Here is a 121,896-nt window from a genome sequence, read left to right as displayed (position 1 = left end):
TCCTTCACCACTGTGCCACCAGGGGAGTCCCAAGATAATTTAAAGTTGTGAGACTGGATGAGGTCACCACGTAAGTGAGTGTGAGAAGAAAACAGTACAGACGCAGACTGGGCACTAAAGCAGGGCAACAACAAAAGGTCAGGGAAATATGGAACCAGCAAAGGAAACTGCATGTGCAGGGAGAAGGCAGAGTCCTATTTAGCCAGGGTTGGAGACTGTGAGAAAAGTTTGAGGACAGAAGAGGGACAAGACAGTTGAGGGTCTATGCAAGACAGTGATATAAGGATGGACCATGGAATTTAAGCTGTAAAAGGAGAGAAGTACAGGCATGAGGGAAGTGAAGAACTGAAAAAGTGGTAGAATCAATGGATTGACATCCTGGAGGGCTCAAAGAATTGCTGGAGCTGGAGATGCCAGGAGTGAACTGTAAAGATATGAGAGGTTGTTGGAGTGAGATACTTAAAACGGAGATATGGAGGGTTGCAGTTATTGTTGTTAAAGAACTGGACTCTAGAGTAAGACTACGGAGCGTCTCCTCACTGGAGGAAAGAGCAAGGATCTGAGAGGCCAGGGGGGTTGTATTAGATCATCATTTGGATTCTGAAATCACCGATGATTATGAAATTAGTATTAGGAGAATAATTCTCAACTGGGAGCTAAAATTGTCAATGAATAAGCAGGAGTGACCAGACTGGGGGCTAAAGATAACTGCAACAAGAAAGAGTAAACTGATGATATGAGGCTTTTCTTGAATACACACATAGCACATTTATGTGCCAGGCAGTTTTAAAAGTCACTTAATAAACTGAAAATGGATTAAAGACCTAAATGTAAGGCCAGACACTATAAAACTCTTAGAGGAAAACATAGGCAGAACACTCTATGACATAAATCACAGCAAGATCCTTTTTGTGACCCACCTCCTAGAGAAATGGAAATAAAAACAAAAATAAACAAATGGGACCTAATGAAACTTAAGAGCTTTTGCACAGCAAAGGAAACCATAAACCAGATGAAAAGACAACCCTCAGAATGGGAGAAAAGGTTTGCAAATGAAGCAACTGACAAAGGATTAATCTCCAAAATTTACAAGCAGCTCATGCAGCTCAATATCAAAAAAACAAACAACCCAATCCAAAAATGGGCAGAAGATCTAAACAGACATTTCTCCAAAGAAGATGTACAGATTGCCAACAAACACATGAAAGGATGCTCAACATCACGAATCATTAGAGAAATGCAAATCAAAACTACGAGGTATCACCTCACACCAGTCAGAATGGCCATCATCAAAAAATCTAGAAACAATAAATGCTGGAGAGGGTGTGGAGAAAGGGAACCCTCTTGCACTGTTGGTGGGAATGTAAATTGATACAGCCACTATGGAGAACAGTATGGAGGTTCCTTAAAAAACTAAAAATAGAACTACCATATGACCCAGCAATCCCACTACTGGGCATATAACCTAGAAAACCATAATTCAAAAAGAGTCATGTACCACAATGTTCATTGCAGCACTATTCACAATGGCCAGGACATGGAAGCAACCTAAGTGTCCATCAACAGATGAATAAAGAAGATGTGGCACATATATACAATGGAATATTACTCAGCCATAAAAAGAAATGAAATTGAGTTATTTGTAGTGAGGTGGGTGGACCTAGAGTCTGTCATACAGAGTGAAGTAAGTCAGAAAGAGAAAAATACCATATGCTAACACATACATATGGAATCTAAAAAAAACCCAAAAATGGTTCTGAGGAACCTAGGGACAGGACAAGAATAAAGACACAGACGTAGAGAATGGACCTGAGGACATGGGGAGGGGTAGGGTAAGCTGAGACGAAGTGAGAGAGTGGCACTGACATACATACACTACCAAACGTAAAATAGCTAGCTAGTGGGAAGCAGCCACATAGCACAGGGAGATCAGCTCCGTGCTTTGTGACCACCTAGAGGGGTGTTATAGGGAGGGTGGGAGGGAGCCGTAAGAGGGAGGGGATATGGGGATATATGTGTATGTATAGCTGATTCACTTTGTTATACAGCAGCAACTAACACAACAACGTAAAGCAGTTATACTCCAATAAAGATGTAAAAAAAAAAGTCATTTAATCCTCATAACAATGCTACAAGATAGGCGCCGTTTTAGATGCTTTTACAGATAGGGAAACAGGAGAAGGGGATAAATGACTTGCCCAAGGTCCCAAAGCTAGTAAATGGTGGTGCTAGAATTTAAGTAGAAATAGTGGTGCTAGAATTTAAGTCTGTGAGTCTGGCTCATATTCTTTACCTCCATACTGTGATGCCTATTCATCTCAAGTGTATGTGTGGGGTTAATGGAGGATGATGTAGAAGCAGCAATGAAAAGCTTAAAAATGGCACTAACACCACCTCCAAGCCCACTGATACAAGCGAAATGGGAGAGAAAGCCACTCTCAAAAGGGCTGTGAGGGAAGTCACATCGTCAGGGGAAACCAGACCTGAAATTGGGAAGTCTGTTTTAATTTGTAAATAACTTTGTTTCATTTGCCTGTATTTATCTTGTATTGCCTTGTCATTTCTTGTTGCAATGGCTAGAGCTTTCAAAAGTATGTTGACAGAAGCTACCTGTTTTTTTTATTTAATAGAAAATATTTCATCTTTTGCTATTAAGATGACTGTTAATTTTTAATTCATGACAAATAACACTAAAAATATTTTTATTCTTTGCAAAAGTATGAGTTTACTAAAGCTAGGAGATGTTGAATTTTATCAAATAATGGTCAGTGTTAGGTGTCTATCAGAATTTTTCCCCTTTGGCTTTATTATGGTGATGATTTGTAAACAGTTATCTTCTGAAATATTCTTGCATTCTTGGGATAAAGACACCTTGGTTATTATGTATGTTTATTTTAATAGATGACTGGAATTGATTTGTTCTTAATTTATGAATTCTTGGATGTGTCCTGAGTGAGATTGGTCTGCTGTTTTTTTCTCATGGTACCTTTGTTGATATCATGCTAGTTTGGCTAATAATGGTGATTTTAGTTTTTCAAAGCTAATTAGGATGACTGAACATTGTCAGTCAGTGGACAAGAAGCAGGTGGCTGGAGTGGTGGCTCTGCTGCTTGGCCCTTTCATCCATGGACTGGGTAAGGGTCTGGATCAGACTTTCTCAACCAGCATTCTTTCTGTGAACCACAGAACATAAAAAATGGTAAGTAACCTTTTTTCAATTGTCTCAAGGATAGTAGTAACTCGTATATTACATACACAGAAATTGATTATATATACAGTGGATAGTGTGTTAGTTTTCTATTGCTGCTGTAACAAATAAGCACAAACTGAGCAGCTTAAAACAAGTATTATTCTCTTATGTAATTCTGAAGGCTAAAAGTCTGAAAATCAGTATACTGGGCTAAAAGTCAAGGTGTCAGCAGGGCTGGTTCCTTTTGGAGGCTCTGAGGGACGAGTCTGTTTCTTTGCCTTTTTCAGGTTCTAGTGGTTGCCAAGTGGTTCTTGGCTCCTAGTGATTGTGCCACATGACTGACAGACGGACTCTAAAAGTCTAATTCGAAAGTGCATCACTTGGTAGCATTCTGTGTGGAATGCTTGTGAAAGGCTTCAAGTTGTCAACTGGCAATTCCAGGGAAAGGGTATGATTAGGCTCTTATTAGAAACAACATCTGGAATGAAAATGAGGCCTGCTTTTCCAGGTCTGCTTGGACCCCACGGGGAGCCAGTTTTGACTTTGAGCGAGCTCTGCTTTCCTTCCACACCAGAGTTGCATACTTGGAGAGCAATCGGGATTCACGGTAAGGCCAAACTGATAAATAGCATAGACATATGGGAAAGTTACAGACTCCTTCATGAATGCAGGTCAGGCCCCAAGTGAAGAGAGGCCTTGCTCTTGGGCAGAGCTTTCCAAACGTGGATGTGCACAGTGGGGAACTTCCTCCCTCTAGAAAGAGCCCAGGTTTGGATGACTACCTAGTAGGGATATGTGGGGAGGGAAGACAGTGGGTATTGAGTTAGATAATTAAGGTTCTTTTCAAACCCTGAAGCCCCCATTCGACTACTTCAAATTTTAGTTGGGGAAACTGAGGCCCTGAGAGGGAGAGGTCACTTACCCAGATTTATAAAGTTAAGAGCAGAGCCAAATATTAATATTCAGTCATTTCTGTCATCTTCAGATATTAATACTGATAACACAGTTTTTTAAACCGTATCCAAAGAAATAAATAAAAGAAAGAAATTTACAGGTAACACTTAACACTGACTTTTTAAATGCCCAAGCCATAAAGTATCCAGGCAGAGAACTGCTTCTCACTAATGCTTTGAGAAGTGAAAGGCGAGTAAGAAGCTTCAGGTCCCATAGACTCCTTCATCAGTGCTAGGAAGGGAAGCAGGGAAGCTGAGTCCAACTGTGCTGCTGTTGAGCCCCACAGGCCTGTCAGAGGCTGCCTGGAGGGGGAATGAAGTTCAGGGACTCAGTCCAAATTCCATGTGAAACAATTTTAATGATTTTCGAACCTCTCAGACATTAAAAACCCTAGACACAAGGCTCATTTGAAAGAACGTATTTTCATATTGACTCAATACCAGAAATAAGCAGTTGGCTGAGGACCCATGTTTCTAAGGCATATAAATCTTGAATGTTTTTAATGAACATTAGATCCTAGGGAACTAATACTGCATTTCACGATCTCTGAGCACTGATCAATGTTCTTCTTAATCCTGTAGAATTTCTCCACATATTCAGAACGCCCTAAGAGCTCCACAAAATCTTCATCATGAGTGATCACCAGAAGCTGGAAGTTACGCTGCTGTGAGCGACTTTTTATTATCCTGAAACAATATATTTATAACATTTTATTACTAAAGAACATACATAACCCTTCCTTTTATTTGAAAAAAGCACTGAGAGAGAACCTTGTCAGACACATAAATGTATGCTGTGTGTGATGACCAGGTTTTTCCTGTGCTGTGTGAGTATCAGGGAGGGCCTCTGACAGCCCTGCAGGAAGTGGCGGGGGGAAGGGGGGTGTGGATCCAGGCCTTCAGCCCAGCCAGGTAGCAGTCCCATCTCCTCTCCAGACAGTAGGGATGCATGACTCTTCACTCAGGTCTGGCTTAGAGACAGGTGAGAATACATGATCTAGTTTATTCTTAAAGCAGGTAGAAATGTTTAATTGAGTTTTCCTTAGTATCTGTGCTGCTCAATTTTCGGGGTCTGATTATTCCTTTGCCTGGGGTTTTCTTGACCTGATACTAGTTTTCTCTGGAAGAAAATTACATTAAAAAAAAAAGACAAAGGCTACAGGCAAGGGGAATAACACTGTGAGCCCCACTGCCTTCTTAGGAGCTGGGTCTACTTAGAATTCTGCCACCAACAGTCACTGGATGCATCATTGGTATGACACACAGGGGGCCTGAGTGGGTGTACTGAGAACATTTTTGCTCGTTATCTATGTGCTGAGGTAGTTACGCGTCTGAGACTTGAAAGACTTTTTCTTTTACCTAACCACTTATTTATCCCTTGCCTGGAGCTGGATGCACTTAGGTTTCAAAAGCACCAGCCCTTACTTGTTGGTCACACGGGACTACTGAGAGATGGCTGGAGAAAGGTGGCTCTGTGGCTGCTCAAGTCTCCTTCTGGTTCCATCCCTGCTATCACACAGGAAATGTTTTCTCTGCTAGAAGGAGTCTGTCTGGAGCAAGAAGTACCCGAAATAGCTTCTCTACCTCACAGAAAGTGCCTTTCCTCTGCCAGCACAGCCCATAAGCAAGGGCTGCCTATCCCTAGAGCGTGCACCCACCACAGGTGAACTATGGTAAAAAGTGTATGCAGTTCTACCCCCTGGATTCTACTTCACCAGTAATACACTTTTTGAGTAAGCACTGTCATTCCTCATAGATGCTGACACACGTGAGAAGCTGGGGAAATAGTCTAAAACCCACTGTCACTACCGTTACCACCTAGAAAGGCTTTAGCAGGGAATGCTAACTCCTGTACAGGACATGTGGGCCCCTCTGGTGGGTTTACAGGAAAACCAAACCAAGCCAGGAGACCCTCACCATGGGTTTCCCTATGAACACTCTTGGGGAGATGCAGGATGTGTCTGGGGTGGCTGTTCACCATGTAGTTCTTTTTTTAAGCATCTGAAGAATTACGATCCAGGTAAAGCCTAAGGTCTGGCAAAACCAGTTTCCTCAAGGAAGACACATCTGCAGAGGATTTTCATCATAGAATTCTCTTAACCTTACTTTAAAAACTATCATAACTTGGCCCCAAATTTGAGATACTTACTCAACCAGAGCATGTGCAAGAGATTCAATGTTTTCTCGGTCAAGATTTGTCGTTGGCTCATCCAAAGCAAGGATGCCACAGTTTAAGCAGAATGTTTCAGCCAGGGCTAGGCGAATGATGAGTGAGGCTAATACCTGGAACAAAAGCACCAGAGCTTAGCTGCACTGCACATTTTTCTCATTCACCTTAGAAAAGCAGGCAGACCTGGCATGATGTCTTTAGAAGGGAAAGGTGGGGCAATGTCACAGGATCACTGACCTTAGGTAAATCACTGCTCTTTTGTTTGGGAGAGCCTGGCACTGTGACCAAACGCTCATGCCGTTCCAGAAGGTGAACTATCATTTGCAATGAAATACAATGCTAAAAGCAGTGCTGACCCTGCACAAACACCTCACATCAGCTACAACAAAACTTCAAATTACAGACTTGAATCAGAAATTCATTAACATTTATCTGTAACTAGTAATTTTAATAATGCTATAAGATTAACAACCTTAAAAATTCATGACCTGGCTATTTTCCTGATAATGAGATTTGTTAGAAAACTTAGACAGACATAATACATTTTCCAGAGCCTCACAGACACCTTTTCTCTCAGAGACATCTTTAAATCTCTATGTTCTGTGAGATCTATGGCTCCCAAAGAGGCACCACTGCTCTAACCCACACTTAAATGTTTATGTGTATGATTCTGAGGGGGAGAGGGAAAGGAAGGGAGGGGAAAAAGTACCAGGAGTACAGAAGTATGGTTTTATTTAAGCTTGACTGTAGGAAATCCAAGCAACCCAAACTATGAGGCACTTTTGTGGTTAATAGAAGCCTAATACTAAACTAGGCCACTGCTAAAGCCATCTGAGGGTACAAGGGACAAAGAATTAAGAGTGAAGAACTAGTTTAGGAAGTATACACTACTTTCTGTGTGAGATGTAATGCCCCCTCCACCACCCACCCCATTTGTGAGTGAAGGAGCATCAGTGGGTGAGTTAGTGATTTTAGAGCAGTTTATAGCTTTGCTCTGACGCTGGCCCTTTGGGGATGGGCACTTCTGCTGCCACCTGCACCACCACCCACTCAGAGTGGGATATGACTGGAGCTCCTGGCCCACCTCTACCAAACCATTTGTCTATTCTGTCACCCAACACCAGGGAAGCAATTACTGCTAATTAATTTTTATAATCTGGAGTAGCTATAGGAAATCTGCTTTTGTTCAGAAAGTATTTTTAATCCAAACAGACATGTTTCAAACCATTTTCTCATTCATAATTACCACAAAAAATCATCAATGCAAGTAGGGGATACTGCCTGTAGATCACAAATTTGTCATTTTTGCAGACTATCATTAAGATAATAATCTGCAGATGCCTTATAAGTTGGTATCAGCTGTCCGGGTTGATGACAAAATGCATACATGCATAGAGTGTCTTTAAGCAAAAATTGCAAACCTTTTATGAAAGTAACTCTGGTAATGTGAGCATCCGTTTCTGGAACTATAAAATTTTGTTAAGAAAATCAGGGGTCCAGAGATGTTATCAAGTATAATGTTCTGCTTCTAATCTGAAAGGAGGAAGCTCAAAAACCTTTAACATCTTTTACAAACCAGCGCACAGTGAAAGAACCCAGCCTTGTACCCTAAGGATGCAGGTCCCACTTTCCCAACTCTTTGAAACTTTATTCCTCTGTGCTCTACATATCCAACCCAGGCTATCCTCCCAGAGCTTCCTGTAGAGCTAGATGGTCTGGCCCAGCACGAGTCCCTATGTATGTGGTGGGGGGGGACAGAGGCACCTGTGGGTATCAAAGCCTTTGACCCTGGCAGACCCTTCTTTTAGATGGTCCTCAGGCCCAAAGGCTAGGCTGGGAGTGGTGGTGAGGACTCAGTCCTATGATGAGGCTACCTTCTCAATTAGACTCTCACTTATTGTAATGCCTCATCTGGCTCAATCTAGGATCTGGTTTGCTAATACTGTATGTCACTGACTAAAACATGCCCTTCCCCCACCCTTTGACTTCTCTGAAATGAGGATGCATCTTACAATTACAATTGAATTTTTTCTTTCTTGGTGTCACATAAAATAGTGGTGTGTCTATAACTGATAACCCAGTAACCTTATTCTCATAAGGAGTGCTGTGGAACAATGAATGGTCTTCAACTTCTTGGTTTACATTTAGGCTATCCTGTGAGACTGTTTCAGGCCCCTCTTCTAAAAACCTACTTTACATAATGTTGCAGGAAATGCTGGTTAGAATTGAGAGAGTGTAATGAGAGTGACCGAGCCTGATTCACTTTCCATGGCAGCAAGGAGTGCTATAAGGAGCTTCCTACCATTCAAGGGCAACTTTGGGTGCTTCCACTGCACTGACAATGATTCCTCTTTTTCAATTCTCTGTGTACAGGTGGTTCCCTAGGCTCCTGAGATACCTGCCTTTTGTCCAGCACTGCATCGTCCTCGCATATCCAAGGGCGTGTCTCCCTTTAGCATCACCACTCGGTAGTTGTAATTCCGCCTTTTATCAGAAGCTGATACATTTTCATCGGCATCAGATCGAATTTCTATGTATTCAATATCTGACACAGAAAGAAGAAGATTTTAGGGGAACCTACACTCTGCAGCCTTTTGTCACTTGCAAACCTTATCAAAGTAAGTTACAAGCAACATGCGAGGCTGACATTACCAGAGGAAAACACTGGCTGGTTTGGAAACTTTTTCTCTGGTGATGAAGATTCCTGGCCAGAAGCAACCAGATGCCCCAACCCTCAGTCTCAGAGGTGCTTTTTTCTTAGTTCCCCTATTAAGAGTTTCCTCCTGATGGTTTTCTTCTTATCACATTTTGGCTTATCCCTATCTGCACTTCGACAGAACCTATTACGTCATCAACTAAATATAATGTGCACCATGGCCAAATCTGTAAGTCCTGTCAGGCTTTGGAATAGAAAACTTTGCATTTTTTTCTTGCTAAGAATTCTAAGATAAGAATTCTTAGAAAATCGGAAAGAGATGTTCAGAGAGGGGCCCAGAGGTAATACTGGCATGATGAGCAGTCTTATGAGGCAAGAGCTGGATACAGGGCTTTAGAAAGAGCATTCATGATACACCATGTTAATTACCTTGTCCACGATAGGTACTTCGCCAAAGGTCACGAATAATTTTGTTGATTTCTTCCATTTTCATACTGTGAAATTTCATTATTGCTCTGGAAAAAGCCATTGATACTTTAAAGATAACATATTATAACAATAAATTTAACAGTATATATTAAAAATATGCAATGTATAATAATGTATATAATAAGTAATATCATGAGATAAATTCCCCAATATTCTCAATGATAAAAGTAAAATATAGTAAGAGCTGGAAAAAATAAACAGAACCAAAACCTTGCTATTGGCTAGTATGGCAAACTCTCAGGCATATATAATTCCAGCACTCTGGAGTCCTTATCCTTCTCCATTTTCACTCTCTATGATATGACAAACACTCCCTTAAATGCTCAAATACTGTGAAAACTTCTGAAACAATTTTTTAGGAGACATTTCTTAGGCTTAATGGAAGGACTGTTTCCACTGATACCAACTGGTTATAGGAAGCCCTGCTGAACAGATGACAGTGAGTTAAAGAGGGGACAGGAGATGTACAGGGTCCCTTAGTCTATGGGAAAATAGGTGAATCTCTGGAATTGCTGCCCTTTTTCTCTTCTATTATTATTAAGGTTGACCAAAGTCAACCTCTTAAGCTGCTTTTATTTCTCAGATCTGTGAGCTTTTTACCAACCAGAAGTGTTGGTTTGGAGAGGGTGATAAAGAGGCTTAAGCTGAGCTGAGCCTCAAAACTTTTATTTTCCCTTCCTAGTTGAAGATTCAGAAACCCTAACTCCAAATATGTGCATTAACTTTCTTTGACCATGGCACCCCTCTACCCCCAAAACACTCTTAAAATACTAGTAGTTTCGAAACACTAAAAAGAAGAAAAATGTCTGTAAAAACAAAAGTAGCCTGTCAAAATCTAACACTGTTCTTACTAGAGTCACCTTTAGTCAAAAAGCCCTTAGGTTATTTGGAAGTGGGTTTATGAATTAATAAATGTTGCACCAGTCACAAAAAGGCAAACATCACTGCCATTACCATACAAAGGATGTGAGGCGGACATACTTCCATTTACAAGTCTCTTATCTGATATATACAAAAAAAGAAACTGAACGTAATGCTACTGCCTCTGCAGAATCATTTCATGATCTTCCGGTTTACCAGCAAAAGAGAAAGAAATGACTCAACATAAATACATTTTAAATATCAGATGAAAGGACTGTGAAGTAATAAAAACCAGAGAAAACCATATTCCGCTTGTTGATGAGAATGCAACAAGTCTCCATTTTCTATTTTATACATCTATCTCAGTCTCAGATTTTATACTTCTGTCAAAAAGACAGAGACACAACTTCTAAGTATTTGTTTTAAAAAAAAAAAAACCTCAGAGAATGTTCTTGAGACCAATCACGTAATGCTTAGCTTTACACATTATGATCTTGATTTTTCAAATGACTTTTCAAAAATGTCATCTTTCCATTCAAGTTAAAAATCTTCCATAATCAACATAAATAAGCACTCCCAATGTGGAGAACAAGCTCCAGGTGGGGCACAGATGTCCCAGGTGCACACACATAGCCTACACCACAGCTCCCTGGTACAACAGAGGTGGTGCATCCTCGCCCATGGGTAGGTCTGCTGAGAGACAACAATGCAGGAAAAAGCTCTAGTCCTTAGAGGGATCCAGACTCACCAACGATCATGGCAGACAGAGTGGATGCCCACTACTGTTGGCTGGACCATTCACTTATCTTTGTATTTTATCTCTCTGCTAATATGGAGCTTACAACCCCACTGTGCAATGATTACAGTAACTACATTAATCTACTTGAAGGAATAACAATGTAAGTGGCTACTAGTGATGAGCATTTACCTTATGTAAGGTACAATTATGCTAAATAATCATATTTTATCTCATTTAATCCTTACTACAATACTGAGAGTTAGATTTGGTTATCTCCATTTTACCATTAAGAAAATTGAGATTCTCTAACAATGAATTTTCTAAAAAAGAAATAAATCAATCCTGTTTACAACAGCATCAAAAACAATAAAGTACTTAGGAATAAATTTAAGGAGGTGAAAGATCTCTACTATGAAAACTACAAGACCCTGATTAAAGAAAATGAAGGCAGAAATAAATGGAAAGGCAGGAATTCCCTGGCACTCCAGTGGTTAGGACTCTGTGCTTTCACTGCTGAGGGCATGGGTTTGATCCCTGGCCAGGGAACTAAGATCCTACAAGACACGCAGCAGGGCCAAAAAATAAAATTTTAAAAAAGGAAAGGTATCTCATGTTCATGGATTGGAAGAATTAATATTGTTAAAATGTCAATACTACCCAAAGCCATCTATAGATACAATGCAATCCATATCAAGATTCCAATGGCATTTCTTACAGAAATAGAAAAAAACACTCCTAAAACTCATATGGAACCATGAAAGACCCCAAATAGCCAAACAAACACTGAGAAAGAACAACAAAGCAGGAGGTATCACACTTCCTGATTCCAAGCTATACTATAAAGCTATAGTAATTAAAATAGTATGGTACTCCCACACAACCTATGGACAATTAATCTATGACAAAGGAGGCAAGAACATACAATGGAGAAAAGACAGTCTCTTCAATAAGTGGTGCTGGGAAAACTGGACAGCTACATTTAAAAGAATGAAATTAGAACATTCTCTAACACCATATACAAAAATAAGCTCAAAATGGATTAAAGGCCTAAATGTAAGACCAGATACTATAAAACTTCTAGAGGAAAAACACAGGCAGAACACTCTCTGAAATAAATCACAGGGCTTCCCTGGTGGCGCAGGGGTTAAGAATCTGCCTGCCAGTGCAGGGGATATGGGTTCAATCCCTGGTCCGGGAAGATCCCACATGCCGTGGAGCAACTAAGCCCATGCACCACAACTACTGAGCCTACGCTCTAGAGCCTGCGAGCCACAACTACTGAGCCCAAGTGCCACGACTACTGAAGCCCATGTGCCTAGAGCCCATGCTCTGCAACGAGAGAAGCCACCGCAATGAGAAGCCCGTGCACTGCAACGAAGAGTAGCCCCCACTCCCCGCAACTAGAGAAAGTGTGCGCACAGCAACAAAGACCCAACACAGCCAAAAATAAATAATAAATAAAAACGAAAAAAAAAAAAATCACAGCAATACCTTTTTGGATCCATCTCCTAGAGTAATGAAAATAAAAATAAACAAATGGCACCTAATTAAACTTACGAGCTTTTGCACACAAAAGAAACGATAAAACGAAAAGACAACCCACAGAATGGGAGAAAATACTTACAAATGAAGCGACCAACAAGGGATTAATCTCCAAAATATACACACAGCTCATACAGTTCTGTATCAGAAAAACAAACAACCCAATCAAAAAATGGGTGGAAGATCTAAATAGACATTTCTCCAAAGAAGACATATAGATGACCAAAACACAACAGCCAAGATGCTCAAGGTCATTAATTATTAGAGAAATGCAAATCAATACTATGATGTATCACACCTCACACTGGTCAGAATGGCCATCATCAAAGTCTACAAATAATAAATGCAGGAGAGGATGTGGAGAAAAGGGAACCCTCCTACATTGTTGGTGGGAATGTAAATTGGTACAACCATTATGGAGAACAGTATGGAAGTTCCTTAAAAAACTAAAAATAGAACTACCATATGATCCAGCAATCCCGCTCCTGGGCATATATCTGGAGAAAAACATAATTTGAAAAGATACATGCACCCCAATGTTTGCTGCAGCACTATTTACTGACAAAGGAATGGATAAAGATGATGTGGTACATATATACAATGGAACATTATTCAGCCATAAGAAAGAATGAAATAATGCCATTTGCAGCAACACAGACCTAGAGATTTTCATACCAAGTGAAGTAAGCCAGACAAAGAATGACAAATATCATATGATATCACTTATATGTGGAATCTGAAAAAACAAAAAACAGATTAAAATGAACTTATTTATAAAACAGAGAAAGACCCACAGATGTAGAAAACAAACTTACGGTTACCAAAGGGGAAGGGGGGAGGGGAGGGATAAATTAGGATGATGGGATTAACATATACACACTGCTATATGTAATATAGCTAACCACGACGACCTACTGTATAGCACAGGGAGCTATACTCAATGTTTTGTAATTACCTATAAGGAAAAAGAATCTGTAGGGGCTTCCCTGGTGGCACAGTGGTTAAGAATCCGCCTGCCAATGCAGGGGTCACAGGTTTGAGCCCTGGTCTGGGAAGATCCTACATGCCGCAGAGCAACTAGGCCCATGTGCCACAACTGCTAAGCCTGTACTCTAGAGCCCGCGAGCCACAACTACTGAGCCCATGTGCCACAACTGCTAAAGCTTGCGTGCCTAGAGCCCATGCTCCACAACAAGAGAAGCCACCAAAATGAGGAGCCTGCACACCGCAACGAGGAGTGGCCCCCGCTTGCTGCAACTAGAGAAAGCCTGCACACAGCAACAAAGACCCAGTGCAGCCAAAAATAAATAAATAAATAAATTCATATATATATATATATAAAGAATCTGTAGAAGAATATGTATATGTATAACTGAATCACTGTGCTGTACACCTGAAACTAACACAACATTGTAAATCAACTATATTTCAATATAAAAAAAAAAGACTTACAAAAAACCCCAGTATGGTACTGGCATAAAAACAGACAAACAGACCAAGAGAACACAATCGTCAGCCCAGAAATTAACCCAAGCACATATGGTAAACTAATATGTGACAAGGGAGCCAAAAATACTCAATGGAGAAAGGACAGTCTCTTCAATGATGGTGTTGGGAAAACTGGATATTCACATGTAAAAGAATGAAACTTGATCCCTATTTTACACCACTCACAAAAATAAACTCTAAATGGATCAAAGCCTTAAATGTAAAACCTGAAACTGTGAAACTCCTAGAAGAAAGCTCCTTGACATGGGTCTTGGTAATGATTCTTTGGGAATCACACCTTAACGCACAAGCAACAAAAAATAAACAAGTGGGACTACATCAAACTAAAAAGTTTTTGCACAGCAAAAGAAACCAACAACAAAGTGAAAAGACAACCTACAGAATGGGAAAAAATATTTGAAAACCATGTATTCGATAAGGGGTTAATATCCAAAACCCATAAAGAACCCATAAAACTTGGAAACAAACAAAAAATCCAATTTAAAAATGGGCAAAAGACCTGAATAGACATTTTTCCAAAGAAGTTATACGAATGGCCAACAGGTACATGAAAAAAGATGCTCACAGTCATTAGGGAAATGTAGATTAAAACCACAATGAGGGACTTCCCTGGTGGTCCAATGGAAAGAATCCGCCTTACAATGCAGGGGACGCAGGTTCGATCCCTGGTCAGGGAACTAAGATCCCACATGCTGCAGGGCAACTAAGCCCATGCGCCACAACTAGAGAGAGAAAACCCACACACCACAATGAAGAGCCATTGTGCTGCAACAGAAGATCCTGCGTGGTGCAACTAAGACCTGATGCAACCAAAATAAAATAAAATAAATAAATAAAAAATCTTAAAAAAAAACAAAACACAATGAGGTATCACCTCACACCTCTTAGAACAGCCATCACCAGTAAGAGATAACAAATGACGGCATGGGTATGGAGAAAGGGAGACCCTTGTGCACTGTTGGTGGGATGGACTGTAAATTGGTACAGCCACTGTGGAAAACAGTATAGAGGTTCCTAAAAAAATTAAAACTAGAACTACCATATGCTCTAGCAATTCCACTTCTGGGAATATATCCAAAGGAAATGAAAACACTATCTTGAAAAGTTATCTGCACCCCTGTGCTCATAGCAGCATTGTTTACAATAGCTAAGACATGGAAAAAATCTAAGTGTCCATTGTTGGATGAATAGATAAAGAAGATGTGAAATATATACCTATATGTATCTATATCTATATATATCTATATCTATAACATATCTCTATATACAGACATACACATACATACATACAATGGAATATCATTCAGCCATAAAAAACAAGGAAGTCCTACCATTGGGGACAACGTGGATGGACCTTGAAGGCATTATGTTAAAAGAAGTAAGTCAGACAGAAAAAGACAAGATCTCACTTATATGTGGAATTTAAAAACAAAACAGGGACTTTCCTGGTGGCGCAGTTGTTAAGAATCCGCCTGCCAATGTAGGCGACATGGGTTCAATCCCTGATCCAGGAAGATCCTACATGCCACAGAGCAACTCCTGTGCACCACAACTATATATTGTAGCATTATCTGTAGTAGCAAGCATTTAAAGGCTTCCTAATATGTCTATCAGTGGTTAAATAAAGTAGGTAATATCCATTTTATAGAATATTATGCAGCCATTAAAAATAATGAGTGATTTACATATATGAACATGATTTTCATCACATGGTAAAGTGGAAAAAAAAACAACAAAAAACACCTACAGTGTGATACTATTCACACAAAACAAAAAAGATTTGTGTGTACATACATGCAAAAGCACTGTGAAGGAAATGAAAATATGTCACCAATGTAATACTACTTAAGTGCTGAATAAATGTTAGACATTGTCACGGAAATGAACCGAAGCCCCAGCTTGAACCATGTTCTGTGATTTGCAGAATAATGGAGTAGAGGAAGCATAAATATCTGTAATACAAGGCTGAATGGGTTAAGTGGCACAAAATATTATGGTGTACAAAGGAAGGAAAAAATTACATGTTTGGGAAGGGCTCTATCAAGGTAACATTCAAAGGACGAGAAACAGCATAGTAAAATGCAAGGTGTCTTAAAGGAACAAAATTATTCAGTTTGGTTAGAATATAGTGAGTAGTGAGATGAAATGGGGAAGGCCAGGTGTGGAAGTCTTTCCTAAAATTAGAAGAGAATAGCTACCACCACCTTTAAGAAAATTAACCTGGTAGAAGTTTAACAGGGGTGGGAGGGATAACGAGATGGGGGAAGTTACCACAGTAATACAGGTAAGAGTTAAGGAGGGCTTGACTTAGGCATGGGCTGTGGAAGAAAAGCAGCTCTGAAACAGAACTGTGCAGGAACCCTGTGGGAGCTGACTGCTGACTGAACTATACAGACGCAAAGATTAACCTAACACACTTTTTAGCACTTGGACTTACAGGTAACTAACATTTAAGAATGACCTTGAAGGTCCATGACCTCTAGTAAACTATCATTCTGCTGAGGCAAAGATATAAATTTCCTGGGCTGGAAACTATTGTAGGTAAGTGGTCATCTGGCTGGTTGCATCAGCACCACCATGTGCCTGGAGTGTGCATGTCATTCAGTTAAATGCATATAGTACTAACTCATATTAAGTGTATGTTTTGTGAAAACTGATTCCCAAAATAAAATGAAAAGGTCTAAGATCTAAGAAAATAGTGATTTATAAATCAATCTTATATTTAAATATTCTTAAGAATCTGAAAAATTTCCTTGAAAATTTCAGTAACAATCTGTTGCATTTTATGAGGACAAATGATGGTTTTAAGTGGTATTTATAATTTTGGTGATCCATGAAAGTCTTAGGATGTGATCCTCACAAATGACAAAGGCCTAATATATTTACTGTTTTAAGGGAGGCACAATGAGGCCAAAAGGCAGAAAGACAAATACCAGTGAAACTATTCTATATGATACTATAAGGGTAGTCACATGTCATTAAACATTTGTCTAAACCCACAGAATGTACACCACGAGTGAACCCTAATGTGAACTACAGATTTTGGTGAGTATGATGTGTGAATGTAGGTTGTTCAAATACACCACTCTGGTAAGGGATGTTGATAGTGGGGTAGGCTATGGTTGGGGTGGGGGGAGGCAGAGATATATGGGAAATCTCTGTACTTTCTGCTCAATTTTGCTGTGAATCTAACACTGCTCCAAAAAATAGTCTATTTAAAGAAGAGAGAAAGGGGTATGCACTAGTGTAGTATGTAGAGCTGTTTTCATCCATGCCCCTCCTTCCTTCTTCACACAGACACCTCCTTTGAATGCCAAGCTAACTATATACTATCCTTCAGCACCTCTTTGCACTATGGCTTCTGCCCCAGCAATTTCTAGATGACTTTCCTTTGTGTTCTAAGCTCACTGCCTCCACACTTGGACCTGTGATGAAAAGCTTCTGCAAGCCTCGGAGTTATCTACTTTCTAAGTACACATGGGTTCTAGCTTGATGGCACAAATGAAGCATATTAGGCATCCCCAGGACAGTAGTTCAGGGTTTTTACTGCTGCCCTGCTCTGAGGTCATTTTTAAAATCATCTCAAGACTTAGTCATTACCAGAGAACTGAATGCCTGAAAAAAGAGTCATTAGACCAAATGTCATTAGGTCATTAGTCATTAGGTAGACCAAAATCTCACCTGCCAGGAAAAGACCCTTCCAGCTCTTACATCTTTCGTATTTTAGCCATCTCCAGGACTCAAACTACTGAGGAAGGTTAGTTACCATTTTGCAAAATTTGAACTGGATTTCCTCATGTCTCAAGCTATTTCAGTAAATAAAATAATAATTAGAAGGGCCAAATATATGTGTGCCTCCTAATAAAAAAAATTCATAAGTAGGATAAAAACAAATAAGTTCATGAAGATTATCCAAGCTGGACAAAAGCAGTAGAGAAGATTATACTTACAAAAGACATTTGCCAACAGTATTATCCTCATCTTTGTATATAAAATTGTACCAAACTATGAGATATACAGGTTGCCAAAAAATTGGCTAAGATCAATTTTGATTGAATACTCTTCCCTACTGTAGTTACCACCGTGAGAATTTCCTATCTCCCTACATTTAGGTCAGCGGAAGCCCTCTAGTATAAAGGAAGTGATATGATGAGTATCACATTCTACTGAGTATCACGTTCCAAACTAATAGTGGTTTTTATTACTTAGCACAATTTAAAATCCCTAACTTGCCAAACTTAAGTTGCACATTTAAAAGAAAAATGTCCTCTTTTTCTGGATAAAACCTTTAAGACTATTAAACGAATTTCCTGAAACACTTAAAACTGTTGAATTGCTGTATTTCCTTTAGCCAAACTCCCAAATATCAGCTTTTAAAATTCAGGCAATGGGTCACCCACTATTAACACAGTGCTTGATAAATATTTGGTTAAGAAAACCTGCGAGTGTGAAATGCCACCAGCTATCATTTGGTTTTGTAATCTACTTATTTGATGCTACAGGGGCTGCTGATGTGAAACTGTACTGTATCCAAGACAAGAATTAGAATGGTGGCCATGAGGTGAGTCCTGGTTAAAGGCCTCACCCCCAAGCTCTGCTTGAGTGTAAGAAGCCAGGCTCTGAAAAGACTCAAAGAGAGTTGGCTGCCTTGGACGCAAAACTTACATGTTTCCACTGAGTCTCAGAAGAAATATGACTTAATGTGCAACATTCCACATTTGGGGGAAAATGACAGTGGAACACTTTGGGGATAGGGCAGAACAGTGTACTTTGATATATTCCAAAATCACTTAATTTTAATTGATGTCTTCTTTTAAGGGGGTGGATAAGGGATAATAAATTCTAAATAATGGATGTTTTCCCCCTTCTTATCTAGTGTGTCTCTGACCATTAGCAATGCTTACAATCAGTGATTGTTTTAGATGATTACTAATAACAGATGGTAATCAGCTTTTCTTGAAAATGCACTGCTAATTTCCTGTGTTACCTTGAATAGACAGATGAATGCAACAATTACAATGACTACATGCTTCTTCTAAGAGGTGAAACAATATGGGAAATTTTGGACCTTACTTTCTTCTAGGTGAGAAGGCAAATTTAAGGCTCACAGTATAAACCTTAAGAAGATTTGCAAGCATAAGCCCACAAACACTCAATTTTGGAGAAATCGGTACCACTTCTTTTCTTCTCATTTAGAAGAACGCATCTGATAACCAGATAACAGAACTCAGTAAACAGCCTGACTTTGTTCCTTAGGCAAGCCTAAATTGCTGGAAAGCACCACTGTACCTCCCCACCCCCACAAGCTCCTGGCTGGCCCCATCAAGCTCCCTCACATGCCCTCACTCCGCTCAGTGTGATGCCTCTATGAGGCACTTTTCTCTACTGAAAGGCCCTTCCTTCATTATTCATGGCCCAGGTCAAGTATAGACTATGCAGCACCTACCATGGTCTCCCCTATTGAACAGTTACCACTTTGCAGGAGGGACAGGGTATGATATTTCTGTCTTCCCAGAGTCCGCCAAGAGAAGACAGAACAGGGGTTTTTGAATGAACAGGTGCCTTATTGAGGGAATTCCTCTTGTTCCTGCTGTCAATGGCTCTCAGGGTCTGTAGGGATAGCAGGAGGGCTCCTAGGTATAGTTTTCTATTTAGTTAACACATGAAACCCCAGGTCTGCAGGTCAGTGTACTAAGAGGAAGAGCTACCTTGTAGCAGAATATGTGCACATAAAATTTAAGACAAAACCAACCTACATAATACCTAACTTGGCCCCTCTTGTCCCCTCTAGTTAGCACTCCATTTTTCTGCTCCTCTTCACAGCAGAATTTTTTAAAGAATTATCTATACTCACTGTCTCCATTTCTTACCACCCATTCTCTCCTCATCCAACTCTAAGGCTTCAGTTCCAACCATGCCACTGAGATTGCTCCCCAAAGTGATGAACACCCTCCATTTTATCAATTTCAAGGGTCACTTCTTAGTCCTTCATCTCATTTGACCTCTCAATAGCATTAGACTCCTGAAATACTTTCTGTACTTGGTTTTCAAGCTACCACGCCTTTAAAATTTTTCTTCTACGTCATCAGCTACTTTTTCACTGCATTTGTAAACATCGTGAGTTTTGGGACCCTTCCCATCTCTATCCACAGTTATTCCCTATGTAATCTCATTCCATGGCTTTAAATACTACAGATATGATGATAATTCCTAAATTTATACATTTCCCCTGAACTCTAGACTCCAGATTATACATCCAACTGCCTGCTTGACATCTCTACTTAGAAGTCTACAGGCACCTTAAACTTAAAGTGTCCAAAACAGAACTCTAGATTTTCCCCTCCCCAACCTTGCCCATTTTAGGGAATGGGAATTTGCTTTCCCAACATCCTACTGGTCAAGAAAACACATGTAGGATCAATTCTTCTTTCTTTTGCTTCTCCTCCCCCACATTCAATTCAGAAGCAAGGCCTGTCAACTCTATCTGCAAAACAAAAATGGAGTCCATCTACTTTTCTCCATTTCCACTGCTACCATCCTACACCAGTCCACCACTCTCTCCTGGGTGCCCCTATAATGCATTCTCCACACGGCAACAAGTGTGATTTCTTCAAACTATGAATCAGATTACATTACCTCCCTGCTTCAAACCATCCAGTGACTTCCTATCACACTTAGAATAAAATCAAATTGTTAACCAGGCTGCAAGGCATGGCATACTCTGGGAACCATCTTCCTCTGACCTTATTCCCCTGCTCACTATTCTCCAGCCACGCTTGCCTTCTTTCTATTCCTTGGACACCTCATGTTTGTACTGGTCTTAGGGCCTCTGCATCAGCTACTCCCTCCATCTGGAATGCTTGCATCTCAGCTTTGTGCATATCTTGCTTCCTCTCATCAATCAGGTCCTAGCTTAAATGTCACATTCTCAGAAAGATTCTGCCTTAGAAAAGGCCTAAAGTAGCCCCTCAGTTATTCCCATCACCATAGTTAATTTTCACTGTTTATGGATTTATTTCTTAATTTTCTGTTTCTTCATCCCTGTATACTTAGTATACAGTATCTAGAACAGTAGAAAACATGTAAGCACTCAAATCTTAATTGAACAAAATCCTAATACATATGACAATATATATTATGCACATACACACTTTGCTAAGAAGGTATAAAATATATAAAAATAAGTTGACTATTGTGGCTCTAAACCAGGAAGTATGAGTTAATTAACAGTTAGGAAAACTTTCTATATAAATATTGGTATTAGTTTTTTAAAGGTTAAAAAAGGGTGGGGGGGGACCATGGTAGCAGCACAGCAGAGTGGGAATATAAAGGCCTTAGTTCTGAGATCTAATTTATCTCAACCATTTAGCTGGGTAATCTTGGACAGTCTTCTTAATCTCTCTGATGAATACTTGCCCTTTACAGGCAGATGCCCGAATTCAATTAGATTATGGCTAACACATATTAAGTAATGAATTAATATTAGTATCTCCTCTGCAGAGCCCCCGCCATTGAGAAATTTAGTCTTAAAGCATGTTTAAATAGAAACAACAGAAACCTACGTTTTCTTGGTCAAGTTCCTTAGTGCTCTTAAGAAATAGAGAATTTAACAATATACATTAAAGAATGTAACACTGGGGCTTCCCTGGTGGCACAGTGGTTAAAACTCTGCACTCCCAAAGCAGGGACCCTGGGTTCGATCCCTGGTCAGGGAACTAGATCCCACATGCATGCCGTAACTAAGGGTCTGCATGCCACAACTAAGGAGCCTGCCTGCTGCAACCAAGACCCAGCGCAACCAAATGAATAAATAAAAAATAAAGAATGTAACATGACAAAGAAAGCTGGACTAAATGGCCTGTAAATTTCCCTTTTAATTCTGACTCTATACTGAATGCTATAATGGACTTAAAAAAAAAAGGGGGGGGGCTTCCCTGGTGGCGCAGTGGTTGAGAGTCCGCCTGCCGATGCAGGGGATGCGGGTTCGTTCCCCGGTCCAGGAAGATCCCACATGCCGCGGAGCGGCTGGGCCCGTGAGCCATGGCCGCTAAGCCTGTGTGTCCGGAGCCTGTGCTCCGCAACGGCAGAGGCCACAGCGGTGAGAGGCCCGCGTACCGCAAAAATAAATAAATAAATAAATAAATAAGTAAATAAAAGGTTTCCATTTCATATATAAGGAAACTGAAGCTCAGGGTATTTAAGTAATTTGCTAAAGGTCAACAGTCAGATTCAGATTCAGGTAGTCTCTAGAGACAATACTTTTAACCACGGATTATGGATTTTTCAGGATTCAAGATGATGAAATTTATCAACTTTTACACAAACATTTCTTGCTGTTTAAAACTCAGTTCAATTTTTTCATCAAAAACAACTTAAGTCATCCTATTCTGTACAGTAGATTTTTACTGATAAAAATCGAGTTTGATTTTTGTCTCTTCAAATAAACTTGCCAGTAAGGACTGGGTTTCCTATTCCTTAGTGCTCAACAAATGTTTGGTAAGTTTACCGCACACATAGCATCAGTTGGTAAAGAACTCAAGAAGTAAAAAGCCTTCTAAAGGCATATATACCTATAGCTGGAAAGACTAAAAGGAATTATGGAATTTTTTTTTAAAAAAAGACAAATGTTATGTATGAATAGTCTACCAGGCAAGGAATTTTTTTTGGCCGTGGCACAGCATATGGGATCTTCATACCCCAACCAGCGATCGAACCCAAGCCGCCTGCAGTGGAAGCGCCAAGTCTTAACCACTGGACCACCAGGGAAGTCCAGGAGGCAAGGATTCTTTAGTAATGTCTTGCTTATGCTCTTATTTCAAATTTCAACAATTTAAACTGTTGGATCTAAAAATCTAGGAGAGATTTCAATATTTGAAGAGGTTTAAAAAAAAAAAGTTTCCGGGCTTCCCTGGTGGCACAGTGGTTGAGAGTCCACCTGCCGATGCAGGGGACACGGGTTCGTGCCCCGGTCCGGGAAGATCCCACGTGCCGCGGAGCAGCTGGGCCCGTGAGCCATGGCCGCTGAGCCTGCGCGTCCGGAGCCTGTGCTCTGCAACGGGAGAGGCCACAACAGTGAGAGGCCCGCGTACCGCAAAAAAAAAAAAAAAAAAAATTTCCACTTGGTACAGACATACATACCTATGAGCCTTTCTGGACCCAAGGAACATTGTAATGTTAACTTATTCACTCACAGTGAAAGACGACAAAAGATGTGTCCCTCCAAAAGTCATTGTAGAAGTCGAACTTAATCCAACAAAAATCTTATTAGTATTTATTTTTGAAAATAACATAACTGGCTAGTTCCAATTTTCACTTATCTTAAAAGACTATGTACTTTCCAAAATTTGTATTGCCAGAGTTATAGCTAGGTGATTCTGGGGCCACCTTTGCTATCATCATTAACTAAAAGAATCCTCATACTGAAAAGTGGGTCTTCCTGTCCTCCTGAGCCTTGTGGTCTGAATGCCACTGCTGAGGCTGGTCTGTTCACTATGCTCTTTCCAGAGGAAGCCTTAAAAGAGAAGAGACGCTGTCTGTGTACTTCTCTTAGCACTGAAGAGGATATTTTCCTTTTTAGAAAACAACAACAGATAAAATCTAAGGTGACTGATAATTCTCCTGCTACAAATACCTAGAAATGCTAGACAGGTTTATAACAAAATTTATTTTACATTATAGCTGAGTTTACAAGAAAGAAAGGCAAATCCCTACATGGTGGAAACAAAGATGGAACTAAAAACCAGAACGGTCAATGTGTGATATGATACCGCAGATGAATTTAGTTATTATTTTCATAACCCAGAGTTTCAGTATTATAACCCAGGACAGAAGATGAGGCATAGGACCCAACTGAGGCAGAAAGAAGTGACTCCCAACATAAAGGCTGAGACTCTTGAACAGCAACCGTCAATAAAAGAGTGGAAAATTAATAATTTGTGAGTTCAAAGTACTGGGCAAATGCCTTACATGGGTTTAAGGTCCTCTGTTATACCACCAGTGTAGTTCAGGAACTCCCAAATTGAAAAATTAACATAAAACCTAGACTTAGGCCAGTGTTATCCCAGAGTGCCCAGCAGATACAAAACAAATCTCTGTGTGGAAGGACATCCACACAAAAAGGTCACAAGGGCGCTTCATAGGAAAAAAAAAAAAAAGCACTACTAAAGATGAGCTTACAATTAAACACTACATGAAACCCAAGAAATACCTCACTAGGGCTAGAATCAGCACACAAAATAGTAGAAAGAGACTCCTAAAAATGCGAAATAAAAAAATGATAATGTGGGGACTTCCCTGGTGGTTAAGAATGCAAGGGAAATGGGTTCTACCCCTGGTCCGGGAAGATCCCACGTGCTGCAGAGCAGCTAAGCCTGTGCACCACAACTACTGAGGCTGCACTCTAGAGCCAGCATGCTGCAACTACTGAAGCCCACATGCCTAGAGCCTGTGCTCTGCAACAAGAGAAGCCACTGGCATGAGAAGCCCGCACACCACAACAAAGAGTAACCCCTGCTCACTGCAACTAGACAAAGCCCTCATGCAGCAACAAAGACCCAAAATCCCCCCCAAAAATAAAATAATTTTTAAAAAATGACAATGTGAAAGAATATGAAATATGTATACTTAAAATGAGTAAAGACATACAAGAAGGAATCAAAACACTAAGGAAAAAATACATTATGAGAAAAAGAAAAATTTCTGAAAATGAATAAAATAGAACTTATAGGGCTTCCCTGGTGGCGCAGTGGTTGAGAGTCCGCCTGCCGATGCAGGGGACACGGGTTCGTGCCCTGGTCTGGGAAGAACCCATATGCCACCAAGCGGCTGCGCCTGTGAGCCATGGCCGCTGAGCCTGTGCGTCCAGAGCCTGTGCTCCGCAACGGGAGAGGCCACAACAGTGAGAGGCCCGTGTACTGCAAAAAAAAAAAAAAAAATAGAACTTATAGAATTGAATAATACCTTGAAATGAAAAGTTAATTTTAAAAGGACAACTCAATAGGCAGTATAAGCAGCAGCTAAAGAATCTGTGCACTGGAAGGTATTTATGAGGAAGTTACCCAGTGTATTACCAGTATATTCAAGAGGAGTTAAGCAATATGGAAGGAAGAGAATGAGAAGGTTTATTTATGTCTAATGAGAAATGAAGGAGAGGATAATAGTAAGAAATGGGGCAAGGATAATACTTGAAGAGATAATATATGAGAATTTTCCAAAATTAATAAAAGGTATCAACCCTCAAATCAATAGGCATAATTTCTGAATAGAACTAAAACTAAACCTACATCTAGACACACTCTAAAAAAAATGCAGAATACTGGAGACAAGGGAAAAATATTAAAAGAACCAGAGAAAAAAGGCAGATTACCTCCAAAGGAATAATTAGAATGATTTCTCAACAGCAACCATGGAGGTCAGGAAAAAATGGAATATTTTCAAAGTACTCAAAGAAAAAAAAAACCTTTCAATCTAGAACCTATGCTCAGCTAAACTATCAAGACTGAGAGCAAAGACTTTTCAAAGACTGGAAGAGAATTTACTACTAACAATCCTTCACTGAAAAAAATTATTAAAGGATGTACTTCAAAAAAATAAAATTAAAGAGACAGAGTAACTGAAGCTAAAGAAGGAAGGAGTGGGATTCATAAGAAATTGGTAAACATATGCGGGCTTATCCAAATAAGCACTGACTATGAAACCATAACATTAATTATTACTAATTTGAGATGATATAAAAACAAGGTAAAATGAAAATACCAGACAATAGAAACACAGCAGATAGGAGAAATTAATTAACATTCAAGCAGAAGATAAAGCAAGTCATATTAGAGACATGGTTCTTAAACTTTGATGTGCATCATAATCACCTGGAAGGCCTGTTAAAACACAGCCTGTTGAGCCTTGTCCCTAACATTTCTGAACTAACAGGTCTGGAGTAGAAAGTGAGAATTTTCATTTCTAACAAGTTCCAAAGTGATGCTGATAATGTTGCTCCAGGACCCCTTTGGGAATCAATACATTTGATTTCTTTTAGGTTGAATATGCATGTTAAAAAATTAAAGGTAAACACCCAAATAACTAAAGTATAATATATCATTTACAACCCAAAGAAGGGAAAAAGGAGGAATAAAGAAAAATCAATCAATCCCATAGAAGTCAGGAAAGTAGAAAAAAAATAGAAATAAATATAACTAAGTAATCAATCACAATGAAATGAATGGACTAAATTCACTAGTTAAAAGACAAAAGATGGGGGCTTCCCTGGTGGCTCAGTGGTTGAGAGTCCACCTGCCGATGCAGGGGACGTGGGTTCATGCCCCGGTCCGGGAAGATCCCGCATGCCACGGAGCGGCTGGGCCCGTGAGCCATGGCCGCTGAGCCTGCACGTCCAGAGCCTGTGCTCTGCAACGGGAGAGGCCACAACAGTGAGAGGCCCATGTACCGCCAAAAAAAAAAAAGACAAAAGATGGACAGACTGAATAAAAAACAAAATTTTGCTACATGCTGAATATACTGTAAAGTTGTAGCAATTACAACAGTCTTGGTAATGGCACAGAGATAGACAAAGTGACCAATGAAACAGAATATAAAACCCAGAACCGACCCATGCACACATGGAATTCTGACATGACAGAAGTGACACTGCAGATCATTAGAAAAGGATTAGATTTCTCAATAAACAGAGCCAGGACAACTGGTATCCATAAGGGAAAAAATGAAATTGGATTCCTACCTCATACTGTACATAAAATTCAATTTAGAATTAAATACTTAAATGTATTTGAATGTGAAAATCAAAACTTTAAAACTTTTAGAAGAATATATAGGAATATGGAAGGATTTCTTAAGACACAAAAGAGCTAACCATAAAAGACTGGTAAATATAACTATCTTACAATCAAATCTGTTTATTAAAAGACACTATAAGAAAGTGAAAAGATAAACAAAAACTTGAGAAGATACTTACAACACATATAACTGAAAAAGAATTAAAATTCAGAAGAGCTAAAAGAACACATGCAAATCAGTAAGACTACCAATAATACATTAAAAATGGGTACAGGGACTTCCCTGGTGGCACAGTGGTTAAGAATCTGCCTGCCAATGCAGGGAACACGGATTTGATCCCTGGTCCGGCTTCCACATGCTGTGGAGCAACTAACCCCGTGCTCCACAACTACTGAGCCTGCACTCTAGAGCCCGCAAGCCATAACTACTGAGCTTGTGCACCACAACTACTGAAGCCTGCACACCCTAGAGCCTGTGTGCCGCAAGTACTGAAGCCCATGTGCCTAGAGTCCGTGCTCTGAAATAAGAAAAACCACCACAATGAGAAGCCCGTGCACTACAACGAAGAGTAGCCCCTGCTCTCCACAACTAGAGAAAGCCTGCAGGCAGCAACATAGCCAAAAATTAAATTTAAAAAAAAATGGGTACACAATACAAACATTTCAAAGAAGAAACATGATCAAACATAAAGAGATGTTCAGCATCATTAGAAATTGGGACTGCAAATGAAGACCACAATGATTTACCATTTAAAACCCATTAGACTGGGGGAGCTTCAAGATGGTGGAAGAGTAAGACATGGAGATCACCTTCCTCCCCACAGGTACATAAGAAATACGTCTACATGTGGAACAATTCCTACAGAACACCTACTGAACGCTGGGAGAAGACCTCAGACCTCCCAAGAGGCAAGAAACTCCCCACGTACCTGGGTAGGGCAAAAGAAAAAAGAATAAACAGAGACAAAAGAATAGGGACGGGACCTGCACCAGTGGGAGGGAGCTGTGAAGGAGGAAAGGTTTCCACATACTAGGAAGCCCCTTCGCAGGTGGAGACTGCGGGTGGCAGAGGGGGGAGGCTTCGGAGCCATGGAGGAGAGCGCAGCAACAGGGGTGCGCAGGGCAAAGTGGAGAGATTTCCTCATAGAGGAACGGGGCCAACCAGCACTCACCAGCTGAAGAGGCTTGCCTGCTCATCCGCCGGGGTGGGCGGGGACTGGGAGCTGAGGCTCGGGCTTTGGAGGTTGGATCCCAGGGAGAGGACTGGGGTTGGCGGTGTGAACACAGCCTGAAGGGGGCTAGTGTGCCACAGCTAGCCGGGAGGGAGTCCGGGGAAAAGTCTGGAGCTGCCGAAGAGGCAAAAGACATTTTCTTGCCTCTTTGTTTCCTGGTGCACAAGGAGAGGGGATTAAGAGCCCCGCTTAAAGGAGCTCCAGAGACAGGCGCGAGCCACGGCTATCAGCGCAGACCCCAGAGACGGGCATGAGCCACTAAGGCTGCTGCTGCAGCCACCAAGAAGCCTGTGTGCGAGCACAGGTAACTGTTCACACCTCCCCTCCCGGGAGCCTGTGCAGCCCGCCACTGCCAAGTTCCTGAGATCAGGGACAACTTCCCCGGGAGAACACACAGCACCTCAGATTGTTGTAACGTCATGCTGGCCTCTGCCGCCACAGGCTCGCCCCGCATTCCATACCCCTCCCTCACCCCGGCCTGAGTGAGCCAGAGCCCCCGAATCAGCTGCTCCTTTAACCCCGTCCTGTCTGAGGGAAAAACAGACGCCCTCAGGCAACCTACACACAGAGGTGGGTACAAATCTAAAGCTGAACCCCAGGAGCTGTGCGAAAAAAGAAGAGAAAGGGAAATCCCTCCAAGCAGCCTCAGGAGCAGCGGATTAAATCTCCACAATCAACTTGATATACCCTGCATCTGTGGAATACATGAATAGACAATGAATCATCCAAATTGAGGAGGTGGACTTTGGGAGCACCGATATATATATTTTTTCCCTTTTTCTCTTTTTGTGAGTGTGTATGTGTCTGCTTCTGTGTGTGGTTTTGTCTGTATAGCTTTGCTTTTACCATTTGTCCTAGGGTTCTGTCTGTCCGTTTTTTTGGGTTTTTTTTAGTATAGTTTTTAGCACTTGTTATCATTGGTGGATTTGGTTTGGTTGCTCTCTTCTTTCTTTCTTTTTTTTCTCCCTTTTATTCTGACCCATGTGGATGACAGGCTTTGGTGCTTCAGCCAGGCATCAGGGCTGTGCCTCTGAGGTGGGAGAGCCAAGTTCAGGACACTGATCCACAAGAGCTCTCCCAGCTCCACGTAATATCAAACGGCGAAAATCTCCCAGAGATCTCCATCTCAATGCCAAGACCCAGCTCCACTCAATGACCAGCAAGCTACAGTGCTGGACACCCTATGCCAAACAACTAGCAAGACAGGAACACAACCCCATCCATTAGCAGAGAGGCTGCCTAAAATCATCATAAGGCCACAACACCCCAAAACACACCACCAGACGTGGACCTGCCCACAAGAAAGACAAGATCCAGCCTCATCCACCAGAACACAGGCACTAGTCCCCTCCACCAGGAAACCTACAAAACCCACTGAAACAACCTTAGCTGCTGGGGACAGACACCAAAAACAACAGGAACTACGAACCTGCAGCCTGCAAAAAGAAGACCCCAAACATTGTAACTTAAGCAAAATGAGAAGACAGAGAAACACACAGAGATGAAGGAGCAAGGCAAAAACCCACCAGATCTAACAAATGAATAGGAAATGGGCAGTCTACCTGAAAAAGAATTCAGAGTAATGATAGTCAAGATGATCCAAAATCTTAGTAACAGAATGGAGAAAATACAAGAAATGTTTAACAAGGACCTAGAAAAACTAAACAGCAAACAAACAATGATGAACAACACAATAAATGAAATTTAAAATTCTCTAGAAGGAATCAATAGCAGAATAACTGAGGCAGAAGAACAGATAAGTGACCTGGAAGATAAAATAGTGGAAGTAACTACTGCAGAGCAGAATAAAGAAAAAAGAATGAAAAGAATTGAGGACAGTTTCAGAGACCTCTAGGAAAACATTATGTGCAACAACATTCGAATTATAGGGGTCCCAGAAGAAGAAGAGAAAAAGAAAGGGACTGAGAAAATATTTGAAAGGATTATAGTTGAAAACTCTCCTAATATGGGAAAGCAAATAGTCAAGTCCAGGAAGCGCAGAGTCCCATATAGGATAAATCCAAGGAGAAACACACCAAGATGCATATTAATCAAACTATCAAAAATTACATACAAAGAAAATATATTAAAAGCAGCAAGGAAAAAACAAAAGTAACACACAAGGGAATCCCCATAAGGTTAACAGCTGATCTTTCAGCAGAAACTCTGCAAGCCAGAAGGGAGTGGCGGGACATATTTAAAGTGATAAAGGAGAAAAACCTACAACCAAGATTACTCTACCCAGCAAGGATCTCATTCAGATTTGACAGAGAAACTAAAATGTTTACTGACAAGTAAAAGCTAAGAGAAGTCAGCACAACCAAACCAGCTTTACAACAAATGCTAAAGGAACTTCTCTAGGCAGGAAACACAAGAGAAGGAAAAGACCTACAATAACAAACCCAAAACAATGAAGAAAATGGTAACAGGAACATACATATTGATAATTACCTTAAATGTAAATGGATTAAAGGCTCCAACCAAAAGACACAGACTGGCTGAATGGATACAAAAACAAGACCCGTATATATGCTGTCTACAAGAGACCCACCTCGGACCTAGGGACATATACAGACTGAAAGTGAGGGGATGGAAAAAGATATTCTATGCAAATGGAAATCAAAAGAAAGCTGGAGTAGCAATTCTCATATCAGACAAAATAGACTTTAAAACAAAGACTATAACAAGAGACAAAGAAGGACATTACATAATGATCAAGGGATCAATCCAAGAAGATATAACAATTGTAAATATTTATGCACCCAACATAGGAGCACCTCAACAGATAAGGCAAATACTAACAGCCATAAAAGGGGAAATCAACAGTAACACATTCATAGTAGGGGACTTTAACACCCCACTTTCAGCAATGGACAGATCATCCAAAATGAAAATAAATAAGGAAACACAAGCTTTAAATGATACATTAAACAAGATGGACTTAATTGATATTAATAGGACATTCCATCCAAAAACAAGAGAATACACATTCTTCTCAAGTGCTCATGGAACATTCTCCAGGATAGATCATATCTTGGGTCACAAATCAAGCCTTGGTAAATTTAAGAAAATTGAAATTGTATCAAGTATCTTCTGACCACAACGCTATGAGACTAGATATCAATTACAGGAAAAAATCTGTAAAAAATACAAACTCATGGAGGCTAAACAATACACTACTTAATAACCAAGAGATCACTCAGGAAATGAAAGAGAAAATCAAAAAATACCTAGAAACAAATGACAATGAACACACGACGACTCAAAACCTATGGGATGCAGCAAAAGCAGTTCTAAGAGGGAAGTTTATAGCCGTACAATCCTACCTTAAGAAACAAGAAACATCTCAAATAAACAACCTAACCTTACACCTAAAGCAATCAGAGAAAGAAGAACAAAAAACCCCCAAAGTTAGCAGAAGGAAAGAAATCATAAAGATCAGATCAGAAATAAATGAAAAAGAAATGAAGGAAACAATAGCAGAGATCAATAAACCTAAAAGCTGGTTCTTTGAGAAGATAAACAAAATTGATAAACCATTAGCCAGACTCTTCAAGAAAAAAAGGGAGAAGACTCAAATCAATAGAATTAGAAATGAAAAAGGAGAAGTAACAACTGACACTGCAGAAATACAAAGGATGATGAGAAATTACTACAAGCAACTCTATGCCAATAAAATGGACAACCTGGAGGAAATGGACAAATTCTTAAAAATGCACAAACTTCCAAGACTGAATTAGGAAGAAACAGAAAGTATGAACAGACCAATCACAAGCACTGAATTGAAACTGTGATTAAACATCTTCCAACAAACAAAAGCCCAGGACCAGATGGCTTCACAGACAAATTCTATCAAACATTTAGAGAAGAGCTAACACCTATCCTTCTCAAACTCTTCCAAAATATAGCAGAGGGAGGAACATTCCCAAACTCATTCTACAAGGCCACCATCACCCTGATAGCAAAACCAGACAAAGATGTCACAAAGAAAGAAAACTACAGGCCAATATCACTGATGAACATAGATGCAAAAATCCTCAATAAAATACTAGCAAACAGAATCCAGCAGCACATTAAAAGGATCATACACCATGATCAAGTGGAGTTTATCCCAGCAATAAAAGGATTCTTCAATATACACAAATGAATCAATGTGATACACCATTTAAGAAACTGAAGGAGAAAAACCATATGATCATCTCAATAGATGCAGAGAAAGCTTTCGACAAAATTCAACACCCATTTATGACAAAAACCCTCCAGAAAATAGGCATAGAGGGAACTTTCCTCAACATAATACAGGCCATATATGACAAACCCACAGCCAACATCATGCTCAATGGTGACAAACTGAAACCATTTCTACTAAGATCAGGAACAAGACAAGGTTGCCCACTCTCACCACTATTATTCAACATAGTTTGGGAACTTTTAGCCACAGCAATCAGAGAAGAAAAAGAAATAAAAGGAATCCAAATCGGAAAAGAAGAAGTAAAGCTGTCACTGTTTGCAGATGACATGGTACTATACATAGAGAATCCTAAAGATGCTACCAGAAAACTACTAGAGCTAATCAATGAATCTGGTGAAGCAGCATGATACAAAATTAATGCACAGAAATCTCCTGCATTCCTATACACTAATGATGAAAAATCTGAAAGAGAAATCAAGAAAACACTCCCATTTACCACTGCAACAAAAAGAATAAAATATCTAGGAATAAACCTACCTAAGGAGACAAAAGACCTGTATGCAGAAAATTGTAAGACACTGATGAAAGAAATTAAAGATGATAAAAATAGATGGAGAGGGCTTCCCTGGTGGCACAGTGGTTAAGAGTCCGCCTGCCGATGCAGGGGACACGGGTTTGTGTCCCAGTCCGGGAAGATCCCACATGTCACGGAGCGGTTGGGCCCGTGAGCCATGGCCACTGAGCCTGCGCGTCCGGAGCCTGTGCTCCGCAACAGGAGAGGCCACGACAGTGAGAGGCCTGCGTACCGCAAAAAAAAAAAAAAAGATGGAGAGATATACTATGTTCTTGGATTGGAAGAATCAACACTGTGAAAATGACTATACTACCCAAAGTAATCTACAGATTCAATGCAATTCCCAGCAAACTACCACTGGCATTTTTCACAGAACTAGAACAAAAAATTTCACAATTTGTATGGAAACACTAAAGACCCTGAATAGCCAAAGTAATCTTGAGAAAGAAAAACGGAGCTGGAGGAATCAGGCTCCCTGACTTCAGACTATACTACAAAGCTACAGTAATCAAGACAGGATGCTACTGGCACAGAAACAAATACAGATCAATGGAACAGGATAGAAAGCTCAGAGATAAACGCACGCACATATGGTCACCTTATCTTTGATAAAGGAGGCAAGAATATACAGCAGAGTAAAGTCAGCCTCTTCAATAAGTGGTGCTGGGAAAACTGGACAGCTTCGTGTAAAAGAATGAAATTAGAACACTCCCTAACACCATACACAAAAATAAACTCAAAATGGATTAGAGACCTAAATGTAAGGCTAGATACTATCAAACTCTTAAAGGAAAACACAGGCAGAACACTCTATGACATAAATCACAGCAAAATCCTTTTTGACCCACCTCCTAGAGAAATAAAAATAAAAACAAAAATAAACAAATGGGACGTAATGAAAGTTAAAAGGTTTGCACAGCCAAAGAAACCATAAACAAGAAGAAAAGACAACCCTGAGAATAGGAGAAAATATTTGCAAATGAAGCAACTTACAAATGATTAATCTCCGAAATTTACAAGCAGCTCATGCAGCTCAATTTCAAAAAAGCAAACAACCCAATCCAAAAGTGGGCAGAAGACCTAAATAGACATTTCTCCAAAGAAGATATACAGATTGCCAACAAACACATGAAAAAATGGTCAACATCATAAATCATTAGAGAAAAGCGAATCAAAACTACCATGAGATATCATCTCACACCGGTCAGAATGGCCATCCTCAAAAAATCTAGAAACAATAAATGCTGGAGAGAGTGTGGAGAAAAAGGAATCCTCTTGCACTGCTGGTGGGAATGTAAATTGATACAGCCACTATGGAGAACAGTATGGAGGTTCCGTAAAAAACTAAAAATGGAACTACCATACGACCCAGCAATCCCACTACTGGGCATATACCATGAGAAAACCATAATTCAAGAAGAGTCATGTACCACAATGTTCACTGCAGCTCTATTTACAACAGCCAGGACATGGAAGCAACCTAAGTGTTCATCAACAGATGAATGGATAAAGAAGATGTGGCACATATATACAATGGACTATTACTCAGCCATAAAAAGAAACGAAATTGAGTTATTTGTAGTGAGGTGGATGGACCCAGAGTCTGTCATACAGAGTGAAGTAAGTCAGAAAGAGAAAAACAAATACCGTATGCTAACACATATATATGGAATCTAAAAAAAAAAGAAAAGAAAAAAATGGTCATAAAGAACCTAGGGGCAAGATGGGAGTAAAGACACAGACCTACTAGAGAATGGACTTGAGGATACGGGAGGGGGAAGGGTAAGCTGGGACAAAGTGAGAGAGTGGCATGGACATATATACACTACCAAACGTAAAATTGATAGCTAGTGGGAAGCAGCCGCCCAAACGTAAAATTGATAGCTAGTGGGAAGCAGCCGCATAGCACAGGGAGATCAGCTCGGTGCTTTGTGACCACCTAGAGGGGTGGGATGGGGGGGTCCAAGGGAGGGAGACGCAAGAGGGAAGAGATATGGGGACATATGTATATGTATAACTGGTTCACTTTGTTATAAAGCAGAAACTAACACACCATTGTAAAGCAATTATACTCCAATAGAGATTTTTGTTTGTTTGTTTTTGCGGTACGTGGGCCTCTCACTGTTGTGGCCTCTCACTGTTGTGGCCTCTCCCGTTGCGGAGCACAGGCTCCAGACGCGTAGGCTCAGTGGCTATGGCTCACGGGCCCAGCCGCTCCACAGCACGTGGGATCTTCCCGGACTGGGGCACAAACCCGTGTCCCCTGCATCGGCAGGCGGACTCTCAACCACTGCGCCACCAGGGAAGCCCTCCAATAAAGATGTTTAAAAAAATAAAGTAAAAATAAAACCCATTAGCTTTGCAAAAATTAAGAATCGACAAAATCAGTGTCAAAGAATGCATCAACGAGAAGCCTTATATTCCGCTAGTGGTATAAATTAGTAAAATGACTTCGGAAAACAATATAACATTATTTTGTAAAATTGAGCATACCCTGCAACCCAGCAATTTTACTCCCACATGTACTCTAGAGAATCTCTTACACCTTTGCTCTGTAAGACATGACAAGAATGTTCCTAGAAGCAAGGGTTATATCAGTAAAGAGCTGGAAACAACCCAAATGTCCATCTACCCAAAAATGGATATATTATGGTATATTTCCACAAAAGAATTCTGTACATCAGTGAAAATGCATATACCACAGCTATAAGCAACTTAAGTAAATAAAACCAAAATAAAGTAAAACAAGCAAAAAAGCAAATTCTAGAAGCATTCACAGAGTATGATATCATTTTTTTTAAAAGCTCAAAACATGATACATATGATAAAATTATTTTTAAAAAGCAGAGAGCAGGGCTTCCCTAGTGGCGCAGTGGTTGAGAGTCTGCCTGCTGATGCAGGGGACACAGGTTCATGCCCCGGTCCAGGAAGATCCCACATGCTGTGGAGCAGCTGGGACCGGGAGCCATGGCCGCTGAGCCTGCGCGTCTGGAGCCTGTGCTCCGCAACGGGAGAGGCCACAACAGTGAGAGGCCCGCGTACCGCAAAAAAAAAAAAAAAAAAAAAAAAAAAAAAACCACAGAGAGCAAAAATCTGTGTCAGTGGTTACAAAGAGTGAGGATGACAAATGGTTGAGATAAGGAGGAGCATCTATGTGGATGGCAGTTAGTGATAATGGTAGAGTTCTTGGATTGTGTATGGGGGTGGTGGGATCATGAGTGCACCTTAATATTAATATGCTTTATAACTTTACTTCATAATTCAAGTAAGCATGTGTGTATGTGTACACACATATACACATATATTTTTCCATTCTGTGGTAGGTATGAAATACATTAAATAAATTTAAAAGGGTGAAAGTAAGACTAAATTATGCTAGTTGATACTGATTACAACGGGAACCAAATCCCCAGTCCAATACTTACTGGTCAAGGGTCTTATAATAAATGTCCAGATCCTTGTTCACAAGCTCTGTTGTTCTCATAACAATCATCATTTCCCTATACTTTTCCTCGGCATCCCGAAATTGAGGGTCTCGAAGTTCTTTCTTAAAACGAATAATTTCTTCCTCATAACCTTCCTGTCGCCCTATTGCCGAACCGAGATTTCTTTTTATATTTTCTATTTTTTCTTCCAACTTCTGATGTTCACTAGGAGGGAAAACGACAAATGAGGACCATTTTTAGATTTTAGCAGCCTAAAGTGGAAAAGACAGATTTCTTCAGATAGATAAATATCATTTATCATTCTCCTTAGCAATCAGCATATGAAAAGTCTCTCCTTGCTTTTTCTTTAAGGTTTCAGTACTAAGGAAAACTTTCTTCTTTCCAAATCTCTGAAGCATCCAGGTTTTTAAACAGCTGATTTCTGTGTGCTCAATAAAGTACTCTCATAACATGTGAACACTGAAAAAGTTCCTGACGTTTACACACTAACCTAAGAAAAGTACTCTTGGTGATTAATATTACAAATTCACAAACTTCTCATTGTCAACTAAGAATGCTCAGTTACCAACTCTGAGAAGTTACTGAGCAACAGGTATCATCAGTTCGTTCACAGTATGTCAGACAAAAGAAAATTTTATCTCAAAAATTTATGCAGTAGTATTACTAAAAGTTTGTATTTCTCTATTAAAACAAAATTTCTCTTGCATAAGTATAAAAAAGCATAAATAAAGAGAGGGGATATATGTATACGTATAGCTGATTCACTTTGCTGTACCGTAGAAACTAACACAACATTGTAAAGCAACTATACTCCAATAAAAATTTAAAAACCAGAAAAGAAAAACATGGAGAGGAGTTCCAAAAAACAAAGCATCAATACTGACAAAAAAGTAAAATACTTGGGCTTCCCTGGTGGCGCAGTGGTTGAGAGTCCGCCTGCTGATGCAGGGGACATGGGTTCGTGCCCCAGTCTGGGAGGATCCCACATGCCGCGGAGCGGCTTGGCCCGTGAGCCATGGCCACTGAGTCTGCGCGTCCAGAGCCTGTGCTCTGCAACGCAAGAGGCCACAACAGTGAGAGGCCCGCGTACCACAAAAAAAAAAAAAAAAAAAAGTAAAATACTTAAACTTTTCTGATAACTTGGTACATAATACAGATTTTAACGTATGCTTTAAAAATCTTCATTTATTTAACAATTACTTATTAGGCATCCTCTTATTTGCCAGGCACTTCTCTCAAGATTATGAACATCCTTATAGAACTGGCCTGATTATCTGTTTTGTTGACATTTCTGTTGTGTCCTGGTTGAAGAAAGGTTTGAAAAAGAGAAGTTATGCTTAGTAGTCTGAATGAATGTAAAAAGCACTGTTATGTACTAATTACAGAAGGAATTATAAAAATATCTGTTTTTGATCTTTAGTAGCAAGGAATAAACTGTTTCATTTAAAACTTGTTCTATAAGCTTCACTTTTTTTTTTCAACTTGGCACCAAGAACACCAACATTACAGTGTTAAAGAGCTGAGGCTTGGAAGCTAGGATATCTGGTCACATTCCTGGCTTTCATTCTAATTTCCTATGATCTTTTTTTCTGGGTCTCAGTGTCCTAATGCATAAAAAACAAACAGGCTGAAAGATGAAGAGCTCTTCTAGTTGTTAAGTCTGATCTCCTTGATATATGAAAGTTATTTAAAATAGCTAAACCAAGAGAACTTACAATAACATAGGAGTAACTATTTGTTAGGTTTTAATAACTAAATTAAATTTCAATTTATTATATCCTTTAGAAAAACTTAAGCATTCTTTGATTCAGATTTCTTTGTGAAATCACAAGAAAAATGAAAAATCTACAAGGAATGGCTGAAGGAATGAGTATATCCAACCAGCTGAGGTGGTTCCAAAAAATCTGTTTGGCTAGTACAACCTTTTATACCAGTCTAGTGCCTTAGCATCAACCAGGTTCTTACAGAATTCCTAAGGCAACTGTGAGGCAGAGAAAGCAAGAATAAAATCTTTTCTGCTGTAGCAGGAAGACAGCAACTACAGTAAGTACCAATAAAACCAGATGAAAGAAGAATTCTATTAATTGCAAAAATGATGCTCTGGTTTGTGCATAATTACACCTGGGACCATGTAGAATGGGTCACCAATATCAAACTGCTTTGGCAATAACTCCATTAAGAGTTAAGCATTAAGCTCTGACCCAGGCAGGGTCCAGAGGACATATATTCTTTATGCCATAATCTTGTGAAGCAGGCTCGCAAAAGTCTGGGAACTTGGTATTTTTAATACTGGCCATCACTGCATAGTCATAGTGTGACTATAAATTCTATATTACTACTTCAGCTTGTAAAGCCATGAAATACATTTGTAAAAAAAGTGCCCATCTTCCTTTAAGTCTGAAAGGACACTTTGGCTACAGGCTTACATTCTTTGTCAAAAACATGTATTGAATATTTTTCACATTTCAATAATAAAGACCTTTATTTAAACTAAAGATTATTTTTAAAACACACTTTTTCATTTGTAAAACCTGCATTTGACCCATTTCCTTCAAATGTTGTTTTCCTTCTTCTTCAACTTCTTTTAGTTCTTCATTCCTTTTTCTTAAAGTAAGGTTATCCTGTAGCCACCTTTCTTGTATCTAAATGTAAATATTAAATTTGTTAATAAAAATAATCAAGTTACCAACATGTGATTCATAGCAGGCAACTGGTGACAAGTAGTGCTAATTCTGCCTTAGAATCATGTGTATCTCAGCAGAGGGAGAAGAAGCCAGTGTAAAGGAATCTCCAGGCCTGGAGGAATCTGGATGGCCCATATACACACAAAACAGACATTAAAATGATGAGATAAAATGATATAACTGGATTTTTAATATTTTATACCTATGCCCCATTGGATCATCTTGCATAAGAACCTCACAATGGAGCCTAGTGATCTAAAAGATAAAAAGAGAGCAAGACTACTACCAAAGTCTCCCCAACTTTTTTTTCCCTAGTTGTATTTGTCTACTAACGTGTGCCAAGACCATTATATACTGTTAAGTATGTCAGATAAGATTTTTACCTTCAAGCTGACAATCATACAAGGCAGTAAGAAGTTTCACAAAAACAGTAAGTCTATATACTTGATGACACTTTCCTGGCCACTGAATTGCACTGAAAAATTTAAATTTAGCTGTTCTTGTTGAGTAGTTTTGTCCTTAAAAAGCAACCACTAAATCATTTGGCAGCGGCAGCAGCACCAACACAATTATTTCAGTACTTTTCCTGGTGATTAAAACGGACTATGTTGTCAAGAGACAAACAGGAAACAATTTATAAGTTGACTCTTTGGAACTTAGGAAAAAAAATTTTCCTGCAGAAAATGGTGGTTTGGCCCATAGAAGCCTGAACAGAAAAAATTCATCCTAAGTTTGGAGTCAGGCCTTCTCAAAGACCCTTCTACAGCAACCCTTGTAGTTGAGATAAACTCAGTGATGTGGGAAGTAGGAGGCAGGGGCAGATCTTTGGTAATACTTTGTTGCCAACAGTACTGACACAGGAGTCACCAGGGAAAAAGGATTTGGGAGGTGAGAGAGAAGAAGGGAAGCCAAGGACTTCTCTCATATGCTTAATGTTCACATCCAACCCTGCCCATCTATGAATCACTATTTTGAGGTTTTTTTTGTTTTTTTAACTGTCATTAAGGTTCCTTTCAGTTTTCCTGGAACTAATAATATAAATATATACGTATCTATTAAAGGAATCGTTATAAGCAGTTAGAGATGACTAAAATGATATGGTTGTAAATGTCCTTTTGTTGCCAAGGCAACCTAATGTGCCACCGCAGCTGCTATGACTCTCCAAGATTCTCCCATGGGGAACTATGCTTATACATTTTCCTTATTAGGAACAAAAGAATGTGGCACTGCTCGCTTTCATCTAATATTATATAACAATGGAATTTGCTTTCATGAATACCTGAAAGGACTATTTAAAGGGCTATCACATTTTTAGGTGAGACTGATTTTTTGCATGAAATAATGTTCCTGGTCTGTTATACTGCATGGTCACCAGAAAGCTAGGGATTTCCTTCTTTTAGGTCAGCTTCTAATTGCTCTTTCATTCTGAAAGACAGTATATAGCACAGTAGTTAAAGAGCATAGGCTTTGAAGTCAGATACACCTAAGCTCAAATCTCAGCATTACAACTTTCAAATAGGATGACTTTGGACAAATTAGTTTAAATTCTCTGAGCCTTCTAAAGATTAAAATAGTGTATGTAAAAAGTACTAAGTACAGAGCCTGGCTCAATAACTGCTAGTGAAATACCTTTTGGGTCAAATCTGTCCTTACACTTTAAGCAGTAAAAATTCCAGTTACAGTCTTCAAAATAGAAAACAGGAGAGAAAGAAGAGATAAAGTATCAGAGAAAACCAGATGCAGGTATACTACACCAAAACTGTTTTCCTATTATACTAGCAATTTGACAATGTAGGGTCAAGTTCTACCTCTGTTACTCACTACTTTTGTGACCTTGGGCAATTTAGGTCAACTCCAGTTCCCTTCATCTGAAAAATGAGGAAGGAAGATTATTAAACTTCCAAATTTTAAAATTCTGTGGAGTAAATTTAATAGGGCTTAAGTGCGTAAATAAGCTGTTAGGCTCCTCAACTCTTAAGATAGTAACTTGAATCACTCAGCTCAGACAGCAGTTAATGCATGCAGCTGGCCACTTACAGAAACCATAAAAGTTAGCTGCTTTCTAGTTACCTGTGATAGAGTAATATGCTGAATAAACCCCATTCCAAAATCCACCAGAAGTCTGGTTGGAGAAAATGCCATTTATAGAGAATTTCCTGAAAGCCATGCGGTGCTCTGACTCAGTGATTGATAGTTAAGGGGATACATCACAACCTCTGAGGAACTTTAACAAAATATACATGCATATGTGTATGCTCATGCCCCAGAGGTTCCCATTTATTGGTCTGGAATGGAGAAAGAGATGTGTATTTTCAATAACCCAGGTGATTTTTTTTTTAAGTTTGAGATGTAATTCATATACCATAAAATTCACCAATTTAAAGTGTACAATTCAGTGGTTTCAGTATATTCACAAGGTTCTCATTCCAGTACATTTTATCACCCCAAATAGAAACTCCATACCCATTAGCAGTCACTCTCTATTCCCTTTTCTTTCCTTCCCCCCAACCCCCAGCAACACTCCTCTGCTTTCTGTCTCTATGGATTTGCCTATTCTGAACATTTCATATAAATGGAATCATACAATAAGGTCTTTTGTGATTGACTTCATTTAGCATAATGTTTTCAAGGTTTGTCCATGTTGCAGCATCTATCAATATTTCATTCCTTTTAATGGCTGAGTAATATTCCACGATGGTTAATTTTATGTGTCAACTTGACACCACAGGGTGCCAAGGCATTTGGTCAAACATTATTCTGAGTGTCTTTGACAGTGTTTCTGGATGAGATTAACAGTTACATTGGTAGACTGAATAAGTAAAGCAGACTGCCCTTCCTAATGTGGGTGGGCCTTATCCAGTCAACTAAAGACGTGAACAGAACAAAAAAGGCTGAATAAGGGGTAACTCATCCTGCCTGACTGTATGAGGTGGGACAGTGGTTTTTTCCTGCCTTCATATTTAAACTGAAACCTCAGCTCTTCTTGGATCTAGAGCCTATTAGCTCTCCCAGTTCTCAGGCTTCAGACTCAAACTGGAACTACACCACCAAGCTCTCCTGAGCCTCCAGCTTGCCAACCACATATCTTGGGACATCTCAGCCTCCACAATCACTTGAGTTAATTCCTTATAATAAATTTCTTTATCTATATCTATATCTTTATCTATATTTATTGATCTCTTACTGGCTTTACTTCTCTGGAGATCCCTGACAAATACATATGAATACACCAAATTTTATTCATCTGTTCATCAGCTGATAACCATTTGGGCTGTTTTCCATATTTTGACTGTCATTAATAATGCTGCTATAAACATTCTTGTACAAGTTTTAATGTAAACATATATTTTACGTTTTCTTGGTTATTATACACTTAGGAGTGGGAAAAACCCAGGTGATCTTGATGGGTGCCTATAGCTAACTTTTGCTCTCCAAACACTCTAACATTTATTTTAGGCTCCAATCACACCACCTTCTACAGTCATCAAGGGATGATAAAGGTGCTGAAACACACTGCAAAAACAAACAAACAAAAACAACCATGAAGTTTGTTGAAGACCTGCTTTTTATTAATCTATATAGTGTCTTCCTTTCCATGAATGCCTATGGAGACATTTTTCTCTGGTCTCAGTCCAGAGAACTGGTTTGTTTTTAGCTTTGAGACAATGTGAAACTTAATTATGACTTTCTCTCTTCATGTGACTACTAAAATCTTTAGCAAGCATATCAGATTTCATGGCCTACGTTTTATATACTTACTACTCTCCTGGTTTCATTGCCTTCTTCTTGTCCTTATTTCCACACTGTCTCATTTTCTCATCAATTTAAAATGTTATTTAGCATTGCTCTATGTATATAACTTAGTAAACGATTTCTAGAACACGGTAGGTTATAAAAGTAAACTAATATAGTCAGATCCACTAAATTTAGACCTTCAACTTGAAAAGGGTCACAGACTGGTGTACCTTAATTATCTCTCTATATTTGTATGGACATTACTGATTTATAGATTGTGAATTTAAGTAGAAAACCCACAAGCTAGTGATAACTAAGTATTTTGTTATATATGCTTCATAAATTTATATAGCATTTACTAGATGGCAGAGATTTGATTTACCTTTGACTGATATTCATATATTTGACAATCCTGGCACTATGGCCAGAGATTCTGCAGAAAACGGGTATGGCTAATCTTCAAAGAGATTTTAACCATTGTTTATAACCAAGTGATTAAAGCTTTCAAATAGCAAATTTTATTCAAAACAGCAGGAACAGAGAAGCGGTGTAGTTTTTAAAGGCATTAACTATCATGCTTATATAAGGCATGCTGAAAATTATTTTCTTAATGTGATTTTAATTATACTGTGGAAATTAATTTCCTTAATCAAGAAAGTAAATGATAAAGGAATCAACTGAAAAACAACTTAGTATATACATATTTTACTTACAGACAACTTTTAAGAATGATACCTAGAAATGAGATTGAGAATTGGCAGAAGGGGAAGGAGACTTTAATTTTATGCTTTTATGTTTAAACTTTTACCAAGTAAGTCTTTTACTGAAAATAAAAATTAAAAAAGGAAAGAAGAAAAGACAATGTTATTAGAATTGCTTTTCTCAGGGAACCCTCCTACAATGTTGGTGGGAATGTAAGTTGGTATAGCCACTGTGGAAAACAGTATGGAGGCTCCTCAGAAAACTAAAAACAGAACTACCATATGATCCAGCAACCTCACTCCTGGGCATATATCTAGACAAAATTATAATTCAAAAAGATACGTGCACCCCTACATTCATATCAGCACTATTCACAATAGCCAAGACATGGAAACAACCTAAATGTCCATCAACAGATGAATAAAGATGTGTTATATATATACAAGGGAACTCAGCCATAAAAAAAACAAAATAATGCCATTTGCAGCAACATGGATGCAACTAGAGATTATCATACTATGTAAGTCAGAAAGATAAATAACCATAGGATATCAGTAATATGTGGAATCTAAAATGTGACACAAATGAACCTATCTATGAAACAGAATCAGGGACATAGAGAAGAGACTATGGTGGCCAAGGGGGAGGAGGGTGGGAGAGGGTTGGACTGGGAGTTTGGGATTAGCATACACAAAAACTGGTATATATAGAATGGATAAACAACAAGGTCCTACTGTATAGCACATGGAAATATAATCAATATCCTGTGATAAACCATAATGGAAAAGAATATGAAAAAGAATATATATATGTAACTGAGTCACTTTGCTGTACAGCAGTAACTGACAACACTGTAATTCAACTATACTTTAATAAAAAATAAATTAAAAAAAAGAATACAATCAGGTAAAAATGTTATAACGAGAAGAATCACAACAGCTTGAGTTATACCAAATGCACTTTTTATTATTTCATTTTACAAATGAAAATATGTCTCTTTTTATACTGCCAAAGGAAAATTTTGTGTCTCAGTAACATAAAAAAGAAACATACTTTTTATATAAACATATACACATAAAAAAAAAAAAGAACTGCTTTTCTCTACTGTTTGCATTTCTACTCAATGCAAGTATTGAAAATAAACGTAAAAAGTAAAAAAGAAAGATAAGAATGTTACTGGTATAAATGCCACCATAAATCATTAGCAAAAAAAGGACCTACCTTCTGTGTATCAATATCTTGTCTCATGATTCCCATTTCCTTATTAATCTTTTCTTTGTGTTTCTCACATTCACTTAGTTGAGCTATTACTTTATTAAGTTCAGTTTCTTTTTGCTACAAAAATGAAAATTTCTTAAGCACAAGAAATAAAAATATAAACAATCATTTTAAATTATATTCAATTAAGTAGTTTTAAATTACCTTCTTATAGTCATCTTTTCCATCTTGAATATAATTCTCAATGTCTTTCACATAACCATGAATATTTTTAACCTTCTCTTTGATATCATTTATCTGTGGAAAAATATTTATTAAAAATATACTAGTTCAGACTAGGGCATTTAAGAAGATTTATTTCCAAGGAATATCTTTTATTAAGATAACAAAAACTTAATAGGAGAGTACAGTGAAATACTGGCTTGGAAGTTAGAAGCCCTGAGTTCCAGTTTCCATCACCAGCAGGTTTTATCTGAAATCAAATTTTATGATCTCCCTTTATTACTATGGGATTAGATTAAAAGGTCTCAATTCTCAACTTCTATTTTAGATCAAGAAGCAAAATAATTTACATTTAATCATTCTAAAAACATTTTGAATGTTAAGATTATGTCACAAATATGAAAATACTATTTCATCATGTTTTTAATTTCATGTGAAATACTAGTGTCCAACATGGCGCTCTGAATAATAATTTTAACATATATTTTTGATAACTAAATATATACATGAAATCTTACTTTATCCTGTGCTATTTTGTTGCTTGTATTTTTTTTGTTGATTAATTCTTCTTTCTCCTGCTGGAACTTTTCCAATGTTGTTTCCAAAGGGTTTACCTGCTCTTTAGCATCCTAAGGATATAAAAAATATAAGGTCTTATATAAAATTCCATTATCTTATTTCAGGTGTCACACTTCATAATAAAATCACTTTCTATGTACCAGGCTTTACAAGTCAATTCATTTGCTCCTTCCAACAACCCTATGAGGAAGGCACCATTATTTTCCTGCTATATTTCAGATGAGCACAGAGATGATTTATCCAGGGTCCCAAAAGCCAGTAAATGAAGGAGCCAGGATTCAAATCTCATCCAGCTCCAGAGTCTTTCTCTCATCCAGCTCCAGAGTCTTTCTTTTAACCACTACGCTATATTGCGTCAGCCACTGACTTGATTCTTAATCTACACCACGTACTCCCAATTATATGAGCATGTGGCTTCAGGTATAAATTTTCCTGAGTTTGTAGGGGCCCATGTCAGCTCTGTGTGACTGAAAAATAGGAAAGCTCTTTCAGTCCAGATCTTTCTTTTACAGATGGAAATATGATCATAAAAGAACTTTTTTTTCAATTATTCTTCCATTTTCTGTTACAACTGATGAATCATAATACACAGAGCACTAAGTACGATTCCAAACACAAAACCATGTGATCAAGTTTGTAAACCAAAAATTGAGTTAACAAGCCATACCTTGCCTTCAGCACAGACACAGCCAAATTATAAAGTTTATCTGCTTTTAGCTGCATGGGTAGTGGGATTTCTCATGACTTCTGCTTTTTAAAGTATTCACTCTAATTCTAAAATGGTATGCTATACACAAAACCATCAGTTTTATTCCAGAATATATCATCTTAGTAAAAAAAAGTTTTTGTATGCATGTACTGCCAATACATTTAAAAAGGCCCAAATTTTAACAAAAGATTAGACAAGTTCATCAGACAAGAGATCATAAATTATTTTGGCCGAAAAACAATCTTAAAAAAAAAATATGGGGCTTCCCTGGTGGCTCAGTGGTAGAGAGTCCGCCTGCTGATGCAGGGGACACGGGTTCGTGCCCCGGTCCGGGAAGATCCCACGTGCCGCGGAGCGGCTGGGCCCGTGAGCCATGGTCGCTGAGCCTGCGTGTCCGGAGACTGTGCTCCGCAACGTGAGAGGCCACAACAGTGAGAGGCCCGCGTACCGCAAAAAAAAAAAAAAAAAGGCTCAACATTCTGCTTGCAGGTTTCTACAGTCAGTGAGTGAGTGAGTGAGTGAGTGAGTGAGTGAGTGAGTGTGTGTGTGTGTGTGTGTGTGTGTGTGTGTAGATATATAGCTTTTTTTAAGGGAATGGAGTATGGTCTAGTCCACTTTTCCATGGTTGTGTAGGAACTACAATGTCCTTTCCTAGCAAAACAAGAAGTGCAAGGTCTGCATTTCCACCAACTCAATGCAAAGCCCCAAGAGCTTCCTGCAAAGTAAAGCCGGCACGGAGGATCCAATCAATGTCTGCAGCAGGAAAAATTAATGGTGCAAGAAAGGAGGGACTTGATGATGGATGGCTGGTAGGTGGTTCAAATTCTAGAAGTGGCCCTGCAGCTTCAGAACAGACATTTTCTCTGGTCTCAGGCCTGTGTGCCCTGACCCAGATCTTTAACCAATATGAAACTGGATGACAAGGACTCAGTTTGCTCAGAAGTCTGATTGAGTGCATCCTCCTTACCTGCTAAAAGTCTGGGTAAAATTTCGACACCAAAGGTGCAATGTAGTTGATTAGAAGTTTCAGCTGAGGCTAGAGTGACAGAACTGCTCTCATTTATTGACTCCTTAGACTTGGGGACACCTTCCTTATCAGTACTAACAGGCCATCACCTAGACCCCTGAAGTTAATATTTTCTACATCTTCTACTCTAGTGTCTGCTGAAGTGTCTGTTAATTCTTCCGTCTTCACTGATACAGATATGGCCTGATGAAAGGAGACTTGTTCACTCTAGGTAGCTGTAAGATGCTCATTTTGGGTCCATCCTTCAGAAAGGTCCTTAATAACTGTTTGGCCCTCAGTTACTGTCTTTGATTGACAGAAAACTTCTTCAGATGTGTTTTCTGAAGCTGCTTTACTACTAATGACAAAAAGTTCATGAAGTTCCTTCAAGGCTACTGTTACAGATGAGCAAGATTCCTCTGCTGACTCTACAGAGGGCTGACAACTGCCACAGAGACTTAAGAGAAGGGGCAATTCCCATATTTCTTACTTGTTCCAGACATTTCAACATTACTTTCTAGAAGGTGTAAATCCTGAGTGGAAATGGAATTTTAAAGGAAGGGTTACATTTTGATGTTTCTACTTCCATCAAGGGATTATCCAAGGTGAGATAAGATGCACCGATGTTCCTGACATTGGTATTCTGACTGCCTGCTGAATTAATAAGCACAGCAACTAGGGACTGTTAAACTATATCTACTTCCATAAGTGTTTCTGAATTTGAGCAGCCAAAGCATCCTGAAGGTAGAATATTTTTCTCTGTACCCAAAAGGTCCACAGTCTGCTGCAGCCTGTCTCAATCATAAAGGAACTTTTGATCTTAAGCTTAGTTTGCTGAGGCCAAGTAGACATTTTATGGTAATTAAGCATACTAGTACATTGATGTTGGTGTGCCCACACTTATTTTGGAAGGAAAGGGGTTTTCAAATAACAAACTATTTTACTAATCAGAAGTCCACATCATTTGGCCTTATAACATCTCTATAGAATAAGTATACGATAACCACTGTTCAAAACCATGTCCTCAAGCACTTTAAGATCCTGAAATACCTAATGAATCCATAAAGGTAGAAAAAATTATTTAGTATTATTATTATTATTTTTTTTTCTCACCATTGTGGCCTCTCCCGTTGCGGAGCACAAGCTCCGGACGCGCAGGCTCAGCAGCCATGCACGGGCCCAGCCGCTCCGCGGCATGTGCGATCCTCCCAGACCGGGGCACGAACCCGTGTCCCCTGCATCGGCAGGTGGACTCTCAACCACTGCACCACCAGGGAAGCCCCTAGTATTATTTCAATGTAGGAATATTTTGTATTAGGAAGTGGTTTGGTGTGGTGGGAAGTCAAATGTCTTACACATCAGAAGACCTACCAGAAAATTAACCCTGCCTCCTCCTAACTGTATGAATTTGGGCAAGTCATGGGATATCTGTAAGTCTCAAATTTCTTTTCCTATAAAAAGGAGATTTAGTCACATTTATCAAAATGATACACTGAATACAAAATGAGACACTGAACGGTTCAATGTCAAAGTGCTTTATAAGCAATGAAAAATACAAATGTAAGGTAGTACATTTTATACCATACTCTAAGCCTCTGTTATTTTGTAATCCAAAACTACTTAAGAAACATTTACAGTAATTAGTAACAGATTCTAATCAGATTCTAACCAGATTTAATTGGTTGGGTCTTAGATTTGATAAATCTAGATGAGGGAAGCCAAATGGGTTCCATTCCATGTGTCAACTCAGTGCCTCCTCAGTGTAGTGGGAAGTATTCCGAGACTACATCTGGAATTAAAAAGAAAAAGTGCTATGCCTGAGAGGCAGTGTCTGTCAGGGATATAGGATCTGTAGGTAAGACAAACCTCCTATACAAGTAGGAATCCTTATATGGAGTTAGCCAGCCACCACCAGACCACCTCCAGTAACAGGAAGTTCACTACTTAACCAGGCAGCCAGTTCTTCCTTATTATGGTCAATAAATCTTCTTCCAGAAATTTTTACCTACTAGTAGAAGTTCTATATACCATTTTCACTTGATCCTCACAATAACCATAGTTCTGGCCATTGCCCCAATAAAGAGAATTTCACATATTTGAACTGATTTTTAAAACTAATATGTATGAATGTTTTTACCTTTATTTCTCTGTATAAGGACTGAACTTCAGTGGATAATTCCACAGTCTGCTCTTCCAGTTGCTGACGACGTTGTAAATTAGTGGATATCTGAAGTTTCTCTGATTTAAGTTCATTTGTTGTACTTTTTAGGTGCTGAATTTGTTCCTGCTGGTCCTGTATAAGCTTACGATTCAATTCAATCTTACTGGAAACTGCATGAAAACATATTGATACAGTGATTAATGTAAGGGTATAGAAAATACTATAAGCAGCCTCATTCCAGTTTTATAGGTCTCTGTGGCATTCCCAAAGGCTGAGTTTCTGTGGGTCCCACCTACTGCAATAAAAATGCCACAAGAACCTGTCCAGCTCCCAAACCTGCTTGCTGTCCCCTCCTGAATGGGGCAGATATGACTGAGAAAAAGTACAGCTCATTTGTTACTCATCATTCAAAATCTGTTCTGGGGCTTCCCTGGTGGCGCAGTGGTTGAGAGTCCGCCTGCCAATGCAGGGGACACGGGTTCATGCCCCAGTCCGGGAAGATCCCACATGCCGCAGAGCAACTAGGCCCGTGAGCCATGGCCACTGAGCCTGTGCGTCCTGCAACGGGAGAGGCCACAAGAGTGAGAGGCCCGCGTACCACCAAAAAAAAAAAAAAAAAAAAATCTGTTCTGCAAAGAAAGGAAACAGAGGAGAAGTGATGCCTTTGAGAAAAGAAACTGCATATACCATGGACTGGAAGAAAGGCTGTTCTTTGTCCACATAATAGTTATAAAATTTATGATAAAAAGCATATGTTGGGAATGTTGAAGTCTTTATAAGGAAACAGTCTCTATTACCTGTATCTAATTTGTGTTGCTTTTCTTGTTTTTCCTGGTTTACTTGTTGAACAGTTCTATCCAAATCTAGTCCTTGGAGTTTAGCTGCTTGTTGTGCAATTTTTCTTTCAACATCCTTAAGTTCCATCTTAAGAATAAATCAAAGTTATTTCCTTTAAGAAACTTATGCCATTATCATTATTCAAAATCTTTAAGAATTAACTGCTTTTACTTTTTAAAATCTAATTTGTAACTGCTCTCATATAATTTTAACAAATTTTCAAGGATAAAAATAAAATTAATTTTTATGATGAAATTAATTTAAATGATGTAAACAAAAGGAAGCAGACTAAAAATGAAAAATAAACAAGACTACTTCTTAATTCTCAGAACTTATGGATAATAAAATCTAAACTCAGGAATATAAATAAGCTAAGCAGTTACTCCCTGAGACTACCTGAAATTCAGGATAGGGAACTCTAAACACAATCTGTACCAGAATACTAGTTACTATCTTTAACACTCACATTTCATATTCAAACCACCATGAAACTAGTTTTATTCTGCCTTAAACTGTAGTAAACTTACCTGGAACCTCTCCATAATTGTAACATCTGTCAGACACACTTTAGCACTTTCTTCCTCAGGTATAATTGTACCCAAAAGTGTTTCCTGTTCTTCTATGTCATTCTTTAGGCGCTGTATGTCTCTGTTCACATTCTGCAGTTTGTTTCTTAATTCTGGTATTTCCTTCTCCTTCAAATCAATTATGCTTTGCCTTCACAGAACATACACAATTAAAAATAAGCAATCTAATGTTTTCTCATGATGAGATTGAGGTTATGTATTTTTGGCAAGAATACCACAGAAGTGATGTTGTATCCTTCTTAGGGCAACGCAACACATCAGTGGGTACATGATGTCAGTATGTTACTCTTAGTTAAGAAGGTGTCAGCCAGATTTACCCATTGTAAAGTTACTATTTTTCTCTATGTAATCAATAAGTATCATAGGAGAAATACATTGAAGAAAATGTAAATATCCTGTTTCTCCTCAAACCTCTGTCCACTGATTTTATAACTAGTACCTATGGACAGATCTTGATACCAGCAATTTTTACCATATTGTTTGCCAAACTGAAAGATATCTTACAAATTACCTGACCATACTCATCATAAGTGTCAAGACCATGAAAGACCAAGAAAGACTGTCAAAGACAAAGAAGAACTATGGTAGACTACAAGAGCCTAAGGAGAAATAACAAGTATATGCAATGTGGGAATCCTGAGTTGGATCCTGAAATAGACAAAGGATATTAAATAGAAAGACTGCTAAAATTCAAATATGGTTTGTAGTTTAATTAACAGAATTATACCAAAGTTAATTTCTTGACTTTGATAACCATATTATGGTTACATAAACTGTGAACATCAGGAGAAGCTGGGTGAAGGGTATATGTGAATTCTCTGTACTATTTTTGTAAATTTTCTGTAAGTCTAAAATTATTTCAAAATAAAAAAGTTTAAAAACTGATGGAAGGACAGAAGGAAGGAAGGAAAGAAAATAGGAAAGAAGGAAACCACTCAGTCAAATGATACATGGGTTTATGGTACAAAAGCTGTTAAATCCACTTTACTGCTGCTACTCTAGCTAATGAATTACCATCCCTATGGCAGGTACTGGCCCCACACCTATTTTTGTTGATACCTCTGAAACAATAAAACTTGTATGTAATCTTTAAAAAAAAAAGCTATTAAGCTTTTTTCAGAAAAATCCCAAATTCTTAAAATCAAATTAGTATAATAAATTCAATTGGTTTCTAATGGGAGCCTTATAATAAACCAGAAACTCAAGGATTAGCTCTCAGATATTGTTATTACTTAATGATTTTTTTAAAGTCCAAACTATGACCAAGAAATGCCAACCTGAATTGATCTGAGTGACAGAGACCTGTAATTTTTTATACCAGAGGAATGAAAAAATTCCCTGAAGAAATATGAACATATTCAGATTATGAATAATTCATGCCCACATTACTTCCCAGTGTTATAGACCAGAAGTTGGTCTTAAGTTATGTACTCAGTACCTAGAAAGTGACAAAGCTATGATAGCCTAATGACAGTCAAGCATTCACTTGACTGGGACATTTTTGCAGAGAACTATAGGCATCCATTCAATTTTAACCCCATTTTTACATTTTCACACACACACAAAAACCCCTTATTGATGTGGTCCAGGTTTTGGTGCCTTCTTTTCTGATGATTACCTAAGACGCTAAAATAAGTACTCTAAGAAACAGTAAAGATATTTCCTGAGAGAATGGTTACTGAGCTCTAGTAGAGTTTTCTCTTTTGTTTTTTAAATTTTTCAGAAACTCAATTTTGTGACAGCATTTTTTTTCCAAGGGAATTTTATGTAAAAGGAACCAACTAACACAGATACAGTACTGAAAAAAACCTGTGGGAAAAATATGGAGTTTTTATTTAAATGAGGTGTTATAAAAAATGAACCCAAGTCAGTACTAAGAAACATGATAAATAGGTACATTTTCAGCTGAAATTTCATTCATGATGGTATGGGACATGCTGGAAGGGACATGCTATCACTTCCGTTGTACTTTATTGGTTACACAGACCAATCCTGGAACATGAGAGAAGACTAATACAAGAGTGTGAATACTAGGAGGCAGGGATCATTGGGGACCATCTTAGAGGCTGGCTACCACAAAGCACATCTTCTTGCATCTTCCCTTCCTTCTCTTCCTTAAACTCCTTTTCAGTTTTCCAGGACAACATACCCTCCGGGTTTTTTTGTTTCCAGAGTTTGTCTCACTTTCATCCAATGTATTAACATTAGATTAATTTTCCTAAAACACATCTTTCATTAAATCTCTTAGGATGGCTCCCCATCACCTAATAGAGCTATAACTAGGTCTGAACATAATTGTAGCTCTATCTTCCCTACTTATGTGAATCAATCACTACAAATAAGTTCTCAAACTCCAGATAATGTTTCTACTGCAGCACAGGTCTTACTCTCCTACTCTTTACACACACCCTCTCCCCTTTCCTCCTCTTAAATAAGTCAAACCACCTTCTCTATGCTTTACATCCCTCCTCCTACCCTGTTCTCAAAATCCTATTCTGATTCTGTAGTCCACTGGCTTCTCTCTTCCTAATTAATACATTTGTTTGAACCAATTAAGTACTTCATTAAGCCCAGCTTTCTATGTCTAATCCTGAGAGCTTTTCTCCTTACATAGACCATCAGCTCCATGAAGGTCATGTCTTACTGGTCTCTGTGACCATCTTTGTGCTCTGGGAGACACCAAGGCAATCAACACATACTTTCTGACTTGATTTTAGTTATAAATAGAAAATCATCTGAACTTCTTATACAAGCAAGGGAAAAATAAATAATAGAAATCATCTATGATTCATTCTTTCTGGAAGTGAGAAAAACATAAAAGTATAGTTTAAAATTTGTCTCTTGAGGGGAGCTTTCCGGTACTTTAATTCTTTGCTGGGTTTAGAAAGTGACACATAGTTATAAAATCTATCAAAATTTCTGCCCTCAAGCCAAGTCTCAGGAATGAAACAAACATACACAAATTAAAGATTATATCCACCCTGTGACTAGTTTAAGAAACAAGCTTATCTTGAAACAAAATAATTCTTTCTTATCACATAAATAACATGAGATGAGCATACTGGCTTAGAATCCTGACTTTAACCTTTATTCATTCAACTCTTGCTTACTGAATACCTACCATATGTTAGACAGTGGAATAGGTACCTCTTACAGCGCTGCTGTACAGGTACAGTAATAGTAAATCCCTATTCTCACCTCATGGGCACTAGTCCCAGCATTTCATCACGCCGCTTTTCTTTTTTCTTTAGTTCTGATTCTGTTGACTTGAGCTTATCTGGAGCAAGCCTCAGCTTAGACTGCAAATCATTGATGACTTCTTGTAATTCAGCTTCTGTCTGAAAAACTCTCTGACAGACAGGGCAACACGACTGGTGTTCATCCGTTAGCTGAGTAATGAATTGGGAGTAAACTGCCGTAGCTCCAGCCAGCATGGCTATTTAAAAAAATATATATATACTCCCAGTGAAAAGAATACAAAATACAGTTTTGTCAACATGGTTATATCCTTTTCTGTAAATACATGATTATTCTTCTTGCTTTATAAACACACAATGAAAGAAATCAAAATTCTGATATTTAAATCTTCCCAAGGGCACAATACATTCAGATTTGTAGAAATTATTTTCTGGTAACACACAAGTATAAAACTTTTAAAGCTTGTTATGTGCCAGAAACTATAATCTCATTTACTCCTCCCTAACACCCTACACGTGGTAGGCAATTATTAATGAATCTGAAGTACAGAAAGGTTTCGATAACTTGCCCAAAGTCACACAGCAAGTAGGTTGTAGAACCAGAACTGAAATTTAAGCCAACGAGCTCCAGAACCAAGTTTAAAAATCTCCCATCCTTAATAGTTACCTGTGAACGAAAATTCAAAAACATCAAAATGCCTTTTCTAATATAAAGTAGGTAACCTACCTCGTTGTTTTGAGGATTTTTCAATTTCTTCTTTAAGCCTGTCTAAGTCACTTTCAAAATCCTGGCTACCACAAACATCAAACAGTTTGTCTTCATAGCTGGACAACTTCTCTTCCTTCCTTTTTAGCTCATTATTTATATGATTTTTATTTTGCTCAGCTGAAGCCAGTTCCTTGCTAAAATAAGAATATGGATTACAATTTTAAAACATGAGAAATGAAAAGTGTGAGAAGGTAGATCCAAGACAAACTCTGCCAGAAAATATTACAAAGGTCTGCTGTGACCAAGCACTTTTTTTTTTAGAAGTCATGGCAACAGTCCACTACTGCCTGAATCTACCCCTACCACATGGACTCACCCTGGTCATATGCCTGCTCCCAGAAAAATGTGTACAGATAAAACCCTGCTTGGTTTTGCAGGGGTTCATGGTCTTAGATCTTGGGTTAAGAGCCTCAGCAAGGAGAATATGCTTGCCAGATCTGGAGGGAAGAAAAAAAAAGGAGAACATTCTCCTAACTCTGGGTGGACCCTTTCACAACTGTACTTCCGTTCCCTCCTGTAAAAACTTTTCCTTTGTTCCCTCCTTGTTGCTGTCACCTACTTACAACCTGATCATTCACTGCCTCTCATTCATCAAAGACTTTGCTCACTGGTACAATTTATTTCCACTCCAACTCTTAAATATAATCCTAGCCAGCCTCCATGCCCACACAGGTCAGGGGTTTTCAATTTACAGGTTCTGATGCATTAGGCAAGTCATATAATCAATTCAATGCATTGTATTCACCATATTTTGAAAAATTAAGCATAATATGTAGAATATATTGGAGTAGATTGTGTGTGGTTAGGATAGGTACTATTTTAAGAAATTTGTTTCAGATAAATCTATGTGAGTGTACATGTGCCTCATCTTGATACTTCCCACTGTGAGTCACAGTAAAAATTTGGAAAAAAAATAACATGTAGATGATGTTCTCACCATCCTAGTCATTGAGCATTGCTCATTAAGATCACTATCTCAGCAGCACCAAACACGGTTGAACCCCTCCTTGAAAGACTATTTTCTCAAGGCAACCCAGACATCACTCCTGTCTTGTTCTCACCCTGGCTCCTGGGGCACTGACTTCGCTTGCTCCTCTTCCTTTGCTTGCGAACAGTTTAAATGTTGGTGTTTTCCAGGAGTCTAACTACAATTTTTTCTCTTCTCTTTGAATAACTCCTTCAAGTTGACATGACCTACTGATGCCAGTTATCGCTTACAAAGCAACAACTTCCAGTCTTCTGAACTTCAAACTCCAGTATTCTATTCCCTAACAGACATTTCCACAAGAAACACAAATTTAACATGGTCAAATCCACTATCTGCCTCAAAAATATGTGTGGAATTTTTGACCCTCTTATCCAAGTAACACTCAAGGTGATATTTGAAAAAATGGATCACTTTTTTAAACTGTGGGAAAAACATAAACTTTAACATCTTAACCATTTTTAATTGTACAGCACAGTAGTGTTAACTATATGCACATTGTTGTGCAACAGATCTCTAAAACTTTTTCATCTTGCAAAACTAAAATTCTATACCCACTGAAAAACTACCCCCCCTCCGCCCCCGCCCCCTGGCTACTCTGAACCTCCATTCTACATACTTTCTAAGAGTTCGACATCTTTGGATACTTCACATAAGTGGAACCAAGCAGTACTCGTCTTTTTGTGCCTAGCTTACTTCGCTTTAATATCCTCAAGCATAATATCCTCAAGGTTCATCAAGTCATAGCATATGAGAGGATTTCCTTCTTTTTCAAAGATAAATAATATTCCATTATACATACACCAGTTTTTCTTTATCCATTCATCCATCATTTAGGTTGCTTCCACCTCTTGGCTATTGTGAATAATGCTGCAGTGAACATGGATTAGCAAATATCTCTTTGATATCATGTTTTCAATTCGTTTGAATATATACTCAGAAGTGGAATTCCTGGATCATCTAGTTATTCTTTTCCTAATTTTTTGAAGAACCTCCACAGGTTTTCTACAGTAACTGCACCATTTTACACTCCCATTAATAGTGCAGAGGGTTCCAATTTCTCAACATCCTCACCAACACTTGTTATTTTGTTTTTTTTTCAACTTCTTATTTTATCTTTTAATTGAAGTATAGTTGATTTACAGTGTTGTGTCAGTTTCAGGTATAAAGCAAAGTGATTCAGTTATATTATTCTTTTTCAGATTCTTTTTCATTATAGCTTATTATAACACACTACTATATTATCTGTTTTTTTTGATAATGGTCATCCTAAGTGGTGTGAAGTGCTATCACTGTGGTTTTGATTTGCATTTCCTTGATGACTAGCATCATCTTGAGCATCTTTTCATATGCTGTTGACCATCTGTATATATTCTTTGGAGAAATGTCTATTCAAGTCCTCTGCCTGTTTATTTTTTAAAATATTTATTTATTTATTTATTTGGTTGTGCCAGGTCTTAGTTGCAGTAGGCGGACTCCCTAGCTGTGGCATGTGAACTCTTAGTTGTGGGATCTAGTTCCCTGAGCAGAGATCGAACCCGGGCCCCCTGCGTTGGGAGCTCGGAGTCCCAACCACTGCACCACCAGGGAAGTCCCTCTGCCCACTTTTTTAATCCGGGTATTTGTTTTTTTATTATTGAGTTGTACGAGTTCTTTACATATTCTGGATACTAACCCCTTATCAGATATATAATTTGCAAATGTTTTCTCCCATTCTGTTAATTGCCTTTTCCCTGTTGATCGTTCCCTTTGCTGTGCAGCAGTTTTTAAGTATGATATAGTCCCATTTGTCTATTTTTGCTTCTGCTGCCTGTGCTTTTGGTGTCATATCCAAGAAATCATTGCCAATTTCAATACAATGAAACCTTTCCTCTATGTTATCTTCTAGGCATTTTATAGTTTCAGGTCTCACTTTTTATAAAGGAATATTTTAATCCTCTCACTTAGTTCTGCAAACTTTCAAGGAACAAGAAGCTGAACTCACTATCTGTTACCATTTTACTTAATTTGTAAAATATGGGAAAATCAAAGTCAATTAATAAGACATACCACTTCGTGACAATAAATGATTTCAAAACAATTAAAAGTGAAAGCATGAAAAAAGAGACTTCTACTACATCTTCAAATGTTGTAACTACTTACTTCAATTTGGCAAGTCTGTCCCTGGTCTGATTAATTTCTTTTGATTTACTATGAAGCCAGTCTTCAAGCTGTTTTTTGTTGGGAAAATATCCTAACAATGAAGTTAATTCATCACTGTGCCTAGATTTTATTTTTCTGATTTGTTCGTCTTTGTCAGCCTATAGGAAAAAAAAATCGTTTAAAAATAAAGCTCAATATCTCCACATTATATAAAGAACAAAAATAAATTTTAGATTGATTACAGTTCTAGGCTTAAAAAATAAAACTACAAAAATGCAAGAAGAAAATATAAAATTTCTTCTTTTTTTTTTTAAATTTTGGCCATGCTTCACTGCTTGAGGAATATCTCAGCGCCCCGACCAGAGACTGAACCCGGGCCATGGCAGTGAAAGCACCAAATCCTAACCACTAGGCCACCAAGGAACTCCTGAAAATTTCTTAAACTCTTAACGTGAGGATGGACTTTCTAAGCCATTAGAGAAAAGAATAACAAGTCTGATGATATAAAAATTAAAACTTCTGTATGGTATATGATAAAAATTAACAGCAATGTACACGTGTGTGTTTCTGTGTATACACTTCTGTATTATTATTTCTTTGTAATTAGAAAACAGTTTTTAAACTTGAAAACTTTATATTAAGTTCATTTAACCCCTGAAGTAAGAAGCCAATATCAACTAAATACTTCACAGTGTAACGATTATGAATGTAAGATAAGCTATTTTAAATACCAGAAAGTATAATTAGAACAAAAAGAAAGGTCATACTTTGTCTTTGGTCAGCATCTCCATCTGGGTACGTGTTGCTGTATGATGATTTAACTGCTCCATCTCCTGGTCCAATTTACGCAGGGTCCTGTCTAGATCTGCTTTCTCATTTTGAAGGCTTATTACTTCTGTTTTTAGAGTTTCTACATTGCTGTTTTTCTCAGCTTTGCTTAGCTCACGTTCCTTAATAATTCAAATAAATGAACAGGTTTATATGTGTTGTGTTAAAATAATGACAAAGTGTATTAGAAATCAGCTACTCCTCAGGATGGTCAAAATATTACTGTTTGATTTTATCCAACAACAGAAAAAGCAGAAGTAATAAAATTTTTAAGAAAGATCTTATAAAGTTACCTTACTATTTTATAACAGTAGAGACTTAGTAAATAAATCTGGAAGAGTCAAACAGGAGGGAAAAGTGAAAATTAGTGCAAAATTAAGAAAAATATGCTTAAGTATACAGTTTAGTGACTCTTCAATCAATAACTAAGCATTTATCAAGTACCCATGTAACTCACTACATTGCCTGGCATATAGAAACTAAAAATCGTGTGATATGGTCCCTGAACAGTATCTCCCCATCACAACAGGACAATATCGTGCTAAACTGACAAAAATGTATGCTAGATGTTAAGTTTGGGAGTAAATAGAAATGTTTAAATTATCAAGATGGGATCTGAAAGTGGCATTTGCCAAGCTTTAGGATGCTTATTTTGGTAATGGAGGTGTGAAGGAAGGGAAGAGATTAGAAACAAAGAAGAAATTTTGGAAATTCATGAAAGGAAGAGGTGGGCTAAGAAAGTTTCTACCCCAGAAGAAGTGATAACACAGCAATAATCATATAAAATCTGTAGTGTGTGGAACCTAGAGGGAAAATACTTTTTTTTTAAACTTAGGTAAGTGGTTCTCAATCAAGGTACTCATAAGAATCACCCAGTTCTGTTTTGAACACATTTCTATGGCCCACTCTTAGAGATTTTTATTTGGAAGGTTTAAGGTCTAAGCATAAGTTTTTTATTTTAAGTTTCTTTAGATGATTCTAATTTTCAATCCACCAGGTTCCAGGAGCAGAGTTGGGTCATTAAGATATTCAGATAAATTCATTTTACATGAGATTGATAGACAAGGTTGACATTTTTATTAAAATGCCATAATCTCAGGATTAGCAAAAGGTAAAATACTTCTAAATATCTTATACCTTAAAATTATTAGATTGCTCAAATAGTATCTTACAGCTTTTGTGAGCTCCTGGTCCAGTTCAAGAATTCTGTCTGAAGATCCTTCCAACTGCTGTAATTCATACTTCACATTTTTCAGCTCACTCTGCTTCTTAGTTAGGATTTCTGATTTTAGCTCTATTATTCTTCCCAGTCCAGTTTTCTTATCCCTTATCTCATCTATCTGTTTTTGTTTCAGAGTCTCTTTTTCTGCAAAGTCATTCTAAATACATAATGAGAAGCATGAGCATTAACAATTTTTTCACTAAAAACTTCATTAAGAAAAAGTTTCTTTGATGCAAAAGTAACACATGCACTCTGAGGAAAATATAGAAAAGCATAAAGAAATATAATGATCGTAACCCAGAGATAATCATTATTAACTTCGAGCAAACTTTTTCTTTACAATTAGCTTTAAAAAGAAATTTTACTTAAAATCAAATAAAAAACATAGGTCTATATATTCTTTGTACTTTTATACTTATAAACTTTAAAAAATTTGCTTCCATAAAGGTTTTATTCTACCTCATAGCAAATTTTATCCTAACACTAATCCAAAAATATGACAAAATAAGGTCAATCCCAAAATTAAAACAATTCAACTAGACAATCTGATACAAACAAAAGAAAATAACAGTATTTACCATCAGTTGCCTGGCAGTTTCTGCTTCCTTTTCTTGCCTCTCTCTCACAAGTTTGTGAAAATTTTTTATCTGTCTCTCATTGAATGGTCCATGCTCAAAGCCATCCAATTCTAGTTGTGTTGCCAAAGACTGAATTAATGAATCTCTAGCTCGCATATGTTCTTGATGACGATCTGCTTGTAGCTGTAGACGACCTTTAAAAAACACAATCATAGTAATTCTTTTATCAGATATTTTAAAAAATAAAAGAGCAAGATCTCTTACATCCTTTGCTCAGTTTCCCCAAATGGTAACTATTGTATTGAGATGTAGTAAGAAATACATATTTGGTTTTTGTCCTTGGCTCCTGGTACAGAGCTCCAAAAACGCTTAGAATTTCTCAGTGATGGGGTGAGAGGAGTATCTTTGGTTATTCATTATAAGTCCCTTTCAACTGTACCTGAGTTTATTCTAATGAGGTGACTCCTGGAGAATGGGACCTGGTCGTCAGAGGAATCAGCTCTGTGATTAGAGAGTAGGAAGTTTCAGTATCCACCCCTCCCATTTCTGGGGAGGGGCCGAAGTCTGAGTTCAATCACCAATGGCCAATGACTTAATTAATCATGTCTACATGATTACTTCCATAAAAACCCTAAGCAATGGCATTCAAAGAGCTTCCAGGTTGGTGAATACGACATGGAGGTGCTGAGTAAGTCGCGCATGTGGAGAAGGCATGAAAGCTCAGTGTCCCTCCCCCATACCTTACCCTATGCATCTCTTCCATCTGGGTGTTCCTGAGCTATATCCTTAATAAACTGGTAATAGTAAGTGCTTCCCTGAGTTCTAGGAGCTGTTATAGAAAATTACTGAACCTGAGAAAAGGGTTGTGGGAACCCCTGATTTACAGCCAGTGGTCAGAAGTACAGGTGCCAGACAACCTGGGACTTGGGATTGGCAGCTGGAGTGGAGTGGGAGACAGTCTCATGAGACTGAGCCCTTAATCTGTGGGGTCTATGCTAACTCCGGACAGGGAGTGTCAGAACTGAATTAAATTACAGGACACTTAGTTGGTGTTCACTGAGAATTGGAGAATTGCTTGGTGTGGAAAAACCCACACACCTGGCGTCAGAACTGTTGTTGAGTAGAAAAACTATGTTTTCTTTTAGTAATTTGCAAAATTATAGTATATCACAACCAGGATACTGACACTGATACAATCCATCAATCTTATTCTTATTTCCCCAGTTTTACTCATATCTGTGTGTGTATTAAGTTCTACATAATTTTATCAACTGTGTTGGTTCTTATATCCACCATGACAGCCAAGATACTGAACAGTTCCAATACCATAAGAACCCCTCTTGGTTTTTTTAAAACCATAACCACATTACCCTTCCTCCTGCTTTTCCTCCTACTGGGTAACCCTGGCCACCACTAATCTGTTCTACATTTCTAAAATTTTGGCATTTCAAAATGTCATATGAAGTGGAAACATACTATATATAATCTTTTGAGACTTTTTTCACTCAGCATAATTCCCTGGAGACTTGTCATTCATGCAGAAAATGTGTAATATTATAATAGGGGAAAAGACGAAGTAAACACTGTCTCTTACCCTGTTCAACAAGTAGTTCTGATTTTTCTTCATTGAGAAGCCTAGATTCTTTATTTAATTTTTCCAGTTCACGCTGACATTCTACCAGTCTCCTTTCTTTCTCCCTAACTGTTCTCTGGTGATTGTGATATAAATCATTTAGCTGCTCATCAGACCCTTGAAAAACCTGTGTAGAACCAAAATAAAGAGCTTTAATGTATAACAAGGTATCAGTCTGAGGTACAAAATGTGAACCAAAGCTTATTCAATATCCTTCTTTTTAACATAAACATGGAAGTAACACAAACATCAAGATTTGTATGTTTGTTTCAAAATATGACTGTCAAAATGGAATCATTCATTACAATAATCTGAAAATTCTGAAGTAAAACAAAATTCTACCACCACAAACCTTTTCCATTTTCTGTTCCAGTTCACTATTATCTTTTTCCATTTGCTTCTTTCGGCTATCCAAAGCTTTAATTTCATTGTCGAGTCTCATTATTTTAGAGAGATTTTGTTCAATTTCTTTTAGACGATTCTGAAAATAAACAAACACCCTACATAAACAGAATTCACTATAGTTTATACTGCAAATAACTGAAGATAAATAACATGTCCCAGGACCAGGCACTTAGTAAAAGTGATCTCATTTAATGGTAACACTGCTATAAAGGGAGCACTGAGAAACTGAGGATCAGAGACATTAAGTAACTTGTCCAACTCCTTACAGATAGTAAAGAAAAGCAGGAATTTAACTCCCTTCTAACTCCAAAGCCCATCCCCTGCCCTCAACAGCTCCCACAAAAGTCATTCATTCATTGGGTACTTGGAGCCACATTATGTAAAGTACCACATTTTAAGAACTTAATCCTTGGAACTTCCCTGGTGGCACAGTGGTTAAGAATCCGCCTGCCAATGCAGGGAACATGGGTTCAAGTCCTGGTCCGGAAAGATCCCACATGTCATGGAGCAACTAAGCCCATGTGCCACAACTACTGAGCCTGTGCTCTAGAGCCCGTGAGTCACAACTGCTGAGCCCACGTGCCTGGAGCCTGTGCTCCCCAACAGGAGAGGCCACCACAATGAGAAGTACGCGCACTGCAACACAGAGTAGCCCCCGCTTGCCGTAACTAGAGAAAGCCTATGAGCAGCAATGAAGACCCAACACAGCGAAAAATTAAAAAAAACAGAACTTAATCCTTAAAAGACTAACTATTTGATTTATTTAAAAAGAATTAGAACTACTGAGTGGACTGGAAACTCATGGTGCATCACAAGTGAAATGTGACAAATGATCTCAGTGGCCTGCTTCCAGGAACAGCTGGTTGCCTCATCTCCTAGAAATATGAGTGACCTGGCTCAGAGTCTTCCCTCCTTGGATACTCTTCTGGTGTTTGCCTCTAGGCTGACCAACTCCTCTTCTAAGACATTTTTAGAACCTAATTTTTAAACTAACACATTATTACAGATATCCATTGTAAGCTTTCATAGCTGCACCAAAACGCATCCTCAACTTCAATGTCATTTGATAAATTATACTAATACCATATCTTATGATTTGTATATTAATAGGTAACACGTTATCACCACAGAAACTTTACTTTGTTCACCAATGCTTCCTCAGCACATGTAACAAGTGTTCAGTACGTTAGCTGAAAGAGAGATTTGAAAAAAAAATTTTTACCAATAATAACAGTCATAGCTATCATCGATCAAATGCCTGCTATACTGCAGACATTGTACTAGGTGCTGCCATACATTCCCTCTAATCATTATGACACTACAGGCAAACCTCAGAGATATACTGGGTTCAGTTCCAGACCACTGCAATAAAGTGATTATTGCAATAAAGCAAGTCACACAGTTTTTTGGCTTCACAGTGCATATAAAAGTTGTTTACACTATACTGTAGAAGTGTGCAATAGTATTATGTCTTAAAAAAAGTGTTCATATTTTGATCTCTTCCCATGAATCACGAATGTTCTTAATGGCATCTAGAATGGTGAATCCTTTCCAGGAAGTTTTCAGTTTACCCAGATCCATCACTGGAATTACCATCTATGGCAGCTATAGCCTTACGAAATGTATTTCTTAAAAAGATTTAAAAGTCAAAATGACTTCTTGATCCATAGGCTGCAGAATGGATGCTGTGTTAGCAGACATGAAAACATGAATCTCATTGTACATCTCCATGAGCACTCTTGGGTGACCAGATGCATGGCCGATGAGCAGTAATATTTGGGGGAAAAAGAAAATCCTTTTTTTTTTCTGAGCAGCAGATCTCAACAGTGGGTCTAAAATATTCAATAAACCATGTTGTAAACAGAGATGCTGCCATCCAGGTTGCTCCATTTATAGAGCACAGGCACAGTAGATTTAGCATAATTCTTAAGGGCCCTGAAGATTTTCGGAATGGTCAATGAGCACTGTATGGGAGTATGGGAGATGAGACTGGGAGGCAGGATGGTATAACAATTAAGACTACAGGCTCTGGGAGCTGGAATGATTGGACATTTCTATGTAAAGAAGTAAATCTCCATAGAGCTGATTCACTTTGCTGCACAGCAGAAACTAACACAACATTGTAAAGCAACTATACTCTAATAAAAACTAACTAAAAAAAAAAAAGGAAGTAAATCTCAACCTTACCTCATACCATATTCAAAGTTAACCTGAAATAGAACATATACTTAAATATTAACAACTGAGGCTAGAAAACTTCAAGAAGAAAATCTTTGTGACCTTGGGTCAGGCAAAGATTTCCTAGATAGGAAACAAAAAGCAAAAACTATAAGAGAAAATTTTGATATACTGGACTTCATCAAAATTAAAAACTCCTGCCCTTTGAAAGCAGTTAAGAAGAAAAAAAAAAATTTGCAAAACACATACCCAATTAGGGCTTATATCCAGAATAATTAAAGAACTCTCACAGCTTCAACAGTAAGACCAAAAACAAAAACAAAAAATACACACACACAAAACCTATTGAAAACAGGCAAAAGATATGCATAGACACTTTACCAAAAACGATATTCAAATGGCAAATAAGCACATAAAAAGATGCTCAACATTGATTAACATTAGGAAAATGCAAATTAAAACCATAATGAAAAAAGAAAAGCTGCTCAGAGATTCTATCATACATCTATTTTAATGGCTAAAATACAAAGCTGATAATACTAAGTGCTGACAAGGACGAAGTGCAACTGCACTCTTGTACATTGCTGTGGGACTACCAACTGTGCCACTTTGAAAAACAGTTTGGCAGCTCTTAAGGTAAAACATACACTTAACACACAACCTAGCAATCCCACTCCTAGGGAGTTACCCAAGAGAGATGAAAACACATCTCCAAACAAAGACCTGTACACAGAAGTTTACAGCAGTTTTGTTTGTAATAGCTAAAAGCTGATAACAACCTGAAGTCCAACAACAAAGGAATGGATGAACAAACTGTAATATATCCTTACAATGGAATATCCTCAACAATAAAAAGGAATGAACTACTCGTACATGCAACCACATAAATTTAAAAGCATTATGCTAAGAAGTCAGACACAAAAGGCTATATAATGTATGATTCCACTGATGTCGCATTCGTTGGAAAAGGCAAAACTATACTGACAGAAAACAAATCAGGGATTACCAAGGGCTGGAAATGGAGGTAGGGGACTGACTACAAATAGACTTGAGAGAACTATTTGGGGTGGAAATGTTCTATATCTTGACTGTACTGATAGTAATGCTACTGTATGCATTTGTCCAAACTCATCAAATCATATACTTTCAAAAGGGTGGATTTTACTAAATGCAAATTATATTTCAATAAATCTGACTAAAGAAAAAAAAAGTATCAGTTTAGGAATCAGAGAGGCCTGGAATCAAATCCTGGCTTTACCCCTTACTTCCAACGTGAATACCTGTGCCTCACTTTTCTCATCTATGAAACTTCACGGGGTTACTGTGGGGTTCACATAATACATTTTAAAGCACTTTGATCAGCAACTGGGCATACAGTAGGCCCTCAATGAATGGGACCATTCACATCACTTGTGAAAAAAATTCTGTGTTCACAAAATATCTTTGAACAATCTAACAAAGAGAACTGGATTCATTCTTAAGAGCAATAAATATTAACACCTCTGTTATGGTACCCTACTTCTCAGAAACTACTCGGTTTCTACCAATGTTTTCACTGTATTGTAGAAGCATTAACATTATCTTGGAGGTTCCCTGATGGTGCAGCGGTTAAGAATCCACCTGCCAATGCAGGGGACACGGGTTCAATCCCTGGTCCGGGAAGATCCCACTTGCCACGGAGCAACTAAGCCCATGCACCACAACTACTGAGCCTGCACTCTAGAGCCCGCAAGCCACAACTACTGAAGCCCGCGTGCCACAACTACTGAAGCCCGCACACCTAGAGCCCATGCTCCGCAGTAAGAGAAGCCACCGCAATGAGAAGCCCACATGCCACAACAAAGAGTAGCCCCTGCTCGCTGCAACTAGAGAAAGCCTGTGCGCAGCAACGAAGACCCAAAGCAGCCAAAAATAAATAAATAAAATAAATTTTTTAAAAAAAACAAAAAACATTATCTTGGCTTAGATCTTTTGTGACATCTCTAGCTGCTTCATTCCTTAAATCCAGCCAGTAACTAGATGCTGGGGATTCCTTCTTTGACATCTGTGTTTTGGCTCGAACCCCAGAGCGCAAAACACAGGCTCTATCCCCAGAGCACACAACCTAGTAAAAGAAGCTAAAACACATAGAAAGACAACAAAAAATATAGCAGCAGAGTGTTCAAAGCTTAGGTGTGTGAAATAAGACAAAAGAATCAGGCACTTGGGCTATAAGGTGCACAAGGATCATGAAATTATGTGTGGAAGAATAAATAAGAGGGCCAGAGGGTGCTTTTGAACTTGAAAACAAATTTCTCAAGCCATTTCCATTGAGGGCAAGAAAGGAAAACAGGGCTAAGTGGGCCAAGGTCAGGATAGGATGTGGTGGTATGGGAATAAAGTAGTTTATGAGAGAGTTCGTGAAAGTGTAGGAAATCTGTAAAAATGGGAAAGCATGAATTATAGTGCAGTACCGAAATGGAGCTGTCTTCTGGATGGCTGCTGAGAAGATGATCTGATTCAAGCTTTATGCTGAGTTCTATGAAGGGAAGAATCCTTTTAACTCAGAGCTAAAAAAAAAAAAAGGACTTTGGAAATCATCCACTTAATAAATATTTACTGAACCACCTGCTAAGTGTCAGGCACCAGGCTAGGCTCTAAAGATACAGAGAGTAAGATTAAACCCTTGGACTAGCCAAAATTAAATACAAATAAAGAAATAAACAAACACCTCAACGTTCGCTACAGCCTTGTTTAGAATCCTGGCACTGCTCAATAAATACCAGGTATTATCACTTAGCTCTACCCTGACATTATTTCCTATACAAATGCTCCATTTCAACTATGAGGATTTCCTTGATACTGTTCAAAGACAGCCTGCATTTTGCTGTCACCATATCTGTAATTACCAATCTACTTAAGGTCAGCAAAATGGTACCCCAAATTCAGTCCTATGAAATCCTCTCTGGCCACCTCAGACTTTCTCTTCTTTCCTCCTCAAAGCTCTCACAGCTCTTGCCTTTTTCTGCCTTATATGTGCTTGTCATCTTTCCAACCAGGAAAGTCTGAAGAAAATAAAATGTGTTCCAATATCTTGGTAACTACCACAGTACCTACACACAGTTATTAGAACAACTACTTCTAAAATATAACATACTTTTTCTCACTCTTATGTCTATTGCACTAAATTCTAAACCCATTAGGCTCTTCATAATCTGACTGCAAATCCTAGCTCCCACTCCTTTTACCTTGATTTACTTAACCCAGGCTCTTCCCCACAGTCCTGTTTTAATAAGCTCGTATTTGTGAATATGTACATATATACATGTGCATGTTTGTATACACACATATAGTGTATTTGTGCAAGAAAACCCACTTGATCATAAGATATATGTGGGAGGTCAGACATGAGGAGTAGGAAGAGCATCTCTTACTTTTCAACTAATATTCTTCCATATTTTTTTCATTGTGAGCACGTATTAGTTTTAAAAGAAAAAAATACAAAATAAAAACATACATACAGGGACTTCCCTGGTGGCAGAGTGGATAAGACTCTGAGCTCCCAATGCAGGGGGACTGGGTTTGATCCCTGTCAGGGAACTAGATTCCACATGCACGCCGCAACTAAGAGTTCACATGCCACAACTAAGGAACCCTGGAGCTGCAACTAAGGAGCCCACATGCTGCAACTAAGGAGCTGGCAAGCCACAATTAAGAAGCCCGCCCACTGCAGCTAAGACCTGGTGCAACCAAATAAATAAACAAATTTTAAAAAAAGATTACAAAAAACAAAACACAAAACAAACATATATAAAATAGCTTCTAGTCTGTCAATTTGATTTTTCCCCATCTTTATGGCCCAGATCAGCTTCTCCCTTGAAGGTCTTGTGATAGTTTTCCATTCCAGGCTATCACTTTTTTTTTTTTTTTTTAACAATCCAGGTCTTTTATTTTCTTTACACCTATCATGCCATGAATTCATAGGGAATGGGTTCCAACAGTTCAGGCTCTTTTCCATTGGTTCTCACAAAGTGTGCTTCTCTGGGTGGAGAAGGTTGGCACTTCAGCTAAACCTAAGTACCTTTCTGCTTGGTTTCCTTCTTTTTCTGATCATTTTCCTTCAGATAGTTTCAGGAAGCTATCTTGGCTCTTAGAGTGCTTAATATGCTTGACACGCACACTAATTCTCTTGGCAAGAATCTTGCCCTTAACTTGCTTATTTACAACAATGCCAAAAGCACGCTGGGTAGCACTGTAGACTCTTCCAGTTTTGCCATGGTAACATTTGTGGGGCATTCCTTTTTTTTTTTTTTTTTTTGCGGTATGCGGGCCTCTCACTGTTGTGGCCTCTCCCATTGCGGAGCACAGGCTCCGGACACGCAGGCTCAGCGGCCATGGCTCATGGGCCCAGCCGCTCCGCGGCATGTGGGACCTTCCCGGACCGGGGCACGAACCCGCGTCCCCTGCATCAGCAGGCAGACTCTCAACCACTGTGCCACCAGGGAAGCCCAGGGCATTCCTTTTTGAACAGTGCCCATTCCCTCAATATCTACAATATCACTTTTGTAGATTTGCATGTATGTGGCCAAAGGAACACCTCCATGTTTCCTAAAAGGCCTAAAGAACATATTGCAGGTGGCCCTCCTCTTTCCCTTTGTGTTGGTCATGTTGGTGAATTGCTGGAAGATGGCAGTTTCATCCCAAAGGCCAGGCCATCACTTTAGAAATCACTTTATTGAGATGGAACTCACCTACCATACAATTCACCCATTTAAAGTGTACAATTCAACATATTTTAGTATATTCAGAGTTGTGAAACCATCCCCCATGACATTTTCACTTCCAGAAAAGAAACTCTGTGCCCTTAAGCAGTCACTATTTATTCGTCTCTACCCACTACCCTAGGCAACTGCTAGTCTATTTTCTGTCTCTATAGATTTGCCTATTCTGGACATTTCAAATAAATGGAACAGCATCATACAATTATGTAGTCTTTTATGATTGGCTTCTTTCAATTAACATGTTTTCAAGGTTCTTGCCTACTGTAGCTTGTATCAGAACTGCATACTTTTTTAAAGCTGAATAATATTCCATGTATGGATATGTCACATTTTATTGATCAGTTAATGGATATTTGAATTGTTTCCATTTTTTGGCTATTATGAATAATGCTGTTATGAACTTTCCTATGTAAGTTTTTGTATAGATGTACATTTTAACTGCTCTTGGGTATAAGATACCTAGGAGTAAAATGGCCAGGTCATATGGTAACTCTACGTTTAACATTTTCTTTTAATTTATTTATTATTTTAATTTATTTTTGGCTGTGTTGGGTCTTCGCTGCTGCATGTGGGCTTTCTCTAGCTGCGGGGAGCAGGGGTTACCCCCTGCTTGCAGCATGCAGACTTCTCATTGCAGTGGCTTCTCTTGCTGTGGAGCACAGGCTCCACGTGCGCGGGCTTCAGTAGCTGTAGAATGCGGGCTCAGTAGTTGTGGCGCATGGGCTTAGCTGCTCCACCATGTGGGATCTTCCCAGACCAGGGCTCAAACCCATGTCCTCTGCATTGGCAGGTGGATTCTTAACCACTGCACCACCAGAGAAGTCCCTATGTTTAACATTTTGAGGAACTGCTGAACTGTTTTCCAAAGTGGCTGCCCCATTTAACATTCCCACCATCACGTATGAAGGTTCCAATTTCTCCACATCCTTTTCAATAATTATTACCTATCTTTTTGACTTTTAGCCATTCTAGTGGGTGTGAAGTAATAGCTCATTGTGATTCTGATTTGCATTTCCCTGATGAATAATGACGTCAAGCATCTTTTCATGTGCTTATTGGATACACACATATATTCCCTGGAGAAATATCTATTCAGAGCCTTTGTGCATTTTCAAATTGTGTTACTTTTTTTCACTGGGTTCTTCATATAACCCAGATAGACGTTCCTTATCACATATGTGACTTGCAAATACTTTCTCCCATTCTATGGGTTGTGTTTTTGCTTTCTTGATGGTATAGTTTGTAGAACAAAAGGTTTTTCTTTTGATGAAGTCTAATTTACCCATTTTCTCTTTTCTTTTCTCACTTGTGCCACAGTCACCATCTTTTAGCTCTTAAAGATCCTATGTTCTAAACCAGCAGCCCCCAACCTTTTTGGCACCAGGGACCGGTTTCGTGGAAAACAATTTTTCCACAGGCTGGGGCAGGGTTGGCGGAGTGATGGTTCAGGCAGTAATGAGAGCAATGGGGAGCAGCAAATGAAGGTTGCTCGCTTATCCGCCACTCACCTCCTGCTGTGCAGCCTGGTTCCTAAAAGGCCACGGACTGGTACTGGTCTATGGCCCAGGGGTTGGAAACCTCTGTTCTAAACTATATCATTCACATAGCTCTTCACTTTACTTCTTTGTAATACTAACTATCTTTTAAAATATATTCCTTATTTCTCCAGCTAGACTATGATCATTAAAAGCAACGTCTAAGTCTTTGGCTTCCTTATTCCCAAGAGCACCTAGCACAGTGCTATGCACAAAACAATAAATATTCATTAAAAGATGCATTTATGGGCTTCCCTGGTGGTGCAGTGGTTGAGAGTCCGCCTGCCGATGCAGGGGACACGGGTTTGTGCCCCGGTCCGGGAAGATCCCACATGCCGCGGAGCGGCTAGGCCTGTGAGCCATGGCCCGCTGAGCCTGCGCATCCGGAGCCTGTGCTCCGCAACGGGAGAGGCCACAACAGTGAGAGGCCCATGTACCGCAAAAAAAAAAAAAGATGCATTCATGTCAATGGGCACTGGGACAGAAAATCAAAGTTTTTCCATATTACAATTCCAAGATCTATACCAGCATTTATAGGTGAGTTTTAAAAAACTAAATCAATAATTAAAATTTTTTTTTCTTAAATCTCCCATTATCTGTAAATTTAAAAAGCCATTTTTAAGAATACTCTTAATTAGACTACGAATACCTTAAGGGGCAAGGACACTATTGTAGTTCTCCTCGTACCTATAGCCCCAAGCATAGTATACCCTGGCACACAGGAAACACTTAATAAATGCTTGTGAAATGAATAAATGGGATTTCTTTAAGATCTTACTTATAAACCACAGAATTTAGAAAGCTAACTCATTTGCAAATATATCAACACGTTATGCACCAATTTCAAATTTTGTGTAATGTCAAGAACATCCTGCAAATTATAAAAATTCCCTAGAAAGACCTGTCAATTAAAAAAAAAAAAGTCTCCTTAAGAATACAGAACTGTAAGGTTGAGCCATTACACTGATATTTAAAAATTAGTGATCTAGGGCTCCCCTGGTGGCGCAGTGGTTGAGAGTCCGCCTGCCGATGCAGGGGACACGGGTTCGCGCCCCGGTCCGGGAAGATCCCACATGCCGTGGAGCGGCTGGGCCCGTGAGCCATGGCCGCTGAGCCTGCGCGTCCGGAGCCTGTGCTCTGCAACGGGAGAGGCCACAACAGTGAGAGGCCCGCGTACAGCAAAAAAAAAAAAAAAAAAAAAAAAAAGTAGTGATCTAGGGCTTCCCTGGTGGCACAGTAGTTGAGAGTCCACCTGCCGATGCAGGGGACACGTGTTTGTGCCCAGTCTGGGAAGATCCCACATGCCGCGGAGCAGCTGGGCCCGTGAGCCATGGCTGTTGAGCCTGCGCGTCCGGAGCCTGTGCTCCACAATGGGAGAGGCCACAACAGTGAGAGGCCCGCGTACCGCAAAAAAAAAAAAAAAAAAAACTTAGTGATCTACATTACTAATTTAATATGATGCTATAAATTTGTTTACCCTCAAATCCAAGGTCTTTGGGCAACTTAAATACAGACATAAGACATGAACCATAACATTATATAGTCTCTGATAATTTTTTCAAGAAATATACACACCATTCAAATGCACAGAAAAATAATGCTTTTCGGGTGAGAGATACCACGGTAAATGGTAACCTTCTCCTCAGCATACGAGAAACCAAATTACCTTCAATGGATCAAGTTCATTCTCATAGGATTTGACAATTTCCTTTGACGATGTTAACTGCGCTTCCTTACGAGTAATCTGATCGCGAATATCACAAGCTTTTTCCTTATTTTGCTTCAGATATTTTAGTTCTGTTTGACATTCTTTTACTTTCTGACCTTGTGTCTGACGTACCTGCCGAAGTGTTTCCAACGCTTTAATGTACCTTTGAAGATATTAAATAAAAATCAAATTTCTGGCTAAGCAAATTATAGTATATTCAAACAATGGACTATAATGCAGTCATTAAGATTACATTTACAAAGAGTTTTTAATAACTTAGAAAATGCTTATGACATAATAGTAAGTACAAATGTTACATATATACTGTCAAGCAGGTAAATAAAGATGCAAAGAAAGAAAACTGAAAGGAAAAATGCTGACTGGTTGCCACTGGATAAGAGGTAATAACTGCTGACTTTCTTGCTTTACAATATCTTTCTGTTTAAAAAAAAGAAGCATCTAAATTGCAACTCTGGCTCAATAACTTAATGGACTACAAAATCTAATTAAAGGTTACAAACCTTGTTGCGGAAAAAATCTCATCAAATTTTTGCTTCAAAGCCTTTCCTTCACTTAAAGGCCAATTAGACTCTTCTTGGTGACAGAAAATGACATTATTTAGCACAGATTTGGAAACCCCAAGAGAACTTATCATCTCTCGGTCAATTTCTGCACACTTGGAGCTGAGACTGACCTTTTCACCATGCCTATAGAAAACAAAAATCAAGAACTTATGTAAAATATTCTGTTACTTAGTCAATCTTTCATGCTGTACTTGCAAAAAAAAACCAAAAACAAATGGCCTCTCATCCACTTCCTGTGGATAGCTTTCTCATATTAAAAGGTATAACTCTTGGGCATCCCTGGTGGCGCAGTGGTTGAGAGTCCGCCTGCCGATGCAGGGGACATGGGTTCGTGCCCCAGTCCAGGAAGATCCCACATGCCGTGGAGTGGCTGGGCCCGTGAGTCATGGCCGCTGAGCCTGAGCGTCCGGAGCCTGTGCTCCGTAACGGGAGAGGCCCCAACAGTGAGAGGCCCGCGTACCGCAAAAAAAACCCAAAAAGCAAAAAAAAAAACATGATGATACATAACAGACAGGCAAAGGTACTTGAAAACATCTAAAGACTGTACAGTTTATTTTTTATTTATTTTTAAAGTCACCAATTTATTCTGTAAGGTCAGTAAAACCTCATTGCTGAAAAACAGGTATATATTTAAACAGGAGGAAAAGAAAGATCAATTAAACTTACCACAATGATTCAGAATAAAATCTTAGGAAAGCAGCAATATATTTGGAATTTTCTCATGAAATAAATTTTTGATAGTATAAAAAATGAGTTGTATATACATGAAATGTACATTACTAAAACTTTAAAAATATTTGCCTTATATGTAATATTTTATTATTTTATTTTATGGTAAATAAGTTCTCAAAGTATAAATTATATTAATTTAGAAGAAAGATAATTTTTGCCAATTACTTTTGTATTGTTTTCTTTTTGACTCTAGAGCTTAGATAAGGGATTGTTCAGTAAAAGACACACAGTAAAAGGAGTATAAAGGCAAACCTTAGTGATGCCCATCCAAGCAAATCCAAGGAAGATTCTTAATCAACAGACCTAAGTTCTACGGTCACAATGACAAAGCAATCAAATAGAGAGAACTGCCTCAGGGTCTTTTAAATAAGTTCCCTACTTCATTATACCCAGGGCCAGAAGCATCCCTGCCCTTGGATTCCAAGAGATCTCTCAGCATCTTTCATCAGAAGGATAAATTGACCATTTTCTTTCATATCTTCTGTCCAGTATCTGTTAACAACTAGATTAGGTGAGTGGATGCAGTGTCTGTCTTTACTGTCATTTTATATGTATTCTGAAAATATTACACTGAATGTACTAAGAATGTTTTGTAGGGGGACAGAATGGACAAAGATAGACCAGGAGATTGAAACATTAGACCAGGGAAAGACGATGGTAGCTTGAACAAGAATGGTTCTCATAGAGATGGAGAGAAACAGACTGAAGAGCCAGTTAGGCGAAATCCATAGGACTTGGTAATGAACTGAATATAGATGGCAAGGAAGCTGTCAAGACAGACTTAGGTTCGTGTCACTGGATGGATGGGGGTGTCATTCACTGAGATAAGGAGGTCTATTTTGTATAGCAATAGCATTATCCTAATTAATACAGAGGTTATTTGTGACCTTAGTTGGAGCTGTTTCAGTACAAGAATGGGGCTAGAGTAGGAGTCAGGAGGAAGTCAAGAAATGGAGACAGTGAGTATCAACAACTCTTTTGAAAAAATTGCCTGTAAAGCGGAAGATGGAGACAGACCGTAACTGGAGTGAAATGAAATCTGAGGTTGTGGGAGAGATCTGAGTATGTTTAAAAGCCAGTGAAAAGAATCCACTTGAGAAGCCAGTAGCTAGTACAGTGTATCTAGCACATAACAGGTGTGACACATTATTGATTAAATAAAGAAATTATTTAATTAGTTTAACAAATGAATAAATGAAAGGAAGGGATAAGATGATAAGTAATTTGCTCAACAAGGATAAAGCCATGAATTCAGGGCAGCCTACCTAATTCCAATATCCATACCCATTACAATATGATACCTGCCCTTAACAGAATGACAACAGTTGAAAGGCACCTGCCTGCTTATCTCATCCTTCCCTATAGACATGATTACTAGCACTTTTCATTCATTCAATCTATATTTGAGTGATTATGCACCTTCAATTCAGCAACTGTCCATAAATTACTCAAAGGAGTGGAGCATTATCACTAAATCTTTAATGGGATCATTCTGTTTAACTGATAAATAGTATCAAACAAAAAATTAGATGTTGATACTGGACAAGGCCACGCAGGTGTAGAGTCAAGGTGGATCTCTACTTTCTGCTCAGTTGTGCTGAGAAACTAAAACAGCTCTAAAGATAAAGTCCGTTAAAAAGTTAATTAGCTTCCGTAAAATAAACTTAAAGAAGTAGGAAAAAACCATAGTTTTATAGACCTAAAGACAAAAAAATGAACAGATAATTCAAATATATAATAAACACCTACTTTGTTCTAGTAATGACTCCTTCCAGGGTTTTAAATTCTGTCTTTTTGCTTTTCTGAGTACAAACCATAGATCTCTGCACAGCTACAAGTTCTCCATTGACATCACGAAACTGCAGACGAATCTGTGCTCTAACATCTGTTTCTTGAGCAACCTTTGAAGGTAAAGAGAGAAAAATTATGCTACCTTAGTAAGTATCAGAACATTAGTTCTGAAGAAAATATATAGGCAATCTTACTCATCAAAAATGAAAAAAAAAAGAAAAACAACCGAAATAAATGAGATTACATATCATTCAAAATACAGAAGGACACTGAAGAGCCAAAGCAATCTTGAGAAAGAAAAACAGAGCTGGAGGAATCAGGCTCCCTGACTTCAGACTACGCTATAAAGCTACAGAAATCAAAGCAGTATGGTACTGGCACAAAGACAGACTTACAGATCAACAGAAGAGGATAGAAAGACCAAAAATAAACCCACACACCTATGGTCAATTAATCTACGAAAAGGAAGGCAAGAATATACAGTGGAAAAAAGTCTCTTTAATAAGTGGTGCTGTGAAAACTGGTGAGCCACATCTAAAAGAATGAGATTAGAACATTCTCTAACACCGTACACAAAAATAAACTCAAAATGGATCAAAGACCTAAATGTAAGACTGGATACTATAGAACTCTTAGAGAAAAACATAAGCAGAACACTCTTTGACATAAATCACAGCAATATCTTTTTGCATCTGCCTCCTAGAGTAATGAAAATAAAAACAAAAATAAACAAATGGGACCTAATAAAACTTCAAGCTTTTGCACAGCAAAGGAAACCATAAACAAAGGAAAAGACAACCCACAGAACTGGAGAAAATATCTGCAAATGATGTGACTGACAAGGGATTAATCTCCAAAATATACAAACAGCTCAACAGCTCAATATCAACAAACAACCCAATCAAAAAATGGGCAGAAAATCTTACTAGACACTTCTCCAAAGAAGACACACAGAGGAGTGATCAAGATGGTGGAGTAGTAGGACATGAAGCTCCCCTTCTCCCATAAATACATCAAAAATACATCTACACGTGGAATGATTCTCACAGAACATCTACTGTAAGCTGGCAGAAGACCTCAGACTGTTGAAACGGCAAGAAAATCTCCAGTAAGCAGGTAGGAAAAAAGAAAAAAAAAGCGAGAAAGGAATTGGGATGGGACCTGCACCCCTAGGAGGGAGCTGTGAAAGAGGAAAGGTTCCTGCACCCTGGGAACTCCCTCACCAGTGGGGATATTGGCTAGGAAAGAAGGGGAGTTTCTGAGCCTCATAAGTGAATGCAACACTGGGTTTGTGGCAGCCAGAGCAAAGGGAGAACTACACAGATGGTCAGTGCTGCCACCCTGCACTCCCTAGCCTGAGACACTCTTCCACCAGTGCGGGCAGGGACTGGGTGCTGGAACTCTGGCTTTGGAGATCAGAACCAAAGAGAGGACTAGGGTTGGCTGTGTGGAAACAGCCTGCAGGGGGACTGGAATCCAGTGTGAGCACAACTGAGGGTGTACTAAGAGGAAGCCTGGGCCGCCTTAGAGGCCAGTCGCCATTGTTTTGGGGGTGCATGAGAGGAGAGGCAGGACTCTGATTGTAGCCTTTTTCCCTGTGCGTGTGGTCTCAGAGGGCAGGACACTGTCTGCACGGGCTCCAGGAGTGGTCTCCTGGCCCCCGCTGCCTCCCTCCCAGAACTCAGGAGTGGTCGCGATCCACTGCCACTACCCGTCCAGATGCCAGGAGTGGTCGCAAGCCCCCACTGCCTCCACCCCAGACCCCACTGCCTCCACCCCAGACGCCAGGAGGGGTCGCGAGCCTCGCTGCCTCCCTCCCGGACCCCAGGAGTGGTCCTGAGGCCCTGCCGCTGCCTGCCTGGACTCCAGGAGTGGTCACAAGCCACCTCGATTCCCATGATATGCTCTTAGGGTGCTCCTGAGCCGCCACCACAAACCTGAGGACCAGGCACGAGCTGCCACATCTGCACGCCCGCTATCAAGGAAATAACAACAAGCACATGCTGAGGAAAGAGGTGACAGGCATCCATACTAAAAAGAGTCCTTGCACCAAATATATTAAACTCACACAAGCTACAGAGGAACATCCCCACGTATAAATAGCCCTCCACAACCACAGTATATAATTGTTTCTCCTAAACTCACAAAGTAAGAGAAATATAAATAAAATGAAGAAGCACAGCAACCACTCCTAAAGACCAAGAGAATTCCCCTGAAAGAACAAACAATGAAACACACCTCTTCTAATAGACACCAGTTTCAAAAAGGAGATAATGAAAATACTAAAAGAATTAAGAAAGACTATTGATGGAAATGTAGAATACTGTAAAAAAGAACAAGAAGCTATAAAGAAGAACGAAGAAAAATTAGAAAACTCATTTGCAGAGACAAAAGCTGAGCTAAAAGCAATGAATAGCAGAATGAACAATGCAGAAGAACAAATAACTGACCTGGAAGATAGAATAACAGAAACCACCCAATCAGGACAGCAGACAGAAAGCCAGATCAAAAAAAAAGAAAGCAACATAAGAGACCTATGGGATAATATAAAGCATTCCAATCTACACATAACAGGGATCCCAGAAGGAGAAAGAAAAGTGGATCAAAAATGTATTTGAAGAAATTATGGCTGAAAACTTCCCAAACCTAAAGAAGGAAACAGATATGCAGGTTCAGGAAGCACAGAGGGTTCCAAACAAGATAAACCCAAACAGACCTACATCAAGACATATCATAATAAAAATGGCAAAATTTAAAGACAAAGAGAGGATTCTAAAGGCAGCAAAAGAAAAACAAAGAGTTAATTACAAGTGGACTCCATAAGGCTATCAGCAGATTTCTCTACAGAAACACTGCAGGCCAAAAGGGAGTGGCAAGACATATTCAAAGTCCTGAAAGGGAAAAACGTGCAACCTAGGATACTCTACCCAGCAAGATTATCATTTAGAACAGAAGGAGGGCTTCCCTGGTGGCACAGTGGTTAAGAATCGCCTGCCAATGCAGGGGACACGGGTTTGAGCTCCGGTCTGGGAAGATCCCACAGGCGGCAGATCAACCAAGCCCATGCACCACAACTACTGAGCCTGCACTCTAGACCTCGAAAGCCACAATTACTGAAGCCCGCGTGCCTAGAGCCCATGCTCCACAACAAGCCACCACAACGAGAAGCCTGTACACTGCAACGAAGAACAGCCCTCCATCACCGCAACTAGAGAAAGCCTGTGCGCAGCAACGAACACCCAACACAGCCAAAAATAAAAATAAATAAATTAAAAAAGAATAGCAAAGTGAAGAATTTCTCAGAAAAGCAAAAACTAAAGAATACAGCAATACTAAACCTATCCTAAAGGAAATATTGAAAGGTCTTCTCTAAATAAAAAAGAAGAATCTACAGGAAAGAGAAAATCACAATTAGAAAGTAAATCACTTAAATAAGCCAGTACACAGATTAAAAAAAAAAACAAAATATTTCTGTGAAAGTGATGATAACCACAATGAAGAGCAAAAGAATGATCATGAAGATGTAAAAGAAGACACCAAAATCATAATATGAGGATAAGAGTAAGAAAATGTAGATTTTTTTTTCCTACTATGTGTTTGAGCTTATATGACTACCAGTCTAAGGGAAATATTGGGTTGACCAAAAGGTTCATTCGTTTTTTTCTGTAAGATGGCTCTAGTAGCACTTAGCTCTCTCTTTAACTTCGTTCGAAACAATTTTGTTAGTTGTATGTGACAGCTGTCATATCAGCGTGCATTTAAAAAGACTTCTCAAAATTGGTGAATTTTTGTGTAGCCATTTAATATCGAAGATGGAAGAAAAAAAGCAACACTTTCGGTATACTGTGCTTTAGTACAAATCAAAAACATATAATGGATTCCCAAAAATGAAAAAGAAGAGAACATAAGTATAATACAAAAGAAAACCATTGAACTACAAAAGAAAAAACAGAAATGGACAAAGAAGAAATACAAAATCAACAGGAAAACAAGGTTTAAAATGGCAATAAATACATACATAAATGTCAGTGGACTAAATGCTCCAATCAAACAACACAGCGTAGCAGACTGGATAGAAAAACAAGAGCCTACAATACACTGCCTATAACAGACCCACCCTATGGCAAAGGACACACACGGATTGAAAGTGAGGGGACAGAAAAAGATATTTCATGCTAACAGAAATGACAAGAAACCAGGGGTCACAATACTTATATCAGACAGAACAACTTTAAAACAAAAGCCATAAAGAAAGATAAAGAAGGACACTATATAATGATAAAAGGAAGAATACATGAAGAGTATTTTACACTCGTCAACATACACACACCTAATATAGGAGCATGCAAATACAGAAAATAACTACTATGAGACGCAAAGGGAGAAACTGACAGGACTACAATAATAGTAAGACTTTAACACCCCACTCAAATCAATAGATAGATCTTGCAGGCAGAGAATCAATAAGGCAACAGAAATCCTAAATAATACAGTAAAACAGACATAACTGATATTTGGACATTACATCCAAAAAAACCCAGAATATACATTCTTTTCAAGCACACATGGAACATTCTCTAGGACTGACCACATACTCTGGCACAAAATAAGCCTCAACAAATTTAAGAGTATAGAAATTATCTCAAGCATCTTTTCTGACCACAACAGCATGGAACTAGAAATTAACCACAGAAAAAGAAAGAGAAGAAAACAATTATATGGAGATTAAACAACATGCTACTAAAAAACCAATGGGTTAACAATGAAATCAAAGAGGAAACTAAAAAATACCTTGAGACAAAAGACAATGAAAACACAACCATACAAAAACTATGGGATGCAGCAAAAGCAATTCTTAGAAGGAAGTTCATAGCAATACATTCCTTCCTCAAAAAAAACAAGAAAAATCTCAAATAAACAACATGAACCTACCACTTAAAAAAATAAGAAAAAGAAGAACAAACAAAACCTTAAGTTGGCAGAAGGAAGGAAATAATAAAGATCAGAGAGAAAATAAATAAAATAGAGATCTAAAACACAATAGAAAAAAAATCAAGAAAACCAAGAGCTGGTTCTTTGAAAGGATAAATAAGATTGACAAACCTCTGGCCAGGCTCACCAAGAAGAAAAGAGAGAGAACCCAAATAAACAAAGTAAGAAATGAAAAAGGAAACATAACAGCTGATACCACAGAAATTCAAAAAACCATAGGGAGTACTATGAACAATTATATGCCAACAAATTCAACAACCTAGAAGAAATGGACAAATTTCTAGAAACATACAGTCCACCAAAATTGAATCCAGAAGAAATAGATCATTTGAACAGACTGATCACTAGAAGTGAAATAGAACGTGTAATTTAAAAACTCCCTATAAACAAAAGTCCAGGAGCAGATGGCTTCACAAGAGAATTCCACCAAACATACAAAGAACTTATACTGATCCTTCTTTAACTCTTCCAAAAAATGGGAGAAGGGAACACTCCCAAAGACATTCTATGAAGTGACCATCACCCTGATACCAAAACCAAAGACAACACCAAAAAAGAAAATTACAGGCCAATATCTTTGGTGAATAGAGATACAAAAATTCTCAACAAAATATTAGCAAACCAAATCCAACAACACATAAAAAGATCATACACCACGATCAAGTGGGATATATCCCAAGTTCCCAAGGTTGGTTCAACATACACAAATCAATCAATGTGATACACCACATAAACAAAAGAAAAGACAAAAAACACATCATCTCAATAGATGCAGAAAAAGCATTTGACAAAATTCAACATCCATTCATGACAAAAAGTCTTACCAAAGTGGGTACACAGGGAACATAATAAAAACTATTTATGACAAACCCACAGCCAATATAATACTCAACGGTGAAAAGCTGAAAGCCTTCATGCTAAAATCTGGAACAAGACAAGGATGCCCAGATGACTTACCTGGAGGTCCAGTGGCTAAGACTCTGCACTCCCTATGTAGGGGGCCCAGGTTCAATCCCTGGTCAGGGAACAAGATCCCACATGCCACAACTAAGAGTTTGCATGCTGCAACTAAAGATCCTGCATGCCGCAACAAAGATCCCGAGTGCCACAACTAAGACCCGGTGCAGCCAAATAAAAAATAAATAAATGACAAGGATGCCCATTCTCATCTCTTTTATTCAACGTAGTATTGGAAGTCCTAGCCACAGCAATCAGACAAGAAAAAGAAATAAAAGGTATCCAAACTGGAAGGGAAGAGATAAAACTGTCATTATATGCAGATGATAATATATAGAGAAAACCTTAAAGACGCCACACAAAACCTGCTAGAACTGATAAATTCAGCCAGGTAGCAGGATACAAGATTAACATACAGAAATCGGTTGCATTTCTTTACATCAACAATGAAATATCAAAAACGGAATGTAAAAAAAAAATACCTTTTAAAATTGTAACCCCGGGACTTCCCTGGTGGCGCAGCGGTTAAGAATCCACCTGCCAACGCAGGGGACACGGGTTCGATCCCTGGTCCAGGAAGATCCCACATGCCGCAGACCAACTAGGCCCATGCACCACAACTACTGAGCCTGTGCTCTAGAACCCGCGAGCCACAACTACTGAGCCCACATGCCGCAACTACTGAAATCCGTGCGCCTACGGCTCCTGCTCTGCAACAAGAGAAGCCACCACAGTGAGAAGCCCACACACTGCAACGAAGAGTAGGCCCCTCTCGCTGCAACTAGAGAAAGCTGGAACGCAGCAACGAAGACCCAATGCAGCCAAAAATGAATGAATAAATAAATAAATTTAAAAAATAATAATAAAATAAAATCGGAACCCCAAAAATAAAATACTTAGGAATAAACCTCACCAAGGAGGTGAAAGACTTATACATTGAGAACTATAAAACATTAATTATAGGAAACTGAAGATTATTCAAAGAAATGAAAGATATCCCAGGCTCTTGAATTGGAAGAATTATTACTGTTAAAATGGCCATACTACCCAAAGCAATCTACAGATTTAATGCAATCCCTATCAAATTACCCATGATATTTTTCACAGAACTAGAACAAATAATCCTAAAATTCATATGGAACCATGAAAGACCCAGAATTGCCAAAGCAATACTGAAGAAAAAGAACAAAATAGGAGGCATAACCCTTCCAGATATCAGACAATACTACAAAGCTACAGTAAGCAAAACAGCATGGTATTTGCACCAAAACAGATATATGGATCAATGGAACAGGATAGAGAGCTCAAAAATAAACCCACACACCTACGGTCAATTAATCTTCGACAAAGGAGACAAGAATATACAATGGGAAAAAGATAGTCTCTTCAGCAAGTGGTGGGAAAGCTGGACAGCCATATGTAAATCAAGGAAGTTAGAACACACCTTCTCACCATACACAAAAATAAACTCAAAACGGCTTAAAGACTTAACATAAGACACAACACCATAAAACTCCTAGAAGAGAACACAGGCAAAACATTCTCTGACATAAATTGTAACAATGTTTTCTTAGGTCAATCTCCCAAGGTAATAGAAATAAAAACAAAAACAAACGGGACCTAATCAAACTTACAAGCTTTTGCACAGCAAAGGAAACCATAAACAAAATGAAAAGACAACCTACAGAATGGGAGAAAATATTTGCAAACAATGCGACTGACAAGGGCTTAATTTCCAAAATATACAAATGGCTCATACATCTCAACAACAGAAAAAAACAACCCAATCCAAAAATGAGCAGAAGACCTAAATAGACATTTCTTCAAAGAAGAAATACAGATGGTCAATAGGCACATGAAAAGATGCTCAACACTGCTAATTATTAGAGAAATGCAAATCAAAACTACAATGAGGTACCACCTCACACCAGGTAAAACAGCCATCATTAAAAAGTCTACAAATAACAAATGCTGGAGAGGGTGTGGAGAAAAGGGAATCCTCCTACACTATTGGTGGAAATGTAAGTTGGTGCAGCCACTGTGGAAAACAGTATGGAGGTTCCTCAGAAAACTAAAAATAGAGTTACCATATGAGCCAGCAATCCCACTCCTGGGCATATATACAGACAAAATTATAATTCAAAACGATATACATATGCCAACGTTCACAGCAGCAATATCCACAATAGCCAAGACATGAAAACAACTTAAATGTCCATCAACAGATGAATGGATAAAGAAGATGTAGTACATATACATACAATGGAATACTACTCTGCCATTAAAAAGAATGAAATAATGCCATTTGCAGCAATATGGATGCACTAGAGATTATCATACTAAGTGAAGTAAGTCAGAAAGAGAAAGACAAATACCATATGATATCACTTATATTTGGAATCTAAAATATGATACAGGGACTTCCCTGTTAGCGCAGTGGTTAAGCATCTGCTTGCCAATGCAGGGGACACCGGTTCAATCCCTGGTCTGGGAAGATCCCACATGCCACAGAGCACCTAAGCCCGTGTGCCACAACTACTGAGCCTGCATTCTAGAGCCTGTGAGCCATACTACTGAGCCTGCATGACACATCTTCTGAAAGCCATGCACCTAGAGCCCATGCTCCACAACAAGAGAAGACACTGCAATGAGAAGCCCATGCACCACAACAAAGAGTAACCCCCGCTCCTGCAACTAGAGAAAGCCTGTGCACAGCAACTAAGACCCAACGCAGCCAAAAATAAAAATTAAATTAATTTTAAAAAGTAATAATAAAAAATAAAATATAATACAAATGAACCTATCTATGAAATAGAAACAGAATCATGGACATGAGAACAGACTGGTGGTTGCCAAGGGGGAGGGGGTTGGAGGAGGGATGGAGTGGGAGGTTGGGGTTTGCAGATGTAAGCTTTAATATATAGAATGGATAAACAACAAGGCCCTACTGTATAGCACAGAGAACTACATACAATATCCTATGATAAACCATAATGGAAAAGAATATTAAAAAAAGAATGTGTGTGTGTGTGTATATATATATATATATATATATATATATGTACAGCTGAATCACCTTGCTGTACAGCAGTTAACACAACATTGTAAATCAACTATACTTCAATGAAAAAACAAAGACATACAGATGGCCATCAGGCACATGAAAAGATGCCCATCATCACTAATTATTAGAGAAATGAAAATCAAAACTACAATGAGGTATCATCTCACACTGGTCAGAATAGCTATCATCAAAAAGTCTAGAAACAATAAATACTGGAGAGTGTGTGGAGAAAAGGAAACCCTCCTACACTGTTGGTGGGAATGTAAATTGGTACAGCCACTATGAAGAACAGTATGGAGCTTCCTTAAAAAACTAAAAATAGAGCTACCATATGATCCAGCAATCCCACTCTTGGGCATATATCTGGAGAAAACCATGATTCGAAAGGATACATGCACTCCAAAATTCACTGCAGCACTATTTACAATATCCAAGACATGGAAGCAATGTAAATGTCCATCCACAGATGAATGGATAAAGAAGATGTGGTAATATATATATATACAGTGGAATATCAGCCATAAAAAAGAACAAAATAATGCCATTTGCAGCAACACGAATGGACCTAGAGATTATCATACTAAGTGAAGTCAGACAGAGAAAGAAAAATATCATGTATCACTTATATATGAATGTAAAAATCTTATGAATGTAAAAAATCTTATTTACAAAACAGAAACAGACTCACAGACTTCAAAAACAAACTTATAGTTACCAATGGGGAAAGGTGGGGGGGGAATTATGAGGTTGGGATTAACAGATACACAGTACTATATATAAAATAGATAATCAGCAAGGACCTACTGTACATCACAGGGAACTCTACTCAGTAATCTGTAATAACCTACATGGGAAAAAAATCTGAAAAAATATATATATGTATATGTATAAATGAATCACCTTGCTGTACACCTGAAACTAACACAACACTGTAAATCAACTATATTCCAATATAAAGTAAAAAAAAATTTTTAAGTAAATTTAAAAAATACACAAGGAGGAAAAGAATACTGTTTGATTTACTAGAACTGTATTATCTACCTCCATTATTCAGCATCATTAGGAGATCAGCTATGTGGATTTTTCAAATAAATGAATTTTATCCTTTTACATACCAAAAGTGTTTTTTAAAACATTTTAAAAAACAGTCACAAGCTTACAGAAAAGTAGACACACAGTATACACCATGACTTTTCACCCAAACAACTTGAGAATAAGTTGCTGATCTGATATTCCAACACTGACATTTCCTATAAAACATGGGCATTTTCAACCATAAAAATCAGGAAATTGAGTGATATATTACTACCATATGGCCCTCAGATCCCATTCAATTTTGCCAATTCTTCCAATATGTCCTTTACAACAACAGGATCCAGTTCAGAATTACACACAGTATTACACATTGTTCAAATTACACATTGTTGTCATTGTCTCTTTAGTTTCTTTCAGTCTGGAACAGTTCCTCAGATTTTCTCTTTCATGACTGGTAATTTTAAAAATTACCAAATGTTATTTTATAGAAGGTCTCCCAAAATTTGGATTTGCCTAATATTTCTTCAGGACTAGAATCAGATTATGCATCTTTGCAGCAATATTACAGAAGTGATGGTATGATCCTTACATTGCATCTTATCGGATGGGCACGATTTCAATTTAGCTCATTACTGAGGATGTTACCTTCAATCTCCTGGTAAAGGCCGTATCTACCAGGAGATATTCCTGGCAGAATATTCTTTTTTCTACTTTGCTGTTAATAAATATTTGGGAAAGAGATACACTGAGACTGTGTAAATGTCTCATAACCTCATCAAGCTTTTCCTCCATTCGTTTTAACATCTCTATTAATGTTTCTTAAATGAATGAATGATTACTGTGATAGCTATCAAAGAGTAATTTTCTAATTCCATTATTCCTCCTACATTTATTAGTTAAGATTCTACTATAAGGAAGGGCTTTGTCCTCCACACCCGCCCCAACCGCCGCCTTGTTTTTCATTTTTTAAATATCACTATGGACTCATGCATTCCTCTCTTGGGCTCCAATTCCCAACCAGGTTTTTGTGGATGCCCTCCTCTCTCAGCCTCATCTACTGGTTTTGGTGGGGTTTTAAAAATATATTTATTTTTGGCTGCGTTGGGTCTTTGTTGCTGCGTGCAAGCTTTCTCTAGTTGTGGCGAGTGGGGGCTACTCTCTGTTGTGGTGCATGGGCTTCTCATTGCGGTCTCTTCTTTTGTTGAGGAGCACGGGCTCTAAGCACGTGGGCTTCAGTAGTTGTGGTACGCGGGCTCAGCAGTTGTGGCTCGCGGGCTTAATTGCTCCGCAGCATATGGGATCTTCCTGGACCATGGCTCGAACCTGTGTCCTCTGCATTGGCAGGTGGATTCTTAACCGCTGCGCCACCAGGGAAGTCCCTCATCTACTGGCTTTTGGACCTCCATCGTGGTGTATTATCTTTATATATTGCTGACTTTGATTTGCTAATATTTTGTGATTTTTGCATGCATGACAGTTACCCATCTGTAGTCTTCTTGTAATGTCTTTGGTTTTTGGTAACACAGTAATACTACCTTCATAAAATGAGTTGGGACATAGTTCCTTTGCCTCTCTTTTCTGAAAAAGTTTATGTAGACTTACTTCACTCTGTATGACAGACTCTAGGTCAGAAAGAGAAAGACAAATACCGTATGCTAACACATATATATGGAATTTAAGAAAAAAATGTCATGAAGAACCTAGGGGTAAGACAGGAATAAAGACACAGACCTACTAGAGAATGGACCTGAGGATATGGGGAGGGGGAAGGGTAAGCTGTGACAAAGTGAGAGAGTGGCATGGACATATATACACTACCAAACGTAAAACAAATAGCTAGTGGGAAGCAGCTGCATAGCACAGGGAGATCAGCTCGGCACTTTGTGACCACCTAGAGGGGTGGGATAGGGAGGGTGGGAAGGAGGTAGATGCAAGAGGGAAGAGATATGGGAACATATGTATAACTGATTCACTTTGTTATAAAGCAGAAACTAACACACCATTGTAAAGCACTTATACTCCAATAAAGATGTAAAAAAAACAAGTTTATGTAGAACCGACTCGATTTCCTCCTAAAATGTTTTGTACAACTCACCAGTAAAATCATCACAACCTGAAGTCCTTGTTAAGTTTTTAACTACAAATCAATTTCTTTTGTAGGCATATTTCTTCTTGAGTAAGCTTTGGTAACTTATGTTCTTAAAAGAATTTGTCCATTTCATCTAAGTCACTGAATTTATTGGCATAAACCTGCTAGCAGTATTCCCTTATTACCTACATAATGTCTGTAGGATCCGCAGTGATGTTGCCTCTTTCATTCCTAATACTGGTAATTTATGGCTTTTTTATCACTTTGCTTAGAGGCTTATTCATTTTATTGATCCTTTTTTTTTTAAAAGAACCATCTTCTGGTTTCACTGGTCTTCTCTGTCTCTGTATTCTGTATCACTGATTTTTGCTCTTATCTTTAATTTCCCTCCTTTACTTATTTTGAATTTAATTAGCTCTTCTTTTTCAGGTTTCTTAAGATAGAAGCTCAGGTAATTAATTCTAGACATTTTTTCTTTTCTAATATAAACATTTTATTGTATAAATTTCTAAGCATTAGTTAGCTGCATTCCACAAATTTTTTGTATGATATGCTTTTATTTAATGTATTTTTGAATTTCCTTCGTGATCCCTTTTTTGATCCATGGGTTATTTAGAAATAACCGCCTGGGCTTCCAGAACTGGTGGCGCAGCGGTTGAGAGTCCGCCTGCCGATGCAGGGGACATGGGTTCGTGCCCCGGTCCGGGAAGATCCCACATTCCGCAGAGCGGCTGGGCCCGTGAGCCATGGCTGCTGAGCCTGCGCGTCCGGAGCCTGTGCTCCGCAACGGGAGAGGCCACAACAGCGAGAGGCCCGCGTACCGCAAAAAAAAAAAAAAAAAAAAAAAAAGAAGAAATGTACTGCCTAATTTTCAAATATCTGGGGATTTTCTGTTATTGATTTCTAGTTTAACTTTGTTGTGGTCAGAAAACACATTCTGTATGATTTCAATGCTTTAAAATTTGTTTTCACTTGTTTTATGGTTCAGAATATTTGTGAATGTTTTACAGTGGCTGAAAATAATGTGTATTCTGCCGTTCACTAGTAGAATGTCCTATAAACATCAATTAGGCTAATTTGATTAAGAGTATTAAAGTTTTCCACGTCCTTCTGATATTTTGTCTACTCTTTCTGTTTCTTTACCAATTTCTGTTTCTTTACCAAGAGAGGTATTGAGATCTCCAACTATAATTGCAGATTTGTCTGTTTCTCCTTTAGTTCCATAGATTTTTTTTGCCTCTTCCATATCAAAGCTCTACATTTAGAGTTGCTAAATCCTTTTGGTGAACTGACTGCTTTATCATCATAAAATGTCACTTTTTACGTCAATGTTACTAGTTCTGAAGTATACTGTCTGATATTAATATAGCCAATTCAGTTTTCTTTTTATTAGCTGGCATATTCTAGTATGCTATCTAAAGGATTTTCCATCCTTTTACTTTTAACCTATCTGTATTATTATATTTAAAAACACTGTTATTCCCTCTAAAAAATAATACAAATGAATGTATATGCAAAACAGATTCACAGATACAGAAAAAAATTTGTGGTTACCAAAGTGGAGGGGAGAGGGACAAAATAGAGGTATAGGATTAACAGATACAAGCTACTACATATAAAATAGATAAACAACAAGAATACACTGTATAGCACAAGGAACTTTACCCATTTTCTTGTAAAAACCTATAATGGAGTATAATCTACAAAAATACTGAATCACTATGCTGTACATCTGAAACTAACACAATACTGTAAATCAACTATACTTCAATCAAAAAAAACCCATTGGTATTCCTTTTGCTTTATTTAGGTCTTTTTGTTATATCTTCTATTCCATTCATTAAACTTAATGTTTTCCTTTCCAACTGTCTGTATATTTATAAGTTTTGTAATTTAAGATCGTCTGCTAATTCTGTCATCTCTTTCATTTTCTATTTATTTCTATATTTCATTTTCTCCTGGTTCTGGGTTCCTTGCATGCCTGGTAACTTCTGATTGTGAATTTTACAATGTTGAATGAATAATTTTGTTTTACTCCTTTAATGAGTGTTTAATTTGGTTCAGGCATGCAGCTAAGTTTGTTGAGGCTTGATCCTTTTTTTGGATGCACCATGCAGCATGCGGAACTTCCCCTCCCAGGGATGGAACCAGGGCCCCCTGCAATGGAAGCACAGAGTCTTCTAACCACTGGACCTCTGGGGAAGTCCAATATTTAATGGTGGATATTGTTTCTTTATTTGGCCGAGCTGTGCAGCTTGCAGTATCTTAGTTTCCTGACCAGGGATTGGTCCTGAACCTGTGCCCTCGGCAGTGAAAGCGCGGAGTCCTAACCAATGGATTACCAAGGAATTCCTTAGAGGCTTAGTCCTTTTGAACGTTTGTTTTTAAGGTTTGTAAGGGGGCATCTGCAGCAACCTTCACTCTAGGACTAATTTCGTAACACTTCCCCTCAGCCTCAAGAACCTCCTTTAACATTTCTTATGGTACAGATCTGCTGGTAACTAATACCTTTTTTTTTTCCCCAATCAGAAAATGTTCTCCATTTCATCTTCAATTTTTGAAGGATATTTTTGTTGTATATAGAATTTTAGATTGATTTTTATTCCCCAGCACTTTAAAGATGTTGTCTCACTATCTCATGGCTTGGAAATTTTTGATGAGAAGTCAGAAATCATTATTTTTCCCCTCTGCATAATGTGTTACTTTTTCCTCAGTCTGCTTTTAAGAATTCACCTCTGGTTTTCAGCAAGTTTAGTGTAAAATGCAATATAAGTGTGTTTATGCTACTTGTTATGTGTTGAGCTTCTTGGGTCTTTTTTATAATTTTATTTCTCTGTTGTGATCTTTTACCACATTATGGCCAATTTCCTTTAAATTCTTGAACTTATGTGTCATAGCTTTTAAAATCCTTGTCTGCTAATTCCAAAATTTGTCATCTCTGGATATGTTTCTATTCACTTTTTCCTCTCAGTTATGGATTACATTTGTTTCTTCATATATACACTAATTTTTTATTATATCCTGGACATTGTAGATGCTACAGTGTGAGTTTGGATTGTGCTGACTTCCTTTAAAAAGTGTTGAGTTTTGTTCTAGAAGGCAGTTAATTTATTGGCTACTCAGCTTGATTCTGTCAAAGCTTGTTTTAGGATTTGTTAGGATGGCCTTTCTGAGGCCTCAACAGAATACTAAGGAGTTCCACAAGCTCCTCCTACTCTGGCGTATCATGACTCAAATGTCTCCCAGCATTGTGTAAACTCTAGAATCTCCATTCAGTTCACAATCCCACTCCTCTACTCCAGTAGTTGTTCGCTGCTAGTCCTCACTGAATCTCATTCTGGAACACATGCAGCTTAGTATTTGGCCAAAAGCTCATGGGTTCCTTGTACAGATTCCTGGTGCCCCATCTCTGCACAAAAACCCCACCCCTGTACCCTGCCTCACAATTCACAACCACCTCAGCAAACCCAAACTTCTTTCTTTGTTTCATCTGCCTAGTGACTACGGTTCTCTGTTGGGTTCTAACTCTATGCACTGAAGTTCGCAAAATATCCCTACGTAGAAAACTAGAATAAATGTGTAGTCACCGCATATATTTCTCTTTTCTCAAAAATCACAGCCCTGCACCATCTGTTGCCCAATGCCTGAAAAGCGTGGATTCAAATATTTTTTCCAGTTTTATAGTTGTTCATCTTGGGAGCACAAGTATGATACTCACTACTCTATTGCAACCAAAATCACAAGCCCTGGATTCAGCCTTTTTTTAAAATCATAAATAACTTTTGTTGGACTTTTCATGACTTTTGGGCATAAATTTAACTTTTATATTAATTCATCAAATTGTTTAACAAATATTTATTAGGCACTTTGTAGCTTTCATTTGTTGTTTTGGTTCAAAAATGACAGTTTTGGGCTTCCCTGGTGGCGCAGTGGTTGGGAGTCTGCCTGCTGATGCAGGGGATGTGGGTTCGTGCCCCGGTCCGGGAAGATCCCACATGCCGCGGAGCGGCTAGGCCCGTGAGCCATGGCCGCTGAGCCTGCGCGTCCGGACTGATGTAGCCGCAAGTTTGAAAGAAGTAAAGGAGAAAAGTGGGAAGCTAGGCAAATGGAGCAACATGGAAATCAAAGTTCCTAAGAAGACAGAAACAACTGAACATAGGTAAGAAAAATTATTGAGGAGAGCCAGAAAAATTCAGGCGTTTGTTTAAGGCAAGGTAAACAATATTAGGTTCAGGGTCAAATTAAAACAGGGAAAAGGAAAGACAAGAGAAGCTGAAGATATAAGAGGGTGAGAGGAATTGAAATAATGAGAAGAACATAGCATATAGGGAAAACTGAGGGGATGTGGACAATTCAGATAAGGGGAATGGCTTCATCCACAGTAGGAGGTGTGAGTGACTCAGGAGAGAAGAGTTGATGAGCAAGTGTGGGTGGGAGCTCAGAACTGGGAAATGAGAGCAGCCGAAAAGTGCGTAGTAAGTGAAGAGAGCTAAACCACCATGGCCAGAAGAACCACAGAGAGGACATAAGCAGACAGCTGAGAAAAATAGCTCTAGAAATATGAAAGCATTTGGGAAGAGGTGAGTGATAGATGAGATTGGCAGAGATACTAGAGCATCAATCAACATGGAAACATCCAGAAAATACATACATACATATGTAAAAAAACAAGAACAACAGCCAACACTCTCCTTGATCCTGCAAACCTTTTCAGCTATTGCCCTATCTCTCTTTCCACTTATAGCAAAATTCACAAGACAATTCTATGTGTTTCACTTCCTTACCTCCTGTTTTCTCAGATTACTAAAACTGGTTTTGTCAAGATCACCAATGGCCTTCCCATAGTCAAACCTGCTTCTCACTTGAGCTATCGACATTTCTTTTTTTAATTTTTATTGGAGTATAGTTGATTTACAATGTTTGTTAGTTTCTGCTATACAGCAAAGTGAATCAGCTATATGTATACATATATCCCCTCTTTTTTGGATTTCCTTCCCACTTAGGTCACGAAAGAGTACTGAGTAGATTTCCCTGTGCTATACAGTAGGTCCTCATTAATTATCTATTTTGAGCTATTGACATATTTGACACAGTTGATGACTCCTCCTTCTTATAACACTTTATTCTTTTCTAAGACACTATTCTCTGTTTTCCTTACTTTACTAGTTGGTCTTTTAGCATCTTTTGCTGGGTCCTCCTCCTCTTTCTTATTTCTAAATGCTAATGTGCTCTAGGCTTAGGTCTTGGATCTCTTCTCTATATTCACTTCCTATGTGATCCCATCAGGCTTTACGACTAACTACATACATATATAACTGTATGCATCAATGATTCCTAATTTTCTTTCTTTAACTCAAACCTCTCCCTTGGTCATACTTCTACTTACCTACTGGACACCTCCTTTGGATATCTAACAAACATCCCCAATTTACATGGGTTTTCTTTTCTTTTTCTTTTTGACTGTGCCGTGCAGCTTGTGGGATCTTAGTTCCCCAACCAGGGACTGAACCTGGGCCCCCGAACGGTGAAAGCGCCAAGTCCTTACCAATGGACCGCCAGGGAATTCCCATCCCAATTTACATGTTTAAACTAGAGCCACCCAAATCTCCTTTTCCAGTGTTTCCTCATTACACTATTTTTCTACTTGCTCAAGTCAAAAAACTTGGGAGTTCTGCTTTATGCTTCTATTTTTCTCATACATCACTACCCAAATCATTAGCTAATCTGCTGGTTCTACCTTTAAAATACAGCCCAAATCCAAGCATTTCTCATACTTTGTACCATTACCACTTAATCTAACCACCAATATTTCTCACCTGGATTACCACAAAATCCCCTTTGTTAGTCTTCACCCTTCTACCCTTGCCACCTACAGACGGTCTTCTCTCAGCAGCTAGACTGATCACTTTAAAATACAGATCACGCCCTCTTCTTGCTTAAAATCTTCCAATAGATTCCTATTTAAATTAGAACCCAAGGTCCTACCAGATCTAGACCCTTCAACTACTCTAACTTAATTTTCTACCAGTCTTCCCCTACCATTTTGCTCCTTCTTGTGATTCCTTGAACACACCAAACATGCTCCTACCTCAAGGACTTTGCACTTAGTATTAACACTGACTGAAATATTCTCCCCTCAGATTTTGAGTGACTCACTCCCTGTTGAATGAATGAATAAATATTTAAAGATAATTTGTTGCTATGTAAAAAAGAGAACTTCAAGAATGAGACAGGAGGTTCTCTCTAAATAAATCCACTTCTTACTATCAAAGAAAAAAAAAAAGAATGAAGCAGGAGGGACTTTCCCAGGGGTCCAGGGGTTAAGACTCTGTGCTTCCACTGAAGGGGGGATGGGTTTGATCCCTGGTTGGGCAGCTAAGATCCCACATGCCACGTGGCATGGCCAAAAAAAGAATGAGGCAGGAAAAACAAGTTTTGAGACTACCAGAATAATTCAAAGGGAAAAGTGTGGTGGCTTGGACCAGGAAAGCAGCAGAGATGGAATCAAGGGACATATTCTGGACATATTTTAGAAGAGTAGCTAAGAATTGCTTATGAATTAGAAACAGGATGAGATAAAGGAATCACTCAAAGGATGGCACACAGGTTTTTGCATGAGCAAACACGTGGATGATGATATCATTTATTAAACTGGAGAGTACTAAGGTAGTAACAGGCTTGAGAATGTGAAAGGGATGTGGGAACAGGGAACCAAGAGTTCTATTTTGAATATGTTAAATTTGAGATGCCCATTAAATAATCAAACAGCTGGACATATATATCTACAGTGTAGGAAAGAAGTTAGGGCTATATATATAAATTTGGGATTCATCAGCATAGAACTGTTAGCGGAACCATTGACCAAAACTGTCCACCCTGGCCAGGCCCTATAGTAACCACGTGCATGAGTTATCTTACAACAGGAGGTCCTGGTAAGGAAGGTGGAACTAACAAGCTACCACCAACCGGAAGAATTCGGGAAAGGTCAAAAGGAGAGAGGAGACGCCAGTCCATATGTCCTACCAACCTCCCACAACCCTTCTCGCTGGAATCCATCTTGGCTGAGCGATGTGTGCACCACCAGGAAGGACCCTGAGTTAGAATGACTGGCCAGAGACAACGCGGAAACTAACCCGATTACCATAAAACCCAAGACTGCGAGCCATGCGGCTGAGCAGTTCTCCTGGGTTCCCTTACCCTACTGCTCTCCGTCCGGGTGCCCCTTGCCAATAAAGTTTCTTGCTCTGTCAGCACATGTGTCTCCTCAGACAATTCATTTCCAAGTGTTAGACAAGAGCAATATAACCAATACTTAAAGCTGTGAGTGAATGAGATCACCCAAGAAGAGCCAGGCAAAAGTAGACTCATCAAAGGAGACTGAAGTATGGCCAGTGAAAAAGGAGGTATGAGATCATGGTGTCATGAAAGCCAAGAGAGCAATGTTTTTTAAAAAGGGGGAAACCAACTATATCAAATCTGCAAAGAAGTTATTGAGAATTAGAAAATAACCGTTTTATCTGGCAGTATGGAGATTACTGGTGACCTTACAAGAGCAGTTTTAGTGAGGGAAAAAAAGGAGAAAAATCTAAACAGAGTGGGCTGAGGAGGAAAGGGGAAGCAATAAAGTGAAAACAATCAGTACACACAACTCTTGTGAATTTTGCTATAAACTAGAACAGAGTAGTAGCCAGAGGTTGATCTGCAGTAAAGGGAGAGTTTGTCTGTAGACTGGAGCTACCAGACCATGTTTATATGCTGATCTAAATGATCCCCTAAAGAGGGAGAAACTGCTAATGCAGGAGCAAGGACAACTGAAAAGCAAAATGCTTGACTTGGCAAAAGGGACTGATTTGATCCAGCCTCCAAGAGGACTTAACTGACTTTAAGATAAAACAATAAACAATTTAAAGGTCTCCTCTTACAATTATTATTTTTAGGCAATGAAATAGCTTTATATCATATGTTAACCAAAAAAAGAGACATGTATGATGACCAATAGCTCCTGTTATTTATGTGTTAATACCACATCAAAGGTTACAACCTACTTAGATAAAACTAAACAACTAGCTACCTGGCTACAAGTCTCCCCAAAGCGCCAGGTCCAGAATGGGTTTCAGGCTTATTCTCCTGAAAAGAAATGAGATCTATTAATGTCAGGTTGTCCAACTAACTGAGTGCGTTACACCCACATCAAATCACGCTGGGCTAATGGAAGCAGACATCAAAAATATATATGACCACGCCAAATGGCTCCATTCCTTTGGACAGGGTAACCCAAGCACTGATTCTATCTGGACCAGGATCAAAATTGTTACCAAACGTAACCTGGTTCTCCTTAGGCCACTGGTTACTATAGTTCTTTTATTGGTTTTTGGCCCCTGCCTTTTTAATCTGCTTGTTAAGTTTGTCTCTTCCAGATTACAACAGTTTCACATCAGGATAATGGTGATGCTGAGATTCTGGCCATTCCTCGGAACAGATCCTGCTGGAATAACAACAGAAGTAACCCTGGGCCCCTTAATGAGACAGGGTGAGAGCTCCGTGAACCCAACTAGGTAGGGTCTATGAACCACATGCTAGCCTGAAGAAGCTACGGAAGACAGACCTTTGCCCTACATCCTCCCAAAAAAGATTTCTTGGGGCTCATGTCTCGCAGGGGGGGATTTGAGGCAGGAGATAGATGGGCCCCAGGCTGAGCAGCTGGAGTTTGTCCCCTGTGGACAGATACTCCAAGATGAATAGCAAGGAGCAAGGAGGAGCTGAGCTCTGCCCAGATAAAAGATAAAGAGACCACATGTTCCTCATTCTCGAGGTCAAGGAGACCTTCCCAACTACAGGTGCGCAAAAAGACTCCTCGGGGGCCAAAAAGGGAAGGAGCACCACCCCATAGTAGGTGATGTCAACCTACCCATAGGCCTCTTCGCTAGAATCCACCTTGGCTAAGAGACGCGTGTGCACACAGGGGAGGACCTTGAGTTAAACCAAATACAGGCTCAGGGCCAGAAAAAGCAAGATGACTGGCCAGAGGAAACCCAGAAGAAATATCCCATATAAGTGATTGAAACTACCACGAGGGCGCAACTCTCTCTCTGAGCCCGCCCGTGTGAGTCTATTCACATGTACTCTTTTTCCTCCTAATAAACACTTTACTTATGTCACTACTTTCCATGTCTTTGTGGAAATTCATTTCTACAAAGCCAATGGACCAGGGCCTTGTCACTGCCCACTGGCCCTGGTGGTCCAGTGGCTAGTATTTGGCACTTTCACTGCCACGACCTGACTTCAATCCCTGGCCAGGGAACCGAAATCCTCTTCAAGCCACTGCAAGCCAAGGCCACCTGAGATCACTTTCATAATCACAGAGTTATCTTTAGTCACATAAACGTGGAAACAACTTAAAAGACTATCAACAGTGGGTCAGCTAAATAAATTAGAGAATATAAACTCAATGAAATACTATTTAGTAATTAAAAATAATGAAACAAAGGTGTATATATATTTTAACACATCCACAGTATATCACTAAATAAATATTTGATGTATATTGATACAATGGAAAAATAAAATTCTATTGATGTATTAAAATATTTACATGAGCGTATTTATACACACACACAGATATGTTTTTATAAACACAGAAAAAAGCCTGGAGGAAACACACAACAAACTCTTGGCAGGCAAGATAATGAGAGAGGCACATGACCCCACTATATACATGAACAAGAAAAACCTATTCAGGGAGAGGGATAAATTAGGAGTTTGGGATTAACAGATACATACTACTATATATAAAATAGATCAGCAACAGGGATTTACTATATAACAGGGGGAACAATATTCAATACCTTATAATAACCTATGATGGAATAATCTGGAAAAAAAATATGTATATAACTGAATCACTTTGCTGTATACCTGAAACTAACACATATTGTAAATCAACTATACTTCAATTAAAAAAAAAAAGAAAGAAAAACCTACAGGCCAAAATGCATATAGAAAGGCCTATGTCCTATACACACACTAAGAGTTTAAACACCATAATTCACAGGACTTCCCTGGTGGTGCAGTGGTTAAGAAACCGCCTGCTTATGCAGGGGACACGGGTTTGAGCCTTGGTCTGGGAAGATCCCACATGCCACAGAGCAACTAAACTCAGGCACCACAACTACTGAGCCTGTGCTCTAGAGCCCGAGAGCCACAACTACTGAAGCCTGAGTGCCTAGAGCCTGTGCTCCACAACAAGAGAAGCCACCGCAGTGAGAAGCCGGCACATCGCGATGAAGAGTAGCCCCCACTCGCTGCAACTAGAGAAAGCCCGTGTGCAGCAACGAAGACCCAACACAGCCATAAATAAATAAATAAATTTATTTTAAAAAAATAAATACCATTCAAACACTCATACACCAAGACTTTCATCATGGTACATTTTAATGAAAAACTAAAAGCAATCTAAATGTAAGAAAATGATGCAATTATTAAAAATGTTCATAAAAGATTTTATGTTTTAAGTAGGAAATACTTCACACATATAAAAAAGTAAAAAGATTAAAACACCCATGTATCAAACACCCAGATTAATATAGTTTTTTTTAATAACATTGGACTTTATTATAATGTTAGGTGGAAAAACACCTCAGAATACAAAATTAGAGTATGACTTCAGCTATATAAGACTGTATGTAAAGGAGAAGAAATACATGAAAATGTCAACAATGGCTATCACTGGGCGCTAAGACTGTATGTGTGTGACTTTCATACCTCTTCATACTTTTCCACTGCCAAATTTTCTACAATGAGCTATCATCACTTCCATAATTATAAAAATTTTATTTTAGGGACTTCCCTGGTGGTCCAGTGGTAGAGAATCTGCCTTTCAATGCAGAACACCCAGGTTCGATCCCTGGTCGGGGAACTAAAATCCCACATGCTTGGGGCAGCAAAGCCCAGGCACCTCAACTAGAGAGCCTGCAGGCCACAAACTACAGAGCCCACGTGCCACAACTAGAGAGAAAACCCACATGCCACAACTACAGAGAAGCCCATGCACCACAACTAAGACCTGATGCAGCCAAAAATTAAAAAAAAATTTTTTTTTACTTTAAAAGTACAAAGTTTTACTAGCACCATTACCTTGGGATCATGAACGAATGTATTCCCTTTGGTTCCAGGAGGAAAATCTCCAGTACAAATATATTTTAGACATTCAATGATGGTCTAAAGAAATAGAAAATTATATTATTTAGTTATTAGAGACCTGCAGAATTTAATCATAAAATGTTAACTCATTATAAAATATTATTACCATAGAGACTATAAAAGATATGATCAGATAAGATTTGACATTATAAAACCTGTCATATAAATATGATTAAGTGTTAAAGAATAATTGCTGTAACTTCATAGAAAAGCTACATACTTAACGAGGTATACTGAAATAAAATAAAGAATTATTATTTGAGGGAAAATTTCTCTATTTCTAATTAAAACCCTTTAAGTCAAGTTTTTAATAACAATGGCTAAAGTAAAACATGGTCACCATAGTTGACAACACTATATTGTATAAATGAAATTTAATGAGAGTGTAACTTAAATGTTCTCACCAAAAAAAGATAAATACATGTTAATTAACTAGATAGGGGGAATCCTTTTACAATATACATCTGTGTCAAATCACCATGATGTATACTTTAAATAGCCTACAAATTATGTCATTATACCCAATAAAGCTAAAATTTTTTAAAAGTCGAAACTAAACAAATGGCTAATATCTACAAAGACCTTACTATGTGCCAGGTATTGTACTAACCACTTTCACATACATTAAGCTTTTAATTCTCACATCAATCCTAGGCTGTAGAAACTATTTTTTAAATAAATTTATTTTTTTATTTATTCATTTATTTATTTTTGGCTGTGTTGGGTCTTTGCTGTGCACGGGCGGGGTGAGCGGGGGCTACCCTTCGGGGCCGTGCACAGGCTTCTCATTGCAGTGGCTTCTCTTGTTGTGGAGCACCGGCTCTAGGCGCGCGGGCTCCAGAGCGCAGGCTCAGTAGTTGTGGCGCATGGGCTTAGTTGCTCCACAGCATGTGGGATCCTCACGGACCAGGGCTCAAACCTGTGTCCCCTGCACTGGCAGGCAGATTCTTAACCACTGCGCCACCAGGGAAGTCCCACGTAGAAACTTTTTTAACCTCCATTTTACAGAGAAGAAAACTAAGGCATGGAGCATTTAGGTCACTTTTGCCCAGTCACACAGCTAATAAATGGTGAAGGAAAAAATTTCTATTAAAGCAGCTAGGGCTCATAAACACTAAACATACTAGTCTCTCTACCAGTAGAGCACTTAATACAATGCTAGGTACATAAAAAGCATTCAATAAATAATATTTCTACATAAATTAAAGCAGACAAGAGTCTGGCATTCAACTCTCAACACTAAACCTTATGTCTTTTTCTATGCTTTTCACTTCATTCGCTCCTCTCCCTGTTACAACGATACCACCTTGCTTTTTCTCAAAGCACCCTTTCAGACCAGAGAGCCTCTTGGCTGTACTTTTTTCATAATTGCATACCATTCCAGGTCCAACTCAAATTTCTAAATATTTCCAGTACTGGAGCACAGTATATAAGCTGCGCTTCGATCTTTTATTCTGACTAGGTAAAAGTATCCTAACAACAAAATACTGTCCCAATTTAACCAAACCCCAACACATGTTTCATTTTAAAATTATGTCATTTACTTATCATTTATTATCTAAGTCGGGATAGACAGTCTTCTTAAAGTCATATATTTATCATATTTTATAACTTTTAAAGAAATCCTGTACGGGGACGACTACCAGGAAGTGAATGCTATGCCATGTAAGGAACGATAAAACATCAATGTAGACAAAAATGCTTCCTGTGGGACTGTGAGCTCGCTGAGCCCGGACGGAGGTAGCTCCCGGTCTCTTGGGATTCTGATGGAAACCTTGTCCACCGGACATGACTAAACACAGGAGTCTGGTCGGTTCCTGAGGTCGCAGTGGCCTGAACGCCACAGGCCACACCAAGCCACGCCCCTGGGCCGGGAAGTCAGCCGGAGACCCAGGTACACCCTGGGGCCCCAGGAGCTGAGTCATATGGACTCCTCTCATCCTAATCAAGAGTTCCGAACTCTGCAGATATTTTACTCCAGATTTCTAACACGTGGCGACCCGTAAACTGAAGGCGGCTACTTAGGACTTACCGTTTTCCCCGCCCCATTGGGTCCAACCAAAATTGTGAGGGGACTGAAGAATGTGATAATTTGTTTATCTTTATCCTCTATTCCAAAACTCCGCACGCCCAGAATGCTCATCTTTTCGATCCGGGACATGTTTGCAAATGTTTCTTTTCTCAACAGCAGGGGTCTAGAGCCCAGGGCTCACTTTAGCAGTGAGGCCCGAGCAGAGCAAGAGCGGGTCTTAAGGACTCGCGCGTCCCGGGGTCGGGAGGCTCCAGGTGAAAGCGAAAGCTCGGGCTGGAACCTTTCCTCCCACACCGGCTTTCTTCCCCGCTGGAACGCGAGAGTGGGGGTGGGGGCCAGCCCGGGGCTGCCCGCGGGAGACGCAGAACACAAGCCCGAGGACCCCGCGACCGTGGGCACTCACACACTCCCGCCTCCGCGGCGCCGCGGGTCACGTGGGGCGCTACGGCCTGCGCGCTTTTACGCCGCAGGCCCGGGGCACGCCGGGAAGTCAGAGGCGCGCTGTGCGCGCGCAGCTCTGGGTTCCGGGAACCTTACCGCGCAAGAAGGTTGAGTGCAAGGTCATCTAGCAAGCGGATTCCGGCTCCTTGCTGGCGGCGGGGGCGGGGCGGGACAGGACTGACAGGCCCTAACTCTAAGAGAAGACAAAGACTTGTGATGGACAGCGATTCTCAAAGTGTGATCTCGGGACTCCTGGAACGGAGGGGAGTGCGGTGTTCGCTCCTGTCAAAACTTTTTCTAACGATACTAAGACGTTTTCGCCTTTGCGCTCTCAGTCGCTCCCTAATGTACTGAGTTTTCTAGTAATTTCGTGACGTGCGGGACACCATCGCAATGATGGCTAATGGAATGTGTGCTTGTATATTCTTGTGCTTTTAAAAATATTTCAAATTTAGTTTCTACTTGAGTAAATATTAGTAGTTATAACTCACGTAAAAGCCCTTTGGGATCCTCAGAGAGGGGTTTAATACCAAAAGTTTGTGAACTGCCGTTGTAGACCAAAAGCCAAAAAGCTATTAAGGACTATAAAATGTTATGAAAATATGTGAAGTAAATCCACTGCTATAAGTACCACCCCAAGATAGGAATAGACACCTTTAAGAGATTCTGTTATGCAAGATGAATAATAAGAGATCTGTACACCATCGTGCCTATATTTAACAATAATGTATACTTAAAAATTTGCCAATATGGTAGACCTTGTGTTAACTGTTCTTATTACAATAAATAAATAAAATAGAAAATAAAAATAAAGTGAGAAGAAACTTTTGGAGGTGATGGATATACCAATGGCATTGAATGTATGTCTCCTGCTTAATATGAAGTAGCCAAAATTACCTCTTATGCAGCTGGATTAAAAAAAAAAAAGTTTAACTTGAGTCTTTAGCACCTTTAAGCTTTCAGTTTACAGGAAGTATTAAGCTAATAATATCACAAGGATGGAAAAGACAAATCTGGAAGGTGGAATGTGCTACAAAACACTGGCCCAGACTTTCAGATTACTGTTACTAGAACAAGAACTTTTGTAGATTCTAAAAGGATGGTTGAGAATTAAAAGAGATTTGAGTTTCATGTTACCAAGATGCAGCGCATGATCCTGGATTGGATCCTGCTTTGGACATAGAGATGTGAAGGGAATTTCGGGTATATGTGGGGAAATTTGAATGTAGACTGGAGATTAAATGCTAAAAAAAACCCCGTTGTTTTCATTATATTAGATGTGATGATATTTTGCTATATGAAAAAGATCCTTTTTTGAGATGCATATAGAACTGTTAACGATAGTGTCATGCTTTCTATAATTTACTTTTAAAATACTTGAGAAAAACTGAGTTGAAGGAAAAAAATGGACATTACAAGGTGCCAGATTCCATTACAAAAATTTTCAACTTTGTAACAGTAGGAAACTATAAAACTAAGATAACAACTCTAGGAGGAGCGGGTGGAAAGATTTCCAATAAAAATGATTAATCTTTAAAATAAAAAGAACTAAAAAGGCGAACCAGTCAAGTTCCCAGTTCTCAGTAAACTACTACTGAAAAATGTTTAGTTTCACTTATATCATAATTAATGAAATGGAAAATAAAATACCATGAGATACTATCTTATACCTATTAGTGAATCTCTTTATCCTTATAATACTTTCTGACATAAATTGTCTTTTTCTGGTATTTATATTGGTACATCAGCTTTCTTTTGATTAGTATTTGTCTAGTATGTCTTTCTATCCCTTGATTTTTAAACCTCTTAATGTCATTTTGCATGAAGTGAACTGTTATTCCTGATAAATTTGGATGTATTTCTCATATCTTTTTTTGTGCCTTTTCCCTCTTTTTCTCCTTTCCAGGTTTCTGGATTGATTGATTTTCATTATTCTCTTGTTTTATTCTACCGGTTTTGAAGTTGCACATTCTATTTTGATTCTTTTAGTCATTATTCTTGAATTTTTCATGTGCCTATTTTGAAATCTGAGGTTAATACCTTTAGTATCCTTTTAAACAGTATAAGAACCATAAAATGCACCGAATCTGATCACTCCTTGCATCTTAATCTTCCACATTATCATTGTTTAGTATTTTTGTTCCATGTTGTCTTGAAATCCTCTGAGTTACTTTTTAAAACCAGCATTATTTATTTATGTTTACCAACGTATTTATCAAGCTTTTTTACTACTACTGCTTCTTGTATCAGACCTTCCTTTGTCGTTCATTTCACTCATTACATTAGCAGAACTATTAAACCCTAGTGCTAAAGAATCTTGAGGGAAAGAAATCTATCCCACATGCTGATATCAGGATTAAACAAAGTTATTTTTGTGAAAGTGCTTTATAAATGGTAAAACACTGTAAAAATATGAGATTTATTTTTTGTGCATTGAATATTTTTAGAGGGTTAATCTGGTAAAATGTAACAAAGCTATTAAAATGATCACACAAGTTCCTCAGCATAAAGAAATTTTTTTTTTTTTCGGTACGCAGACCTCTCACTGTTGTGGTCTCTCCCGTTGCGGAGCACAGGCTCCGGACGTACAGGCTCAGCGGCCATGGCTCACGGGCCCAGCCGCTCTGCGGCATGTGGGATCCTCCCGGACCGGGGCACGAACCCGTGTCCCCTGCATCGGCAGGTGGACTCTCAACCACTGCACCATGAGGGAAGCCCGAAAATATTTTTTAAATTATACAGAGAGCTTTTTAGTAGCATTGTTTGTAATTGTGGAATACTAGCAACAACCCAAATGGTGAGGTAAACTGTGGTACATCAATTTCATCTAATAGCAGGTAACCATTAAAATAATAAGTAGTTACATGAAAGAGAAATGTTAATAACAAAAAAGATAAACAAAATTGCACATATTCATTGATTACAACTCTGTAAAGCTGTCTTAGTAAAGATTGGAAGAGGTCAACAAAAACCTAATATAGTAGTTGCTATGCCGAGGGGAAGAAGTTCTGTGTTTATTTTCCAATGATGTTATTTATCAATTAAAAACTTATTTAAAAGATATACTTAGGGTTTCCCTGGTGGTGCGGTGGTTGAGAGTCCGCCTGCCGATGCAGGGGACACGGGTTCGTGCCCCGGTCCGGGAGGATCCCACATGCCACGGAACGGCTAGGCCCGTGAGTCATGGCCGCTGAGCCTGCGCGTCCGGAGCCTGCGCGTCCGGAGCCTGTGCTCCGCAACGGGAGAGGCCACAACAGTGAGAGACCCGCGTACCGCAAAAAAAAAAAAAAAAAGATATACTTGGAGATTGAAAGGATGGAGGTTAGAATAAGGTCAAGAAAAAGAAAGAGACGCTATCATTTTACATTTAGTCACTGCAAAAAAAAATTGTGGCATCGTGCCCTGTTATTTGATTAGAATCAGTTCATAGAAAAGTCATTTGACCTTAATGACTACACAGTTAGTAAGAAAACACAGGTATCAGTTTTTAAAAACATGTTGCCAATTTGGAAGCCACTAATAGAGACAAAGGTTTTAGGGCAAAAGGATGAACGTTGCCTACTAATACAACTTTTCAACACCAAAGTCCTTTTTCTAAACTATACAATTACTAGTAATTCTTAAAAATTCTCAATACTGTTTGCTAATTTCTTTCTATTCTCCTAAAATAATGTGGGTTTTTTAAAATACCATGGTAGTTCACATTGGTTTGTTCTCTATAGATGAGCTGACAGCTTTGCTCTATCTTTTTTCCAGGAGTCCTGCCAAAGTTGTTTCTATTATCAGGCTCCTGGCTCCAGGGAATAGACTCCTTCAGTTTCCACAGTATTCACATTAATGTGTTCAACTAATACAACCAAGTTCCTGCTTATTCATTCAGTTATTTATTCAATAAACATTAATTGAGTGTGTACAATAGGCTGGTCATTGAGGGTAAAGAGATCAATTAAATAAAACACTTATTCTCAAGGAGCTCACAGTCTAGTGAAGTAAAAAGTTCCCAAGTGCACGACACTTATGGGATACAAAGTCTTTTTACATAATAATAATATAAATAATTATAAACTGTTTTTCAATTTGCAAGGTTATTTTTAATAAACTTTTATTTCATTTAGCTTTAGATTTGCAGAAACGTTGAAAGAATATTATAGGGATTTCCTGTGTACCCTGCACCCAGTTTCCTCTGTTGTTCGTATAACTATGGTACATTTGTCACAACTGGGTAACCAACATTGGCACATTACTAGACTCCACAGTTTTTAGGGGGTTTTCTTAGTTTTTACCTACTTAGTTTTAGGGGTTTTCCTGTCTGGGATGTCATCCAGCATACTACATTGCATTTAGTCATCATATCATCTTAGATTCCTCTGGGCTGTGACAGTTCTCAGACTTTACTTGTTTTTGATGACCTTGACAGTTTTACAGAGTACTTTTCAGGTATTTTGTCCTTCAATTTGGGTATGTGTAATATTTTTCTCATGGTTAGACAGAGGTTATAAGTTTTGGGGAGGAAGACCGCAGAGATAAAATGCCATTCTCATTACATCATGTTAAGGGAACATGCTACTAACATGAGTTATCACTGTTGATGTTGACCTTGATCACCTGGCTGAGGTTTGTCGGGTTTCTCCATTGCAAAGTTACTCCTCTCATAATCCCCCTTCCAGACTGCACACTTTAAAATGAATTGTATTCCACAGTTACTTTAAGTGTATCCCACACTTAAAGAGAATTATGCTTCATTTCCTTGAGGCTACAATATCTACAAAAATTACTTGGAATTCTGCAAGTAATTCTGCAAGTAATCTCCTGCAAGTAGGAGATTAAAATTATTAACTTTTGTTTGCAGGTTAACATTAATAAACCTCTTTCAAATACATTATTTTATGGTCCCTATTCAGAGAGTTTGCAATCAGGTTAGGGAGATCAGACTAATAGAGGAATAGTTATTGACTTATGAAAACATTGTAAGAAATGTAATTTTGTACACTCATGTTCATAATGGCATTAGCCACAATAGCCAAAAGATGGAAGCAACCCAAATGTCCATTGATAAATAAACGGATAAACAAAATGTGGTATATGCATACAATGGAAGATTATTCCACCTTAAAAGGGAAGGGGAGTTCCCCTGTGGCCCAGTGGTTAGGATTCCAGGCTTTCACTGGCGTGGCCCAGGTTCAATCCCTGGTCAGGGAATTGAGATCCCCCGTAAGCCTTGCGGTGAGGCCAAAAAAAAAAAAAAAAAAAAGGGAAGGAAACTCTGCCACATGCTACAAGATGGATGAACATTGAGGACACTATCCTACGTGAAATAAGCCAGTCAGTAAATGACAAATACTATATGATTCTACTTATCTGAGTTACCTAGAATAATCAAATTCATAGAGACAGAAAGTAGAAGCGTGGTTGCCAGGGGCTGGGAGGGAGGGGGAAAATGGAGAGTTGTTGTTTAATGGGTACAGAGTTTCAGCTTTGCAAGATAAAAAGCGTTCTGGAGATGGATTGTACAACATTATGAACATACTCAACACTACTGAACTGTATACTTAAAAATGGTTAAGATGTTATGTTTTATGTTACATGTATTTTACCACAATTAAAACATTTTTGAAGATACATAATTTTGAATAGGAGGATTTTTAAATAACTTGCCCTCCAATAGGGACCCACAGTTATACTATAGATCAGAGACTGCAAAATAGCACCCTGTATGGTTCTTAAAACTATGAATTGCCAACATTTAAAAATCAGGAGATTATACATAATAATCAGGATTTCCAGCTCCTTTGAAAAATTGGATGATTTGGTAACATAAGTCCAAGGGTGTCACATGGCAACAGTCAGCTGGAGCTGACCAGTACTTGCCACCTGGAGACAGGTCACTCTGCTGCAGTTTTCTGCAGCCCCACCATCTGTGCTGTTGTCACACCTTGCCCATCTCACTCATTTTCATAGCCAGCATGACTCCCTAAAAATAGTGAGTGGTTGGTGAATTTTATCCTGCTTAGTGAACACTAGTACAGTGGTGTCTCAATCCTCCACCACCTAGATTCCCTGTTTAACCCTATAACAGAGAGAAGTTTAAAACTCAGAACTTCGTGTATTTAAGGTACTAAAATAACAAGTCACTTGGCAGTTCCTCTGAAACCTTCATCTAAGCCCACACTTCCTCTGTGTAGCCCAAAGGAGTTGAGGAGAACCAGAATGAACTCTCTCTATCTGGGGAGAGAAGGCTCTGCCAGAAGTCAGCTTTGGTTTTGAAAGCACCATTTTAAGAGCACCTTGATCCAGTCTATTGTGATTCCTACCTCACTCCTGCAGCAAGCCACGGTCACTCCTGCAGTCTCAAGGAAAAGGTCTTTCAAGTGTTCAAACCAGGCATGTCTAACCAAGAGTCCAAAACTTTAGCACAAACAAAACCAGACATGGTACAGGAAGGCTGCCACTAAAGTCCCATACTACTTTTATCCCACCTGTGCAGAGCTGTGACTACCCCCATGTAAAAGGCTTGACAGGACTTCCCTGGTGGTCCAGTGGTAAAGAATCTGCCTTACAATGCAGGGGACGTGAGTTCAATCCCTGGTCAGGGAACTAAGATCTCACATGCCACGGGGCAACTAAGCCCGCACGACACAACTACTGAGCCCGCGTGCCTCAACTAGAGCCCGGGCACCATAACTACAGAGCCCACACGCCATGGAGCCTGTGTGCCACAATTAGAGAAGAGAAAACCTACACACCACAGAAGTCAGCGCTGCAAGGAAAGATCCCGCATGCCTCAACAAAGATCCTGCATGCCGCAACTAAGACCCAACGCAGCCTAAAATAAATAAATAATAAATAAATCTTTAAAAAATAAAATTAAAAGGCTTGTCTACCTCCTAGATGCCTCTACTTCACATACAGAACTACATCCAGCTTTGGAAAAGGATTCTAGGTAACAATTCATATTTGGTACAATCTGTGCTAGATACTCAAGGTAGTCCTAAAGCCAGGCTTCCAGGCCACCAACACAGAACCACTTTGGGATGCTCACTGAAACTCTCCATTATAAGCAATGGCTTACACTTCCATTATGTGTGCTAAGGCCAGGGAAGAAGGAAGTGTGTGGTCTAGAAGGGGGCCTCATTTGCTCCCTTCTGGGATTATAGGTCAGAGCCTAAGGTACACAAAGGCTGATCCCCCTGATCACACCTATTCATACATGGCCCACCCAGGGTGTGAAAGGACACTCCCACCCTTGTGGGATGTGAAGGAGAGGCCATGCCCATATGTTATGTGGCTGTGACGGATGTTTTTTGGTTGCCTTCCTAGCATCTAGGTCCCTCTTACTACTACCTAGGACCCCAAATTTCTCAGGTATGAAGTTTGGGTGGGATGAAGCCCATCGCCAGCTCCAGGGAGAACCAATTAGTATACCTCGTACCCCCGGCCACAGTTCAAGGGTGAACATGGGATCAAGGGTGAACAAGGCTAAAATCTTGGACTTTTAATTGAGCAATCAGAAAAACACAATTTGCTTTCTCCTGAGGCTCATGAACAGGGTACATATAGATTCAGGAGGCTGGACATCATCTTGGGTCCACAGTGACCCAAGAATGGGTCACTGCCTGAGAATGAAGACAATGGTCACTGAGGTAAGCAACATAAAGGAGCCTCCACCCTGGATCATTTGGTTGTATGAGCTAACAAATCCCCCATTTGGCTTCAGCCAGTTTGGGTTAGGTTTTTGATCACTGGCAACAGAAAGGACCCCAGTGAACACAACTTGACCCAGCTAAGTTTTGATGGTCTCTGCTCTAATCACCATCTTCAATCACCAGTATTTTCAATTCCTTTTAAGACAGATCAACCTGGCTACAACTGCATTAGAGTTTACTTGACGTGAAAAGAAATTCTCAATATTTACGTATTTTAGCATAAAATTCTATTTAGTGGCTTACATTATACTTCTTTTTACACAAATCTTTTAAAAGGAAATTCAATCTTCTGATTTTAAGAAATGCAAATGTGGGGCAATGATGTATCCACCTAAGGATTTTCTTTTGTAATAGAAAATGTTTTTAAAGGGATTTAAATAAAATAGGGATTTTTATTATTATTAAAAGATAAAAGTAAAATTATTTTTTAAGGTACAGGCATTGGAAACAGTTTCACTATATGCCATTATTAAGCATTCTCTATCTGATTGTTAGAAATTATTCATTTCCTCAAAGAGAGAGAATAAATTGGTTGGGGATGAAATCTTGTACTATGCACTTTCTTTGCCAAGGCAAACGCTCAACATTTCAGAGCCATGAGAATGCTTCTGCATTTGAGTTTGCTGGCTCTTGGAGCTGTCTACGTTTGTGTCATTGCTGTAGAAAGTCCCATGAATAGACTGGTGGCAGAGACCTTGACACTGCTCTCCACTCATCAAACTCTGCTGATAGGTGACGGGGTAATTTTCTTTTTGATTCCTACAGTCTTTAAAATATATAGGTAATCATTTGTGGTGGCTTATTTTTAAAGATCTGTCATTAATCATGAAATTATGAGAGTGTTAGTACTATATAACTGATAACCACATTACTAACAAGAATTTTACTAAAAGTTACGAATGCTAGAGTGCTTTAAACATGAATGTATTTTCTTTCCTTTTCAGAACTTGATGATTTTACTAAAAGTTATGAATGCTAGAGTGCTTTAAACATGAATGTATTTTCTTTCCTTTTCAGAACTTGATGATTTTACTAAAAGTTATGAATGCTAGAGTGCTTTAAACATGAATGTATTTTCTTTCCTTTTCAGAACTTGATGATTCCTACTCCCGAACATACAAATGTAAGTTAAATCAAGATTTGATAAATGATTGAGTGAATAAGTAAATTTCATATTTTAACCTATAAAGCATTAGTTATCACTGGAATGATTTAATTTTCTCCATTTTGTTTTTGTGTGTGTGGATGCAAATGTATGTACTTATAAATATTAGGAATAACTTTACAAGTAGAATTCATTAAACAAGTGGATCAGGCCCTTTGGTGATGTTGTCAGTTCTCCATCTCAAAGAGCCTCATGTAAGGCATTCTTTTTTTTTTTTTTTAGGTATTTAATGTCTTTTTCTTTGCTATATGCTTTTTAAAATTTATTTATTTTTTAAATTGAAGTATAGGTGATTTACAATGTTGTGTTAGTTTCAGGTATACAGCAAAGTGATTCAGTTTTATATATATATTATTTTTCAGATTCTTTTCCCATATAGATTATTATAAAATATTGAGTAGAGTTCCCTGTGCTATACAATAGGTCCTTGTTGTTTATCTAGTTTATATATAGTAGTGTGTATATGCTACTCTCAAATTCCTAATTTATCCCCCCCCCCCACCTTTCCCCTTTGGTAACCATAAGTTTGTTTTCTATGTCTGTGAGTCTGTTTCTGCTTTGGGAATTAGTTCCTTTGTATCATTTTTTAAGATTCCACATATAAGTGATATCATATGGTATTTGTCTTTCTCTTTCTGACTTCCCTTAGTATGATAATTCTAGGTCCATCCATGTTGCTGCAAATGGCATTACTTCATTCTTTTTTATGGCTGAGTAGTATTCCATTGTATATATGTACCACATCTTCTTTATCCATTCATTTGTCAATGGACATTTTGGTTACTTCCATGTCTTGGCTATTGTAAATAGTGCTTCTTTCCAGAAGAATTCCATACTGGGTGAGAGGGGCCTCCTAGTCTCCATTCAACTCTATCTATGGCTTTCCTCTCACTCTCATGTCTTTCTGAAAGTTTAGCAAGTTAGATTTATATTTTTAAAATTATGGTCAGTAGACATTAAAATATACAATGAATGCCCTATATTAATATATGTGTCATTTACACATATTTAAATTATTATGGCCATATAATGGAATTGTATACATTTGGCATATGTCATGGTTGTATTAAAATGTAAAATATATGATTTCATTAGTCTAAATAGAATAAAATTACCAGCTAGAACTACAAAAGGAAACTCATGGGAGCTCAATCAGTATTGTAGTTGCATTATACTTCCTAAACATTTTAATTTCGGTTAAGGAGTTAATTTATATCATTTGTAAAACTCCTCAGTAGTTATATAAACTTTATCTACTTTTGGAAATTATAGCTCAGTGTGAAGTGGTTTGCCACTTGGAAAAGGAACAAGTAAAATATTCTTTGGAGAAGAGAACTCATGTAAACAACACGACTAACTTCTGGAACTAAATTTTTATACCTTGTTTTGATTATTTATAGTTTTTAAATCTTCCTCATTTAGCACGAACTATGCATTAAAGAAGTCTTTCAGGGAATAGACACACTGAAGAATCAAACTGCACAAGGGGATGCCGTGGAAAAACTATTCCAAAACTTGTTTTTAATAAAAGAATACATAATAGACCTCCAAAGAGTAAGTTAAAAACATTTAGTGGAAACTTAAGTATATTTGTCTGGCTCTGAATTGACAAGAATTGACAGTTTCCTACAATACTTACTGTCTACTCTTTTCACAGAAGAAGTGTGGAGGAGAAAGATGGAGAGTAAAACAATTCCTAGACTACCTGCAAACTTTTCTTAAGGTGATAAACACTGAGTGGACAACGGAAAGTTGAGACCAACCTGTCTCACTGTAGCGAAAGATTCTGGAGGAGAAGAAGGATGTTTTACTGCAACAAGGATGAGGGCCAACCAAGGGTGGGGCCTTAATATTCAGTGTAATGAAACTTCAGAGGCAAAGTAAATATTTCAGGCATACTGCTACCTCACACAGGCAGAAAGTATAAAAACAAAATATTTGAGCTGTATTTCAGATATCAGAATCATTGAAGTATTTTCCATCAGTTTGCTCTAAGCAAAATAGATATATACTTTTATCTATCTTATTTAACATAACATTCTGTAAAATGTCTGTTAACTTAATATTATTTATGAAATAATTGAGAACTTGGAAAATTAATATTTATTTCATCTTAGGCTATGTTCCAATAAAACAAAAATAGACAACTCTGGTTCAATTTGTTGCTGGCCTTTGTCTGACTTCTGAAGTGAGCACAGTCTGTGTGAGAACACGCCAGGTTTGGAGAGCATTCCCATCTTCCAGGTGGCAGAAGTCGCAGGTTGCTAGGCATACCATGGGTGGATGAGATCTAGCAGGACTTAGTGGGGAAGGGGGTAGCAGGGACATGGGCAGGGGCTGGAGCCTGGTTTCCTCTCCATGGTATACCCAGAGCCTAGGTTGGTGCAGGTAAAATGGGAGGTGATGAATGAATGATTATAAGGGCCTTCCAGAACTGGCCAGAGAATTAAAATGAGTTTCACGGCTTCCCCTGGGGAGGAGGGCAGTGTAGGAATCTGTATCTAGGTCTCTTCCCAGCCTATGAGAAGAATGTGGCAGGCCAATCCCACTGCCAGTTTGGGGAAGAAACGCTCCTTGTGGAGCCCAGAGCACTGTGACCTGGGGGTTCTTCATCTCACCTGACTTTGTGGCATAACAATGATCAGAGAAGCACTGGTAGACAGTTATATTGGGGAGGCTGGGTTCTAGAGGTGCCCACCATCTGTATTCCCAGGGGCAGAGCAGCATTAGGCAGAACAACACTCCAATCTGCCTCTTTATGACTATCAGTACCATAATTGGAAGTTCCTCCGCTTGAGGAAATTTCTTAAGGATTCAGAAAATACGTTCTTTAAGATATATTTTAAAACTGAGACCTGGAGGAGAGGCCCAGTAACAATATTCAGCTATGCCATTAATTCCTTCCTTTGCTTACTGATCACAGGCCCTACTGCATGCTGGGAGACAGTTGTGGCCATATGCTACAGGGCCTTACAGATGGTGCCATTACCCTGGGCATTATCTGCATAGATTGCACGTGTTGCGCTTGACTGCTTGTGTGAAGCAACTGCTCCTACTGTTTCTGGGTGTGGGAGAGGGGCCAGGGCAGTCAGACACAGATTCCCAGGTGGGAGAATGCAAGTCCTTTTGTGCAAGAAGACATATTTCCCTTCCAGAACAAACACAGGCATGGTAGTCAGCACTCTGCTGTGACTTAGGCTCCCAACTTGTGCACCCACCAAGTCCCAAGAGCTGGGGCTGAGATGATGAAGAGGTGTCAGCACAGTACTATGCTGACTGTTCTCGAAACTGACAGCAAACAGGAAACTCAATTTGAGAAGAGACTCAATGTCAATTTAATTCAATTCAGCAAATATTTATTGAGCTCCCATATGTTCCAGGACTGTTCTAGGGACTAAGATTCATCAGTGAATAAAAAAGACAAAATTCCCTGCCCTCGTAAACATATATTCTCTCTCAAAAAAGGTCATTTTCTAGCCAAGATACGGAAGCAACTTAAGTGTCCATCAACAGATGAATGGATAAAGAAGATGTGGTGTATATATTGATATATATGTACAATGGAATACTACTCAGCCATAAAAAAGAATGAAATTTTGCCATTTGTAACATGGATGGACCTGGAGGGTATTAGGCTTAGTGAAATAAGTCAGACAGAGAAAGACAAATACTGTGTTATCACTTATATGTGGAATCTAAAAAGTTAAACAAGTGAATGTAACAAAAAAGAAACAGACTCACAGATATAGAGAACAAACAGTGGGGAGGGGAAGGGGGGCAATATGGGGGTAGGGGATTAAGAGGCACAAACTACTATGTATAAAATAAATAAGCTACAAGGATATATTGTACAGCACAGGGAAAACAGTCAATATTTTATAATTACTATAAATGCAGTATAATCTATTATACTCCATAATAGAATTTTGAAAAATTTGGAATCACTATGTTGTACACCTGAAATTAATACTGTAAATCCACTATAACTTCATTAAAATAAAAGTAAAATTAATTTGGCAGGAAAAAAAAAGTCATTTTCCCACTTTTTTATCAAGGTCCAATATAGTTATTGTGGATTTAAGGCTGGAATATCCTAAAGTCCCACTAATGAACTCTTACCAATCTACCATCTCAGAGAAGCCGAACGCAAACAGGGCTGTATGAAGCTAACCAAAATGGGAATTCTTAGACCCACCAACGATTTTTAAGGCAGAAACAATGATTCTCCAGCTGATTCTACTTTCCCTGTAAAAACAATGCCAACCAGATTGTCCCTGGATAGAAAGAGTGGGATTCTTACAAGTTATATCAACTGCTCCCTCACCTAGCCTGACTACTGTGGGGCTCCAGACCTAGGGCATCAAAGGAGAGGGATTTGGCAGGCTCCAGGTTACAGGAAAGCTTTCATGAGTCGTGCTTTTCCTCTCAAAGCTTATCCCAATAAAAGAGCATCTATTTGCGCTCTGTCTTAGTGATGTCGCTGTTATTGCCCAGTGGGAGGAGCCAGAGTGAAACATTAGGCTGGTTTTGGAGGGCCACAGAGGAACCTTTCCAGAGAACACCTCAACACAATGCATCTAAAACCAAAGTCCCTCTTTGTAATCCATCCTCATCCCCTCAAACCTGCTGCTGCTGGTCCTCCTTGTCCTTCTTTCTCCTCTTCCTTTGAGGTTCCCTATTTGGCTAACATAACCATGACTACCTTCCCATCACCTTTCTGGAAGACTCCCTGACTTTTACCCTCTGTGCCCTTCCATCCACCATTCAGCCTCTGAAATGTCTCTCCAATTCCCCCTCTCCATCCCCGCTGCCTCAGTTGAGGCCCTTGCCTCTCACCTAGACTCAAGCCATCATCAGCTCCCTACTTTAGGCTCTCCTCATGACTGTCAAGTCAGGGCTTTTGATAAAATACACTCACGGCCATATGTCACTTCTGGGCATAAAAACCTCTGGCTCTCAGGTCCATCTCCTTCACAGGTCATACCTTTGTCCCCTCCAAGCCCTGCCATTCAGAAATACAGGCATCTCTCACTAAACATTGCTGGCAAGAAAATGCTAACCAGGAGCCTCATTCTCATTATTTAAATGCGAAAATTTTTCATGCATTACATCTCAATCCAAAATCCTCAACCAATTTTCCAAGCATAAAACACAAAACACAGGAAAATTCCTGTGTATAAGCAACAAGCTAACATGTTAGGTTGTAAAATATTTTAAAATTTATATTTCTGTATTTATTTATTTAATAAATTGTGGTAAAATAAGGATGTAAAATATTTAAAACTGTACTTCCTGATCACTAAACCATTAATATGGCCTCTTTATCCATATAACATGATACATGTCCCTTTAGTTCACATTCAGAGCCTTTCCAATTGTCTTCTGTGAACTTTGATTATGCTACCAATATATTTGGAATAAACCTAAAGGCTTTTTCTGTTGAGCTCCCTCCCTCATCACACTTTGTTTAAAAATGCATTGAGTTTGGGGGACATATATCTAATATTTTCCCTATGTAAGTATTGGTAGAAAAGGATTGTATTGAAAGGCATATATGTTCTTTTTTTTCTATTAGTTCTTTATTACAGATCTTTTTAAAAATATTTATTTTTTTATTTGTTTGTTTATTTATTTTTGGCTGTGTCGGGTCTTAGTTGCGGCACGTGGGATCTTTCCCTGTGTTGTGCGGGCTTCTCTCTAGTTTTGGCATGCGAGCTCCAGAGCATGTGGACTCTGTAGCTGCGGCCCGCAGGCTCTCTAGTTGTGGTGTGTGGGCTCAGTAGTTGCCCTGTGGCATGTGGGATCTTAGTTCTCCGACCTGGGATCAAACCTGAGTCCCCGGCATTGGAAGGCAGATTCTTAACCACTGGACCACCAAGGAAGTCCTGAAAGGCCTATATGTTCTATGAAGAAATATTCTACGTGGAAAACTGGGGAGAAGTTCTGTAGGGTATGCTAGCTCTTATTCTTCCCAGAATACCCAGGAGTTTTTACACCTCTGTGCCTTTGCCCATACTGTCTCAGTACATCTGTCTTTTCCCACGTGGGGAACATGCAATTGCCCTTTGGATGTTTTCATCCATCCCTCTATCTTGGCTGTCACAGTCTGGCTCCAATACTACCTCCTCTTTGATTCTCTCCCTAGCTATTACTCCCAGCAGTATTAGGTGTCCTGCATTACTTTGGACATTCCTCTGTCAGAGTTCTTGTTTTTATATTGTAGTATTTTCAGATCCACCTTATACAACTCTGAATATGTATCAGTCAGAATCATCTAGATGATGCTATAGTAATAAATCACCTCTGAATCCCAGCAGAAGGACACAACAAAAGTCTCTTTCTTAATCACACTATGGGTGTGGTCTGGGCAGCCCTACAGAGCTGCTGTCCTCCACGTGTTGGCTCAGTGTTCCAGGATGCTTCCATCCTATGGTACTGCCATATCAACAACTGCTGTTGCCATTCCCTTGGAGAATCACACCTCAGTTCTTATAAACTTCCATTTAAATCACATTGGTTAGATCAAGTCACAGTGCCGAGAGTAACTTCGAGGGGTGGGGGGAAATACAATTCTCTCATGTGCTCAGAAAGACAGGAGAATCAGACATGTTAAAGAGTAACACTAATATCTAACACAATAGACCCTCAACAGATGTTCGCAATGTTCCAATGTTTTGTCAAGGGAGGGAACCAAACTACCGTCTACTGACTGTTTACTGTGGTTAGGACTTCCTTAGACATTTTATATCACTATCTCAATTAATTCTCATCACAAGCCAATGTGAGATAAAATTATTCTTTTTTTATGATATGGAATCAAAGGCTCAGAGAGTTTAAATTATTGGCCAAGGTTACACAGCTAATAAGTGATACAGCTGGGATTCAAACCCTGGTATGTCTCATTCCAACCCTCCCATAATTTCTTTTTTTTTTCTCCCTTAATTTCTGAGGAAGTCATATTCTCTTGGCCTTAAGAAATCAGTGAAGTAGAAAAGAAGGCTGATCAACTTATTTACTCCTTTAAAAGCCCTGTCTCTAAGTTCAGTCACATTCTGAGGTACCAGGCATTAGGGCTTCAACATACAAATTTTGGAGAATACAGTTCAGTCCATAATACACATTAAAAAGAAACATTTTCCTCTAGCATCTGGGATGATACAGAGGCTTACCTCCACAAGGAGCAGACAGATCCCATGTTCTCTCCATTTTAGGAACCCACAGAAGTTAGAAACAGCAGGTTGTACATCTGAAAAACAAAGTGCTGACACACGTGTGGAAAAACCAACTCGGGAGGCCCCAGGGTTTTTCTGATGTACTGCATCATGGACATTGCCACAAAGTAGCTTCTGTGAGGGCCTCTCAGGCAGGTCAGGCGAACCTCATGGCACCCTGGTATGTGCCCAGCCCCAGAGCCAGAAGCTGCACTCCCCTGTGGGCCCAAGTCCTGGTGAGTATTTCTCACTGAGAAAGTTCCCTATTATAGGTGACCCTAAACAAAGTCCAAGGCAAATGCCAGACGGCTTCCCTTCCTTCTACTCTGCAATCCATTCTCAGTGCTACTTATGAAACAGAGCTGAGCAGCCATTCCTCAGGATCCCCAACACCCATAGGAAGAAGCCGTAGGAGATCCTGAGGATAAAATGAGAACATCTCACGTGCATCTAATCAGAGTTCCAGAAAGAGCAAAGAGAATGGGGAAGAGGAAATATATGAGGAGACAATGGCTGAGAATTTTCCACTGTTGATGAAAACACCAATCCATGGCTTCAGGACATCTAGTCAATCAAACATGATAAATTAAAAGAAACCAATACCTAGATACATATAGTAAAAGCCTAAAACATCAAAGGGGAAAAAAAAAACTTAAGAGCAGCCAGAGAGAAAAGATAGATTGCCTACAAAGTATATATAATTAGAGTGAGAGCTATTTTCTCAACAGCAAAAAATTAAAGCCCAGAAACAGCACAATGTTATATTCAAAATGCTAGAAAAAACTGTTAATCTAGAATTCTACGATCAGTGAAAATTTCCTTCAAAAATAAGGATGAACTAAAAACATTTTTTTTAAATTGAGTTTACTTTTTAGGGCAGTTTTAGGTTCATAGCAAAATTGAACAGAAAGTACAGATTTCCCATATACTCTCTGACCCTACACATGCACAGCCTCCACCACTATCCACATTTCCCACCAGAGTGGTACAGTTTTTATGATCTATGAACCTATACAGCTCATCATTATCACCCGAAGTTTACATTAGGGTTCACTCTTGGTGTTGTATGTTTTACAAGTTTTGGCAAATGTATAATAACAGGCATCTGCCATTATGGTGTCATACAGAATTCTTTCACTGTCCTAAAAATCTCCTGGCTCCATCTTTTCATCCCTCCCTCCCTCCTAAGCCCTGGAAATCACTAATATTGTTACTGTTTCCATAGTTTTACATTTTCTAAATGTCATATGGTTGGAATCATACAGTATGTACCCTCTCCAGATTGGCTCCTTTCACTTAGTAATATGCATTTAAGGTTCCTCCATGTCTTTTCATAGTTTGATAGTTCATTTCTTTTTAGTGCTGAGTAATATTCCATTATCTGGATGTACCACAATTATTTATCCATTCATCTAGTGAAAAACATCTTGGTTGTTTCTAAGTTTTGGCAATTATAAATAAAGCTGCTGTAAATATTTGTGTGCAGGATTTTGTGTGGATATACATTTTCAACTCATTTATGTAAATACCAAGGAGCATGATTATTGGACTGTATTAGTTTTTATTAGAAAATGCCAAACTGTCTTCCAAAGTGGCTGTACTGGGGGCAGGGGGAATTGGATGAAGGTAATCAAAAGGTACAAACTTCGAGTTTTTAGATAAATAAGTACTAGGGGTGTAATGTATAACATGATAAATATAATTAACACTGCTGTACATTATGTATGAAAGTTGTTAAGAGAGTAGACCCTAAGAGTTCTCATGCCAAGGGAAAAATTTTTTTCCTATTTCTTTAATTTTGTATCTATGTGAGATGATGGATTTCACTAAACTTATTGTGATAATCATTTCATGGTGTATGTAAGTCAAACCATTATGCCGTACACCTTAAACTTATACAGTGCTGTATGTCAATTACACTCAGTAAAACTGGAAGAAAAACAAAATCAAAAACAAAGTCACTGTATCATTTTGCATTCCCACCAGCAATGAATGAGAGTTCCTGTTGCTCTACATCCTTCTAGCACTTGGTGTTTTGGAGTTTGGCCATTCTAAGAGACGTGTAGTGGTGTCTTGTTATTTTAATTTGCAATTCCATAATGACATAAGATTTTGAGCATTTTTCATATGCTTATTTGCCATCTGTACCTCTTCTTTGGTGAGGTGTTATTCATGTCTTTTGCCCATTTTAAAATAGGCTAAAAACATTTTAAGAGGAATAAAAACTGGGATAAACCAATAAACTCTCACTAAAAGAACTTTGATAGATTGCACCTCTGCAAGGAGAAAAATCATCTCAGAAGGAAGGTCTGAAATGCAAGAAGGAATTACCCAGTTACTATTTTATACAGGATGATATTATTTTCCTCCAGAAATGATTTATTTCACTTTAGCATAAGGACAGGCCATCTTAATTTAGTCTGAGATGGGTGATAGAAAGCTGGGCTTTGGTTTTAGCAGACGGGTTTATTTTGTTAGTTCTTATTCTGAGAGTATAAGTCTTCAGGGGTCCCAACTGAAAACCTGGCAGTATTTACAGGAAACCCACCTACCTGGTGGGCACTGAACTTCCATTTTTGTTCCATTTTACCCATGAGACCGCCTAAAACTCTGCTTTATCCACAGTCCAGTCCCTCAGCCACAGCTTTTCTGTCAGCTTCTCTGTGGCTCAGCTCCTCAACCTCTAGAACAATGCTTACTGGTCAGTAAATGCCTCAAGGCAAAAGCTGTGCCATGTCAGGCTCACTTCTAAGTTTCCTTCTTAGTCTTCACTGCCTTGTTAGCTCTCTGATTTTTAAAATAGATTTTTAAAACCTATTTAAAAACAGCTTTCTTAATTGTTCTTAGCCAGAGGGCTAGTTTGTGCAAGCTGGTCTAAGTCTGAGGGACGGCTGTACATTGAATAGCATGTTGATTGATTATCCCCCTTTCTTGCCTCTAGGAGCAACTTAAGGTAACAGCCATCACTATAAATCCCTAAGCATCAAAGATCAAGGCACCCTGGTTGCCACTATAGCCTTGCTGCCAATTGTAGTAATTATGCCCACCTTTTCTCTGATGATTAAGTGCTCCCAACCTGGCCACTGCCATTCTAGGGATCCCATCATGCCCATGGATATTAGGGAGTCAATGGAAGCGTCCCCCACCTTCAACCCAGCTTACAGAGAACATCCACTACCAAGCTATGCAATGATGCCTGTTTCTCCTCACTAGTGCATCCCTTGATGTGTTAGTGAAGGAGTGTTCTCTGTGCCCTCTAGGGAACGTAGTCAGAGCTTCAACACCACAGAAAGGAAGTTCTGGCACCTCCATTTCATATTCTGTAGGCCTTCATCAGGGTCAGGTTTCAAAGAGCCATTCCAGCAAACTGTCAAGATTAGCTCTAGGTGTTCTTGCCAAAACATTAAATCCTGAGTCAGTAAGTAGCCCCCATGTCAATGAATTCAAACCTACTCAACTCTTAGGTCCTTCTAGACTAGTAGCCTCAGGTCCACTATGCTCTGGATTCTGACAGTACATATTAGTGAGCTCCTGCAGGACTTTCACTTCCTTGCCAAGACTGTATGTCAGTTTTAAAGCTATTGCCTCTCAGCTTCAAACCTACTTTCTATACTCTGCTGGAACTGGGGTTCTGCAAACCAATTTCTCCTTTGCCAGCTCTTTCTCTGTTAGAATCTGTCAATAGCAGAACCTAGACTAGGAGGCTGAAGGAAGAAGGGACTTGTTCCTTTCTGTTTGCTTCCTATTCCTTATTTTTGTTTCCTACTCCCGCCTTTAATATTCATATTCCTAACCCTAAGGTTAACCCTGGCAGCAACAGTTTGTTCCAGTAGCAGCAACTGATTACAGTTGGCAGTTTTTCCCATATTCATAGAACCAACCTCAGCACAACCTCATTTCCCTCTGGGACCGCAGCATCAGCCAGTCAGCACCCCCTCAGAGGTCTGGATCCCATTCCCATAACCCCATTTCCTGAACTCAGAAATACTACCAACAGTGGGGCAGTGCCCCCTTCTCAGAGGTCTGAGTTTCAGGCCCTCCAAGGTACTAGGTTTTAATATTGTTAACCCTTTCCCTTTGATTCCCAGCCATACAGGTGGTAATTGCTTCCCACAGTTGCTACCTTCATAAAATACCTTATTGTTCCCTTTTTATTTTATTTATTTATTTTTGGCTGTGCTGG

The 121,896-nt window shown here is 38.8% G+C and overlaps 2 protein-coding genes and 2 pseudogenes across 4 annotated transcripts; 1 reads left to right on the top strand and 3 right to left on the bottom strand.

The window, feature by feature from the left end:
- Positions 1-4,289: 4,289 nt before the first annotated feature.
- RAD50 (RAD50 double strand break repair protein) lies at positions 4,290-101,607 on the bottom strand. Its single transcript, XM_082651516.1, has 25 exons — positions 101,194-101,607; positions 99,096-99,179; positions 75,784-75,935; positions 73,240-73,425; positions 72,677-72,881; positions 62,485-62,613; positions 62,094-62,259; positions 60,500-60,693; positions 59,872-60,078; positions 58,639-58,821; positions 57,872-58,029; positions 54,703-54,878; positions 53,977-54,214; positions 50,719-50,908; positions 50,152-50,278; positions 49,331-49,524; positions 45,418-45,528; positions 44,882-44,974; positions 44,681-44,794; positions 38,853-38,980; positions 36,318-36,542; positions 9,399-9,484; positions 8,716-8,858; positions 6,293-6,426; positions 4,290-4,830 (listed from the first exon to the last, which is right to left on the bottom strand). The coding sequence occupies exons 1-25, from the start codon at positions 101,320-101,322 to the stop codon at positions 4,644-4,646; spliced, it is 3,939 nt and encodes a 1,312-aa protein (XP_082507642.1). The 5' UTR covers positions 101,323-101,607; the 3' UTR covers positions 4,290-4,643.
- Positions 46,774-49,262, bottom strand: LOC309820927 (regulatory solute carrier protein family 1 member 1-like; annotated as a pseudogene). Its single transcript has 2 exons — positions 49,231-49,262; positions 46,774-47,984 (listed from the first exon to the last, which is right to left on the bottom strand). The product of its transcript is annotated as a regulatory solute carrier protein family 1 member 1-like (transcript).
- On the bottom strand, positions 68,660-69,361 carry LOC309820329 (large ribosomal subunit protein eL21-like; annotated as a pseudogene). The gene is made up of 2 exons: positions 69,214-69,361; positions 68,660-68,992 (listed from the first exon to the last, which is right to left on the bottom strand). The product of its transcript is annotated as a large ribosomal subunit protein eL21-like (transcript).
- Positions 101,608-109,933: 8,326 nt separating the features above from the next.
- On the top strand, positions 109,934-112,618 carry IL5 (interleukin 5; the record flags this gene model as incomplete). Its single annotated transcript, XM_082652229.1, has 4 exons — positions 109,934-110,077; positions 110,428-110,460; positions 111,925-112,056; positions 112,160-112,618. 4 exons carry the CDS (start codon positions 109,934-109,936, stop codon positions 112,256-112,258), a joined length of 408 nt encoding a protein of 135 aa, XP_082508355.1. The 3' UTR covers positions 112,259-112,618.
- Positions 112,619-121,896: the final 9,278 nt, after the last annotated feature.

The sequence above is a fragment of the Grampus griseus genome, assembly GCF_964374135.1.
Source record: "Grampus griseus genome assembly, chromosome: 3".
Lineage (NCBI taxonomy): Eukaryota > Metazoa > Chordata > Mammalia > Artiodactyla > Delphinidae > Grampus > Grampus griseus.
Note: the sequence above shows the minus strand (reverse complement) of the source record. Positions and strands in the feature narration are given on the sequence as shown.

What these genes read in the sequence shown, in the direction of transcription:
- RAD50 (XM_082651516.1), bottom strand. Translation starts at nt 101,322, where the DNA reads ATGTCCCGGATCGAAAAGATGAGCATTCTGGGCGTGCGGAGTTTTGGA. An exon ending in TGGAACAGAAAATGGAAAAG is followed by an intron (nt 62,260 to 62,484) that starts GTTTGTGGTGGT and finishes GGTTCTACACAG; the next exon opens with GTTTTTCAAGGGTCTGATGA. An exon ending in GAAAAGATGACTATAAGAAG is followed by an intron (nt 44,795 to 44,881) that starts GTAATTTAAAAC and finishes TCATTTTTGTAG; the next exon opens with CAAAAAGAAACTGAACTTAA.